The following is a 143,554-nucleotide window of genomic DNA, read 5'->3' on the forward strand; positions in this document are numbered from 1 at the left end:
GTGAAATGTTGTCTCACTCCTCTTAAATGGCTGTGAAAAGTTGCTGGATATTCGTGGGAACTGGAACGTGCTGTCGTACACGTCGATCCAGAGCATCCCTAACATGCTCAATGAGTGCCATGTGAGTATGCAGGCCATTGAAGAACTGGGTCATTTTCAGCTTCCAGGAATTGTGTTCAGATCTTCAACGACATGGTGCCGTGCATTATCATGCTGAAACATGAGGTGATGGTGGCGGATGAATGGCACAACAATGGGCCTCAGTATCTCGTCACTATATCTCTGTGCATTCAAATTCCTACCAATAAAATGCTATTGTGTTCATTGTCCATAGCTTATGCCTGCCCATACCATAACCATACACACTGTCTACCATCTGCCCGGTACAGTTGAAACTTGGATTCAACCATGAAGAGCACACTTCTCCAGTGTGCCAGTGGCCACCGAAAGTGAGAATTTGCCCACTGAAGTTAGTTACAACGCTGAACTGCAGTCAGATCAAGATCTTGGTGAGGATGACGGGCAAGCAGATGAGCTTCCATGAGATGGTTTCTGACAGTTTGTGCAGAAATCCTTTGGTTGTGCAAACCCACAGTTTCAACAGCTGTCCAGGTGGCTGGTCTCAGACGATTCTGCAGATGAAGAAGCCGCATGTGGATGTCGTGGGCTAGCGTGGTTACACGTGGTCTGGGGTTGTGAGGCAGGTAGTACGTACTGCCAAATTCTCTAAAACAACTTATTGTAGAGAAATGAACAGTACATTCTCTGAGAACAGCTCTGGTGGATATTCCTGCAGTCAGCATGCCATTTGCACACTCCCTTAAAACTTGTGTAACAAAACTGCACAACGATAAACAGCTGTCTCTGATTGGGAACCAATTCAGGCCACCATAGACCTACATTTACCGAGACATAACAAAACCCCATAGATATACAAAAAACCCTAGACATAACAAAAACACACATACCACCCTTGTCACACCCTGACCAAACCAAAATAATAAAGAAAACAAAGATAACTTAGGTCAGGGCGTGACAAAATGGAGGAACTTATTCAAGAAAGATCAAGCGTAATATAATATTAAAAATAAAGCGAACTGTATGGGATATGAGTAAAAATACACCAAGTAATTGTTTTATCGTCAACATAGAAATGCTACTAAAAATAATGTACAAATGACAGTCATCCAGGATTCAACAAACAATATTTTGAAAAAGGAGGCAAAGTATTTTAAGCATATGTTTTAATTTCAGTCTTTTGAAGTTAATTGACGGATTTTATTTATTTATTAATAGTGTAACAGCTGTACAGAAAGACCTACAGAGGAGGAACTTCTAGATGCAATTAAAGCCTTCAAGTCCGGAAAAACGCCAGGGCTTGATGGCATACCAGTTGAGGTATTTCAAATATTGTTTGATGTACTCAAAGGACCATTATTAGCATGTTTTAACTACTTCTATAAAAATGGTAGAATATCAGATACTCAGCAAGAAGGTCCGATTTCACTATTGCTGAAACAGGACCCAGGTGGTAACTATAAAGATCCAGTCCACCTAAAAAATTGGACGCCGCTTACACTCCAGTGTTGTGATGCCAAAATTCTAGCAAATGTCATAGTGTATAGAATTAAAAAGGTAATGTCAGATGTTATTCATCCTAATCATGTCACATGGAATGACGCTGGAGAGACGAAGCAGGTACGGGGAGTAAAACATTTAATAAATAAGGGACATGGAACGAGAAAGGAACAGCGTCAGCAAACAGGTAACACAAACAAAAGACAATCAATGCAGAATCAAATTTCAAATTCATTTTATATAGCCCTTCGTACATCAGCTGATATCTCAAAGTGCTGTACAGAAACCCAGCCTAAAACCCCAAACAGCAAGCAATGCAGGTGAAGAAGCACGGTGGCTAGGAAAAACTCCCTAGAAAGGCCAAAACCTAGGAAGAAACCTAGAGAGGAACCAGGCTATGTGGGGTGGCCAGTCCTCTTCTGGCTGTGCCGGGTGGAGATTATAACAAAACATGGTCAAGATGTCCAAATGTTCATAAATGACCAGCATGGTCGAATAATAATAAGGCAGAATAGTTGAAACTGGAGCAGCAACACAGTCAGGTGGACTGGGGACAGCAAGGAGTCATCATGTCAGGTATTCCTGGGGCATGGTCCTAGGGCTCAGGTCCTCCGAGAGAGAGAAAGAAAGAGAGAATTAGAGAGAGCATATGTGGGATGGCCAGTTCTCTTCTGGCTGTGCCGGGTGGAGATTATAACAGAACATGGCCAAGATGTTCAAATGTTCATAAATGATCAGCATGGTTGAATAATAATAAGGCAGAACAGTTGAAACTGGAGCAGCAGCACAGCCAGGTGGACTGGGGACAGCAAGGAGTCATCATGTCAGGTAGTCCTGGGGCATGGTCCTAGGGCTCAGGTCCTCCGAGAGAGAGAAAGAGAGAAGGAGAGAATTAGAGAACGCACACTTAGATTCACACAGGACACCGAATAGGACAGGAGAAGTACTCCAGATATAACAAACTGACCCTAGCCCCCCGACACATAAACTACTGCAGCATAAATACTGGAGGCTGAGACAGGAGGGGGGAACAGAGCTGGGGAACTGACAAATATAGGGGATGTAATAACAAGTGATGAGTGAGTCCAGGTGAGTCCAATATCGCTGATGCGCGTGACGAGGGAAGGCAGGTGTGCGTAATGGATGGAAGGAGTGCGTGATGCAGGGCTGGGCGAATAAGAACTGACAATCCGGCTGAGGCACGACGTGGGATGGGCACCATCCGAACCAAACGAAGCAAGGAAACCTCTCGAGCCAGCTAGGGCATGGAAGCTCGACGAGTTAGCTACGCACCCCCGGGTTCCATTGGTGGCGACCCCGAGCTGGTGTGGGGTGTGGGGGTGCTTTACTGGTGACATTGTCGGTGATTTATTTAGAATTTAGGGCACATTTAACCAGCATGGCTACCAAAGCATTCTGCAGCGATACGCCATCCTATCTAGTTTATACTTAGTGGGACTATCATTCGTTTTTCAACAGGACAATGACCCAGCACACATCTAGGCTGTATAAGGGCTATCTGCTCAAGAAGGAGAGTGATGGTGCTGCATCAGATGACCTGGCATCCACAATAACCTGACCACAACCCAATTGAGATGGTTTGGGATGAGTTGGACCGCAGGGTGAAGGAAAAGCAGCCAACAAGTGCTCAGTTTATGTTGGAACTCCTTGAAGACTGTTGGAAAAGCATTCCAAGTGTAGCTGGTTGAGAGAATGCCAAGAGTGTGCAAAGCTGTCATCAAACAAAGGGTGGCTTTTTGAAGAATGTAAAATATAAAATATGTTTTGATTTGTTTAAAACTGTTTTGCTTACTATATGATTCCATATGTATGATTTCATAATTTTGATGTCTTCTCTATTATTCTACAATGTAGAAACTAGTAAAATTAAAGAAAAACCCTTGAATGAGTAGGTGTGTCCAAACTCTTGACTGGTATTGTATATATGAGGGATACAACCATCCCATCTCTGCAGATTTTGCTGCGAACATACAGAATCAATAGATAACTTGTTTTGGTACTGCCTTGTCACGCCCTGACCTTAGAGATCCTTTTTAATGTCTCTATTTTGGGGGCGTGAGTTGGGGTGGGCATTCTATGTTTTTGTGTGCTATGTTTTCTATTTCTGTGTTTTTGGCCGGGTGTGGTTCTCAATCAGAGGCAGCTGTCTATCGTTGTCTCTGATTGAGAACCATACTTAGGTAACCTAATCCCACCTGTGTCTTGTGGGTAGTTATTTTCTGTTTAGTGTTTTCTGCACCTTACAGGACTGTTTAAAAAATATATATATATATATATATATATATATATTCACATTATTTTGTATTTCAGTGTTGAGTTAATAAAAATCATGAACACATACCACCCTGCACCTTGGTCCTCACCTTCTTCCACCAACAGCCGATACATGCCTACAGTATATGTAGCTTGTTTTTGTTCACAGGTTCAGGAATGGCTGAAGAATTTTCAAGTATTTACTCGAAGCTAACTCTGCAAATTGCACTTCTGGGAGATTTGAAATATCATAGTCAATCGCTCAATAATAAAATAATACTCTTAGCAATTTTAAAAAATTTACAATCTGTAGAAACTAAGACAATAGAAAATATAACTAATGTAAAATATACTGTCAAATGTATATAGTATGTATGTATAAACTGAAAGTAGAAGCCTAAGTATTTTTGTCCATTAGTTTACTCCAATTACTGGAGTGGTGGTAGGGTTAGGGGAAAATAATATAGAAGGAACATATACAGTATATACCGCAACAAACATGAGGGATTGGAAATTGTGCAAACAATTACATTGGTGGCTTCTATCAATCTATCAGCAATATTAAAGCTGATCTACCCGCTTTAAATTACTATGGAATATTCATAATTTGATTTTATATTAAAAGCAATTTAAATAGGGTAAAAGAAAACACTTAAAAAAAAGAGATTTTTCTGCATATAATTACCAACATTTGGTAGGAAATTTGTTAGTAAATTTGTCTATAATTAGATACATGCAGCTTCTCTTCTGTCATTCCTTGATGCTCTAGAATACTAAATATAGCCTTGCTCACCAGAATAATGTAAGAAATTGATAGAATGAATGCATCATCAACAATATAGTTGACATCAATACATTTTGGGATCAGGGAGATTTTCAAATGACATCCGTTTGTTGACCAGTTTTAAGGAAATAAAAAACTGTGAAAGCTATCCCAACATGTTTCTGATAGTATTTATTTTTTTATTTTTTTTGGGGGGGGGGGGGGCAATTTGTAAGAAATGCTACGAATTCAATCTGAATTTGAATTTCTTGTGCTTAAGATCCTGGACTGCATCTTTAATATTATAATAGGCTTCAGTTACTATTCCAACTATCAGGGATAAGCAATCAGGGATATGTGGTCCCCCAGCCGCTAGGGGCCCCCCAACCCAGACATTTGTTTTTACTGTTGAGAGTTAGAATAGATAGAAGAATACAGGTGCAAGTTTGACATCTGGTTGTGCATCAGCAGTTTTTCTCTTTGTTTTGTCAGTCACTGACTACATTTTTAGATTGGTAAGTTAGGCTAGCCAGTTATCTAGAACGGCAGGAAATTAGCTTTAAAACTGCTAAAATGTCTCTCCACCCCATGGCAAAATTGGTAGAATTGCATGAAATTATCTTTAAAATGGCAAAAATGGCTCTCTCCCACATGGTAAAATTAGTAGAATTGTATGAAATTGTGCTATAAAATTGCTAGATTCTCTCTCCACCCATGGCAAAATGTTTAGAATAGCAAGAAATGAACTTTACAACATACATTTATCTCTCCGTCGCCAAGAGGGGGGGCCCTCAACCAAATCTCACTTAGGGCCCCCAAAAGGCTGCCAGCTTTTACTGTTCCCCATCTGAACTTTAAAGGTGATAGGCTTATTATGCAAAACTGAGACTGCAAAGTCTGCGTGAAAAAACAACAGTAAATGGGATAAGATGTTGACATGCCACAGTATCCAGTCTAAGATCAGCATCTTATTTGAGTTTCTCAAAACTGGGATAGGAGCTTATTCGGGTTATTGTAAACGGGATGTGATGATTATGCGTCAACTTAAAAACAGAATACATGAGTATCCCGATTAATAGCGGAATATTGGTGTGCATGTAAATGTGGTGAAGGATTTATTATAGGTGATTTATTCCATCTAGGTCTACTTTGGTTTTCATCATCGGTAGGCATATGCTACAACTGTCTTTGAGTGAGAGAAAAAAAACACTTAGCAAAACATTACTCTCTGTCACTGTGTGCGACATTGTAGGCTATTTCTCGCAGTTTCTGTCTCTCTATTTCTTATAGAGAGCTGAGAGCTCAACATTGAATTTCTTCAGTGGAACGCTTCAGTTAGTACTTCAGATGGAAGGATTGGGCTACACTGCATAGGGTCAAGTTGCACTACAGCTGAGCTACCGACACTCAGTCCTTCTCTTTTTTCTCCCACACATTTCTCACATAGTTCTGTGCTGCTGCGCTCTGCTCCTTCCTGACTGGAATCTCTCCAGAACCAGATGGTTAGATAATTATTGGACTGGAATGCATGTTAAAGTTAAAGTCCTCTCATGCCAAGTGAGTTGGGAGGATATACGAGAGCTCCAATTGAATTTCTATTTGTCAATTTGATTTCATTCAATAAATGGTATCTAATGTTATCTCCAGAGTGTTATCCTGAGGTTGAAGCCCTATGAAAGTGTAATAGTATACTGGATGCCATTTAAATATGCTAGTCACCTCTAACTCCAAAAAGCCTGTCAGACCTTTACAAATTACAGTCACGCTAACATTCAAGGTTCATCACCTTTTAACAGTCAACAGTCAAATGCAATCCATCAAGCAAATGTATTTATAAAGTGCTTTTTACATTAGCAGTTGTCACAAAGTGCTTATACATTAACCCAGCTTAAAACCCCAAAGAGCAAGCAATGCAGATGTAGAAGCATGGTGGCTTGGAAAACCCCCCTAGAAAGTCAGGTACCTAGGAAGAAACCTAGAGAGGAAAGGGTCTGAGGAGTGGCCGGGTCTGTGCCGGGTGCCAATCTGAGATAGCCTACCAATTAATTTAATAAAATGCTCTGAATATCTTTTGCATCTGAGTAATTAATGGTGACCCGTTAGTCAACATATGCAATTTAATCAGAATGGGCAAAAGTCAATCCCATTTTTTTTATAGACATTTACTATTAGAATCTATTGATCATATGTGCGGCAAACCACTACAAATATTTGAATCAGTTTTGTTTCTGAAATTGGGTTTTAATTAATTAATGCCAACCTTCTAAAGTAGACAAACTTGTTTTGAAAGAAATTTATAAAAAGTTGCTACAACTACTGTGATTATTACTACTGTGATTATTATTATTTGACCATTATGAACCAGAAAAAAAGGAGCAAGTGAGATGTCTCACTTCCTCTTCCGTCTCTGGTAGTCCACCGTGGATTTATCACGTGCACATAGTTATCCATCCAGCAGGTGTGTGGGATTAGAATGTAGGTCTACTTGTTTTTTATGTTTACATTATGTGATATCATGTCCATAGTGGTATTCTACAAAGCAAGCTAGATCTACTCAGGCTTTTATAAAGCTAGCTAGCTTCACATTCCAGGCATCTTCCGTACGGCAATGGTGGATATTGCTCGTCTGTCTGCGGCTCTAGCAGGCTTGTAACTGTATGTGCATGTCGCATATGGCTAGTTGAACGCTAAGTTCTTCATTGAGACAATGCTGAAACATCAACCCATGTGCGAGTCAGTGCCACATTTTAATTTGTACCGTAATCAAAATGAAAGAAAGGTTATTTTGCAAATTCAGCAGGCTGGTGTGAAATAGGCTTTTAGAAGTGCCATCTTTATTTGAGTTTGTCTGGGGTGTCATTCACTCCAAAAGTGAGGGGGGGGGGCACAAAGTATGTGAGGATGGCTGGGGGGTTGGATCATTTTTTATCTTTTTTTTAAATATTTTAATTTTTTTTTTTTAAAGAAACTAAATATGCTTCTCTGCATAGCTGCTAAAAACAGTGTAAAAGATTGAAAGGAATGTGAGTCTTATTCAGTACATCTGGTTATTGCTTGCTTTTCTAGTCTACCAACCTTGCCATAGGCATGCCAGCTAAAATAGTTTGACAATGTAGCTACTCTAACTTGATTGATAGGCTGAAATGGCTAACTTCATAAAATGTCTAGGTGGCTAGTAGTATTACAGAGAGACATCAACCAAAAATATGCTGAATATTTATTAAATATTTTTAACAGAATAAATCTGAGGGGGCACGTGCCCCTGTGCCCCCAATGGGGATGACGCCTCTGCAATTGTTAATGCAGTCTTTGATGTGCTTTGACCACTTTTTGCCACTCCTTTCACTCTTGTTGCGTCGTGGCCATAATACATATAATCCATAGAAGGGGTTTGGAACCCCTAACCCTGGCAATTTGACTGAAGAATGGCTGCCAGTCTTGACTTGATTGCAAACTGCAATTGATGGATTAGGCCTATGTGTCTATGGTTGGTTGCGGCTGTCAAGTTTGCCTTTTGCAAATTTCAAAATACAATCGAATTAAAAATGTACAATTTGGAAAGCAAATGCTGACATTACTAAATGTGTAATGTGATAGGTATTTTAAAGGGATACTTCAGGATTTTGGCAATGAAGCCCTTTATGTACTTCCCCAGAGTCAGATGAACTTGTGGATACCATTTTTATGTCTCTGCACAATGTCATTGTGCAATGATTGGAAGTCTATGGTAACTGCTAGCATGCTAGTTGATACCATAGACTTCCAGTCATTGTGTTATAACTTTCTTCATACTGGATGCAGAGACATAAGAATGGTATCCATGAGTTCATCTGACTCTGGGGAAGTAGATAAAGGATTTGATTGCCAATATCCTGAAGTATCCCTTTGACATAAAACACACAAAAAACATTTGATGAATGAAATATTGAATCAGTAGTCTTCCTCAAATAAAGGTGATGGTGACACAATCCTTGTGAGAGGTTGGGTATCTGATTTCATTGGTCCTCAACTTCCCAGCTAGCAATTCTAGGGAGAGAGAACATTTTTGTAATCTTACCCGTAATGTTCCTCTAATGTTTGAGTGTCCAGTTTTCCGTTAGTTAGGGGAACATTCTATCTATGTTAGTGAGAACCTTTTTTAGCATGGTTTGGTGTTAAAGTTAGAACATTCCCTTAATGTCAAACAGAACTTATATAGAACCTGTTTACAATGTTCTCAGAAAAAAATAATGTTAATGTACTAGACGCATTTAATGGGACCTTGCAAGAACATTAATGTGTCCAGTTTTCTGAGGGTTAGGAGAATATTCCATCAATGTCCCACCAAACATACAGTACATAGTTAAATCGAGTACAGGCTTAACTGAATGACAACAAAGACAGAATGCAACATGGAATTTAATTGAATAGTTTGGGGTAGGCCTTGTCTCAGAGGAATGCTCCTCAGAGCCAGATGCTGATGACATGTTGCACTCTGCTGGGCAGCTGGCATCGAAACACTCCCCCGCTGGGAGAACAGGGATCTGAAGATGGTCCTTTAGTTGGTGGTGTTGGGGAGGTGGAAGGTTGGTGGTGGTTGGGAGGTGGAAGGTCATTTGAAGACTGTTGCTGCAAAACAGCAAGTGAGAGACAGAAGGGTTGAGTTGGCATATAAATACTCCCTTAGACAGGGGTGTAAAGTACTTCATTAAAAATACTTGAAAGTACTACTTAAGTAGTTTTTGTCAGTATCTGTACTTTACTATTTTGTGACAACATACTTTAACTTCACTACATTCCTAAAGAAAATGATACTTTTTACTCCATAACTTTTCCCTGACACCCAAAAGTTACATTTTGTATGCTTAGTAGGACAAGAAAACAGCCAAAATCACACACTTATTAAGAGAACATCCCTGGTCATCCCTACTGCCTGATCTGATGGACTCACTAAACACATGCTTTGTTAGTAAATTATGTCTGAGTGTTGGAGCGCGCACATGGCTATCCATAAAAGAGGAGAGACTCTTACCAACACGTACATGTTGGTTGTTTTGCTCTAGGACTCACACAGGCTCACACAGATTAGTCTGAAAGTCCCCTGGTATCAGTATGAAAATAAATGGTAGTACACTATATATTGAGACTGTTTAGTGCCAGAAATAAGCAGTACAAATACATGTAAAAAAAAATATATATATATATTTCCTGATCTTTCTTATCGCTCTCAGATATAGGACAGACACTTTATGTACAATTGTCCACTGTCAATTTGCAATGTCTTACAATGGGCATTTACCATCCTGAATTGGACATGCTCTAATATACTGTAGAAATGCCCAATTGACTGGCTTGTTGAACTCAGGATGGACGAATAGTGATACTGGTTCCTCTCCATCGCTTGGTGGTGCAATGAGAGAAATGGAAAAACATCCAAAATGACCAGGGGTGTCCCCAATTGGCAGGACCCGGGTGGGGGGTGCGCCCTACCCGGCCATGGACCCCTAGCACCCCCCTGAAGTCATTTAGAGCCATATTAAAAATCGCTCCTGGTAACCCGTTCAATTACCAGGTGCACAGCTGTCCATTTGCAATGTATTACAATGGGCATTTACCATCATGAATTGGACATGCTCTAATGCCCAATTGACTGGCTCGTTGGATTCGAGATGGCCGAGCAGTGATTGTGGTTCCGCTCCATCGCTCGTTGGTGTTGATTTCAGCCTGTCCATTTGGTGATGGAAAATCCCTCATTAAATACATTGGAAATGGACAAATGTAAACTGTCCATTTGCAATGTCTTACAATGGGCATTTACCATCACAAATTGGACATGGTCTAATATAGTGCAGAAATGCCCAATTGACTGGCTCGCTGAACTCGGGATGGACGAGCAGTTAAAGTGGTTCCTCTCCATTGCTCGTTGGTGCAATGAGATGCAATGTGACATTGCTGCAATTGGTGCAATGTCCTGCTCGTTGGTGTTGATTTCAGCCTGTCCATTTGGTGATGGTAAATCCCTCATTAAATACATTGGAAATGTACACTGTCCAAATGTACCATGCCAATATATTATACTGCCATCAAGTTAGCCATCAGTCAATGAGATATCATAATGACACCAAATTTATAAACTCAGCAAAGAAAACATCCCTTTTTCAGGACCCTGTCTTTCAAAGTTAATTTGTAAAAATCCAAATACCTTCACAGATCTTCATTGTAAAAGGTTTAAACACTGTTTCCCATGGTTGTTCAATGAACCATAAACAATTAATGAACACACACCTGTGGAACGGTCATTAAGACACTAACAGCTTACAGACGGTAGGCAATTAAGGTCACAGTTATGAAAAGTTAGGACACTAAAGAGGCCTTTCTACTGACTCTGAAAAACACCAAAAGAAAGATGCCCAGGGTCCCTGCTCATCTGTGTAAACGTGCCTAAGGCATGCTGCAAGGAGGCATGAGGACTGCAGGTGTGGCCAGGGCAATAAATTGCAATGTCCGTACTGTGAGACGCCTAAGACAGGGCTACAGGGAGATGGGACGGACAGCTGATCGTCCTCGCATTGACAGACCACGTGTAACAACACCTGCACAGGATCGGTACATCTGAACATCACATCTGCGGGACAGGTACAGGATGGCAACAACAACTGCACGAGTTACACCAGGAACACATAATCTCTTCATCATTGCTCAGACTGTCCGCAATAGGCTGTGAGAGGCTGGACTGAGGGCTTGTAGGCCTGTTGTAAGGCAGGTCCTCACCAGACATCACCGGTAACAACGTCGCCTATGGGCACAAACCCACCCAACCCATCGCTGGACCAAAAAGTGTTCTTCACTGATGAGTCGCGGTTTTGTCTCACCAGGGGTGATGGTCGGATTCGCGTTTATCGTTGAAGGAATGAGCGTTACACCGTTACACCGAGGCCTGTACTCTGGAGTGGGATCGATTTAGAGGTGGAGGGTCCGTTGTGGTCTGGGGCGGTGTGTCACAGCATCATCGGACTGAGCTTGTTGTCATTGCATGCAATCTCAATGCTGTGCATTACATGGAAGACTCCCTCATGTGGTGCCCTTCCTGCAGGCTCACCCTGACATGACCCTCCAGCATGACAAAGCCACCAGCCATACTGCTCGTTCTGTGCGTGATTTCCTGCAAGACAGGAATGTCAGTGTTCTGCCATGGCCAGCGAAGAGCCCGGATCTCAATCCCATTGAACACATCTGGGATTGGAGGGTGCCGGCTAGTGCCATTCCCCCCAGAAATGTTCGGTAACTTGCAGGTGCCTTGGTGGAAGAGTGGGTTAACATCTCACAGCATAAACTGGCAAATCTGGTGCAATCCATGAGGAGGAAATGCACTGCAGTACTTAATGCAGCTGGTGGCCACACCAGATACTGACTGTTACTTTTGTTCAGGGACACATTATTCCATTTCTGTTAGTCACATGTCTGTGGAATTTGTTCAGTTTATGTCTCAGTTGTTGAATCTTGTTATGTTCATACAAATATTTACACATGTTAAGTTTGCTGAAAATAAATGCAGTTGACAGTGAGAGGATGTTTCTTTTTTTGATGAGTTGACGTACAGACACCAAACCCACTTTGTCCAACTCGTTAGAAGCCAATTATCACATATTTCAGAGCCGGCCCAAAATTCACAGCGCCTTCTGTCAATACCATTCAAAAAAACGTAAAACACGTAGTTATGTTCTAGCTGCGGGTCCAGTTCTGACATTATGTCTAGGCCTAGCTGAGTCGACCCCGAATCCCGGCTTGATAGGTAATTCGGTGACCAAGCAGTGACCTTAATTAGTGCTGAAAATTAACTTTTTCCGGGCATTGCTACGGGGTCCCTGGAAGAGCTATCAGACAAGAACTTTAGACAAGAACTTTCGCAACGTATAAAATGAATTGAAGTTATTGCAAATGGACGAGGCTGTTTCTTGGCCTGAGAACCTTCTAGAGCAACATTCTTTTTTGAAATTGATTTATTTTATTTGAATTTTACCCCCTTTTTCTCCCCAATTTCGTAGTATCCAATTATTAGTAGTTACTATCTTGTCTCATCACTACAACTCCCGTACGGGCTCGGGAGAGACGAAGGTCGAAAGTCATGCATCCTCCGAAACACAACCCAACCAAGCCACACTGCTTCTTAACACAGCGCGCATCCAACCCGGAAGCCAGCCGCACCAATGTGTCGGAGGAAACACTGTGCACCTGGCGATCTTGTTTAGCGCGCACTGTGCCCGGCCCGCCACAGGAGTCACTGGTGCGCGATGAGACAAGGATATCCCTACCGGCCAAACCCTCCCTAACCCTGATGACGCTAGGCCAATTGTGCGTTGCCCCACAGACCTCCCAGTTGTGGCTGGCTGCGACAGAGCCTGGGCACGAACCCAGAGTCTCTGGTGGCACAGCTAGCGCTGCGATGCAGTGTCCTAGACCACTGCGCCACCTGGGAGGCCCGGTCTGACGTTTCTTTGATGGTTCGAACGCAGGTAACTATTGCAGGCTCTGTGCGTCTGTAAGCCCTCACAGAAAATCACAGAAATCACATAAAGCTCCGAAACCCGCCTTAACGGATTCGCCTTAACCATCTTCCAAGTCTTTTCCGTTTACGAGAAACGGCCATGTCCATTTGGTGATGTTTTGTCCATTTGCCATAAGCAGCCAGTCACAATTTGGTTGAATTATCTGGTAAAAAATGTCCCAAAATTTAACATTTTATAATGCGGAAACCAAATGTCTAAGAGACTTTATTCAATGACTTCCCGGAAGACCGGGCCCTGGGGGACAAACTGAGGCAGTCGGCCTAATTTAATAACACATGCGTACGTCTAGTAAGGAATCGTACATTTCCAACATGGAGATCCTCATCGATCATACAGGAAATGCCGAAGAGTGCCCTTTAGTATGTAATGCCCAGATTGTACAAAAATGTAAATACATTTTCTGAAGCTCTAAGGGGTCTGAAAATTCATAATCAAATAGCAAAATGATGCTCGATATGACATTCTTAAAATAATTCCATATAGCTTAGTTTTTTCTGGGACACAAATGTTTTTTGAAACATTCCTATAAAATGCGTCTAGAACATTAATATCTTATGTTCTGAGAACAAGGCATCCATGTTTTGTGTATGTTTGGCTGGGACGTTGATGGACTATTCTCCTAACCCACAGAAAACTGGACATGAATGGACATGAATGTTCTTGCAAAGTTCTCATTTAACATGTCTCAAACATTAAAACCTCTTAAGGATTAGCCCCTTTTTTTTAAAAAATCGCCTAAAATGACATACCCAAATCTAACTGCCTGTAGCTCAGGCCCTGAAGCAAGGATAGGCCCTGTGAAAGGAAACACTTTGAAGTTTATGGAAATGTGAAAGGAATGTAGTAGATTATTACACAATAGATCTGGTAAAAGATAATAAAAAAATAAAAAAAAACGTTATTTTGTATTTTTTTGTACCATCATCTTTGAAATGCAAGAGACAGGCCATAAAGTATTATTCCAGCCCAGGTGCCATTTAGATGTCGGCCACTAGATAGCGTCAAGGTGTGTGCAAAGTTTAAGACTGATCCAATGAAGCATTGTATTGCTGTTCAAAATGTTGTATCAAGACTAACCAAATGTGCCTAATTTGTTTATTAATAACTTTTCATGTTCAAAATTGTGCACTCTCCTCAAACAATAGCATGGTATTATTTCAGTGTAATAGCTACTGTAAATTGGACAGTGCAGTTAGATTAACAAGAATGTAAGCTTCGTTCAGGGGCAGAACCTTGTCAGCTTGGAGATTCAATCTCGCAAGCTTTCGGTTACTAGTCCAATGCTCTAACCACTAGGCTACCCACTGCCCCAAAAGTTATGGGAACATTTGTTGTTAGCTGGGTTGTGGAGTTAGTCCTGAGTTAACCTGCCCCAGAGCAGGTTAGTTCTGAACGATTCATTGCCATAGAAATGTATCTAGCTAAAAGGTGAGACACTTTCGTGGAGTTGAACTCATTTGACCTTGCTGACTTAAACCTGATTCGTAGTATAGGGCTCAGATGTTTTGAAATGTGTTATGTATTGGGACTTGTTATTGAAACTACTGTAATAAAATTCTAATGAACACATTTCAAATGTCACTTTTGTCAGACGGACTTTTATACTGAATTCCAAAGAAGCGGAAGTAGACGACTTTTATTCTGACAAAAATGTGCAACGAACACTGCAAATTGGTGTAACGTTAGCTAGGTGGACATTGTATTTAGCTAACTAACCCTACCTGTAGATATTTTTCTAGTGTTATATCAACAAGTTCGTTGGGAAATCAGTTGATTTTTTTCAACGAACATAACTTTGTCTATTTGCAAGTAAGTAGCTTAGCTAGCTATCTTCTCAAGATGATTGACGTTTAGACTACCATTTAACGTTAGCATTTAGCTAACGTTCACTAGATAGGTAATGAAACTGCATTTGTTGTTGATTTAGCTACTGTAGCTAGCAGCAAATGAATTTAGTTGATAAATCACTAACGTTAGTGCTACTCTTTGTTGGAAAACTGAAGCTATGAAGAGATATTTAGTAGAGTAGTCAGGGTAGCTAACAGTACTGACAGACTAACTAGCTAACGTTAGCTGATGTGTTTGCTCGAGCTAACTTTACAATCATATTTTGACTGACTAACGTTAGCTAGCATGTTAGCAAACGTTACCATAATCTTTGGTGTAACGTTAACTGCCTCGTCCTCCGCGAAACACACCCCAACTATCTTGCTAGTCGCGCATACCCCGGTTATGTCCCTCTCACCAGTTAGCTAACTGACGTTCCCTTAACTTGAACCACTGAACCTAGCTGGCTAATTAGCTATCTTCGCTTGCCAACTGTCATAATGTTTGTGCTTGATGACTCTTTCACCTAGCTTGGTCTCGCAACTAGCAATTACATTTCGATTGTTACTTTTAAGGTGACAGCTAACTTTTTAAAAATCAAAATTGTTCATTTAAATTACAAAGATACTTTCACCTGACCTTACAGGGCAGGATGATACTAATAACCTCTGAAATAGAGGATGCTCGAGGATGAGCATTTCCATTGGTGATAATGAGCATAATCAGGAACGCATTCTTTCACACTGACTGAGTGATGTTCTTTTTTTTTAGTAGCTACAGAGATCCTTATCAGTCTACTACAGGGAGACTACCATGTTATTGTTTACTTACTGGGATTGGGCAGAATTACACCGGTTCACTTCAAAGAATTGTGACGTTTGTTGAATGCCGAAGCACTAACAATAATGGTGAGGAGGAGCTTTGCAGACTCTTTGTGTCCGGAAGTAATTTAGCCATTCATTGTACACCTTTTGCGTTCTGTAGAGTTGCTATTTTCTCTAGTTTTCTCCTGTCAATTAGCTTGTGACGTTCTTGGATTACCCATTATATGAATAAAGTCTGATTTAATCAAGAATAATGATAGTCAGTTTATAAAACGTTAAAGGTACCAGACTGTGTTCTGTCTGTTGGAAGAAAATCACTACATATCCCATTGAGCCAAGCAGGGAGTGGCTGCCAGTTGTCACAGTTCCAAGACCAGTCAGAAACGTCCAGTTAACCCTTGGGGGCTCCCGAGTGGTGCAGTGGTCTAAGGCACTGCATCTCAGTGCTTGAGGCATCACCACAGACCGTGGTTTGAGTCCAGGCTGCAACACAACTGGCTGTGATTGGGAGTCCCAAAGGGCGGCGCAGAATTGGCCCAACCATCGTTAGGGTTTGTCCGGGGTAGGTCGTCATTGTAAATAAGATTTTGTTTTTAACTGACTTGCCTAGTTAAATAAAGGTTAAATAAATCCAATCACGCCAGTGGATCTCAAAATTGAACATAGATCTGCGTTAAGTAGAAATGATATCCTTTGCCAGTGTTGTCTGATGGTTTGAACCAGTCATGACTATTCTACAAACAATAAATAATGTATGTTTCTTTCCAACGGATTTCTTAGTGAAATTATTGTATAACTAGCAAAGGAGTTTTGAAGTTGAGGGTCTAGTATTTATGAAGTTGGTCAATGGTGATAACTGGAATAGTTTAGCAAGGGAAAACTGGGAAAAACAAGCTTGGGACAGCATTTAGCTGGACGCACATGCACACTAGGTTAATTCAGGAGACCGATTGTTGTTTTTTTAGCCCCTAATATCAGGAGCTGGCAACGAAAGTTCGATGAAACAATTCAGAGACTGAAACAATAGGCTACATCAGATGATATCTATTTAAAGAGAGCCAATCGATTTACAGTCCCAAAATCATTTTTAACTGCTAATGCTAAAGGAAAGATTTAAACATTGTTTGACTGAACCCTGAATCCAGAAAATGAATGGTGAAGTCTCTTCCGGACACGGTAGACTCCTCCTCCTCACCACTCTATAGCATCCGGTTAGGCCCTCCTCTTTTGAACCCCTCTCCTGTCTCCTCTTGCAAGGACATATATAGATAAGTTAAGAGGAGAGAGAGAGAGAAGCTTTCACTCCTTGTTTTATACAATTGTTTTTGGTGATAAATAAGACAAGTCAATATGGCTGGAATGCGCAGGCGGCATTCTGTGGCCGTCCCGGCGATGGGCCTGGGTATTGGCCGGGGCAGCTTGGTGAGTCTATCTGATATTCTGCCTAAGACTAGGCTTGTCTTTAGGCTATAGCTACATTTATTTGATTGAACAAACAGCAACAGTCAGCTATTTTTGCCTATGACTAGTAATTGGCTATCTACATTTGATTTGATTTACATTTAAAAAAAATGTTGTTATTGTGCCACCTTTTGAGAACAGAACTGTATCAAGAGGAGTTTTCTTGATGATACTGCTGGCAAAGAAATGAAGATAAAATAATGGTTTTACTCACAGTGCAGGCGATACAGCAAGGTCCTGTAGATGATGATGTTGGTGATGATGATCTAACATGTTGTGGCTCCATGATCTGTTCACCTCTTCATTTGAAGAAGTCATTGTTAGGATGGATGGACTATTCCAGTTTTGAAGGGTATTTTCCTGGTGGTTCATTTTTATTCCAATGTTATTACCAATGGCATACATGGGAGCTCAGTTTCTCCTTCTTCTCTTGTTTCTAACACCATTCCTGCCATGATTGGATCCTGGCTAGTCCTCCCAGTTGTCTGCCCTTCGGACGATATCCAGAAGGCTAGCTACCGTGAATCTGGTCTCCTCTCACATGGCATTGCCTCGCCGAAGACCGAAATATGTTTCAAGATCCTCCACTGCCCCCATTTGACCATTTTTATGAATGAGTTCCTCTGTGTCTAGACAGTGAGTGGTGCTCTCTGTGTGTCTGCTGGCTGTAATGGTTACAGGGTGCTGAACCATATGACTGGGTGTGTGACTGTGTCCTCAGGCTTTCTGTGTCCTAGCAGTCAGCTGTCTGTGGCCTAGCTATCGACGAGTCAGCTGGTTGACATTCAGACAAAGGGAACTAGGCCTAATGATATGTCATCAACAATATGTTTTTTGAATTTAGTTATTGTTGTGGAATAGGCCTTTTATCATATATTTTCCCTCTCAGCTTCTTCCTAACTGTCTATATGACCTAGCTAGTAGACAGAAGTCAGCTGTCGGATATTCACAGGGAACTATTGGGGTAGCCTGACGACTCACAACAAAAATATATATATATATTTTTTTTAACTAGGCAAGTTAGTTAAGAACACATTTTTGTTTACAATGACGTCCACCGGCCAAACCCAGACGATGCTGGAGCAATTGTGTGCCGTCCTATGGGACGGCCCAATCACGGCTGGTTGTGGTGAAGTCTGGATTCGAACCAGGGTGTCTGTAGTGATGCCTCTAGCACTGAGATGCAGTGCCTTAGACTGCTGTGCCACTCGGGAGCCCACTTCTTCACTTGAGTCTGAGACTGCCAACATTGAAGTTGTTTCTGGTGATGTGAGGCATTGTGCAAAACAAAGTCATCAGCGATTGGATTGGCTCTAACCATTCAGAGTATCAAAGCCAATGATACATTTACAAATTGCTGCTTTACCCACGTGTTCCGACCCAACTCACCAGTTTCTGGACGAATCAGATGGGCCCAAATGTGTTCACATTCGGTGAAGGGTCGGGGAGGTACTGATCCAGACTCCTTGCAGAGAAGAAACTAATGTCCTTGGGCGTGGTGCAGTGTTGGTGCAGCGAGTCTGGGTAGCCAGGCAATTAATGGGGCATTGAGTTGATGGCATATCCATTCCCCCTCAACAACTATTATTCACTTAAATGACACATTTCATGGTTTAAAGTCTTAATGATAACAAAATCAAAGTGTTCTTACTGACCACTTACAGTGGCTCAGTGTACAACAACAGTCCTTGCTCTCTGTCCCTCCAGCAACCATTAGTGGACTCTGCTCCACCCTCTAATGACCCGCTGTGTTCCCCTCTTTCTCCTCCCTCCCCAGCTCTTCAGCAGCCCCCTCCTGAGCAAGATGAGTGCAGACGGGGGCGGCAAGCCTGCCAAGGTGGGCTCGGTGGTGGAGGTGATCGGTAAGGGTCAGCGTGGCACGGTGGCTTACGTGGGCGCCACGCTCTTCGCCACTGGTAAGTGGGTGGGCGTGATCCTGGACGAGCCCAAGGGCAAGAACGACGGCACGGTCCAGGGGAAGAGATACTTTCAGTGTGATGAGAACTGTGGTATCTTTGTGCGCCAGTCCCAGGTAAGCTAAGTTTACACGTCACACAATATAGACATTTCATACAGTGCATTCAGGAAAGTATTCAGTCCCCTTGACTTTTTCCACATTTTGTTACGTTACAGCCTTATTCTAAAATGGATTTAAATTGTTTGTCCTCATCAATCTACTCACAATACCCAATAATGACAAAGCGAAAAATAGTTTTTTTAGAACTGTCATCAAATTTATTAAAAATTAAAAACAGAAATCCCTTATTTATATAAGTATTCAGACCCTTTGCTATGAGACTTGAAATTGAGCTCAGGTGCATCCTGTTTCCATTGGTCATCCTTGATATGTTTCTACAACTTGGAGTCCAGCTGTAGTACATTCAATTGATTGGACATTGAGGTACACACCTGTCTATATGGTCCCACCCTTGACAGTGCAGGAAACCTGGCACCACCCCTACGTGAAACATGGTGGTGGCAGCATCATGCTGTGGGTATGTTTTTTAGCGGCAGGGTCTAGGAGACTAGTCAGAGATCCAGTACAGATGAAAACCTTCTCCAGAGCGATCAGGACCTCAAACTGGGGCAAAGGTTCACAGCCAAGACAATGTAGGAGTTGCATCGGGACAAGTCTCTATATGTCCTTGAGTGACCCAGCCAGAGCCTGGACTTGAACCCGATCAAACATCTCTGGAGAGACCTGAAAATAGCTGTGCTGCGACGCTCCCCAACCAACCTGACAGAGCTTCTGCAGAGAAGACTGGGAGAAACTGCCCAAATACAGGTGTGCCAAGCTTGTAGCATCATACCCAAGAAGACATGTGGCTGTAATTGCTGCCAAAGGTGTTTCATCAAAGTAGAAAAAATAGAAAAAGTAACAAATAATTAAACAGCAGGGTTCTGAATACTTTCCGAATGCACTGTATGCACTCCAATGCAGATGCACGCACTCACACATAAGGGGAAGAGAAGATATTTGATGACGAGACATTCATTTTAGTGGGCATAAACTACTTGCATTGGAACAATAGTATTCACAAACACACACTCTGTGGTGGACTGACGTATTGAGCATCTCTCTCCCTCTTTATCTTTGTCAGATCCAGCTAGTGGAAGATGGATCCAGTGCCACCTCCCCAGACACCCCAGAGGCGGCCACTGCCAAGTTCCTGCCCAAGCAGAAAGGTGAGCTGGATAACAAAGCTTTTATACTGTCATTTAGGCCTCCTACAGGGTCTGGACCCATGCTCATACAGCGTCTCAGAGCAGGAGTGTGATCTAGGATCAGTTTTGCCTTTTCAAACGATTATTAGTAAGATTACATGGACAGAGGGGACCTGATCCTAGATCAGCACTCGTACATAGACTGTGAATACTGACCCTGGTGCTCCTCGTATGCTCCACTCATAAGACTACACTGTAAAACTTTACATTGATGATACCAAAAAATATTTATAAGTAGTTTATAAACTACAATGAGTTTGAGATAAATCTTTTTTTTCCCCCCAGACATTCCTGAGACTCCGAAATCAGTCAAACAGGTGCAGTAACAATACAGACAATATATGGGTTGTTTTAGAATTATTTGTGCCCTTGTGCTGATTTATACCCCGTCCCTCTCTTCTTCCCCTCCCTCCCATTTCTCCTTTTTCAAGTGATTGTCTTCCCTTTCCCCTACTTCTCTCTCTCCCTCTCCTTTCCCCCCGAATACCGTTACAGATGCCCATTCCCAAGAAGGTATAGATATTTAAACTGTGCTCATCTGCCTTGCCATGGTGCTTGCTTGTCACGTTTTCTTTTCCAACACTTTTTTAATTTAGAATTTGTCTATTCTGGGTTATATTTTTGCTCAACAGTAATATATTTTCTGTAGTTTGTCTTTCGGCAGTTTATACCTCAACTGTTTTACATGGACATTTTGTGTGCTCATTTTTTTCCCCTTTGATTTCTTGAGACATTTGGGAGCATGATTTCACATTTTTGGGCTGTTACGCACATATTTTAGATTGTATTTTTTGGTTAACCTTTCTGAGACAAGTGTATGCTTGCTTGCATTGTGATTGTGTTCGTGTTTGTGCCTGCACATCACTTGGGTTTTGAATTTGAACTAATTTGATATACTTTTAAAAATCAACTTCACCCACTAATCTATTACAGTATGTCTTCAGATTTTGAACACAGTAGTTATGGTCAGTACATACTTGCATAAAGACTTACGTGGTTAATCCAGTAACACACAGTAGTAATCCTGCCTGTAGAGTGATATCTGTGTGTGTAGACTAATCTTAACCCTGTGTATTTCTGCTCCTCTCGTACTGCTAATTGCTGCCCTCGCGTCCTCTGCTGGGCCTATGTATGTCTATCTGTGTATGTGTCCTCTATCCTCTCCTCCGCCTCTACCCACCCTCTTCCAGTTCGTAACCCGCCGTAGTACCAAGGTGAGCCTTTGAACATCAGACAGAGGCATTCAGTGAGGTAACAGGGGTACTAAGAGGGAAGAGTTCACCTGTCTGTCATTTTGTGTATCACATGAAATGAAACATGGGTTATAGCTCTTAGGTATGGATGTTGTAGGAATGTAACAGATTAGGAATGCAGAAGGTCATCTACAGTCTATAAATTATGTTCAGATTGCGATATTCCTACTACAGTGTACATCATATAGGTCTAATCTGATAGTAGCCAATAATTAACATGCAGTATTTCACACACACTACATGGAGTGTGTGTATGTGTAACCGCATCGGACGAACTATAGAATGTGGGTGTAGTAGTGTGTAAAGTTGATATGTAGAGAATGCCCACAGGAAGAGAGATCACAGCAGCAGACAGTTCTTCGAGCCCTAACAGTCTACTTTATCACACACAACAACAGTTGAACACTCCTGATCGCCTCTCCTCCTCCAGCTCCCTCCCCTCCCTCCTCATGGTACGTTCCAGGCCTCAAACCACCCCCTCCCCCATGGAGAGACCAACTCACATCCTGGAGGGGTGAACTCTGGTCCTTCTGGTCATTGGTCAAAGGTCAAAATCCCTACAATAACTGGAATGACTACAGCGTGTATATAGTTTGTTTTTCAACCAAGTCCCCACAAAAGGGAAACAGTAACTTGCTGTTGTAGTTTAGCAACCATCTACGACCAGAGTTCACCTTTTTCCATATAGTTCAGTTAACCTGTGCCAGTTCCTTCAAGGACAGTTGATACTTTTTAGTGTAGGCCAGATCAGTACTGTAAGGGGAGACTTATATGGCACTGGGTGTGGCATTCTATCACCTGTGTGCCAGGTGTGTTGACTCACTATGACCGGTTCACTTTACCATGGGTTGACCTTAGTTCACCTGGGTTTGTTTGTCTGTTCTTAGCCTGCGTGCCAGTCTGTTTCTGCTCTCTTGCCAACTCCTTATGAGCAAATAACAGCAAATGTATCTAGGACCAGGCTATGTACCTGTGTTCTGGGTGGCAGTCTGTTTCCTATATGATCACTGGGATTAACAGGTAATGGTACTGTCTCACGGATGTTGTTTTCTCTTTTACATGCGTTTTACTTTTCTCGATTCCTTCCTGTTCTCTCCCCTTTCTCTTTCTATCTTTTCTCCATCTCTCCCTGCCCCCCTACTCTTCCCCTCTCCAGACCCCCCGAGTCTTAGCCACCCCGGCCTCTGGTCTGTCCAGCTCTCTTTCCAGGGAGGATGTCAGTGAGGGCAGCCTGTCTTCCAAGGGTGCACTGGGGGCTCCCGTTGTCCCCCTGCCCAGCGGCACCCCCACCACGCCCGGTGCTCCTCCCCCTGCCACCCCTAGCAAGGTCAGTCCACAACCCACCCTAGCCAATCAGATCATTAGCTAAGGTAGTGTACACCAATTCTGGTTCTGTGTGTGTACTGTGTGTAGGCTTTTGTTCTAGCACAGCAAGGAAACACCATAGTCAAATAGTCATTATGACTTTGATAAGTTGATGGATGTTTTTAGTGCTGGGCTGGAACAAAAGCCTGCCTTAACTGAAGCTCTCCAGAACCAGAGTTGGGGACCACTAATCTAAGGCCAAGGTATCACCTCAATCCATTGTTTCCTCATTTGTCATATCATCTGTTGACTGTTCTATTCATGTTGCCATTGTAAACAGGCTGAGCCTCCCGTAGCGAAGCAGGTAGGGTAACATTACCTGGACGCATGCGTAGATCTGGCCTGGGCATGTTGTTTGACTGAGTTCACAGGGTGTTTCAGAAGAGTGCTTTTCCTCAACCTCACTACTACTGCACTTCCCCAATGTGCCCACAGAGGGCAGAGTTGCCATCTTTAGTTTCATGTCAGTGGAACGATGGTCCTTGGTGGTGGGAGCATGTATTTGAGCTATGTGGAGGTTTTATATGCGGGTGCTTTAGACTCCAGTCACTCTGTGAGATGTCAACTATCCCCTCTCTCGTTGTTAAAATGCCTTTCCCAATTGACCACACATCAACATGAAGTGATTCTCTGTGTGCACCTCCCTCTTGCCTCTCTCTTTCCACTTCTTTATTCCGTTCTTCCCCCAGGAGGAGGAGTCTCTGCGAGGTCAGGTGAAGGATCTAGAGGAGAAGCTGGAGACCCTGAAGATGAAGCGGGCAGAGGACAAGGTCAAGCTGAAGGAGCTGGAGAAGTACAAGATCCAGCTGGAGCAGCTGCAGGAATGGAAGAGCAAGATGCAGGAGCAGCAGGCCGACCTGCAGAAACAACTCAAGGAGGCCAAGAAGGTAACAAGTAATAGTACCCACCATAGAAATGAATAAATCACGTTGATGTCTCTTTATGGGTACCTATCCACTTTCCCTATTAGATAAACATTTTCAATGAACAGTAAAACTTGATATTCTATTTGGCAGAAATTCTTATTTTTCTTATAGGGTAACTGATGTAATTGTCTTGTATGTGAAGTGAGATTACTGATGTCAACTCTCGTCATTCAGGATGCTCGGGAGGCCCTGGAGTCTAAGGACCGCTACATGGAGGAGATGTCAGACACGGCGGACGCCATCGAGATGGCCACACTGGACAAGGAGATGGCCGAGGAGCGGTCGGAGAGCTTGCAGGTGGAGGTGGAGTCACTGAAGGAGAAGGTGGAGGAGCTCACCATGGACCTGGAGATCATCAAACACGAGGTCGAGGAGAAAGGTCAGAGTTCACTTTACAGGGTGGTAGTGTTAATTGATTGGTAGCATGTTGACCTACTCTTAAGGGGGAAATAAAGTTGTTTGGATTGAATGGACCTTATGGCTAATGTTACCAAATTTGGAAGTAATACAATTCTGATTGTGAGGTTGAGGAGAAAGGTCAGAGGTCACTAGTAGTGTGTTAGTGTGTACAATTGCTAAATTTATGGCGTTTCCCTCTTCCTGGAGCTTAATGTCAATCCCTTTTTACTACAGGGATTATTGAGTAGCTACTCAAATGTATTTTTATTTTTTTCCTAAGAAACAAATCATTTTTGTCATTTTTAAATCATATTTGTCACATGCACTGAATACAACACAGTGAAATGCTTACTTACAAGCCCTTAACCAAGTTTTAAGAAAATACCCTCCAAAAAGTAAGAGATAAGAATAACAAATAATTAAAGAGTAGCGGTAAATAACAATGGCGGGGAAATATACAGGGGGTACCGGTACAGAGTCAATGTGCTGGGGCACTGGTGTCAAGGTAATTGAGGTAATATGTACAGTAGGTAGAGTTATTAAAGTGACTATGCATAGATAATAACAGAGTAGCAGCAGTGTGGGGGGGGGGGGGGGGGGGGCAATGCAAATAGTCTGGGTATCCATTCGATTTAGCTGTTCAGGAGTCTAATGGCTTGGGGGTAGAAGCTGTTTAGAAGCTTCTTGGACCTAGACTTGGCACTCCGGTACCGCTTGCCATGCGGTAGCAGAGAGAACAGTCTATAACTAGGGTGGCTGGAGTCTTTTTGACAATTTTTAGGGCCTTCCTCTGACACCGCCTGGTATAGAGGTCCTGGATGGCAGGAAGCTTGGTCCAGTTATGTACTGGGCCGTTCGCACTACCCTCTGTAGTGCCTTGCAGTTGGAGACCGAGCAGTTGCCATACCAGGGAGTGATGCAACCCGTCCGGATGCCCTCGATGGTGCAGCTGTAGAACCTTTTGAGGACCCATGCCAAATATTTTTAGTCTCCTGAGGGGGAATAGGTTTTGTTGTGCCCTCTTCACAACTTTCTTGGTGTGCTTGGACCATGTTATTTTGTTGATGTGGATGGCAAGGAACTTGAAGCTCTCAACCTGCTCCATTACAGCCTCGTCGTTGAGAATGGGGGAGTGCTCGGTCCTCCTTTTCCTGTAGTCCACAATCATCTCCTTTGTCTTGGTCACGTTGAGGGAGAGGTTGTTGTCCTTGCATCACACAGTCAGGCCTCTGATTTCCTCCCTATAGGCTGTCTCATCGTTGTCGGTGATCAGGCCTACCACTGTTGTAATCAGCAAACTTAATGATGGTGTTGGATTCGTGCCTAGCGGTGCAATCATGAGTGAACAGGGAGTATAGGAGGGGACCTTGCACGCACCCCTGAGGGCCCCCGTGTTGAGGATCAGCGTGGCGGATGTGTTGTTACCTACCCTTACCACTTGAGGGTGGCCCGTCAGGAAGTCCAGGATCCAATTGCAGAGGGTGGTGTTTAACTTCTTGAGCCTACTTGAGACGCAGATGTCTCAACTAGGCACCTGGAAATGCAAATGCGCTACGCTAAATGTACTCGTTAAAACTCAAACGTTCATCAAAATACACATGCAGGGTATAGAATTAAAGCTACACTCGTTGTGAATCTAGCCAACAAGTCAGATTTTTAAAATGCTTTTCGGCGAAAGCATGAGAAGCTATTATCTGATAGCATGCAACACCCCAAAATGCCTGAATGCGACGTAAACAAAATATTTAGCGTAGCCGGCGCTACACAAAACGCAGAAATAAAATATAAAACATTCATTACCTTTGACGAGCTTCTTTCTTGGCACTCCTATATGCCCCATAAACATCACTATTGGGTCTTTTTTTCGATTAAATCGGTCCATATATACCCAAAATAGCCATCTATGGAAGCTGTGTAATTCAGAAAAAAACATTGTTTTAAAACGCAGCGTCATTTTTTAAAATTAAAAAAGTCGACGATAAACTTTCACAAAACACTTCGAAATACTTTTGTAATCCAACTTTAGGTATTAGTAAACGTTTATAATCTATCAAAATGATCACGGGGCGATGTGTATTCAATAGCTCCTCGTCTTCAAATCAATGGCCGAAAATGTGCACTTCAAAACATCCTGGCGGAGACCGGAAGAAATGGAATCCAGTTAGTTGGATTTACCAACAAAAAACTCCCCGGATAATGACGACAATGGCGACATCGTGTGGAATCTGTAGGAATTGCATGCAGGTCCATAATTAATTTTGTGCCCTTTTAACAATCCATGAAAGTGACGCATGGATATTATTTTTAGCTTTCAGTGAGCAGTTTTTCTTGCGCTTTTCGATGAAACACACAATCTGTTATAGTCACAGCCGTGATTTAACCAGTTTTAGAAACTTCAGAGTGTTTTCTATCCACACATACTAATCATATGCATATACTATATTCCTGGCATGAGTAGCAGGACGCTGAAAAGTTGCGCGATTTTTAACAGAATGTTTGAAAAAGGAGGGGGTAGGCTTAACAGGATTTATCCCAGGGTCCTTAGCTTAGTGATGAGTTTTGAGGGCACTATGGTGTTGAACGCTGAGCTGTTGTCAATGAATAGTATTCTCACATAGGTGTTCCTTTTGTCCATGTGTGAAAGGGCAGTGTGGAGTACAATAGAGATGGCATCATCTGTGGATCTGTTGGAATGCAAATTGGAGTGGGTCTAGGGTTTCTGGTGTATTTCATGGCTACAGACGTGAGTGCTAAGGGTTGGTAGTCATTTAGGCAGGTTACCTTAGTGTTCTTGGGCACAGGAACTATGGTGGTCTCCTTGAAACATGTTGGTATTACAGACTCAGACAGGGAGAGGTTGAAAATGTCAGTGAAGACACTTGCCAGTTGGTCAGCGCATGCTCGGAGTACACGTCCTGGTAATCTGTCTGGCCCTGCGGCCTTGTGATTAAGACCTTTAAACAGGTCAACATCCACATCGGCTGCGGAGAGCGTGATCACACAGTCGTCAGGAACAGCTGATGCTCTCATGCATGTTTCAGTGTTACTTGCCTCGAAGCGAGCATAGAAGTAATTGAGCTAATCTGGTAGTCTTGTGTCACTGGGCAGCTCTCGGCTGTGCTTCCCTTTTGTAGTCTGTAATGGTTTGCAAGCCCTGCTACATCCAACGAGCGTCGGCGCCAGTGTAGTACGATTCGATCTTAGTCCTGTATTGACGATTTGCCTGTTTGATGGTTCGTTGGAGGGCATAGCGGGATTTCTTATAAGTACCGCTCCTGAAAGCGGTAGCTCTCCATGACTTCTGGTTGGGGCATGTACGTAAAACCACTGTGGGGATTACGTCCTCGATGCACTTATTGATAAAGCCAGTGACTGATGTGGTGTACTCCTCAATGCTATCGGAAGAATCCCGGAACATATTCCAGTCTGTGCTAGCAAAACAGTCCGGTAGTTTAGTATCTGCTTCATCTGACCACTTTTTTATTGACCAAGTCACTGGTGCTTCCTGTTTTTAATTTTTGCGTGTAAGCAGGAATCAGGAGGATAGAATTATGGTTAGATTTGCCAAATGGAGGGCAGGGAGAGCTTTGTATGCGTCTGTGTGTGGAGTAAAGGTGGTCTTGAATTTTTTTCCCCCTCTTGTTGCACATTTAACATGCTGATAGAAATGAGGTAAAATGTATTTAAGTTTCCCTGCATCAAAGTCCCCAGCCACTAGGAGCGCCGCCTCTAGATGAGCGTTTTCCTCTTTGCTTATGGCGGTATACAGTTCATTGAGTGCGGTTTTAGTGCCAGCATTGGTCTGTGGTGGTATGTAGACAGCTACGAACAATACATAGTGTGGTCTACAGCTTATCATGAGATACTTTACCTGAGGTGAGCAAAACCTTGAGACTTCCTTAGACAAACAAAGTAGCTATTCTTTAAGAGGATTTATCCAGTATTGCTTGGCAAGTTGAGACATAACCTAACTGCATTTCTTCACCAGGTTCTGATGGAGCTGCCTCCAGTTACCATGTCAAGCAGCTGGAGGAGCAGAACAGCAGACTGAAAGAGGCTCTGGTCAGGTGAGTGTGTTTAAAAAACAAACAAACACCCATCTCCCTTGAACATGCGTTTTACTCCAGGATTCATTTTAATGTGTGTCCAGAAAACCAACCCATAATTTTTTCCTTTGGTTTGAGCTTTAACATAACTATCTCTCCTCCCAGGATGCGTGACCTGTCTTCCTCTGAGAAGCAGGAGCATGTGAAGCTCCAGAAGCAGATGGAGAAGAAGAATGGAGAGCTGGAGACTCTGAGGACCCAGAAGGAGAAGCTACAGGAGGAGATGAAGCAGGCTGAGGCCACCATTGATGAGCTGAAGGAGCAGGTTAGTCAGCCAGTTTATTTATATTTTAGTACCAGTCAAACATTTGGACACCTCAGTCCAGGGTTTTTCTTTTCTTTTTACCATTGTCTACATTGTAGAATAATAGTCAAGGCATCAAAACTACAAAATAACACATGGAATCATGTTGTAACCAAAAAAGGGATAAACAAATCAAAATGTATTTTTATATTTGAGATTCTTCAAAGTAGCCACCGTTTGCCTTGATGACGGCTTTGCACACTCTTGGCATTCTCTCAACCAGCTTCATAAGGTAGTCTCCTGGAATGCATTTCAATTAACAGGTGTGCCTTGTAAGCGGTTCATTTGTGGAATTTCTTTCCTTAATGCGTATGAGCCAATCAGTTGTGTTGTGACAAGGTAGAGGTGGTATACAAAAGATAACCCCATTTGGTAAAAGACCAAGTCCATATTATGGCAGAAACAGCTGAAGTAAGCAAAGAGAAAGGACAGTTTATCATTACTTTAAGACAGGAAGCTCAGTCGATCCGGAAAATGTCAAGAACTTTGAAAGATTCTTCAAGTGCAGTCGCAAAAACTATAATGAAACTGGCTTTCATAAGGACCGTCACAGGAATGGAAGACCCAGAGCTGTTTTTTTGGGTGCTATTTAATGAAGCTGCCAGTTGAGGACTTGTGAGGTGTCTGTTTCTCAAACTAGACACTAATGCACTTGTTCTCTTGCTCAGTTGTGCACCGGGGCCTCCCACTCTATTCTGGTTAGAGACAGTTTGCGCTGTTCTGTGAAGGGAGTAGTACACAGCGTTGTACGAGATCTTCAGTTTCTTGGCCATTTCTCGCATGGAATAGCCTTCATTTCTCAGAACAAGAATAGACTAACGAGTTTCATAAGAAAGGTCTTTATTTCTGGCCATTTTGAGCCTGTAATCGAGCCCACAAATGCTGATGCTCCAGATACTTAACTAGTCTAAAGAAGGCCAGTTTTATTGCTTCTTTAATCAGAACAGTTTTCAGCTGTGCTAACATAATTGCAAAAGGGTTTTCTAATGATCAATTAGTCTTTTAAAATGATAAACTTGGATTAGCTAACACAACGTGCCATTCGAACACAGGAGTGATGGTTGCTGGTAAGGGGCCTCTTTACGCCTATGTAGGTATTCCATAAGAAATCTGCCGTTTCCAGCTACAATAGTAATTTACAACATTGTTAATGTCTACACTATATTTCTGTTATATTTTATGTTATTTTAATGGACAACAAATGTGCTTTTCTTTCAAAAACAAGGGAATTTCAAAGTGACCCAAATTTTTGAGTGTGTGTGTGCATTCGGAAAGTATTCAGACCTCTATACCTTCTCCACATTTTGTTATGTTACAGCCTTAAAATGTATTAAATTGTTTTCTCTCTCAATCTACACACAGTACCCCATAATGAAAAACAGGTTTAGATATTTTTGCAAATGTATAAAAAAATGTACTGATATCACATTTAAATAAGTGTCCTTTACTCAGTATTTTGTTGAAGCATTTTTAGCAGCGATTACAGCCTTGAGTCTTCTCGGGTATGACGCTACAAGTTTCTCCCATTCTTCTATGCAGATCCTCTCAAGTGGCAGGGTAGCCTAGTGGTTAGAGCGTTGGACTAGTAACCGGAAGGTTGCAAGTTCAAATCCCCGAGCTGACAAGGTACGAATCTGTTGTTCTGACCCTGAACAGGCAGTAACCCACTCTTCCTAGGCCTTCATTGAAAATAAGAATTTGTTCTTAACCTAGTCTAGTTAAATAAAAGTTAAAAAAAACTCTGTCAGGTTGGATGGGGAGTGTCGCTGCACAGCTATTTTCAGGTCTCTCCAGAGATGTTTGATAGGGTTCAAGTCCAGGCTCTGGCTGGGCCACTCAAGGACATTCAGAGAATTGTCCCGAAGACACGTTGTCTTGGCTGTGTGAAGGTCCTGCTCCATCGTTCATCTGTCCTTGCCGCTGAAAAACATCCCCACAACATGATGCTGCTTCACCGTACAGATTGTCCAGGTTTCCTTGGTATTCAGGCCAAATAAATCTTGTTTGGCAAACTCCAACCGGGCTGTGGATTCTGAGCAGTGGATTCTGTCTGGCCACTCTACTGATTTTCGAAGTGCTGCAGAGATGGTTGTCCCACTGAGGAATTCTAGAACTCTGTCAGAGTGACCATCGGGTTCTTGGTCACCTCCCTGACAAAGGCCCTTCTCCCCCTGCTGAGCTGAGTGGTCAGCTCTAGGAAGAGTTTGGTGTTTTCAAACATCTTCCATTTAAGAATGTTGGCGGCCACTGTGGGACTTTCAATGCTGCAGAATTGTTTTGGTACCCTTCCACAAATCTGTGCCTCGAGACAATCCTGTCTCGGAGCTCTATGGACAATTCCTTTGACCTCATGGCTTAGTTTTTGCTCTGACATGCGCTGTCAACAGTGGGATCTCCAAATCATGTCCAATGAATTTACCCAATCAAGTTGTAGAAACATTTCAAGGATGACCATTGGAAACAGGATACACCTGAGCTACATTTCTAGTCTCATAGCAAACGGTCTGAATACTTAAATACTGAATACTTAAATAAGGTATTTCTCTTTTTAAATGTTTTATATGTTTGCCAACATTTCTAAAAACCTATTTTCACCTTGTGATTATGTGGTATTGTGTGTAGATTGAGGAAAATTTTTTATTTAATCAATTTTAGGATAAAGCTGTAACATAAAATATGGAAAAGGTCAACGGGTCTGAATACTTTCCCGAATGCACTGTATACTACTTGAGGTGATGAAGCAGATTGAGGTTACCTAATGATCTCCATGAACAACATAGGAAGTTTTTCTATGCTAGTGTCACTTCGGATTACTCTCATCTGTATGTGTATTATTATTTTTTTGTATATGCCTAGGTTGCTTTTAAGAGCTTTGCAACATACGTATTTGTGTGTCCTAGGTTGATGCTGCTCTCGGGGCAGAGGAGATGGTGGAGACTCTGACTGAGAGGAATCTGGACCTGGAGGAGAAAGTACGAGAGCTCAGAGAGACTGTCACAGACCTGGTGAGTTCAAATCAATACTCCTGTCAACCCTGTTACCTTAATATCAATGTCAACCCTGTTACCTTAATATCAATGTCAACCCTGTTACCTTAATATCAAGGTCAACCCTGTTACTTTGTATGGTTTGAGTAGTCAGTGATTTGAGTTCACACACCCATACCAACTCTGTTGGTATGTTTTGAATAACCAACTCTGTCAACGCTATGCCCCTGATGTGCACACACTATATTGGTAAGGACACTGTTTTAGAGACCGAGATGATACACCCCTTTGTGTTTGAACCCTGTCCACTCAATACTCCCCACACCACCACATAAGACACCTCTAACACCTCTGACCCATTCCAGGAAGCGATAAACGAGATGAATGACGAGCTGCAGGAGAACAGCAGGGAGACGGAGATGGAGCTGAGGGAGCAGCTGGACCTGAACGGGGCTAGGGTGAGAGAGGCCCAGAAGAGGGTGGAGGCCGCTCAGGAGACGGTGGCTGACTATCAGCAGACCATCAACAAGTATCGCGAGCTCACCACCAGCCTACAGGTATAGAGTTTGAATTCATTGTTTCGGTGTAGTGTCATACAACATGCAATCGGGAGAAGGACACTTAACACTATCGTTGTTAATAGTTTAAAAAACGATTCTGTGAACTTCTTTGTCTCAGTCAGGGTTTTACTGACATCCTGAATACATCAGCCTTTAGGCAAAATGGGAAAGGTCTTGTTAGCTGACTGGTTTATTTTGGTTATTTGTATATGAATTGTGTGTGTAGGATACCAACAGGGAGCTGACCATTGCTCAGAATGCCAATGCAGAGCAGGTCCAACAGCCTCCTGCTGAGCTGTTTGACTTCAAGATCAAGTTTGCTGAGACCAAAGCCTACGCCAAGGTAAGAACGTGTGCCACACACATACAGTTTAGTGCAGTGGTTCCTTTACAGGGACCACCAGATCACTGTTTTTTAATTTATTTTTTACATCAAATATTTATCAGTGAGGCCAATAAAGGCCTATTATTGCAGGATGTGTGAGATTCTACCATTACAACAACATATAACATGTTTATCCTGTTCACGTGTGTCTTCCCCAGGCCATCGAGATGGAGCTGAGAAAGATGGAGGTGGGCCAGGCCAACAGACAGGTGTCTCTCCTCACCTCCTTCATGCCCGACTCCTTCCTGCGTCATGGAGGAGACCACGACTGTATTCTGGTGCTCTTGCTCATACCAAGACTAATTTGCAAGGTATTGTGTGTGTCTGTGTGTTCCAGTTGATTAGTATTACAAGCTCAGAATTTGACGAGGAATGTGTGTGAGTATTTAAGGTTCTTACTGTGTGTGAGTGTGCCTAATGTGTGTGTTCCTCCCTCTCTGTAGGCTGAGTTGATCAGCAAGCAGGCCCAAGAGAAGTTTGATCTGAATGGTAACCCAGTGGAGAGGACTGGGATGAAGATGAGAGGACCACCTGGAGAACAACTCAGCTTTGCCTCTGGACTGGTGTATTCTCTAACCCTGCTACAGGCCACGCTGCACAAATATGAACAGTAAGGAGGATAGAATTAAGCAATATGGTCAATATACCACGGCAAAACGGAGTGCCTGGATACAGCCCTTAGCTGTGGTATATTGGTCATATACCACAAACTCCAGAGGTGCCTTATTGCTATTATCAACAGGTTACCAATGTAATTAGAGCAGTACAAATATTTTTTTGGTCATACCTGTGGAATACCTGTGGTCTGATATACCACGGCTGTCAGCCAATCAGCATTCAGGGCTCGAACCACCCAGTTTATAATCTCACTTATACCTCTAAGATAGTAACAGCATATTGAAGTTGTTGCTTTGTCTCTCTCGCCTGCCTGATCACACTTGTTTTCCAATAGTGTACATCTAATGATAATCGAGCAAGGGGAAATCAAGGAGTGCCATGTTCTTTAAAGAGCGAATGCCCCTAAAAAAAGCAACTTCTTGTTTTGAAAATGGCCTATGTAGCATCTATGAGTCAGAAACATTTATTCTAGTGTAAAAAGGGACTACAACGTGTAAATAAGAACGTTTTGGTCATGAAGTCGGCCTCGTCCAAAACAGATTTTCAAGATGATAGGAAAAAAGGGCATGTCACGGAATGAAGGGTAACGTAACAGTTTGTCTTGGGTTGGGTTTATTTCAATCCTGCACACAGCTGGCAGCACCCAAGTAAGTATTAATTTGGAGTGCAGCTGCACACGGCCCGATCTTAATGTCCATGGTCAATTTGGTTTGACATTCGATATCCCCATGGGGGTAGTTGGGGACCATCAGTAAATTACACAATATTGGACAATATATTAAAAAGTTGATAGCTCCAAATTTCAATGACTTATAAACCTCAAACCAACTATGCATTGTAGAAATGCGTATACAAATATTAATAGCATTTAATGAGAACTAAAAGATGTGTAACATTTACATTGTGTTAATTTATTTACGATCCATAACTAGCCACAGAGATAGGCTATCCAATGCCAAACCAACTTTACCACGGTTGCACACCAGCCAGCTGAAACTAATTGGTGAGAAAAGTTGACTAGCACTAGCTAGCCTAGGCGACTTCAAGACACAAGACCTGGTAAGTTATCTAAATGGGTGAATGACTAACTTTGTACTGTTTTGGCAGAGTGAATGGACAAACGCTTGCCACGTGCGAACACACACGAGAGACCCACATTAAATCCCCCCCCAAGACATCTCTTGTTTGGCTCCAGTCATGGCCACTTAATTTCTTACTGAAAACGAGGCCAAATCAGGAAGTTCATACATTTCCTTTTCTCTCCCCTTTCCCTCAGATCTCTGAACTGCTGCAGTGTGGAGGTGTATAAGCGGATGGGGACTCTCTACTCAGAGATGAGTGTCCATGAGCGTTCCCTAGACTTCTTTATAGACCTGCTGCACAAAGACCAGCTGGATGAGACTGTACACGTGGAGCCTCTCACCAAGGCCATCAAGTACTACCAGGTAGGCAATACACACTTCATACACACCCTGAACACTCGCAACAGAGAACACACACTTCACACACAAACTCTTGTTGACACTCAATATATAACACACAATTGACCGCACATGCTTGTACACTCTTGAGAAAGCGCTAGGACCAAGACGTACTATTGCTTCACCATACCATTATTTGGCAGCTCTTGACAGAGAACACTCCACACGCTCTGTCCTCTCAATTGTGCTCATTCTCTCAACTCACAAACCCTAGCAATGACATACTATCAAGTTAATCAATGCTATGAGTAAGGCCTTGTAAGCCACTCATTGACTAATCTGTTTTTATTTTGCAGCAACTGTACAGCATCCACCTGGCTGATCAGACTGAAGATTGCACTGTGCAACTGGCTGATCACATCAAGGTACAACCATCCTTCATCAACAAAAGCGCTATTACATTTTATTATACAATTGCTAGAAAGACTATATTTAAAAAAATAAAATACCCTTGTAGCCTATTACAAACATATCTTCCATAAAATCAGTTATAACACTGAACCGAATTTGACCTCTGACCTTTGAACTCTGACCTCCAGTTCATCCAGAGTGCATTGGACTGTATGGGTGCAGAGGTGGTGCGTCTCAGGGCCTTCCTGCAGCCGGGGCAAGAGGGGGCTGACCTGAACATCCTGCTGAAGGACCTAGACACATCCTGCAGGTCGAATACAATACTTAATATGTAATTTCTATGTAGATCAATTTATCTCAATTTATATTTTTGTTATTTACCCCCTGCAGCGACATCAAACAGTTCTGCAAGAAGATCAGACGCAGGATGCCAGGGACCGACGTGCCAGGGGTGCCCGCCGCTCTGGCCTTTGGCGCACCGGTATGTACCAAGTGCTATGCTTAGGTCTTATGTTTAGGTTGGAGAGTTTTAGCCCTGGGCCAAGTGTTTACAGTAGCTCATAAAGTACAGTAATGCAACTCAACTTTGCATTTGTGGAACCGGGACTACTGCATGAGAATTTGACTGACAGTTCTGTGGACCAATGGCAGGTGTCGGAGACTCTAACGGACTGCAGGCGTCAGCTGACTCGGGTGGTTGCCGTGCTACAGGAGGTAGCTGCGGCGGGGGCGCAGATGGTCGCCCCTCTAGGAGAACAGGAGGGGCTCAACACCCTCAAACTGGAGGACGTGGCCTTCAAGGCTGTTGAACAGGTACTGTGACCATATACTGAATGTAGATTGAGCATAGACTGATCATTGCATATTTGCGATTGACTACATTGCAGTTGGATTGCACGGAATCATTGATCTAATATTAAAAATCCCCTTGAGGGACTCCTTAGTGGCGCATCGGTCTAAGGCAATGCATTGCAGATCTGAGGTGCCACTACAGTCTAGGGTTTGATCCGTGACCAGGAGCCCCATAGGGCGGCGCACAATTGGCCCAGCGTCGTCCAGATTAGGAGATCGTTTGGCCGGGGGACTTTCCTTGTCTCATTGCGCTCTAGCGACTCCTTGTGGCGGTCCGGGCTCCTGCAGCCTGACTTCAGTCGTCAGTCGAAAGGTGTTTCCTCTGGCACATTGGAGCGGCTGGCTTCCTGGTTAAGGGAACAGTGTGTGAAGAAGCAGCGTGGCTCGGCGGGTCATGTTTTGGTGGACCTTCGCCTTTCCCGAGCTGGTTGGCGAGTTGCAGCCATGAGACAAGATCGTAGCTACCAATTGTGTATCACGAAATTGGAGAGAAATGGCGTGAATTTACAATAAAAATAATAACAATAATAAACAGAAAATATCACCTTACATCCCGAAGAACTACTTTGTGATCAAGAGTAGTGATTCTGTCTTGCTCAAACTGACCCCTTCAAACACTCTGACTGTCTCTCCCTCCTCTCCAGGTGTATGGGTCCCATGGCCTGAATCCCCATGAGTGTCTGCGTCAGTCCTGCAGCTCTGTCATCTCCACCATGAACAAGATGGCTACCGCCATGCAGGAGGGAGAGTATGACGCCGAGCGACCACAGGGAAAGGTATGTACGGGACTAGGGCTGGGGGGACACTAGGCGGGAGGTATGGCAGGAGACTGAATTTCTTCAAATTTTCTAGCCTTTTCAAAACTAAGAACACTACGTCTGTAGCACATTTTCCCCTCGTTTAATTGACACTCACAGTTCATCCCCTTCCTGTCTCCCCCACCCCTGCATAGACACCCCCGGTAGAGGCTCGTGCAGTGGCCCTCAGGGCAGAGATCACTGACGCAGAGGGTCTGGGAGTCAAACTGGAGGACAGAGACACTGTCATCAAGGAGCTCAAGAAGTCCCTGAAGATCAAAGTACGGACATGTCTCTCCTTTCTCTCTCGCACACACACAAAGATACACACGGTTATTCTCATCCTTGCACTTTTTCTTATACACACATTTTTCCCTCGCATGCACTCACCATCTCTCACATTAACACCCGCACACTCTCACTCTCTCCATCTCTCTCTTCCACCTTCCTGTCTCTCTAACCCAGGGAGAGGAGTTGAGTGAGGCCCACGTCCGTCTCAGCCTGCTAGAGAAGAAGCTGGATACGTCCACTAAAGATGCAGACGAACGTGTGGAGAAGATCCAGACCAAACTGGATGAGACCCTCGCCCTGCTCAAGAAGAAAGAGAAGTAGGACTGGGGAACACGGCGGCTGTGGGACTATTAAGGAAGGAAGGAGGATGTTATAGAATCAGGACACTTCTGTCTGTGTATAGTTGTGTGCAAAGCATTTAGCTTTCTCCTATCCCAGTGCCTTTCAGATCAACATATGGGAGACGTAAGAGAGGAGTAGGGGTGAAGATGGTAGATAGTCTGTTTGGTGGAGAGATGGCATGTTTTCACTTAATATAAGTGTTTTTGCATCGTTGCCTGCTGTAGCCAGGAGAGGACATTAATTTTAATTCACATAGTGAATGTATTACATTGATCAAGTATTTGTGTATAACCTACGTTTTTTTTTTCTCACTCTCCCTCCCCAACCCAGGGAGTTTGAGGAAACCATGGACGCCCTGCAGGCAGACATCGACCAGCTGGAGGCAGAGAAAGCAGAGCTGAAGCAGCGTCTCTCCAACCAGTCAAAGGTGACCATTGAGGGCCTCAGGGCCCCGCCTGCCTCTGGCATCGCATCCATCGTCTCAGGAACCGCCGGAGGTGAGTCTCATGAGTCTTTTGATACCTCACACGCCTTTATACCTATATAACACACCTTATACCTCACATTATACCATCACTCATATTCTGATGAAGCTGTTTCAGAAGATTGACATGTAAAAAGCCATGTGGGGTTTGGACGAAATCAACTTTAGTCGTGAGTTTGTACTTAGAAAATCGCCCGATAGACAATATTATCGCCTCCTAGCGGCCACCCCAAAAATGTCAAATACTAATGTACATGTTTTTTTTTTAAAGACAGTGAGCTCGCATGCTACGGGAGGGACAGGGTTACCATGACATTGACAAAGCAAATTATTGAAGCTAAATATTTTCCAGTAGCCTGCCCTGTTCCATTTGGGTGGAGCTGTGGCACGAAAGAGGTGTGTAGGCCTGTCTGGGGGGATATGCATCTTTCCCTTTTCAAGACAATTCGATACGTATCTCAATACATTGGCTCAGAAACGTTACATGAGCGATGCGATTGGTTTGATTAGAGGAAGGGATCGATGCGGTACAATCCGGTGCATTAACATTTGTTGCATACACACAAGCTTTCCGTTCTAAATGAAAATCTTCTGCTGATGGAGATCATGAGCTGGATCTGTCTGATGTGATATGTGTGTGTATGGTGTATGTAGGCACCTGAGCTAAGCCATAAGGGAAACTTACCACCTCACTATCACACGGAACCCAAACCGGCTGCGCGCCATCGTGCATACATTTATTTTGCCCCCCCACACCAAACGCTATCACAACACGCAGGTTAAAATATCAAAACAAACTCTGAACCAATTATATTAATTTGAGGACAGGTCGAAAAAGCATTAAACATTTATGGCAATTTAGCTAGCTAGCTTGCAGTTGCTAAAATGCACAAGGTCCTTTACTCCGACAATTAATCCACACATAAAACGGTCAACCGAATAGTTTCTAGTCATATCTCCTCCTTCTAGGCCTTTTCTTCTCTTGACTTTATATTGCGATTGGCAACTTTCATAAATTAGGTGCATTACCGCCACCGACCTCGTTCAGTCACCCATGTGGGTGACTAATAGAAGAACTATCAAAAGCATATGCATGACCATGGTAGCAATTGACAGGGAACACTTTGGAAATGAGGAAATGATCCGACCAAAGGTGAGGACGCAATAGTTGTTCGACCTGATACAAGACTGTTGATTTTATGTACATTTTACATTTACTGTACTTTTCACAACATTTTGTAAATGTCGAAATCTGAAAATACCCGTGTTACATCCAGTAACAATACGAATATTCATTTAAATTTTTTGAAGTAGTGCAAGATAAGAAAAACACGATTGCAAGGTTTTGAGCGAGCGGTGTAAGGTTTTGAGCGAGCGGTGTAATTGGTGTCTTCAAGTGGCCATACACCTCTCCCAGACTGTGCAGAGTTACTATGTAATTTCCATGGACTTTTATGACTCCAGGAAATAGTCTTCAACTACCAGGTGCTTTTTTTTGAGCTCGTAGCTTTGCCATTTAGGAATTGAAGCAAGCACGCTTGTTTGGAACACAGCCCTGCGTCCCCACCCATCACACACATTACTGTTGCTGTTTACGCTAGCCAAAAAAAAACGGTCCATTTATAAATTACAATCTGGGTCAGGTAGGCATCATTTGATAGCTGGTTGTATTGCCAACATGGCTAGCTAAGTTCTAAAATATGATCTTAGTGTTAGGTTTTCAAAAGGCACTTCAGACAAAAATATTGTAATTTTGGTGTGCATAGAATGGAGTCATGAGTGCATTCAAATGTTGATCGAACAGAGCGATCATAATCGTTGATAGTGTAAAATGACATGAGTTTTCAAATATGGGAATGTAGAGTGCACATTTGGACTCATGGGCGTGTGTGGTTTGCTTGTATGACGTCAAAGCGGTATTTATTGTCGTTGTTAACGTCTCATCTTTCAGAACGCATCAACTCTTCTCGATTTACAGCATTTCCCTCACTCAGACAGCAAATGTGCAAAAGTAGCCCAATTAGCGGGAGGGAGGGGGAGGTGTTTTATCATGCGCGGTGCTCTAGTTTATAACGGCGCTGTGAAGCAGAGAACCTGAGCTCTGACGTCATGTATAGCATGTTACTGTACAGCGAATGTCAATGACAATCTGCCATTTCAACCCGTATAAGGCATTGAGGGTGAATGGAAAGGAATACTGCTTTTATGATATTTCAGATATTTCAGTTAGTAGGATAAGGGTCTCTCATGCATAATGTCTGTCTTATAATGCTTTGCTCAACTGTAGCCAAAGGTTTGTTCAAATTTGTTCTTTCATTTATACCTCAGGCCTACCATGTTTTTTAGGCAAATAAAACGCTACTTTCTGAGAGAGATCACGAAATAGCGCGGTGGGAGAAATCCAGTATGCATTAAACTGAAAGAGTGCCTTAATAGGCCAAGTCATATTCATATCAAATGGGGAGAAAATTAGGCTTTTAAATCAGTGTCCACTATAAAAATGTACTTTGTTTATTGGCCCAGATCAGCTGACATTCGAGAGAGAAAAAAAACAAACATTTTGCGCTGCTTTGGTGAAACTCTTAGCTCTGTCTACGTTGTTCTCTTGCATTCTGTAAATATAACATTCTCTGAATTCTCTGCTGGCTTTGCCTGACTCTGCTTTTTACTGTGTGGCCACAGTCAAGCTGAAATAGGCTTGGTATCGTCTGTCACATCACCATCGATAGAGGATACTATCATAATATTATCCAATCCTAAAGCCATGTGATTAGGGTTTATAATCTGCTAAATATGTTCCGACTGTTTTAATTTACAAATGTCTTACCCCTCCCTATTCCTCCACCCCCTCCCTTCCTCCTCTCCAGCGGGTGTTGCCCCAGCAGCAGGGGGCCTGTCTGGGCCGATGCAGGTGGTGGACTCCCCTCTCCTCCGTCAGCAGGTGGAGACCCAGAGACTGGGCATCAAACACCTGAAGAATGAGAACAACAGACTGAAGGTCAGAACACTGCAGGGAACTGACTTGTGTGTGTCACTTTTAGTGCCATCTCTATTGTCCTAATCAAAATATGGATTCATTCTTTCTCTTGTTACCAGTAACGAGAACTGTATTTTTGCAGATCATTTAAGTCTGTGTTGTATGCTTCTCTTGATGTAGTTCACTGAAGTCTATTTACCATGGAACGTATATTCACTAGTTGTCCATTTTAATGTATGCATGTATGTTTGACTGTAGTTGGCTCTGTGTTGATGACTGTGGCTCTGTCGATAACTCTGTATATCGCTCTCCTCCAGGCAGAGAAGATGAGAGCCCAGTTAGCCTCCCTCCCTCCCCTCCACGTCCCCAAGCTTCCTTTGAGAGAGGCCTCCACCTCTCCCCCTGCTGAGGGGCCTCTCCACGGGGCTCTCTACAGGAAGACAGACCAGCTCCTGGGGACCCTGCTCAAGATGAGTGCCGCCGTTAAGGTGGTCGACATCACCGGGAAGACTCCAGGTGGGAGGGATGTGGGTGTGTGAAGGGTTTTGTGAGTGTGTAGCGTAGTTGTTTTTCAGTACGTGTGTATTTGAGTTAGATAAAATCTCATATGTACCGTCTCTTTCTCCCCTACAGTGAGTGCGAGTGCTCAGCTCCTGGACCAGACAGCTCGACTGCAGTCTCTGAGTGACGCTCTGGACAAACTGAAGGTGACCTGAATTTATATGATCAACCCTAGTATTTCTCTATACCACAGACAGATTTTGTCCACCTATCTCTCTGTCTATCATGGAAATGGACACATCTCTCTCTCAGGGTGAAGTGTCAGAGCATGTGGTTTCTCAGCAGCCTGGGGCGAAGGTCTCCTCTGACTTTGCCACCTTCCCCATTTCCTCCTTCGTCAAGGTAAAACACACATCGTAGGCACTCAAATAAATACCTGGTTTAGGCATAAGACTGTATTTGTTGTCCTTTGACCTGTTCTTCTCTCTTGTCCTCTCAGGCCAAGGAGGAGAAGCAGGGGGGTACGGTGTTCATAGGGCGCGTGGCCATCCCATGTGCCAAGGGCCAGGAGCAGGTGCACCGTCTTGTCCTATCACAGCAGCACCTGCAGCAAGTGCACCGCCTCCTCATGACCTAAGATGCCATCCCATTGGCCTGCGTCCACAAGTGATAGCAAGCTCCTCCAATCAGATGCAAAAAATGTTTTCAGTTCCAGTCCATTTCCTATTGTTCATCAGATTCTCTCAGGACACGGTTACACTACACCACCTGGTCAAAAGGTATTACCGATCTATGCCAAAGAGACACACAAGTGTTCTCGTCTAGTTATAATACAGAGTAATTGTTATTCTTTACCAACACGTTCTACATGATTGTCAGAAGTCTTTTTAAAACGACTTGACTCGTAAATGTTGCATCTCTAGAATTGATTTAAAAGTATGGAGAAACAAACAAAATGTATGCACACCAAGCGAGATGGAGCAGAAATTGGTTAATGGCATATGGCACAATTATTCATGCATTGCACTTTTTTTTTGTACTGTGGTGATTATTTAAATCTACACCTGTGTAAACCAGCAGTCGGGACCAAGCAAATTCACCACTGAAATAAATGCCATTTAGCCACGTTAATGTGTGATTCCCGTTTGAGATAGACTAATGTATTCTAAATCAGGGTGTCCAGGCACTCTGACAATGAAGTTCCAATTCAGACACCTTTAACTTATGTTGAGATGGGACGCTAATTTGACATGCCTACAGCAACCAGGTTTCACAAAGTGTTAGTCATTCAACTATGGTCTATCATATGTACCGGTGTCATTATGGTAGATGAATGCAAGTATGTCTGGGTGGAAAAGACATGAATTGTAAATGCTGAATAGTTAACTTTCAGCACTAGCCACATCCTAATCTCAAAAGCCATTATACTGTATAACGTGTTCATTGTGGACTGAGTGATTATCCATCTGTCCTGTATCCAAAAACAGACCAATAAAGTTCTTACCTAACAAAATTTATTACTTGGTAACATGAAATTCCTTCCATGCCTAGACCTGGACTAAAACACAAGGAGACTCAATATTAAATCAGTGTAATTTTATTGTAAAATGTTTCCAGTATGCCTAAACATACAACCAACCCCCACCAGGGCAAGAAAATACATCACAGCCTCAAAATAGTAAAAAAAAAAAAACTTGAGCAGAAGACAACACAGCCCTCTAGGAATGTAGTTGAGGCACGAGCAAATGACAGAATTCTGAAATAACTTTAAGCACTGCCCATACACGAGCAAGTACCATGAGTTTGAACACTATATACATGGTCCAGGAAAAACTCCTGTGCCAGGAGTTTTCCCCCCTAACCCAACCAGGAAAAGCTCTGTCCTAGTTTGCACAGTCCACAGCAAAGAGCTACATGGCCTGTATAAGAGCTTTCCAGTCAGTATCTCTGGTATGTGTATGGGGCGTAGTGCTTCCTGGGTTGTTTCTTCCTCATCACATACTTGTTCTCAGGACGGCGAGGGACGTAGGGTCTGGGGTGGTAGGCCTCATTATGCTGCACCGGCCTGGAGTGTCCAGCTGGAAGAGAGAAAAGGGAGAGTGCTAAACAGTAATTTATAGCCCAATCACCCCAGGATTGATACAGAGCAGAGGCTCTACTTGTAAATCCATTTTGCACCAAGCAAGGGAGGAGAGACTTCACACAATGGAATCTAGAGGGATAGGTACAAAGAATTACACTTCATGGCTGTGTCCAAAATCTGTCTTGTCTACTACGGCCAGTGTCAGAGGTCCCATGATTAAACTACTGTGTGCACGCGTTTCAACTTACTACTGTTCCGGACCATCCTGTTATTTTCACTGCATCTGTTGTTCAGTGAGTGTCTGACTGGGTGATGTCTGTAGACCGCCGTGTGTCTGTGATGCACTGGGGCAGTCGGCCGTCTGTTGGCTTGGTTCTCCTCGAAGCTGAAGTAGCCAGCGCCGAACTTGGGGTGGTCGGGGAGCTCGTCCTCATAGAATCAAGTCAAATTGTATCTATTAATTTTCAAATGTGTTGGACATTGTTAAATTGTGACTTGACAATTTAAAAGTGCATTTAGAATCGCAACACCTCACAATAAAAATAAATGCAATCAAATCACAGATTAAAGGCCAAGCTAAAACGGTGGAGTTAAGTGCAATTTCAACCTCACCACTTTTAAAGGGGTCATAATTTCAAGCAACATACAACCAGTATCTACATGAGAAAACGGGAAATAGTGGTGAAGTGTCCCTTACCTCGTAGAACTGTTCTCCGCAGTCATTGTATTTCCCTTCCAGAGGCCTGTAGGGTTCACGGCCCGAGTACTCAGCAGGATGCCATCCTAGAGCTAAAAAAGAAAATACAAATGTTGTTCAGTTTAATGCACGTAAGCTATCCTTCCATAGATCTGAAGGACAGAGTCAAATGCAGGCTGCCACCTTTAGAGATACAGGACACGAGGAGAGACGGATGTTGCAGTTGAGTGAGTTGAATTAAAGAATACAGAATTGTTCTTCCCAGAAAGGTTTCACAAGAGCTGTATTATGAAGTTGTCATTATACAAATATCTGATTCATACCTGCTGAATTGGGAGTGAAATAGTTTGCCTGAGGCTCGTATCCGTCATAGTGTCCAAACCTCTCCGTTGCCCAGGCAACTGGTGAATTACATCGCAGGGTCAGTACACATTATACATACATTTGTCTCCACTCACCGAAAGATTCCTTAGGATCCAAACCCTCCCATAACCTGTGGTCATGAATCATTACGCAGTTGTGGGACTTTTGGTTACTCAGGTGCTGTTCAGAGGGATAGGTGTGAAGGAGGCAAGTCAAGTGGGTGTGAATGACAGCAGCCTTTTTAAAGTGGCATTAGGTGAAGATGTAGGTTAAACTCCACAGTAGTCAAGTGAACCAGGCAGTCAAGTCAATCACTTTACCACTGCAGTGACCTGGGTTCATCATCCTGGGGTCTGGTCTCCTGAAATGAGGCTCTGGTGGGTAGTGCCAGGTGTGTAGCAATGAGGGAATAACATCAACTCCAAAGCAAATCAGGGGGAGAAAAATAGGTTTATTTGAGAAGGACAAATCATAGATGTTATGCTGGGAGGTAGATGTTCAGTCTCCCCTGTCCTCAGTTTTTGTCCACAGAACAAAAATCTTCAATCAGAAGTCTTTGCAGTACAACTGGGCCAATGGCCAAATAAGTATCCTGCTCCAGACTCAATGTACAGACCGTAGCTCTGAGTTCAAGAGTGACATTCCACAGATTCTAAACAGATGTTGAACTGAAACCCAACTCCTATTTACAATTCCCCATTAGTACTCTAGTTTTTACTCTTCAAAATATTCTTATAACCTCAACGTCACGATAACCTGGCATGGTAAAACTGTACTGACCAATACAGTGAGGAGGAAGCCACCACTTACCTGTGTTCTTGGTCATGGTTTTTGTGTAGGCTTTGAGCTGCTGCTGCTCTGAATGACCAATGTGCTCTACAGGGAGAAGAATACCAGTCTTTCAACTGACAGTCAAATTCAAAAACAGACAGGTGATGTGTGTATGTATATTTCTTATACTGTATGTGTGTGGTGTTCTACTAACTAACGGTGGTGAGAGGACAGTGTAGAACAAACCCCCAGACCTGTGCAGCAGCAGTAAGGATGTGACGCATCAGTGAGATAGAGAGTTCCAGTGTGTATGTGTGTGTGTGTGTGTGTGTGTACTAACCAATCGTAGTGGCAGGACAGTGCAGCACCACTCCCCAGGCCTCTGCAGCATGTTGCAGCAGTAAGGTGGTGATGCGTCGGTGGGCCAGAGAGTTCCAGTGGACCCCATCCTTCATGCGGTGCTCAAGCGAGAAGCGGAACTGGAAGTGAAGGTCCAGGACGTCAAGGCCGTAGGCGTCGGCCATTTTGCTGCTGTAGAAGTTGGCCTGGATCACGTCGTAGCACAGCGTTGCGCCCCTGTGCTCTATCTGGTTGGGAGAAATTAAAAATGGGAAGCTATAATAGTTCTTTAGCCATTATTGTTGTGCACTGTACATCATTTACTATAATTGAGAAATTACTGGGTCACATTAAATAGGAGCAAACGTTCTTAAAGCGGAAAGCCAAAAATAAGCATTCAAGTTTGGGTAGTAAATCAAGATGGTTCCAAATCCGCGCTTATTGAACACAACCCAGCCTCGTCATCCATCTACCTCAGGAACGAAGAAGCCCCCTACGATCCTCTTCCCCAGGGGCATGGTCATGTTCCACATGACCAGACATTCAGGAGGCAGGATGGAGTTCATCTTGTCAAAGAGCTTATGAAGGTTCTCCTGGTACTCATTGTGCCATTTAGGGTTATACCTGGGTGACAAGACCAGGGATAAACTGGTGAGGGCCCTAAAAAAAGTTCAATGTTGTTTAAATGTGCACACACAAAAATTGCATAATGCAAGAAAATGTGTATTTTCAGGATGAAGTTGTCACAATACCATCATTTTGCTCAAGATCGCAATACAGAGTAGTATCGGGATACCCAAGGGGTTAGCCCTGTCCCCCCCCCCCCCCCCCCCCCCAGAACGCATGTTCCCGTTTTGGATACATTCTGCACAAAAACCTGTCCCTGATAGTTACACCTCTACACAATACAACAAATTGAATTTAACTTCACAGTTCAGTGTTCCCCTAGGATATTTTTCATCAGCAGCAAAGTTGGCATGGGGGAGTGGCGGGGCGTAGTAGTGGCTGTGGACAATAGAGCGGTTTCTGACTGTAGATTATATAGGCCCACTTGGCCGCAGAGAAAATGTTGCTGTTTTAAAGCTAATTTCCTGCAATTCTATACATTTTGCTATGTTGTTCTGCCATCAGAGTGACTCATAAAAATAAATAAAGACACGCACACACAAACTCAGCAAAAAAATAAATGTCCTCACTGTCAACTGCGTTTATTGTCAGCAAACTTAACATGTTTAAATATTTGTATGAACATAAGATTCAACAACTAAGTCATAAACTGAACAAGTTCCACAGACATGTGACTAACAGAAATGGAATAATGTGTCCCTGAACAAAGTGGGGGTCAAAATCAAAAGTAACAGTCATTATCTGGTGTGGCTACGAGCTGCATTAAGTACTGCAGTGCATCTCCTCCTCATGGACTGCACCAGATTGGCCATTTCTTACTGTGAGTTGTTACCCCACTCTTCCATCAAGGCACCTGCATGTACTGACATTTGTGGGGAATGGCCCTAGCCCTCACCCTCCAATCCAAAAGGTCCCAGACGTGCTCAATGTGATTGAGATCCGGGCTCTTAGCTGGCCCTGGCAGAACACTGACATTCCTCTCTGCAGGAAATCATGCACGGAACGAGCAGTATGGCTGGTGGCATTGTCATGCTGGAGGGTCATGGCAGGATGAGCATGCAGGAAGGGAAGAGGATGTCTTCCCTGTAACACACAGCGTTGACATTGCCTGCAATGACAACAAGCTCAGTCCGATGATGCTCTGACACACCACCCCAGACCATGACGGACCCTCCACCTCCAAATCCCTGCGCCCTTAACCACTGCGCCACCCGGGAGGCCCTTGATCTGCCTTTTCATTAAGGAAGGCGGGGGACCCCACATCTTTAGCCTACTCTTCAGACAACTTTACACACAGCTTACACACTCTCCCTCTCTCACACACACACATCCATTTTCTCTCTCACACACACACACTGCTCCCTAAAGTTAGGCACCAAACAGAATAAAGAACACCAGAAAAATATGGATTTTGGATTCAGATTTAGCTTAGAATTACATTGATTAGGCATACGCTTCCTACTTTTAAGGCACTACTATGAGTAGGCCAACTATCCCTTTTTCTTTTTCCATCCAAATGTGTGCATCACCAAGGGGTACCATGTTAGCTAGCAAGCCAGGCAACATGACTAAACATGGTCGTGTGTTATCAAACCAAAAACCTCACAGACCATGAGTAATTTAAAAAACGGCCCGCGACATGGTTTATAAAATTCTATAACATATGCGCCAATTCGCGGTAGAATGGGGTTTGGGCTAGAAACTTGCGGTTTTCATTGATGTTAAGGCGCAAGCATGACTGTCACTGTGCTCCGTTATTCCTCTATGGCAGCGAAGACTAGTCAGACTGGAGAACTTGTTCTTACAGGCGAAATGAAAAGGTATCTATCTACGTATCCACATCACTCGCGTTGCGAGCCACTCCAATAATTAAACAAAATGTAGTAACGGTGAAAATGTGCTTATGTCATCGGTCCAAACAAGAAAAACATTAGGCCATTTTTATGCCCAAAATTGTCAGATGCTAAATGCTTTTCCACATAATTCAAAATGTGATTATATTTCCAAGTACGATACATTTGTTCACATTTTCATGTTTTTAAATCCATAATATCAAAAAACAAGTTGCTTTTAGTTGGAACTAGCCTAAAAACTGCCAAAAATGTAAAATCACTATTTTTCTAAATAATATGAGAAAATAAGGAATTGGTTATTTTTCTCATCACTTGTTATGTGGGTGGGGCTATATCTGTAGTCCCATCTCATTTACCATATGCATATCCTGTCCAACCTAGCTTTCAAAATAAGAGTTGAGCGTTTGTTGTGAAAGCAAAGGACCATGATTTGGCAAGCTTAGGCTACAAGTGTATGACCTTAAAGGTGGTTGTGTGTTTTAAGCCATAGATATAATACCAAGGTTTTAAGCATTCTATTCCATTTCGGTTAGTGGGCCAAATACCTTCCCCTTGCAGCCACTCAATTGCGTCAACTTTCTGGTCAGAAAAAGTTCACGTTAATCCACTGAGGCAAAAAAGGACAACGCCTATAACCTGTCAAAAATTCCCCTAAAGGGGATATACAGAATCTATTGCCAACTGAACAGAGGAGTTGTCCATTTCATCACCACAGAGCTCCGCGTACGAGTGACAAAGAGTGGAGATGTAGGAGAAGCGCTGTCCATTAAGCTGTGCTGAATAAGGCCAGGCGTGGCCTCGGCTCCCTTTAAAAACGTAGAGTTTTCCTTTGTAGTCTAGGCCTACTTCCTGATTTCTCCATTTGTTCAGTCAAGTTTCTTCGCTCCCTTGATTAGTGTAACCAATCCTTTGATTTATGCCTTTTATTTCCACTTATGTCCTGCGTTTGCTTTCGCTGAGTAGTCGTTATAGCGTTTGATGTCGGCCTTATTGTGCTTTGTAGCCACTATTCAGTGGCATTAACATGTGTAATTCAGTTAAGAAAAATCTGCAAATGGGGAGTTGAAAATGGGAAGGGATGGCCAGAAAAGCAATTTTGGGGAAAGATTTGATCTCATGGCCCAAGTGGCTCTACGCCCGTTTTCAAATGTGCCCATTTATTTATTGTTTGCTTATAGGCCCTACAGAAACAATTTAATCTGTCAATGTTTTAATTGTGTCTGTACTCTAGAAAATGAATAGGCCTCCATTAGAATTGGCTACTTCTTGGCCGTTTTAACTGTTATAAATACCACCTCAGTCACCGGCTTCATCAATAAGTGCATTGACGACGTCGTCCCCACAGTGATCGTATGTACATATCCCAACCAGAACCCATGGATTACAGGCAACATCTGCATCGAGCTGATGGGTTTGGATTTCCGAGCTTTAAACATTATTAATCATTAGTTATAATAGAGACATGAGGGGTGCCATAGCCGAGGGTCTTAATGGTTATCTGGAGTTATTGGTTATCTGTAGGAGGAAGGGTTATGGTGGGAGCAATTAAGCTTGGAATGGGCTGAGTGCGTTAAGGGAACTGTTTATTGCCCGTATCACTTAGTTTCCTGCCAAGCAATAAATATGCCATGTTTAGCGATAAGGAGGAGACTCCACCCAAATTGGGGTATGTATACTACCACCGGTGGAACCGTGTCTGCCTGATGCAGCTGTATTGACCCTCTGGGAAGAATAAACTTGGTTTAAGCTAGGGATGCACGATATAGGGGTGAACATATCGGAATTGGACGATATTAGCTAAAAATGCCAACATCGGTATATGTCAAAGCTACCAAGCATACCCATATAACATAGGTACATGGCGCAATGACGCACGTGTAGCGCAAAATTTAATGTGGCAACACAGAATTCCTAACCTAGCACACACAATGACTGCTGTGTGAAAAGAGCAGTCAACAAGTCGAGCAGTCATTTGAAAATCATCAAGTTCGCGACGACACAACAGTGGTAGGCTTGATTACCAACAACGACGAGACGGCCTACAGGGAGGAGGTGAGGGCCCTCGGAGTGTGGTGTCAGGAAAATAACCTCACACTCAACGTCAACAAAACTAAGGAGATGATTGTGGACTTCAGGAAACAGCAGAGGGAACACCCCCCTATCCACATCGATGGAACAGTAGTGGAGAGGGTAGTAAGTTTTAAGTTCATCGGCGTACACATCACAGACAAACTGAACTGGTCCACCCACACAGACAGCATCGTGAAGAAGGCGCAGCAGCGCCTCTTCAACCTCAGGAGGCTGAAGAAATTTGGCTTGTCACCAAAAGCACTCACAAACTTCTACAGATGCACAATCGAGAGCATCCTGTCGGGCTGTATCACCGCCTGGTACGGCAACTGCTCCGCCCACAACCGTAAGGCTCTCCAGAGGGTAGTGAGGTCTGCACAACGCATCACCGGGGGCAAACTACCTGCCCTCCAGGACACCTACACCACCCGATGTCACAGGAAGGCCATAAAGATCATCAAGGACAACAACCACCCGAGCCACTGCCTGTTCACCCCGCTATCATCCAGAAGGCGAGGTCAGTACAGGTGCATCAAAGCTGGGACCGAGAGGCTGAAAAACAGCTTCTATCTCAAGGCCATCAGACTGTTAAACAGCCACCACTATCATTGAGTGGCTGCTGCCAACACACTGACTCAACTCCAGCCACTTTAATAATGGGAATTGATGGGAAATTATGTAAAATATATCACTAGCCACTTTAAACAATGCTACCTAATATAATGTTTACATACCCTACATTATTCATCTCATATGTATATGTATATACTGTACTCTATATCATCTACTGCATCTTTATGTAATACATGTATCACTAGCCACTTTAACTATGCCACTTTGTTTACATACTCATCTCATATGTATATACTGCACTTAATACCATCTACTGTATCTTGCCTATGCCGCTCTGTACCATCACTCACTCATATCTTTATGTACATATTCTTTATCCCCTTACACTTGTGTGTATAAGGTAGTAGTTTTGGAATTGTTAGCTAGATTACTTGTTGGTTATTACTGCATTGTCGGAACTAGAAGCACAAGCATTTCGCTACACTCGCATTAACATCTGCTAACCATGTGTATGTGACAAATACAATTTGATTTGATTTGAAAGAGTAAGAGAATTTCAGCGAGACAACTCAAAGGTGAAATCCATTAAAGCCCTTGACAATCAACCGTTCTCTGTCGTGGATGTTGGCTTTTGCCGACTGGTCGAGCACCGGTACACACTACCAAGTGCGCTATTTTTCAGATGTTGCCCTACCAGAGTTACACAGTAATAGCGTCACTGCTATTAGCTTCACGACATACATACATAATATGGAACGCCGTTTGGGTCTTTGAGTGTCAAAAAAGATACAGTAGCACTGTCAAAGCTGTACAAAAAAAGTCTGCAAACAAGCAAACACAGACCACGAATGATGTGTTTACAATACCGCAACTTCTGGGATAGCTAGCTTTAGCTTGGTACCTAGCAAGCACCAATACAACCAGCCTGAAAACAATGACCAATTGAAACTGCAGTCATTTTCATTATTCTTAGCAATGACTTAGGAATTATTGTGAGTAAGTATTAGCTAGGTTGCCACTTGTTGTTAGTCTATTGAAATTGAACTTCAGTTCATGAAAATAAATAGCTAGCCAGCTACTTAACCCTGTTGCCCAAAGCTAACGTTATAAGCAGCCAGCTAGCTTCATCAGTCTAGAGAGCTTGACCGGACCAAGTAATGTGTTGTGGAGCTAGCCATAATAAGGATTAGGCACAAAAGTGGAATTTGAAGTTTGCCTTCAAAATAAGTGTCTTTGACAGTGATGCAAATTAATACAAATAGAATTATGCCAAACTTTGATTTTGAAGGCTAACCGCAAAGTCCACTATTGTGGCTAATCCTTATTGTGGCTAACTTCACATAGATGGGTCCGACCACCATTAATCAAATAACTGTCTTATAAATTAGGGTTATTTTAGATGACACCTAGCTATATAGTTAGCTAGCTAACTATAGCTACTGAAACAGTTGTCATTTTGCTATGTTTTTGGGGAAGAACATTGTTTGCATCCATAAGCTAGCTAGCATTTTTTTTTTAAATGACCAGCCCTGCAGGTGCCCGAGACAACTTTACCAGCTTCATAGCATAAGTATCGATGAATCATTGTAACATATGAAATACGAGGGAAAGTGTAATCAATGTGTAATAACTACGTAACAAATTAACTAACGTATTAAATTATGTGATGTCATATTATGTTGTATTCAGGTCCTGATTGGTCAAATAGTGTTACTTAACATGTCAAATAGTAGTGGTATTTGACGTGTATCTTTTTTGACACGCAAAAACAAACGCCGTTCAATAGAAATCCTGGTTGAGAATGAAATAACTTAACAAAACAGCACAGCAAGTAAGTGAAAGAAATCGGTTTTACTGGTAATGGGGAGAAAAAGTAAATGCCAACAAAATAACTTTTTGGTCAGTGTGGTGTATGTGTGTGTGGGTATAACCTTCATTTAACTAAGAGTTTTACAATGATGGCCCGGACGACGCTGGGCCAATTGTGCGCCGCCCTATGGGACTCCCAATCACGGCCGGATGTGATACAGCCTGGATTTGAACCAGGGACTGTAGTTACGCCTCTTGCACCGAGATGCAGTGCCTTAGACCGCTGCGTCCGTGTGCCTGTTAAATAATTAACTGTACTAGAATGCTTAAAAGGCCACTAACATTTTTAATATCGGTTATCAGTATTGTTTTTTTGGGCAAGGAAAATATTGGATTTCGGTATCGGACAAAAAAATGCCATATCAGTGCATCACTAGTTTAAGCTTTCATGGTGTCCGTCAAGTTCTTACTCTGATAAATAGAACCTAACAGAGCTAAAGACTAGAGCTGCCGCTTTCAAGGAGCGGGACACTAATCCGGACGCTTGTAAGCAATCCCACTATGCCCTCAGACGAACAAGCAAAGCGTCAATAAAGGATTAAGATTGAATCCTACTACACCGACTGATGCTCCTCGGATGTTGCAGAGCTTGAAAACTATTATGGGCTACAAAGGGAGACCCAGACGCGAGCTCCTCAGTGACGCGAGCCTACCAGACGAGCTGAATGCCTTTTACGCTGGCTTCGAGGTAAGCAACACTGAAGCATGCATGTGAGCACCAGCATTTCTGGACAACTGTGTGATAACGCTTTCGGTAGCCAATGTGAGCAAGACCTTTAACAGGTCAACATTCACAAAGCCGCGGGGCCAGATGGATTACCAGGACATGTACTCAAAGCATGCGCGGACCAACTGGCAAGTGTCTTTCCTGACATTTACAACCTCTCCCTGACCGAGTCTATAATTCCTACGTTTCAAGCAGACCACCATTGTCGCTGTATCCAAGGAAGCAAAGGTAACCTGCCTAAACGATTACCGCCCCATAGCACTCACGTCAGTAGCCATAAAGTGCTTTGAAAGGCTGGGCATGGCTCACAACAGCATCCTCCCGGATACCCAGACCCAATCCAATTTGCATACCGCCCCAACAGATCCACAATCTCTATTGCACTCCACACTGCCTTTTCCCACCTGGACGAAAGGAACACCTATGAGAATGCTGTTCACGCTCAGCGTGCCCAAAAAGCTCATCACTAAGCTAAGGACCCTGGGACTAAACACCTCCCTCTGCAACTGGATCCTGGCCTTCCTGACGGGCCACCCTCAGGTGGTAAGGGTAGGCAACAACACGTCTGCCACGCTGATCCTCAACACTGGAGCCCCTCAGGGGTGTGTACTTAGTCCCCTCCTGTACTCCCTGTTAACCCATGACTTTTTCTACATTTTGTTACATTACAGCCTTATTCTGAAATTGATTAAACACCCCCCCCCCCCTCCCCCTCCCAATCCACACATAATACCCCATAATGTCAAAGCGAGCAGTTTATTTTGCAAATGTATAAAATAAAATAAATCTTATTAACATACGTATTCAGACCCTTTGCTATGAGACTCAAAAATCGAGCTCAGGTGCATCCTGTTTCCATTGATCATCCTTGAAATGTTTCTACAACTTGAATGGAGTCCACCTGTGGTTAATTCAATTGATTGGACATGATTTGTAAAGGCACACACCTGTCTATATAAAAAGGTCCCACAGTTGACAGTGCATGTCAGCGCAAAAACCAAGTCATGAGGGCGAAGGAATTGTCCTCTTGCAGTCCGAGACAGGATTGTGACTAGGCACAGATCTGGGGAAGGGTACCAGCATTGAAGGTCCCCAAGAACACAGTGGCCTCCATCATTCTTAAATGGAAGAAGTTTGGAACCATCAAGACTCTTCCTAGAGCTGGCCACCTGGCCAACCTGAGCAGTCGGGGGAGAAAGGCCTTGGTCAGGGAGATGACCAAGAACCCGATGGTCACTGGAGAAGGTTGTCCCTCTGGAAAGATTCTCCCATCTCTGCAGCACTCCATCAATAAGGCCTTTGTGGTAGAGTGGCCAGAGAAAAGCCACTCCTCAGTAAAAGACATGACAGCCCACTTGGAGTTTGCACCTAAAGGACTCTCAGAAAAAGATAAACAAGATTCTCTGGTCTGATGAAACCAAGATTGAACTCTTTGGCCTGAATGCCAAGCGTCATGTCTGGATGAAACCTGGCACCATCCCTAAAGTGAAGCATGGTGGTGACAGCATCATGATGTGGGGATTTTTTCAGCAGCAGGGACTGGGAAACTAGTCAGGATCAAGGGAAAGATTAACAGGGTAAAGGACAGAGAGATCTGTCCTTTGGACAACGACCCTAAGCACACAGCCCAGACAACACAGGAGTGGCTTCGGGACAAGTCTCTGAATGTCCTTGAGCAGCCCAGCCAGAACCCGGAATTGAACCCGATCGAACATCTCTGGAGAGACTTCAAAATAGCTGTGCAGCGATACTCCCCATCCAACCCGACAGAGCTTGAAGATCTGAAGAGAAAAATGGGAGAAACTCACCAAATACAGGTGTGCCAAGCTTGTAGCGTCATACCCAAGAAGACTTGAGGCTGTAATCGCTGCCAAAGGTGCTTCAACAATGTACTGAGTAAAGGGTCTGAATACTTATGTAAATGTGATAAACATTTTTTTTTATATATATTTTTTAATGGTTTTGTCATTATGGGGTAGATTCAGGTGGGGAAAAAACTATTAAATCAATTTTAAAAGAAGACTGTAACGTCACAAAATGTGGAAAAATGCAAGGGTCTGAATATCTTCCGAATGCAATAGCCTAAAGCTATGACTGTAGCAGCCAGCCCTCAAGGAGGCAATGCAAAGTCAACCGCCACAGCAAAAACATTTTTAGAAAACACTTTACCATAATAAGAAAACTAGAGTCCATTACACATCCCTACTGAACCAATAAAACCATTCAGTCTCTAATGGCTTATTGGTTTATTCAGCATTGGCATCTGCAACTAAAACAAAGATTTGTCGCACAACACACCAAACTCTTATTTTGAAGGCTTGGTTTGGAAAGGATATGCATTTGACCAATGATACAGGACTAGAGATTTAGCCCCACCCGCATCACCAGTAATGAGAAATGGAACCGATTCTTTATCTTCGCTCATCATTATCTACTTGTATAATGAGTGCTTTTTTGTTTTCAGCAATATGACAACTTAAACTTATTTCGGATTTGAAGACATGAAAGGAAAACAGGAATTATCCATAAGCAGACTGTCCTCGTCTTGCCTTTTAGTTGATTACCCCCTTTTCTTCTTGGACTTTTCAGATTGAGAAGATTAACAATGTCAACACTATAAAACAGACCTAGTAGGTATCATGAATGCTTGACGGGATTTTTTTTTTTTTTTAAGTGTGTGTAAAACCTGCAGACATCCTTAACAGACTGGTCACCTGGAGACGTCCCAGAGACAGGAGTTAACGATGACGACGTCTGGTTTGAGACCGTCTTCAAAGTCCCTCAGGATGCTCTGCATGTAGCGCGAGTAGATCCTCGTCAGGAAGTAGAACCGCACCAGGTGGTGGTCTGAGCGGAACTGACGCACCTTAGGACGAGATAAAAGAGAAGACTGATGTCATAAGAGATCAGGGAGTGCAGAGTTATAATTGTGTCAAATAGGACCATTCATTCCCAGTGCAGGTATACTTCCTAAAGAATCACCGTCTTCTCATCCTAGTGACGCACCTCACGGTATTCCGTCCCGTTGGTCATTTGACCCAGCCGTCCGCCCTCCACCAGGATGTCCTGCTCGAAGCTCATCTCTCCCTGGTGATGAGGGGGTAGATTGTGAGGGGGAAGAAGCTAGAAGCCACTTTAGTCCTGGTATTATTAAATCAATCATGGATCTTTAAAAAAAAAATGTTTGGGACACATTGAAAGCAAAGCTGCAAAAATATTACAATAGAGAAATAGAATGCATCTACAGTAAGGTTGGACAATATGTTAAAAATAGCATATCAATGTTTTTCTTATTTTTTTTTACAGTTATGGCGTTATGATAGTATTTTATGTTTCTGAATAATACAAGTTCTATTTTATGAGTCGTGCATGACCCTAGGATGGCAACTAATGCATTCTAAATGGTTTTAATGTGCTTTCTCCAATCAAATGTTGTTTTTATACTCAACAAAACTGACAGTGAAGTTCTCATTTATTTAGCACTGTATGGTAATACCTTTATAGACAGTATTGTAAAAATCCATACGGGTATGTGGATACCGTTATACTTTAAAAGACAATATATCACCCAGACTTAATCTATAGATCAAATTTCTTTCTAGAAATGTTGCATGGGATATCTCACTTTCACCTACCAAATCTGTGAGTCAAGGTTTACCTTACTCTTGAGCTGAGCCAAGCTGAGATATTTGTCCTTTTGCAGCAGAAGCACAATGTCCTTATACACTGAGCGCTGAACTGTGGAGAACACAAATGATGGACATTGACTGACAACTTAAGTTCAGTTGGCAATTTGTCATCCAAAGGGTGCACTGCACATTCAATTTGATAACCACAGGCAAGCACTCAAATTCAAATCTTGACCCCGGAAGCCAGTTCTACTGCTTTGTTTGTTAGTGTTTATTTGTTTCCCTCTAATCAGGCAATGATTTAGGCCTGGGACACTAGGTGGGCGCAATTCATTAACAGGTTGAACAAAAAAAACTGCAGTATCCAGACGTCGTTGGGTAAGATATGATACCCCTGGGCTAGGGCTTCTTGGGCCTGGAGATATGCAAGACTGTACAAAACAATGTATGTCAGTGGTTCACTTACTCGAGTCCCCCAGGACAACAACAAACTTGTTGTGTAAGAGCTGGCTGGCTTGCTGCTGGCTCACAGCCTTCATGTTCTCCCTCTGTTCATTAAAGTACAGATTAGGTTCCCAATATTTATAGGAGTGCCTATCAGACGTTGATTTAAAATTGTGTGAGCACTGATTGTATAACAGAGGTTCAGAGGACGGAGTAGCAATTATATAGTTAGTGGTGTGTTCATAGACATTGCTGGGAAGTAGCCTACTCACTTCAATAGTCACCAATGCATGGGGTCCAATTGTTGCAGATTCCACATAAAGCTAACACACATTGCTAAGCAGGCCAAAAGGCTATCTGGTAACTCATTGCAACTATTTCAGACTGTTATTAACAAGGATGTTAACTACTTGATAATGTCTCAGGTTAGCTCTGGTTCAAGGCGTTCGTGCTCGTTCCTCACGGACACTAACGCACTGGACCAGAGCTATCAACCAGGTCACCATACTTACCATGATTGGTTGAACTTTAATTATCTTGATTTAGCTATTAACATTAATAAATGTAGGCAGGTGGTTGAAGTCAAACCTGTCTTAACCAGGACGCCCCTGATCTGAATAATCGAGTTATTGTCCAAATGATCAAATTATTAGTTGGCTGCTGCTACTACAATTAGCTAGTAACGTTAGCAAACCCGTTGAGTTTTTGGAGCGAAAAAAATAATGCCGTTTGCTGGTAACTTGATTTTCCAGAGCGGTTTGGTTAAATATGCAGTTTTTGTACGTGATTCTTTCGCCACAACAATCCTCGTCTTTGATTTTATTGAACATATGACTAGTCATTCGCACGCTAATTAATTGCAACACCAATTTGCACCTATATTGCTAGCCAGTAGTAGCCAGCTAGCAAGACAGGGAATGAGTAGTCCAATTCCACCTGCATTGCGAGAAAGCCAAATGCATTTTCAATTAGCGTTAGACAATAAGTTCTCTATGGTTTGATAAAATACTGTAATAATTTTGCATTGAAATGTGGCTAATCTTTGGGTCCGACGACGTCCATCTATCTGCAAACCATTCACGCCGTGAAATTTGATTTGTGAAATTTGAACTTGGCGGAGCGGGCGTCGAGTTTATTATGACAAGTCGTAAAGAGCGCTCATCGGTCGTAATGACCAACTTTGTCCAGCAGATGGTAGTAAATTAAAGTCACTGTGATCATAACGAGATGCTAAACAGTATCATTGCCATTGGACTCATTGATCAAACAAACATGCAGATATTTTTTTAGATGCAGTTTGATCTCCATTTCTACAAGGTTCTACAAATATTATTTATTGAGTATTTTGTTAGTTTACACGCCGAAAAATAATAACTTTATCAGACAGTAATACGTTTTATCAAGGTCAGACGTTTACGGTTATTCAATATTCTTTATTTAAGAGTGGTCAGTTTGTCAGTCACACAATCTATTCACAGGGACCACAATTCCTATCTGTTTCATGATATCCTTTTCATATTTCCACTTTTAGTAAAAGTCACTGTCATCATCATCAATGTCATAATCTATCACTTGTATTTCGTCTTCTTTCTTTAATGTTTCATTCTCTTCCTCCTCTTGCTCCTTATCTTCCTCCTTCTCGTCATTCTCTTCATCCTTCTTGGTCTCTTGATCTCTCTTCTGGCGATAGTCCCAGTATATCCCTGTCAAAGTCTTTGCTGCTTCCAGAGAGACTTTGAGTTTTCCCATCACCTCTTTCTCTACATCCACACTGACAACTATTTAGGGAGAGAGAGCGAGAGAGAGGGGGAGATGGAGAGAGGAAGAGAAAGTGGAGTGGTAGAGAAATAGAGGTGAGTAGAATAAGAAATGCAGTGCATAAGAGAGGAGATATTACAGAATATGTCACAGAAATATTTACAACAATAGAAATATAGAATCTCACTGTCGATCTGCCGCTCGGTGATGTCATTTCCTGTTAGCAGCAGTTCCTGTAAGTCCAGGAAAGCGTGGCCAACGTCGGTACACTCCTCGTCATCGTCATCATCCATTGGCTCGTTGACCACTGTGAACTTCAACCTGGGTAGACACACACATTATAGCATGTATTGACTCTATTGAAAAGGGCACATACACATTCAGGGGTATCATACAGTGATGGCTGGTGACACTATAAATGGGGGGGGGGGGGGTCATCTCTCTCTCTCTCTCTCTCTCACCTGCCCTGGTTTGGGTCAGTTCCCTCCAGCATGGTGTACAGGTACTGTCTTAGTGGGGCTGCCTCAGAGCCATCCACATAGATGACTGGGAGAAGGGGAGAATGAAGGAAATAAAGAATATATGGTGAGACAGGGATTTTGAGTATCAACACCTGCACCCATCCAAACACACACACAGAGACACACACACACACACACCTCGTGTGAAGTTGTAATGTATCTCCTCCCCTTCTGATGGTTTACGGAGAGACATGGGTGTCTCTGTGGTTTCCATGGGAACTCCCAGGAGGCGGTACTCCACATAGACGCGCTGCACTGACTCATCGAGAGCCACTCGGGAGGTGGGCTCAAAAGAGAGAGAGAGAATCTCCACTCTCAACTTGTCTCCCTGAAACACAAAAATAAAGACTTTAATGAAAATGAGAAAAATGTAAGATGTCTATTTTCTATTTTTCTCATTCTTACCTCAATCAGTTAGTCACCAGACCCAATTGATTGATTGATTCTTACCTTTCTGATTCTCCTTGAAGATGGAGGAATAATGAGGACGTCACTACGGTTGGAGGTCCTTGATTCTCTGGATTCCATGACCTCACTATCCACTTGGGCTACAGAGGGAAGTAGAACCAATGACTGTTCATGACATCAGGAGATTCCTATTCAACTCCAGGACAAGAGTACTTTATTGTTCTTAAATAGGATATAGATAGCGCTGTAATGAATGATCACCTTTGTCACTTTTCTCCTCCTGCTCCTCCTCCTCTTCCTCCTCTTCCATAGACACCTGTTCCAGTGAGGGGGCGTCCTGAGAGGGAGGAAGAGACAAAGGTGTCAAACGTTCACTCTTAAACGTATGATGATCAAATCATTAGTCCTTTTAGTACACACCTTTTAAATGTGATCCTGCTTTTGCAATTATTCCCTATAATTCGTTATATATTTTACCTTTATTTAACTGGACATAGACATAAAAAAAATCTTATTTACAACGACGGCCAAAACCGGTCTATGGGACTCCCAATCACGGCTGGTTGTGATACAGCCTGGATTCGAACAAGCGTGTCTTGTAGTGACACCTCTAACACTGAAATCCTGTGCCTTAGGCCGCTGTGCCACTCGGGAGCCCAATTGTCTTTCCAGCACTGCTTATGGCCCTTGTCTGCATTTACATTTTTGCTATACTATCTATATCCACTCACCTTAAAATAACTCTTATCATCGCTGGCGGAACTCCTGGTGGAACGAGCCGAGTCAGGTCGAGATGGGGTCAACTCTGACACAGGCGAACTCTGACCTCTGACCTCAGGTAGCCTCAGAGGGGTTGCCTGCTTCCTGGTGGGCGACTGGGAGGGCGTGGCTTGACTCGTCCCAGGTGTCAAGAGTGTGGCAGGTGATCTAAGAGGCGTGGCCCGTTTTCTCGCTGGAGATTGGAGGGGTGTGGCGACACTGGGTTCCGGGGACGTCACATGTGTGGCTCGCTCTGATTGGGCGTTGGGTTGGGGTAATCGCAGCTTGATTGGTGGAGGACGGGGCTTGGGCTAACAAGTACAGAGAGTGATAACTCAGTATCTCTTGAGTTTTTCAAATCTCATAATAGAGCAAATACTTTGTTGCATATTCAGATGACAATGGTTGGTTGTTTGTGTGCAAGTGTGTGCCATACCTGAATGCTGGTCTCTTTATGTGCAGCAGGTCTGTCCACTCTGGGCTCAACAGCTTTTGACTGAAATAAGGAGAATATAACGAGAGGTAGAAAAAGGTTTTAAGAAAAAGGAGATGCTAACAATTAATGTGACCAGTCTATGTAAAAATGAAATGTGAACCATACCTTCACCCTAGGCTTGGCAATAGGCCTCGGCAGTTCCTCTGCTCTCTCGCTCCTCCTCTCCATCGCTCTCTCCATCCTGTCCATCTCCTTGTGTCTTTGGGTGCTGCCCTCTGGTGGTTGGAAGGGGTAAATCCATCGTATGAACACGCGGACCATCCCCCGCCGGCCGCCACCCGTGTCTCTCAGAACATAGTCACCTGAGAGTAAGGAAGGAATTAAAGAAGGGAGGAAGGAAGGAAGCAAGATGCAGATGGAAGCGAGGTATAGCAGGTAGCATGGCTTTGTGGTGCGACCAAAGTTTCCCCTAGGTACAGATCTAGGATCAGCTTCGTGACACACTGTTCACACCCCTCTTGTTGACGGAGAGAACATTTTGCAGGTTTGGGGCACAGTTTGGGAACTAGGGGGGGCACAGTTTGGGAACCACAGACCTTTAGGATGAGTCACCTGAGAGGTCAGAGCATGAAGGTGAGACATACTTTTTATTTCTATGAATCAATATGATCTATTATGTCTTTAACAATGTGAAGAGTTTAAGGTTTTGCAGGGTTTTACTCCAACTCAGCACTAAGACACCTCACGGATCTAATCAAGGGCACCCTGTAGCTCTACAGAATTGGTGATAGATAGGGTAGGATTAGGGTTGATGACAACTGTCATTTTCTCACCTCTGATAGGTCGTCCTGCTGCCAGCGGGCGGAGTGGTATGGGTGTCTTGGCCAGGTAAGCAGGTGGAGTCTGATCATCATTGTCATCGAACACATAGACCCAGAGACTGCACCCTCTTAGGTACTCCAGAACGTCAGTGGTCACGGCCAGAGGGTAGCTGACCGTGTCGTTGAACAGTGGGTCGGCGCTGCACGGTATTGTGGGGGAGGCGTGAGGCGGCAGGTCGTAGAGACGGTACATGAGGTAGGAGTCCGGAAGTAGTTCCGGCCAGCGGGCGCTTAGACCCACGCAATGCTCTAGCACCACCTCCAGCTCGTTGGGTATACCTCTGCCATAGTCAAATAGTTCATGCTGTAGTGGAAAATAACATTGTGCTCTGCATGAATTCAACCACCCAGTGAATCGTTGGTCTTTTAAGAGCAGAGCTAGGCTTACAATATTCCAGTAACTTTCCCTAAATTCCCAGGTTTTACAGAAATCCCAGTTAGAAGATTCCTGGAATCAGGAGGGAATAAGCTGGATATCAGGAAATCTTCCAATTAGGATTTCTATAAAACCTGGGGATTTTAAATGACAGACCTGTTGTAAAATTGTCTCAGTAGCCTACCTCACGCACACTGTCCTCCAAGCCTAGACCTCTCTGGGCCCAGATGGGGCTCCACTGTCTCTGTGGACTGATGGTCCTTCTGTCCATCAGTCTGTCTGTCATCCTGTCTGCTCCTCTCTCTATCCATCTGTCTGCTCCTCTCTCTGTCATTCGGCCTGCTCCTCTCTCTATCCGTCTGTCTGCTCCTCTCTCTGTCATTCTGTCCACTCCTCTCTCTATCAGTGTGTCCACGGGCTCCGAAGGAGGGAAGAGACGCACCCTGAAGTCCAGGATCCCTATGACATCTCCCTCCGAGCCTTCAAGGGATAATAGGTGAGTCTCAGCGGTGGGCGCAATCACACAGTATGTCATATTACTGGTATACTGTATATCTAATGTTTCAGATCTACTGGGCCAAATTTGCATGGCCTCGCATAGTGTCTGCTAATAATGATGCACATTATAACACATAATAAAGCCACAATTGTGTCTATAACAGTGGTTGATCCATGATAGCTGAAACCGTTGTTGCTGCAATATAATGACACCAGGTAATGCTAAGACTTACCTGCGATGTTGACTCGTCCGCTCACCTGCTCCCCTCTCCTCTCTACCGCTCCAACCAGTGGCACCTGCGCCCCCCCTCGGGTCACAAAACGCACCCCTCCCAATGCCTGGTGCAGCTCCACCAGCACCCCTCCCCCCTGACCCCCCAGCCTCCCCAAATCACGGGCAGAGAGGGGGTACTTCGATGTGAACCCGTAGTTGGGCTGCCCTCCCGAAACCAGGGGTGTGGAGTGCATTTCAAAGTCCAGGAGGGCGTAAGTGCAAAAGGTCACGACCGCTTCATCTTTTGACCCCGCCCCTTTCCCGGCGCCCCCCATGGTCCGTAGCCCCCCAGGGGTGAAAGCTGCCCCCCTGAGGTGGATCTCCAAAAGGGACTCCCCCGCTCGTAGTTGAGAGAAAGTGGTGTCGTCTTCAATGGGCTGTACCACTTCCTGGTCCCACCCCGGCCAGGTGTACTGTAGTGGTATGCTCCGTTTGTAGTTCCTAGGGCTGTAGGCTAACTCCTTCAGCTGCGCTTTAAAGAAGAAGAAGAAAATAGTGATTTTAAACTCATTGAGCTGAGCTTTAGTAGATAACGCTCAATTTAATGTTTGATATTAAAGGAATAATTCACTCGAAAACCATATGTATTTTTTTTTCATTTCTGGCCAAAATGTTTTGCATGTCAGCAGTCAAGTTTTCAAGATATTGGACTTTTAAAAAGAAAAGCGTAACTTGCCACATCGTGAAAATGATGTGGCAAGTAATGCCTCGTTCACGTGCCCGTTGGAATTAGGAAACTCTGACATTTCCAACTTGCTAACTGTTTGTAGTTATACACTTGACGCGTTCAATGAATCAGCAAGTCGGATATTTCAGAGTTTCCTAGTTCCGACTAGCATGTGAATGCGGCATTACACTTTGCTTCTTTAAAGTCATATATCGTGAAAACTTGACTGCTGACATACAAAACATTTTGGGACTGTATCAACAGTAGACTAATGAAAAAAATAGGAAAGATCATTTTTGAGTGGACTATTCCTTTAAAGAATAATTATTAGATACCATTTGAATGAATTAGCGATATCTTATTCAAACATTGTAAGTCGTCACACTTTATGATAGGGATCACATATTGAGGTACTATGCCGTTATGAGTCCCACAATGAGACCGCTTACTAAAAGTGTGTTTCTTGTGTAACTTGCTCTTATGGCTTACAATGAGGTTATTAAGGATTGGCCGGTAAAACGTGACTTATAATGTTTGAATTAGAAAACACTTCCTTAAGACCTAATATATGGCTAATAAGACATTATAAAGGCCTTATAAGCTACTAATTTACACACTTATAAACTACAAATTAGTGGCTAATATGTGTACCTTCAAATAAAGTGTTACCACATTCTTCGTACCTTGTAAAGTGTTGATTTGCAAGACTCTTCTTCCAAGTAGTTTCTCCTTCTCCGCTACCCTCCTCTTGGTCTCCTCCCTCTCTCTTTCTGCTCTCTCTATCATTGTGTTCAACTCAGCCTGTGACAGGACAGGAATAGGAAGGAGAACAGAGGAGAGGGGGTTAAGATGGAAGGCTGGAAGGAAGGAAAGAGGAGAGTATTGAAGATAACCTTTATAATTACCTTTGTGTGTATGCAAGCGTCCATGCGTGTCTGTGTGTGTGTGTGTGTGTGTGTGTGTGTGTGTGTGTGTGTGTGTTAATAATAATAATAATACATGGGATTTATATATCTCTTTTCAAGGACCCAAAATTGCTTTACAAAGAAAAACAGATAGGCCTATCTGCCTACCTGCAAATCATTATTAATGCGGTGTTGCAGTAACAGTAAGTCTCTGGTCTTCTGTAATTCTAACACAGTCTCTGCTTGGGATGCCTGGAGGTCCCTCAGCTCTCTCGATGAGTCCTCCACCTTCCCATCAATCCCAAGGAACCGCAGACCCTCACGGCCCTCCTGCTGTAACCTAAATGTCTACGAAAGGGATTTCAAAATGCACAGTAAGAGAGAAAGTTAATAAGGTTTAAAGGACCTCTTATATTGTTAGCTCGTTATATTGTCGTTATTTAACTAATCTGAGAAGGGACTAACCTTAATCTGTATCAAGGTTTCACTGAGGTCCTCAACACTCATGTCAAACTCCTGAGAGAAACGGAGGGAGAAAGAAGAAAAAGAGAGAATGGAGAGACATGAAAAACGGAGCAAAACAGTTTTATATTATTAAGTTGTTATTAACATATTCTTAACATGTTATTCGTGTCAATAATAATCTCTCACCTTTGTGACTGAGTCCAGTCTCTCCTGCAGTGATGTCACTTCCTGTCTGTACTGTAGAACTTCCTGTTCCATTCGATCATGTTTTCCTCTAATCGACTCAACGGATTCTATGAAAATGCATATAAAAATAATTGTCAAACAATAGAATAGACTGCCTATGATATTTATAACACAATTGATACCCAATAAGTAAGGAGTTTTTCTAGACCACATGACCTGACCAGGAAAAACCCTAGGTCCTAGTTATATGCCAGAGCTTTGTGCAAATGGCACCCTATTCCCCATGTAGTGCACTAAAATTGGGAATAGCCAGTGTACCATTTGGAACACATCCTAGGTCAGGTCACATGGTCAAGAAGAAACTCTTGGCTTTGCCAATAAGTAGTATTGAACTTAATCTCTCTCTCCTTCACCTCTCTCCCTCTCCTGTTGTTCCTCTATCCTCTCTTTGTCCAGTTGCAACCTTTCTTTCTCCTCTTCCAGCCTCCCTCGTTCCTCCCTCTCCACTCGCAGGATCTCCTCAAGCCGTTTTATGTCCGTCCTCCAGATCTCCTCTTTCTCTCTCTCCCGATCTTTTTCCAGCTCTCTCTCTCTATCCACCTTCTCCTCCACATGACTGTGGGCAGATAAAGTGCTGAGAAGGAGAGAGAGAGAGAGCACGAGAGAGAGAGAGAGAGAGAGAGAGAGAGAGAGAGAGAGAGAGAGAGAGAGAGAGAGAGAGAGAGAGAGAAAAGAGAAAGAGAGAGAGAGAGAGAGAGAGAGAGAGGTGGGCAGGTGAAGAAAGAGAAAGACAGAAACAGTGTCAGTTCATTTACTATAGTTAATTAATTCCTCACCTCTCCAGGAGTGTATCATAGCTGTCCTTCAGTAGATTCTTCTCTCCTTCCAGGTCTGACACTCTCTCTTGGAACTGAATGGAATAGTATACAGTTAGAAGTATTTGGCCTTGTATCAATGGGTAGGGAGGGACAACTTCTCCCTACTTCCTCCACCCCTACTTGCAGACTCGTTGCAATACCTCCTTGAGGGCTTGCATGGAAAGAGTGGCAGCGGTGAGCTGTCCCTCCAGTGTCAGCGCTCTCTGTCTCTCTTGTTTCAGCTGTTCACTCAGCTCCTCTACCTTCTCCAGCAATGCCCCCTGGCTCTCCTTCAGTGACCTCTGACCCTTTAGCGGACATAGGGAATATTAGACGGTCAGTACAAGTTCTTTCATGTTATTGACTGATTGTTCATAGTTACACTGAAGGTTTCTCTTACTACCTCTTCCAATTGAGCTTCATAAGCCTAGAAATGTGGGGGGGGGGGGGGCGGAAGAAAGAACAAGGTAGAAGTTGTCAGTTTCTCATCATGATGAAGTGAAAGAAGGATGAACGAGGTAGAGAGAGCCCCCCCCCACCCCCACCTCTTGCAACACGTTGAACTTCTCCTGGCTGACACGCAGGGCAGCGCTCTTGTCTGACAGATGCTTCTGCAGGCGGATCACGTCCACATTGTCCTTTATAGTGATCCTGGAGAAGGAAAAGGTCATCGTTCAGATTCACAACATACTACAGCTCAGAGGTGTGCTAAGAAGTAGGAATGGGTAAGTGTGTGTGTGTGTGTGTGTGTGTGTGTGTGTGTGTGTGTGTGTGTGCGTGTGAACTGCCCCCACCTGTGTCCGTTGGCCTGTTGTCTCCTCATCTCTTTCATACTGTCCTCTATCTCTCTCTCCTTCTCCCCAAGTGTGTCTCTCAGGGACTGGGCAGCCTGCTCCAGCTCTGTCACCCTCACCTTCTGGGTCTCGATCACACTGGACCTGCTGGATCAAAGAGGAAAGAAGAAATATAGGAGGGAGAGGAAAGAGGAGTAGTTATGCTTCTGGTAAGGCAAGATCACACAGGCCTCACAGCAAAGCATTGTCATCTAGGGGTCTGTTAGTGTACTGTTAGGAAATTGATGTGGTTTCATAGTAATACCACTTAGAATGAAGCAATGTATTAAATGAAGCATGTATTCTAAGTGGTTTGCTTGTGTGGATATTGGAACATGGCCTATGATCTGCCTCATGGGTTGCTTGCCCAGCTCTACATCAGTGATTTGCAATTGTAATGGTCTGTCCTTATGCAGACAGGCATTCACTCACAGACCCAAGGAGCGTAGGTATGTTTAGTAGTGATACAGTGGTGGAGGGGTGGAAGGAAGAACGTTGGACGAATGTTGGACACTTGCTTCTCTACTCAACTGTTTTTTTGCTCATGGTCTCTTGCGTGCACACACACACCCACTCTCTCCCTCTCCCTCGCTCTCTCCTTACAATTTCTCTATCTCTCCTCTGGTGTCCTCCAGGCTGAGGCCGTAGCGGGGCGGAGCTGTCTGTGCTGCTCGTGTGACTCCTCCCTGCCCATCCAGTCCCCGCCCTGAAAGGAGAAAGGGGAAAGGTGTATGATTGGATATGTGATTGGATCAGTGAAAGCCTACAGAGGATCCACTGGATAGCTTTCACTCATTTACTCAATCAAATGTATTTAATAAAGCCCTTTTTACACCAGCAGTTGTCACAAAGTGATATACCAAAACCCAGCCTAAAACCTCAAAGAGCAAGCAATGCAGATGCAGAAGCACAGTGGCTCGGGAAAAAATCCCTAGAAGGCAGGAATCTAGGAAGAAACCTAGAGAGGAACAAAGCTCTGAGGGTTGGCCACTCCTCTTCTGGCTGTACCAGGTGGAGATTTAGTCATGTCACATCAGTGATGACGTACAGGGAGGGAGGACAATAAATATAATTTCATAAACAATATTGTGTAGAATTATTTTCACAAAGATGACTCAAAATATCGCTCTATAGTTACACAGACAGCTAAGTACCTCTGAGTCTGTGGTAACTCCGTCCAGGCCCCAGGTCCATGATGTGCTGCCTGGCCATGCTGAGTTTGCTCTGCAGTGCCCCCTTCTGGCTCTCCAAGGTGGCCACACGCGCCTCCAGCTCCTGGATCATGTCCTCCATGTCCCCCTCCCTGACCCTGGTACCGGCCTCACCCGGATGCCCCTCCCTTAGACGCATCAACTTGGTGGACATCCTGAGGAGAGAGGACATGGAGGATATACACTGGGTGGTCTGGTTCAGCTGGGTTGTGTTGATCAGGGCACACCGTAGCAAAATGTTATGTAATGCAGAACAAAAAGAAGCGTGTCTCATTGGAAAAGTACCGGCGTAGCCTCTGTTCCTGTGTGCGTGTGTGCTGTCTCAGTAGGTTGTTCTCCTCTTGCAGACGGAAACACTGGTCCTCCAGCTGCTCCCTGGGCACCTGGAACACCCTCTGACGGTCTGATGGAGAGGAGGAAGAAAAAGAGGGAAGAAGGAGAGGGAAAATAAGGGAATGGAACAGAGGTGAGGAAAAGTGTGGGGGGAGCGAAAGAGAAAGGGGAGAAAGAGGGGAAAGAGAGAGGGAGAGGTGGAAGAAAATGACAGTGAATAAGAGGAGAAATGTAATTAGGAGGGATGAAAGAGAGAGGGAAGAAAAAAGAGAGGAAGAGACTAAGAGAAGAAAGACAAGAGAAGGAAGAAAGATAGAGAAGGGATTAGAGGTGAAAAACTCGCAGAAAGAGATACATTGTCCTTTTGATCTGTGAGTTCCTGCTTTTGATCTGTGAGTTCCTGGTTTTGTTTGACCTTTTAACTTGAGCACCTGTAGTTTCTTCCATGACCTTCCGTCTCTCACAGAGTCTGGCAAAGGAGAGACAGACAGAAAGCGAAGGAGACAGGGTGTTAAACCACATTGTTTCAATCAAATCTATTTATTTCCTGATACTAACCTTTTATACGACATGAATCTAAAATGTAAATGCACTGTTTTGTTCAGTTACTAATTTCTTCTACATTCTTTTCTTCTCTTGTCCCCTCACTCTTCTCCCCCCACCCCCTCCCATCTCACTCTCCCCCACTCCATCCTACTTACCTGGTACGGTGGGCATCAGCCCTCCTCTCATCAGCCCTACGTCCCTCACTGGTAGATCTCCGGCTGTCTCGTCCACTGTCAGAGACATGATTGGTCCTAATGAAGGTTCAGCCAATCACAATGCTTATTTCTATGGAGATGGGGCTCTGGTGGGGATGTCATCACAGAGGGTGGGACTGACATCACACGTAGTGGGTCGGTATGATCACAGAATCCATTTTCTTTTGGTGCTTCCTGATAAACAACAGAATACGATGCAGTAGACTTCCAGATATTATGTTTGTTGTCCCTTACAATAATTTCTGAGCTAGGAGAAAACACACAGATGACTCATACATGGCAGAGAATAGATCTTAAGAAACATACCTATTTACTCTGTACTTTTAACATAAACGATAGTAAGGGCCTTACCTTTGAGCATATTACCTCTACTTCACTGACATTTCAAGCCCAGACATTAAGCTGAATTCCTTTTACAGCTCATTGAGCACAGCACAGTGTCAGTATGGTAGCTAGCAGTGTTGTCACCTACCTGTTTCGTCACAGTAGCATGCAGGTAATCAGTTACAGAAGAAGTGTTGATGATGATAAAGTCGATGCTGTTAAATGTTATGATGACGATACCAATTATGAAAATGAAGTAGTTGAGGGTTACATTTTGTCCCGTCACAATCTTCCAGGCACTATAAGTGTCTCTAACTCAGCTACTATGATAGAGCCCAATAGAACTAATCCTTAGGATCCCTCCCCCACTTCTCTCTCTCTCTCTCTCTCTCTCTCTCTCTCTCTCTCTCTCTCTCTCTCTCTCTCTCTCTCTCTGTCTCTCTCTCTCTCTCTCTCTCTCTTTCTCTCTCTCTCTCTCTCTCTCTCTCTCTCTCTCTCTCTTCCTTGGTGTACAGCCTCCAGCCTGTCTCAGTTTTTATCCCAAATGGCACCCTATTTAGTGCACTACTTTTGACCAGAGCCCGATGGACCCTATGTAGAGAATAGGGTGCCATTTTGGACACAGTCTTAGTGTCCCACCTGCTCCTTTACTAATCCTATCTCAGTCTTAATCTGATTAGCTAGGCTGAAGGAATGGTCTAGGATGAAGTTAGACACTGGGGGTCAGTTTTTAGGTTTTGGCTTAACTGGCTGAGGTTAGGATTAGGAGACGATAAACTGATCCTAGATATGTACAGACAACTGGGCAAGGAGGAGAGGGTGAGAGGAAGAGAGGTGGGCAGGGGTCACCACTTGTGAAGTGGGAGGAGGAGAGAAGGAAAGGAAGAAGGAGGGATACATGACATTAGCAACATGCATGCCCCGCCCACCTGAGGATCTTTCCTTTTCAGCAATCTATTTCCTGTGTTTGAGGGGTGCAACATCCACGTAATCACCTAATCACCTAATCAGTGGCAACCCATCATTGAAAGGCAGATGGGGCAGAACCTGTTTTGAGCCCCACATTTTTAGCAAAAAAAGTATAAATATTAATACATGTCACATATCAGTTCGCAAACAATGTAAAAAAATATATATATGTCATTGAGTTAATACAGTCTGAGCTAGGCTATATGCACAAACAAGGTCTCTTTTTTGTTTTCTTGAGTTAGGCAGCTCCAAAATGCAGGTGTTTCATCCTAGCTCAGTGCTTTCTGTGGTGGTGGGGCAAGCCAGCAGAAAATACGGAGCGTTGCACCGTGATTGGCTCTGTGTTCTGTCACTGGGGACACTACGTCACTGCAAAGTCTAAGGGTAGACATTGAAAATTCTAGCTCTTTGGGAGCTGCCATAGAGTTACATTGGAATGTCATTGGCCACAGATAAAATTATGTCAAATCACGTCATATGTACAGTAGCTTTGATTGGACTGATCATGCCAACATCATACTTTCAAAATCTTAGCTAGCAGTCGTCATCATGAATCAAGTCAACAATCTACTGGCAAATCCATTTCAATCCTTATCATATGAGGATAAATAATGAAGAGAAATTATAGATAAAAAGTATCATGGATATAAACATTACACAACAAGTTGGAAATCGCAAATTAAACAATGAGTTGTTTGGAAGGAAGTGAACACAGCTCCAAAAATGTATTGTATGTTGCTGCAAAAATTATGTAACATGTCAGGGAGATATGTATACCGTAGCAAAGAAAGTAATACTAAGTGTATATTGTGTAGTAACCTGTTAGTAGCCCACGTGCCTCTTGATAATAAGTTGGTTCCTTTTCTGGTCTTGATTTCACCTACTGTTCTGACTTGGTGGTGCACATGTAGCCTACAGCCTGTTTTAGAGCAATGTTACCATTGAATAGTGTAAGAGCTTTCATTGTCTGCTTCTGTTATTTATCCTACGGTTCTGACTTGGTGTACAGGGAGAATAAGGTAAGAACGGGCCATGTCCTGAATTCTGTCGCTGTACATTTCAAAAGTGCTGAACAAATAGTTATATTCACTACGTCCGTCCTAGCTCGCTCATTAATGTCTTAATCTACATTACGGATTGCCTCTTGTCCGCTCATCGTTCCCTTATGCCATAGTTTGTACATCTCAATTGTCAGTAGAAACCACATTTGTTTAAACAAGCCAGCCATATCAGGTATGTTTTTTTAAAAGGCAGTAAATGAGGCTGAATGAACTGTTTCGCTGCCAGACAAGGCTCCGCTGATAGCCAGGTGTAGCAGTAGTAAGGTGTTGGGACTGGTGGTGGGACAGCTTTATGTAGGCCCTAACAGTTTGTGGGCACCGTTTGTCACCATTATAGTGCAATTAATGTACTGTTTAGTGTTGTGTTTTGTAGTGGCTTTGCTGGCATGCACATTTTTTTGTTTGTTTTGCCACACCAAGATATACATGCTAAAATTGCTACTGCACCTACATCTCGCTGGATTGATTGCTTTTAAAATCCATGTGTCACGTAAATCTTTCCCACACTTGCTTGTAACATTAGTGTTTTCCTGTTAACATAACGATTGCGGAAACATTTGTAATGACCTGTCAAACACACTCCGGCAATGGCTAAAATGGGCTCAATGGAATACATTGGCTTTCTGTTGCATCGATAAGAGCGCTAACGCTTTGCTCGACAGTTACATCACAAGAAAGAGAAGAAAGAGAACTTTCTTTTGGTGGGTGTTAATTCTTTGTGCAATTGAAAAAGTAAGATTTAATACAGTTGAAATGTTTGCAGATGAAAGCATCTTCCAAAAATGAGCACTCAAATTATAGTAATATTATGTCTGATCTCGCAAACGTACACTACCAGTCAAAAGTTTGGACACACCTACTCATTCAAGGGTATTTCTTAATTTTTTATAATTTTATACATTGTAGAATAATAGTGAATACATTAAAACTATGAAATAACACATATGGAATCATGAAGTAACCAAAAAAGTGTTACGCAAATCAAAATCTATTTTATATTTGAGATTCTTCAAAGTAGCCACCCTTTGCATTAATGACAGCTTTGCACACTCTTGGCATTCTCTCAACCAGCTTCACCTGGAATGCTTTTCCAACAGTCTTGAAGGAGTTCCCACATAAGCTGAACACTTGTTGGCTGCTTTTCCTTCACTCTGCGGTCCAACTCATTCCAAACCATCTCAATTGGTTTGAGGTCGGGTGATTGTGGAAGCCAAGTCATCTGATGCACTACTCTATCACTCTCCTTATTGGTCAAATAGCCCTTACACAGCCTGGAGGTGTGTTGGGTCATTGTCCTGTTGAAAAACAAATGACAGTTCCACTAAGCGCAAACCAGATGGGATGGTGTTTCCCTACAGAATGCTGTGGTAGCCATGCTGGTTAAGTGTGCCTTGAATTCTAAATAAATCGCTGACAGTGTCACCAGCAAAGTACTCCCACACCATCACACCTCCTCCTCCATGCTTCACGGTAGGGTACCACACATGAGGAGAACATCCGTTCACCTACTCTGCGTCTCACAAAGACACAGCGGTTGGAACCAAAAACCTCAAATTTAGACTCATCAGACCAAAGGACAGATTTCCACCGGCCTAATGTCCATTGCTCGTGTTTCTTGGCCCAAGCAAGTCTCTTCTTATTATTGGTGTCCTTTAGTAGTGTTTTTTGCAGCAATTTGACCATGAAGGCCTGATTCACACAGTCTCCTCTGAACAGTTGATGTTGAAATGTGTCTGTTACTTGAACTGTGAAGCATTTATTTGGACTGCAATTTCTGAGGCTGGTAACTCTAATGAACGTATCCTCTGCAGCAGAGGTAACTCTGGGTCTTCCTTCCTGTGGCGGTCCTCATGAGAGCCAGATTCATCATAGCGCTTGATGGTTTTTGCAACTGCAGTTGAAGAAACTTTAAAAGTTCTTGAAATTTTCCAGATTGACATTGAAATGATGGACTGTCATTTCTCTTAGCTTATTTGAGCTGCTCTTGCCGTAATATGAACTTTGTCTTTTACCAATTTTGATTTGTTTAACCCTTTTTTGGTTACTACATCATCCTTCTCTTGACACACTTGTTAAATTATGTAATAAAATGTGACAAAAGTATTAATGAGGCAGTCTAGACAGCTCAGGTAGTCCGAGACAGATACATTTTTTGGTGGTTGTTGCCCTGTTCCACCCCTTTATATTAATTTATTAATGTATGCAAATACATCTAGTGTATGTAGTGCAAATGAGGCACATATAGATTTATTTTTCACAACGTATATATTTTTAAAAACATTTTACAGTACATTGAATACCTGAATTCCAACCTAAATACCCCAAATATACAAACAATTTGTCCATGCTAGAACAATGTTTTATTCAGTCAGTATATGATGGATTTTAAAAGTTTGTAATATCTTCATCTATTGTACAACTGTTGCATTCATTCAAATAGTAAAAAAAAAAAAAAACTTTTAACAATTTTGATGACCGTTGCTAATGACATGAGCTAATAAAGATTGGTTTGGATAGTTGCATTAACTTCTGTCTTCTTCTCAGACAATGACATAAAATATAAATAAATAAAACACAACCTATCTGCATTTAAAAGAGCATTCATAATTTAATTGAATTCAACAAAAATTAAATGGAGTGAATCTTACTGAATCTTTCTAAAACCCGTTTATCAATTTTAGTCCATGGCAATTCAAGTCCATTTTGTTTTCTGTTTTCCTCTTTAGGACACTTTCAAAATGAAATGTATTGTCCATGACAAAGTACATTTCATATTGTTATGTCATCATCCAAACTACCGCCTCCATTGAAAACACCAACAGGACATATAATGAGCGGTGATATGTTGTTCCCGCTGTCACGCATATCTGGGTTGAGCAAAGGGATCACCCTCTCAGTGAACTGGTAGCCCGTGAACGAATAAATATGAGACCTGTCGGTTACATTATAAAACGACACCTTCCCCTCCTCGTAGTCCACAAACACCCCAACCTTCCGTGGTTTCTCTCTGAAGTGGAGCAACACCGACTGTCCCTCACATGCTCTGTACTCACTTCCTCTCCTCAAACATATCGTCCAATAGCCGTCCTCAGGGCTCAGTGTGACCATGCCCTTCCTGTTGATGGACTCCTTGGCCACACCCAGGTCCCAAGCCGTCTTGTCTCCGACCTTGACCAATTGAAAAAAGTATAACTCACACCCCTATAGTCCAGTAGCTTTACCAATACTTAAAGGTATTACCTATACCTACAGTATTACCAGGGGTATGGAGAAAAACTGTACACTGAAAAATAAAATAATCTCCAGAACTTTGGTGATCATGATGCCTCGCAGATTTAATGCATTTTAACCAATGTTTCAGTCTGATAGACCTACATCAATTAAACAGCGTATATAACATGCTTTTTCCTTTTAATTTCAGTACAAACCCACCTCGACCTCCCAGTAGTGCCTCCCGGTGGCAAAGCCGTCCTTGGCAAGGACACAGGGTGCCGTGTCGAATCGTTGAGGACCGTTCAGGAGGCTCGGCTCCATGTCCCCGTCCCAGACTTTCTTACCATCTTCAGACACGACCAGCCAGGGGTTGGCGGTGCTCGGGTCCAGGGATACGTCAACTTTGAGGAGACAGAAAATAGATAAGAAAACAAAATGTCATTGTCCATTTTTTTCTTTGGTGCTCTAATTTACAGGGTCAAAAGGTAACAACAGGCATATAACATTAAACACATTGAACATTTACATGTGTCAACGTTCAAATGATTCTGTTATATTTGTACTGCACGGCCATTCTTCTAGGGAATCACCATCACGGAAGCAACAGCTGAACAATGAAGAGAAAAAGTATTCATTCAAATGATACATTTCCATTTCCAACACCAAAGAAAACTTTACCTGCACACAGCTGTATCTTTTCATGCTCTGCAAGGTAAGGAACCACAGAAAACACAACATAAAAATGTACGTCTTACAATGGATTTTAGAACTGTAGTGAGAAGACAGAAGATGACAACGACCTTTAATTGACAGTTTGTTTTTTGCTGTCACCACTGTCTCCTCCAGAAGAGATACAGCTCTCCTCGCATTCCCCAAGCACAGATCAGAGTGAACACTGATCTCAGACCAGTCCTTGGTGGGTGGAGGGGTGCACAGGCATGGAAAAATCTACCATGGGAAACAGGTGAGGTGAATCCTAACTTCCCTTTAAGTCGGATTTTCATTTAGTCATTCATTGATGGAAATGAGGGAGTAGGTGAAAATTCAACTTAAGAGAGGGACACTGACCTTTAGGAGGTGGAGGTGGTCCTCAGTGTGTGAGAGCTGCTCCAGCTCAGTGCTTCTCCTCTGTAGCTCAGTGATTTCCTGCTCCAGCTCTTTGACGAGCCCTTCAGCTCGCCTCTCTGCTGCTGACTGCTTCTCCTCGATCAACTCGATGAGCTCAGCCTGGCTTCTCTCGATGGAGCGCACCAGAGCGGTGAAGACCTGCACTCCATCCTCTATCTCTTTCTTTGAATTTATCTGATCAAATGACATACATTTGAAAACAGTTAGGCCGAGAGTTGAACCCTATGGTACCCCACCCAGAAATTAACATTGACGTTGTGCACATTGCCCTCTATTTCTTTCCTGGAACTTGCTTGATGACATAAAAGGAAATACTGTAGAAAACAGTCACATTCGGTTGTGCCTATGGAACTGAATCAGCGACAGTAGATAACAAGATGCTCAACATAAGGACAACATACTCTGCTAAGTTTGACTGAGTGTTTGATCTCATCCAACTTCTTCAATCTGGCCTGGATCATCTGCTGCACCTCTGCCTCAGTTTTCTTCATCTGAGCCTGTCAATCAGAATCAGATGAAGAACCAGAATTGAAACCAGAAATGGAACCAAAATTGGAATCAGATTCCGAATGAAAATCAGGAACGTAGAAATTTGTCTTGGCTAAAAATACATATGAGATTTAGTCAAAATGAAAGAATAATCAGAGCATTACCTTCTTGGCCATACTCTCTCTCTCTGCTGGAACGATGTCGTGAGCCCTGTGCTCCGTCTCCGTGCAGCGCTCACACACACATCTCTGGTCACTCCTACAGAACAGCTCCAGGAGTCTCTGATGCTTCTTACACATCCTGTCCTCCAGCTTCTCCACAGGGTCCACCAGCTTGTGTCTCTTCAGAGTCACCACTCTCTGATGAGGCTCCAGGTGAGTCTCGCAGTAAGAAGTCAGGCACACCAGGCAGGACTTCAGGGCCTTGAGCTTTCTCCCCATGCAGACATCACAGTGCACGCCTCCAGATTTGGCATCCGGTTGCTTGATTCCGTTCCGTCTGTTCGCCCTGATCTTTTCTGAAATGTCTTTAGCGAATGAGTTCGCGAGGAGATCAGGGCGTCCCGCAAACACCCTCTTACATTTGGGACAATAGCAGGCATCACTGCTATCCCAGTGTCTCTTTATACAGGCCATGCAGAAACTGTGGCCACATGGGATGGAGACTGGCTCAGTGAAGACATCCAGACAGATAGAGCACTGGAACTGCTCTTCAGATAATATATCGCCTGAAGAAGCCATATCTTCAGATAGAACAGATAGGATCAAACACCGTTTCAGAAAGGCAGGTCAAAATAAAGCAGTCTTTCAAATGTATTTCGGCTGTAAATGGAATCAAATACTCCCTAATTTGATCATAAAAAAAAAAATCTCAAATGTATTATAATCCCATGTAAAACACTATGCTTCAGAGAAAGTAAATCAAACAGTTAACTCAAACGTATAGTGTAGCTCCCTGCATGCAGTTGCTTTAGCGACAAACCATGACCTTAAAACTCAGCCCCGGGGTGTATTCATTAGTGCACACCATAGCAGAACATTTTTCTAAGAAATCTAGTGTTTATTATTGGAAAAGTTCAGGTTAGTCCCTCCCCGTTTCGACCTGTTTGATTCTTAGTGAATACAGCCCTTGTGCCTTATCAGCTGTCTGTGAAAAACATCAGCGGTCAAAGTACAAAGAGTCATCATGGCCCAGACTCAGAGCAGGAAACCAGTGTACTGTGACAGCGTTTTAGGTTAGAGTCAATAGGAAATAACTGCATTGAAGAGTTTCTCTCTCCTTAATTCTTGCCTCGGTGTGAAGTCATAACCTCTTTCTTGAAACTAAACTTATCCCCATCAAAGTTGTCACTTACCTTGGCAGGCAAGGGTTTGACCTCAGGTGGCAGAGTAGAGTTATCTAGGTTCTGCTGTGTTCCAATCAATTGCTCAAGCCCCTCCCCTTCATACAGTGGGATAGTGTATGTATGGGAACTTCCTGATGTATTAACTCTTTCCACTCCATTTCACCACTGAGCTACATTGACACACATTATAACATCGCATCACAATACTTGAAGAAACACAAACAATAGTAAAGATTTCTTCCTGGTGCTACTCCAATGTAAAAAGTGACTGTCAAACAGGAAGGTATTGGTATTCCCTTTCCTTTTATTCTGAAGGACAAAAAACAGACACCTTAAAACAGACAGGTATTCAGAAGGACAAAAAACAGACAGGTATTCAGAAGGACAAAAAACAGACAGATATTCAGAAGGACAAAAAACAGACAGGTATTGGGGTGGCAGGGTAGCCTAGTGGTTAGAGCGTTGGACTAGTAACTGAAAGGTTGCAAGTTCATATCCCTGAGCTGACAAGGTACAAATCTGTTGTTCTGCCCCTGAACAGGCAGTTAACCCACTGTTCCTAGGCCATCATTGAAAATAAGAATTTGTTCTAAACTGACTTGCCTAGTTAAAAAAAGGTAAAATATATTTTATTTCAGAAGGATAAAAACAGACAGGTATTCAGAAGGACAAAAAATAGGCAAAAAATACATTTCCATGATTTCTCAAAATCAAATACCCGAACAGGCCCTCATCCCCGTCATTTGCAGGAGAAAAAGACCGAAGAGGTATTGCGGAAGGAGATCGGGTGCCTTGTGAGGATCTGCCGACGAGTAGCTAATCTGCCTTTGCCATCGGTCCTATTGGCCAACGTACAATCGCTGGATAATAAATTGGACAAACTAAAAGCAAGTATATCCTACCAACAGGACATTAAAAACTGTAATATATTATGTTTTACCAAGTTGTGGCTGAACGACGACATGAATAACATACAGCTGGCGGGATACACACTGTATCGGCAGCATAGAACAGCAGCCTCTGGTAAGACAAGGGGTGACGGTCTATGTATATTTGTAAACAACTGCTGGTGCACGATATCTAAGGAAGTCTCAAGGTTTTGCTCGCCTGAGGTAGAGTATCTCATGATATGCTATAGACCACACTATCTACCTAGAGAGTTTTCATCTGTATTTTTCGTAGCTGCCTACATACCACCACAGACCGATGCTGGCACTAAGACCGCACTAAATGAGCTGTGTCCCGCCATAAACAAACAGGAAAATGCTCATCCAGAGGCGGTGCTCCTAGTGGCCCGGGACTTTATTGCAGAGAAACTTAAATCCGTTTTACCTCATTTCTACCAGCATGTTGAAAGTGCAACCAGAGGGAAAAAATCTCTAGACCACCTTTACTCCACACACGGAGACGCGTACAAAGCTCTCCCTCACCCTCCGTTGGGTAAATCTGACCATAATTATGTTCTCCTGATTCCTGCTTACAAGCAAAAATGAAAGCAGGAAGCACCAGTGACTCGGTCAATTAAAAAGGTGTCAGATGAAGCAGATGCGAAGCTACAGGACTATTTTGCTAGCACAGACTGGAATATATTCCAGGATTCTTCCGATGGCATTTAGGAGTACATCACATCAGTCACTGGCTTCATTAATAAGTGCATCGTTGACGTCGTCCCCACAGTGACTGTACGTACATACCCCAAACAGAAGCCAACAGAAGCCAAACCTGTCGCTTTCAAGGAACAGGACTCAATTTTTTTATTTAACCAGGCAAGTCAGTTAATTAAAAGTCTTATTTACAACCTAGTTTCAAGAGGTTAAGAAAAATTATTATTTACAATGACAGCCTACCAAAAGGCAAAAGGCCTCCTGCGGGGATGGGGGCCTGGGATGTAAAAAAAAATACAATATATATATATATATATAGGACAAAACACACATCACATCAAGAGAGACAACACTACATAAAGAGAGACCTAAGACAACATAGCAAGGCAGCAACACATGACAACACAGCATGGTAGCAACACAACATGACAACAACAAATCAAATTAAATTTTATTGGTCATATACACATGGTTAACAGATGTTAATGCGAGTGCAGTGAAATGCTTGTGCTTCTAGTTCCGACAGTGCAGTAATATTTAACAAGTAATCTAACAATTTCACAACAACTACCTTATACACACAAGTGTAAAGGGATGAATAAGAATATGTACATATAAATATATGGATGAGCGATGGCTTTGTGGCATAGGCAAGATCAGGTAGATGGTATAGAGTACAGTATATACATATGAGATTAGTAATATAGGGTATATAAACATTATATAAAGTGGCATTGTTTAAAGTGTCTAGTGATACATTTCTTACATCCAATTATTAATTATTAAGGTGGCTAGAGATTTGAGTCTGTATGTTGGCAGTAGCCACTCAATGTTAGTGATGGCTGTTTACCAGTCTAATGGCCTTGAGATAGAAGCTGTTTTTCAGTCTCTCAGTCCCAGCTTTGATGCACCTGTACTGACCTCGCCTTCTGGATGATAGCGGGGTGAACCGGCAGTGGCTCAGGTGGTTGTTGTCCTTGATTATCTTTTTGGCCTTCCTGTGACATCGGGTGATGTAGGCGTCCTGGAGGGCAGGTAGTTTGTCCCCGGTGATGCGTTGTGCAGACCGCACTACCCTCTGGAGAGCCTTATGGTTGTGGGTGGAGCAGTTGCCATACCAGGCCTTGATACAGCCCGACAGGATGCTCTTGACTGTGCATCTGTAAAAGTTTGTGAGTGTTTTCGGTGACAATACAAAATTCTTCAGCCTCCTGAGGTTGAAGGGGCGCTGTTGCACCTTCTTCACCATGCTGTCTGTGTGGGCGGACCATTTCAGTTTGCCTCACAAGTACCCAACTGGCAGCTTCATTAAAGAGTACCCGCAAAACACCAGTCTCAACATCAACAGTGAAGAGGCAACACCGGGATGCTGGCCTTCAAGGCAGAGTTCCTCTGTCCAGTGTCTGTGTTCTTTTGCCACCTTAATCTTTTCTTTTTATTGGCCAATCTGAGATATGGCTTTTTCTTTGCAACTCTGTCTAGAAGTACGTCTATGTAGATATTCCATAAAAAAATCTGCCGTTTTATTACAGGAATTACATTCCTTTATGTTTTATTTAACCAATTCAATTAAACACTCTGTCCACTCCTAAGAATTTGTAAGACCCTCATTTGCATAAAATGGACAGAGACCAGTCTCAAAATCAATCAGTAGCGTTTATTCTAGTGAGTACTGAACACGATACAGTTTACCACAGGTTATAAACTGAAAATGACGTCATGAGTTTTCGAACTGTCCCGTCTCTTCTCCACCCTGGTACAAAGGCAGTATCTCAAGCCTTCCCACATCGTCTCCCACCAATTAAATATAATTTATGACCGAGCCAAGGTCTCCCTGTGTAGATAAGCATTCTAGCCAGTCTGACGATAAGTTCATTCATTTCTACCAAGCAACAGACAGTCATTGTTCTAATTATTGATTATATTTCCACACATTATATTCAGTACTAGGATTAAAATAAAATGCATACATCTATACAGTAACATAATAGTATTATGATTATTCAGTCCTGATTGAAATGTATACATAATTAGTCATTATTGACAAAAAATCCCTTAACACGTTTCCAGCGACAATAGTCATTTACAACATTAACAATATCTACACTGCATTTCTGATCAATTTGACGTTAGTTTAATGGACAAAAAATGTAGCTTTTCTTTCAAAAACAAGGACATTTGTAAGTGATCCCATGGAAAAGGTAGGGGAAAACACCTGGAATTATTTTAGCCTGAATTATCTTAGCCTGAATTATCTTAGCCTGAATTATTTTAGCCTGAATTATCTTCAGGTGAGTTGTTTGGTGCAAAATTATTTATGATTCATTATCTACAGTATCTTCAAAATAATGTCTTAAACCCCACCTTACTGAAGACAATGATTTGTTAGTCATGTGAAATATTTAGTAGGGAAAGGTAAAAAAATAAACCATGGCTTAACTGGGTTGATTTCACTTTAGCTAGACAAGAGTTGAATTGAATTGTTTCAAGGATGTGATATTCCACTGAGTGTGAATCATTGCTTGGCAGTCCCACACCATGGGATAACAATATGTACCCGTCTACTTCTTAAGCACTCGACTTCCTTGTGACGTGATGTCCAGAAACCTCTGTCTACACACACACACACACACACACACACATTTCTCTGTCGCCAAGTGATTTCCCGCTCCAGCTCTTTGACGAGCCCTTCAGCCTGTCTCTCTGCTGCTTTAATAACTTCTTTGGCATACTGGTTATTGTTCGGAATTTCAGATGACTGAAGTGCCCAAAGTAAACTGCCTGTTACTCAGGCGTAAACGCAAGTAAACACAGTTTACCCACTTTTTTCCCCCAAAAATGCATTGTTGAAAGAGTAGGGAGAGTACTTTTTTCACCGTGACCGGCGATCAGAGTCTACCCACCTATTTCTTTACCACCATGTCACTGTTACCGGTAGGCCTATTTGATGTTCATGGTAATACACATTGTGGCCTAGTCTAGTAAACTGGCCTGTCACGTTCTGATCTTAGTTAATTTGTTTTGTCTTTGTTTTAGTATGGTCAGGGCATGAGTTGTGGTGGGCAGTCTATGTTTGTTTTTCTATGTTGTTTTTTTGTGTTCGGCTGAGTATGGTTCTCAATCAGAGGCAGGTGTCGTTAGTTGTCTCTGATTGAGAATCATACTTTGGTAGCCTTTTTCCACCTGTGTTTTGTGGGTGTTTATTTTCTGTCTTTGTGTATGTCGCCAGACAGGACTGTTTCGGGTTTTCGTTCGTTCACGTTATTGTATTTGTATTTCAGTGTTCAGTTTTGATTCATTAAATATTACATCATGAACACTTACCACGCTGCGTTTTGGTCCTCCGATCCTTCACGCTACTCCTCCTCAGAAGAGGAGGACGAGATCCGTTACATGGCCATGTGTGTTAGGATGACCATCCCATTTTTCCCTGGACAGTTTCAGCCCCATTTCAGGTGTCCCAACTTTTCAGGCTACAACAAAAGTCAATTTGTCAGCAAGACGCATCTATTAATGTAGGCCTAATCAATGGCAATCACTGAATGTCATAAGGCACACTGCTTGGTGTTTTGTTAACAGATGTCTATTTCCATTCATCAAATGGAGCGAGTGTACATGCTGTTTGGATGCTGGAATTATTTTGGAGTGGACAAACATGCACAGGTAGCCTACTTTTTTAAGTGATTTGTCCGGCCTTCTAGGCGTCACTGAACTGGATTCATTGCCAGCAACCCCGGACTGTCTTGTCTCATTACACACACCTGGTTCCCATTCCCCCTGATTAGTATGTGTATATGTGTGTTCCCCATTGTCCTTGTCGGTTATTGCTACCATGTCCGTTGGTCTTGTGAGCACCTGTGCTGTTGTATCGGCGTCTATGCTATGTGTTATTGTGCACTTGTTTTACGGGTCTCGTCCTGTGTATTATTTAGAGGGTTACACCACGCTCTTTGTGTGGGTGGAGAAAATAAAATAAACTATTATGTATTCCTGTGCTTGTCTCCTATCATTATACAACGTGGCAGTAATACATTGTTACTGTTAAATTACGTCTATTACTAGGCCTAATGGAGAATCTCAATTGAAAATAATTTTTATTCCATGATTAGGTTTACTCTGTGGCCAGGATAGCACCCATACCAATGTTCCCTCAAATAATTTTCAGCACTGATTTCAGGTCTGCTGAGCCCTAACTAAAAATGATGTGCAACTTCCGGTGCGCGTTTACTGTGAACACTGAGGCTGTACCTGCTCAAAGTTACAGTTTTAACAGTGGCCAAGTAAGTTACTGTGGCTATTTGATCATAATGTAAGCCTACCAGAGTGGCCTACCATCAAAAACGTGGAGAAAATGCATCCCATAACATTTTAACATGGAAATAGCTGTTCTATAATTCAGCCTACAGTAGCAGCCAATGTGTGGTGTTCAATGTAGGCCTACATTCCATGAGACTTTTGGGAAAAAAACATGCAGAGCTTGACATTAACCTGTTTATCCACCTGTCTTTCTGACAAGGAGGTGACTGAAAATGTTGTGTTTGATGAAAGAAATCAATTTACAAAATAAAATGCATTATTATTCACATACCATTTTTTACAGACAATCAGACAAATTACGCTAAACTCTGCCTAGTGGCTACTTAGCTTTTTCAAGATGCAACACTGCCCCTTTAAGACAAAAAAACGCTCTCTACCTGAATGCTTTTCAAAGATGGCTAGAAATGCACACATTTTGTGCTCTTGTTGAAAGCAACCACTGTTGACTAGAAATTATCTATAACTGGGCTAATAACTCACTTACTAGCAAAGAATATGAACAAATGTGCACATGTGGCTACTTGGAGCTTTCGCTTTGATTTCAAAACAACCGCATTCCGACCTATACATGCCCAGTTCAAAGTGAATGGCACAGATCCATATATGGCAATGGTTATTTGCATTTCCTCAGTGTTCAGAGTTCTGCGAGCTCCTCATCAAAATCTCTTTTCTAAAAAAAATTTTTCTCTGTCAGGTTGTGCCTCAAATGGAAGCCTATTTTATTATTGCACTAATTTTGACCAGGACCCATAGGGAATAGAGTGACATTTGGGACACAACCTTAGTTTCTGGCACCGACAGTAACTACGTATTTCCACAAGGATGAATGAACTACATTACAACATTATCATCAGACAGACCACAGACATTCTGTCACATGTTTATGAGTGCCATGTTTCACCTGCCAGTAAGCCAATTATGGTAACACTTGGATCAAATCTACATAGTAAAAAGGGCACTGTAATGAGAAGTGTTACTGTTGTTTCCATTTACAGTCACAGGTCGTAATGTGACACATGCTGTACATAAAGGGAGCATGAATTCTGGAGACTCCTTTCCATGTAAATGCAGTACACTCCTTGTTGGTTGTCTTTAGTACTGTAGGTGTAGTGTGTGTCTTAGTTTCATGATCATGACTACAAATGTCAGTGTTTTGATAATGGCTCAGTTAGTATGGCCTTTTCAACAGCAATGAAGTGGGTTTCATTCCTACCTGCTTATAAGTAGGAACCATTCCAATACAGTAGGTGAAAATTGTAAGTCACTTTGAATAAAAGTGTATGCTAAACAACCATATAGAGAAAACCCTGTACCGTGAGTTCAAGACTAAGGTTTTTGCATGTCCCCCATACAGTAGAAAAACAGTGTTCCTATAGTAAAACATATCTAAGAATAAACACACATTACAGTATGGTAGATATACTAAAACCTTTATTTAAAATACTACAGTGGGTCCTCATTTAAAAGTTGCGTCATACCACAGCACAGCTTGCTGTAAGTATGGTATGGCATGGCATGTTTGAGTGCATGACATCATAGTATTTTACTGTCGGCCATTGTTGCCATTAATGCTAGTTCAACCACCAGAGGGCATCTTTGATCAATATTATGGTGTTTCTATTCCAAGAAAAACAAAAATGCATTTTACAGTAGCATATGTAGGCCTCAGGGTTTCCGTTAGGAAAATGTGGCGCTGTACACCTTGACCAGTCATTTAGTACGCCTAAATAATCCTAACATTTCCACAGTGGTGTCAAGTACTACTTAAGTCATTTTTTGGGGTATCTGTTCTTTACTTTTAATATTTTTTACAACTTTTACAACTACTCTACTACATTTCTAAAGAAAATAATTTACTTTTTTCTCCATATACTTTCCCTGACACCCAAAAGTACTCGTTACATATTGAATGCTTAGCAGGACTGGAAAAGGGTCAAATTCACACGCTTATCAAGGAAACATTCCTGGTCTATTGCCTCTGATCTGGCGGACTCACTAAACACAAATGCTTTGTTCATAAATTGTCTGAGTGTACCCCTGGCTATCTGTAAAAAATGTTTTTAAATGTGTCATCTGGTTTGCCTAATATAAGGAATTTGAAATGATTCATACTTTTACATTTACCTTTGATACTTAAGTATATTTAAAACCCAAGACTTTTAGACTTTTACTCAAGTATTATTTTACTGGGTGACTTTCACTTTTATATTAGTCCTTTTCTATTACGGTATCTTAAGGTACTTTTACTCAAGTATGACAATTGGGTACTTTTTCCACCACTGCATTTCCACAGCCTAATTGTAGCCTAACCAATATCCAAATAAATATTCATTGAAAATAAAAATTGGATTTATCGAAACCAATCCCCATGCTAGTCTCAAAGCAGTGCAAAACGGTGCTGAAATAGTTGACCACACGCGTGTAGGCTATTGCTTCAAATCCTATAAAAAAAATTGGACGACTTTGGGAGTTTTAGTAAGCAACTATTTATTGCCTTCAATTGCATTAGCCTACTTTAGGCTAAGTAGTTGTTCACCTTGCTCAGCAAGTGCAATGGGTAACGATGCTTTGAGGTTGACGGTTGTCGATGTGTGTGGAGGTTCCCTGGTTCGAGCCCAGGTAGGGGCGAGGAGAGGGAGGGAAGCTATATTGATGCTGCTGAATAGACATGCAGACAAATTAATTCATGCAGGAAAATAGGTTTAATAGCCTACTGTATATAGTCATAAAAACAATAAGGCTAAATACATTCCTGTTATTTTTTTTTGTGTAATGATGGGCTCTCGGGAACTCATATAATAATTCATTCATAAGGTTAAACCCATAGGTCTTAGGCCCACAGTAAATTAAATTAGATTACCAGGCAAATGTTTCATTACATAATAAAAATCCATGCCTTCTGGGAATGTTATAAAGTACAAAGGTTATGGGCGGAGTTAGAGAGTTGGCTGTCAGAAGTATTACAATGGAAATGTACTTTTAATTTGTCTGTCTTCATATTTCAAGACATGGTAAATGAGGATCCAGTGAGATGAGTATGACGATACTTTTCCCGTCAATCATTGTTAAAAAATATATATATATATATTTAAAATCTGGAAATCAACTAATTGTCAGTCTTTAAATGCATTATTATCCAAATGTGACTCGTTTCAGAAAACTAAGCATATATCATGTGTCAATACCTCACAGGAGCGCCATTTGACATTTATTTTTTATCCAAATGCATTTTTTGGCAGAAATGCCTTCTGGAACATGTGAACTTTCATGTGCCTTAATGGCAAACTTGTATGCCATCTGTAAATATGAAATAAATTGTTAAATTACGAGCCTAGTTTGTTTAGCCATGGAAAAATATGTCAAACCTTCCTGCTAGCCATGATTGGTTGAGATAATGAGTGGGCTGAACATGCCGAGAGATGAGTTCGGATTGGTCTACCATGTAGCACGCTTCTAGCTATAATATGAGCTGGTCAGTATGTGTAGGTAATCTTTTCTGACACAGCTTTTTTGAAAGATGTCACGTAGTAGAACTGCATAAGTGATGCTCTCCACTTTCTGGAGGACCAAGTGTTGACATCAGTGGAATTAGAGTGTGATAGCTAAGGAGATGGTGACAATTCTGGCGTTTGATTGCAAATATGCAGACGGGGTCGAAAAGAGAACACAGAAGGCTACAGATTACATCTTCAAACTAAGGGCAACAACCTCTTGTTGCTGATCGTGGACTACAGTAAAAGGCGGGCCGAACAGGCTCGCATTAACATTGACGGGGCTGTAGTGGTGCGGGTCGAGAGTTTCAAGTTCCTTAGTGTCCACATCCCCAATGAAGTATCATGGTCCAAACACACCAAGACAGTCGTGAAGAGGGCACGACAACACCTTTTCCCCCTCAGGAGACTGAAAAGATGTGGCATGGATCCCCAGATCCTCAAAAAGTTATACAGCTGCACCATCGAGATCATCCTGACCGGTTGCCTCATCGCCTGGTATAGTAACTGCTCTGCATCTGAACGTAAGGCACTACAGAGGGTAGTGCGTACAGCCCAGTACATCACTGGGGCAAAGCTTCCTGCTATCCAGGACCTACACTACCATTCAAAATGTTGGGTTCACTTAGAAATGTTCTTGTTATTGAAAGAAAATAACATTTGTTGTCCATTAAAATAACATAAAATTGATCAGAAATACAGTGTAGACATTGTTAATGTTGTAAATGACTGTTTTAGCTGGAAACGGTACGTGGTGAACAGCAATTTTCAAGTCTTTCCACATATTTTTTAAACGGGACTCATGTCTGGGCTTTTGCAGGGCCACTCAAGGACTTGTGAATTCTTGTTCTGAAGTCATTCCAGCATTGCTTTGGCTGTATGCTTGGGGTCATTGCCCTGTTGGAATGTAAATTTTCGCCCCGTCTAAGGTCGTTTGCACTCTGAAGCAGGTTCTCATTAAGAATTTGCCTGTATTTGGCTCCATTCATTGTTCCTTTTATTATTACCAGTCTTCCAGTCCCTGCCACTGAAAAGCATCCCCATAGCATGATGCTGCCACCACCATGCTTCACGGTAGAAATGGTGTTAGACGGGTGATGAGCTGTCCCTGGATATCTCCAGGCCAAAGAGTTACAGTTCTCTCTAAGCAGATCACATAACCTTTTGCCTTATAATCTCAGAGTCTTTCACGTGCCTCTAGGCAAAGTCTGGGAAGTTCCAGATTTTAGAATTTTGCCAATGATGGAGACCACTGTGCTCTTGGAACCTTTCAACACTCTAGAAACAGCTGTATACCCTTCCCCAGACATTTGCCTCATCACAATTGTATCTCAGAGATCTCCGGACAGGTCCCTGAACTTCATGGTAAAGTTTCTGCTCTGACAGGTAATGTCAACTTTGGGACCTTATATAGACGTGTGTTTCTTTCTAAATCATGTCCGAACAACTGAATTGGCCACAGGTGAACTCCAGTCGAGTTGTAGCAACATCTCAAGGATGATCAAAGGAAATTGGATGCACCTTAGCCCAAATTGGAGTGCCATAGCAAAGGGGTGTGAATACTTATGTAAATGAGATATTTCTGTATTTTATTTTCAATAGATTTGCAAAATGTCTTAAAACAGGTTTTCACTTTGTCATTATGCTGTATTGTGTGTAGATGGGTGAGAGAGAAAAAATCGATTTAATCAATTTTTAATTCAGGCTGTAACACAACAAAATGTGGAATAAGTCAAGGTTCATTCAGGTCCATGTTCTGGTCATTTGGGGTCAGCCTCATTCTCACCACCGACTTTGTCTTCTTCACTGGAGGAGATTAGAAATACACCGACGTGGATAAAACATCATGTTGATCGCAGTGAATGTTACAAAGTAAAAGGAAAGTTATACCGTCATTTTGTTCTGCACACATTTTTTACTTACAAATGGCACCAAACATGTTTTAGACCTTGTTTATGGAAAACTGTTTATAACTATATTTCATGGTTGCAACACTATAATTTTGTATAACACTCAAAGACCACAAATGGAAGAATACAGATTACTGTATTTCTTTCACAAGAAATACAGTTGTTTTTCACTTTAGTAGAAGAGTCTTTACAGTAGCTCACAACTGTAGCAAACGAAAGGATAGCTGTCATTCCAGTTCCAATTGAACCATCTGTCTGACCACGTGTCTCGTGCCTTGTGCACTGCAGCATCACAGGACTGAATCCCTCTGTCATTATTGGGTTGTCAAGGCCACCAGTATCTGAAGGAGGAGTCACTTCTGTCTGACCACTTCCAGGAGTCTGAACAGGCCGAGCCACACAGCCTCATTGTCTACTCGTGTCTGTGTTGCGATCTCTGCAGTAGCTCTGAGCATCACACCAGCTCTTTTGGGGTTCATTTACTATGATAAATCTCAGACGTTTGTTGTGGATGGGTTTTAAAATCATCCTGGGTGGGTATTTTTTAAACAAATGTTTGCACTTCAAATAAACTTGACTGGCCAAATGCAACGAACATGCTGGACTTTCACGGTGCAGTGTATTAGCATTGGTTTCCTTAAAACGATACTAGCAATCATTTTACTTGTATTTTTTTAAACAACCACCTTGTAAACCAAAACCCCTGTTTTGTCAAGTGGCAATAAATCACTCATCGATTAGGAGGGATATGTGCTGTTGGATATATTTTTACAGCACTGGTTAGAGGACAACCTGCCGAACACAGTCAGCGACATTTTGGTAGCAGAAAGAGAAACAAACTGTTTTGTCAAATAACTCAGATGGATTATCACATTGAAATGAATTGGGAGAGGGGGTAGATGAGGTTGCACGTCCTGTTAAAACTAACACAGCTCAAGAAGCACACAGACCAGGAATAGTGTGTACATCACTGTTAAGAGGACAATTTGTAGAAGACAGCTACATTTTGAAGTGTTGCATTTTGATTCAAGTAGGTCACCAGTGCGGTTAGTGTAACGCAACACCTTTTGAGGTGGGGTTATGGTATAGGCAGGCATAATTTATTTTACCAGGCAAGTCAGTTAAAAACCTGTTGTGACTAGGGGGCAGTATTTTCATTTTGGAAAAAAAAACTTCCCGTAATAAAGGGGATATTTTGTCAGGACAAGATGCTAGAATATGCATATAATTGACAGCTTAGGATAGAAAACACTCTAAAGTTTCCAAAACTGTAAAAATATTGTCTGTGAGTATAACAGAACTCATGTTGCAGGCGAAAGCCTGAGAAAAATCCAATCCGGAAGTGCCTCCTGTTTTGAAAGCGCTGCGTTCCAATGAGTCCCTATTGAGCAGTGAATGGGCTATCAACCAGATTACTCTTTCTCCGTATTGTTTTTTCTTTTTTTCTCTTTCTCCGTATTCCCGAAGGTGTCTACAGCATTGTGACGTAGTTTTACGCATTTATGTTGAAGAATACCCGTAAGCGGCTACATTGCGCAAGTGGTCACCTGATGCTCCCAGAGAGATTCTCTCGTAAAATACAGAGGTAGCCATTACTCCAATCGGTCCTACTGAAAAACGAATTGTTCCGATGGATATATTATCGAATAGATATTTGAAAAACACCTTGAGGATTGATTATAAACAACGTTTGCCATGTTTCTGTCGATATTATGGAGCTAATTTGGAATATTTCTTTCTGTTTTCGTGACTGCAATTTCCGGGCAATTTCTCAGCCAAACGTGAAGAACAAACGGAGCTATTTCGCCTACAAAATAATATTTTTAACTGGGAGTCTCGTGAGTGAAAACATCCGAAGCTCATCAAAGGTAAACGATTTAATTGGATTGCTTTTCTGATTTCCGTGACCAAGTTACCTGCTGCTAGCTGGACAAAATGCTATGCTAGGCTATCGATAAACTTACACAAACGCTTGTCTAGCTTTGGCTGTAAAGCATATTTTGAAAATGAGATGACAGGGTGATTAACAAAAGGCTAAGCTGTGTCTCCATATATTTAATTTGTGATTTTCATGAATAGGAATATTTTCTAGGAATATTTATGTCCGTTGCGTTATGCTAATTAATGTCAGGCGATGATTACGCTCCCTCATGCGGGATGGGGAGTCACTAGACGTTAAAAACAAATTCTTCTTTTCAATGATGGCCTAGTGGGTTAGCTGCCTTGTTCAAGGGCAGAACAACAGATGTGTATCTTGTCAGCTCAGGGATTTGATCTTGCAAACCTTTGGTTACAAGTCCAATGCTCTAACCACTAGGCTACGCTGCCGCCCCAACTCAAAACAACAAACACAATGCATTTTATCAATGGCAATTTGAATGCACAGAGATAGCGTGACGAGATCCTGAGGCCCATTGTTGTGACATTCATTCCCCGCCATCACCTCATGTTTCAGCATGATAATGCATGGCCCTCATGGGGCAAGAGGATAATGAAAGCTCACAGAAGTAATGAGTAAAAGTAGACCTACCAATTAGTTATAGTGTTTTTAATGATCTCAAGTTTGTTTATTGTTGGATTCTAGCTTGAAATGTACTTATTCATGTTACCATATCAGAACTAGGGGTTAGGGATCAAGGAACTTTGTGTGTGGAAAGTTACTGAGTGATATGGAAAGTTACTGAGTGAGAAAAGGGGAAGTTCATATTCTGTTCAAATATGTTGTTGTTGAATATGAATGTTCCTAAGGAGGGAGGCAAAGTGCAACAGTCTAGTTTCAGTTCCTCATAAGGCAGTTCCTGTGCGGGACCAGGACCTTGAGGGATGTGGAACTCAACTCCAGATAACGTCAACAGTTGAAGAGAGAAGACTGCTGGGAGGTTGGCCACAAGACCCACCTCAAAGACCATCTGATTACAGTCCTATCTAGCAGACACATTTCCACGCCCATGAGGATCCTAGACTTCGGAAGGGCAATGAAAATACCAGTAAGAGGAACCTATTGTGTTCCTTCCTAACAACAGAGGAGTGTCTATCTTAGACATACAAGTACATGACTCCACCTAGTTGGACGGTATAAAGATGTGCTTGTGTGACTTGTATGTTGTCTTTGCAGCTGTATGACCCAGTGGGGTGAATAAACTTGAGCTTTTTCCTACTCGTTCGTTTGAATTTTTACTCTATTTGTTCAGAACCTTACATTATGAATTATTGAGTAATTTTATCTTTCTGTTGTCTGGTGGTCACAGCAAGACTTTGAAAACAGTCTGGAGAACCCCCTCACTTTCAACCTCCCTCTCTCTCTGCCGCTCTCTATCTTCTCTCTCTCCAGTTAATGTATACTCTCCCGGCTCTAACTGACACCTACTGTACCATGATACCTACCTCCTACCACCGTTCCATTTACTGTAACAAGCATCCTCATGCCTGAACACCGACCGACACCGGAAGTCTATGGACGTTGAAAAGTAGTTGAAATTTGGTCAGTCCAGACCAAATCTGAACCAATCATAGACGTCTATGTTTTACAGGTTTGGACAGCACAACAGAGTACAGTAGAGTCAAATAGAGTGCAGTATTGTACAGTAGATTGCTGTACAGTGGAGTTCAGTACATGCAGTAGAGCACACTAGAGTAAAGTACAGTATATTGTACTGTATTGTACTGTACTCTACTGTACTGTACTGAACTCTACTGTGCTTTACTGTGATGTCCAAACTTGTGAAACACAGACTACTATCTATAATTGTTTCATATTTGGTCTGGTCGGACCAACATAATGTGGTCTTGTTTGGGGGTGGAGCTAAGGCTCTGGCGGTGGTGTAATTTTGTCAGCTGGTGATTGTCAAGCAAATAACTGCCAGCCTCATGGTAATTGACCGTTAATGAATATAAACACATTTAGCATCTCCTGGCTTCCACGCATAGCCTACAAGACACTGATGCAGACCTTTGGAACATCTACATTTTAAAAAGTATAATAAATCCATCTAATATAGCCCACACCACAATAAATCCATTATTTATTTTAGACAGGTCTAAAGAAACATGATATGAAGAAAATGTAGTCTATATCAGAAAAACAGAATGAATAGCATACTCTGAGTTGTCCTTATGTTAGGGCCTGATCTGGCTATGCCATATGGATGTGGGCTACACTTGTTCATTTAGCAGACAAGATTTGCTTAGAATTCTGTGGCATTATTTTATAGTATTAGGAATACAATTTAACATAGCTGAATAAAATAGAAAGGATATTTTCTCCAAACAATTTGAGGGAGTGCGCACATGTGGCTATTCTGTGTTGAGCAGTTAACAAAGACATTATATGCTTAATTTAGAGTTATTTATGTAACTTTAGTTGTGATACAAATGTTGGGCTATATGTTTAGATTTTTTTATACATTCTAAGGCTGCATGATGTGACTCCAATGATGATTTGAAAAAAGTTGAATGAAAGGCATCAGCTCTGCTTTGTTTTTTGCTCAGGCTGCACACACTTCATCAGTCTCTCATTCCCAATTTGACGAGCACTTGATAATGCCTCGAATTTCCCAACTGCATCCCCTTTGTGTGGCTGTAAAACCCCCTAAAAAAATCCAGGCCTTTTGCAGCCACTGGCCATTGTGCCCTTGGGCTGAATATAGTAATTATAATTCCCTTCTCCCAGCTGCATGCCGAAGCACCTCTCACTCACAGGTCACTCTGCCACATGATCGGGTCATTCTCATAGGCTCCAAGTGAAGACAGACACATCGGGGATGCAACTGCGCTTATATTGAAGATACAGTGCCTTGCGAAAGTATTCGGCCCCCTTGAACTTTGCGACCTTTTGACACATTTCAGGCTTCAAACATAAAGATATAAAACTGTATTTTTTTGTGAAGAATCAACAACAAGTGGGACACAATCATGAAGTGGAACGACATTTATTGGATATTTCAAACTTTTTTAACAAATCAAAAACTGAAAAATTGGGCGTGCAAAATTATTCATCCCCTTTACTTTCAGTGCAGCAAACTCTCTCCAGAAGTTCAGTGAGGAAACTCTGTCCATAGGACAACAATCAGTCGTATATTGCACAAATCTGGCCTTTATGGAAGAGTGGCAAGAAGAAAGCCATTTCTTAAAGATATCCATAAAAAGTGTCGGTTAAAGTTTGCCACAAGCCACCTGGGAGACACACCAAACATGTGGAAGAAGGTGCTCTGGTCAGATGAAACCAAAATTGAACTTTTTGGTAACAATGCAAAACGTTATGTTTGGCGTAAAAGCAACACAGCTCATCACCCTGAACACACCATCCCCACTGTCAAACATGGTGGTGGCAGCATCATGGTTTGGGCCTGCTTTTCTTCAGCAGGGACAGGGAAGATGGTTAAAATTGATGGGAAGATGGATGGAGCCAAATACAGGACCATTCTGGAAGAAAACCTGATGGAGTCTGCAAAAGACCTGAGACTGGGACGGAGATTTGTCTTCCAACAAGACAATGATCCAAAACATAAAGCAAAATCTACAATGGAATGGTTCAAAAATAAACATATCCAGGTGTTAGAATGGCCAAGTCAAAGTCCAGACCTGAATCCAATCGAGAATCTGTGGAAAGAACTGAAAACTGCTGTTCACAAATGCTCTCCATCCAACCTCACTGAGCTCGAGCTGTTTTGCAAGGAGGAATGGGAATTAAAAAAAAAAATAATATCTCGATGTGCAAAACTGATAGAGACATACCCCAAGCGACTTACAGCTGTAATCGCAGCAAAAGGTGGCGCTACAAAGTATTAACTTAAGGGGGCTGAATAATTTTGCACGCCCAATTTTTCAGTTTTTGATTTGTTAAAAAAGTTTGAAATATCCAATAAATGTCGTTCCACTTCATGATTGTGTCCCACTTGTTGTTGATTCTTCACAAAAAATTACAGTTTTATATCTTTCTGTTTGAAGCCTGAAATGTGTCAAAAGGTCGCAAAGTTCAAGGGGGCCGAATACTTTCGCAAGGCACTGTATTGGAGGAATTGTAGACATTTACTTTTCGTCTGCCAACAAAATGAGTAGGCCTAACAAACAGCAAAAGCTCTAGCCTATGACAATCTACTATCCCCCATAGTACCAAAGTTGACCTATTCTATTCTGTGCGAAAAATAAATATTCCAAACATAGTCTAGAACAATGGTGGGATACGATAGATCCCAAATTAATACAATCACTAGCATAAAAAAACTGTTTTAAGCAATGAGCCTGACGTAACAGATGAGAACGTTTAGCTTGTTGATAAACTATTAGGCTATTTCTTCACATTATAAGCGCAGTTCCATTAGTGAAAAACAACATTTTTAAAAGTGACTGAAAATGTGATTATGCATGGAATGCTTTTATTATAAAGGTGCATTTTTATGGTGAAAATGATCTTCCCCAAACTTGAAACTCACACGCTGCGTATGTTAGGCTCTGCGCCAGTTGTAAAGCGGGTTGTGTGGTGTGCGGGTGTGCGGGTTGTGTGGTGTGCTTAATTTTAAGAAGTTATTTAGCCACTTTAGTTGTGATTACAAACCTTTTCAAAACATATACACCTTTGGGCTATATGTGTGAGTTTCAAGTTTGGGGAAGATAATTTTCACCATAAATATGCACCTTTATAATAAAAGCATTCCATGCATAATCACATTTATGGTCACTTTTGAGAATGGTGTTTTCCTGCTAATGGAAGTTTTGCGCTTATAGCCTACTGGGACTAGGATTTGAAAAAGTCGTAAAAAAAGCATGCACTCACTGTTTCTTGCATTAAACTGGGCATAATCCACAAGTGATAATATATAATTCATGAGTGACAGGCTAGTTTTGTCACTCATCACACTATTCTTGATTTAATCTTGTTTTTACACATACTAAATAATATATGTTTGAAATTTGTTTTGATTTAGAATGGACCATTATCATGCACCTGTCTCGTAACAGGGGCAGCTGAAAAAAATGTAATGCAAATGGAGGATGCTTTTCATATGGTTCATTTTCATGCCAGCCAGGTATTACATTTTTATTTTATTTAACTAGGCAAGTCAGTTAAGAACCCCGGCCAAACCCTAACCCGGACGACGCTGGGCCAATTGAGCACCGCACTATGGAACTCCCAATCACGGCCGGTTGTGATACAGCCTGGAATCAAACCAGGGTCTGTAGTGACGCCTTTAGCACTGAGATGGAGTGCCTAAGACCGCTGCGCCACTCGGGAGCCCAGGTAGGCTATACTCCTGTTGTTAAGAAAAGCAATATGTGACTAATTTCAGAAGACTAGGCGTATGTCACACTACTTCACAGGAGCGCCATTTGAACATAAACTTTTTTTAATCAATATGGTAGAAATGCCTTCTGAAACATTTGAACTTTCATGTGCTTTAATAACAAACTTGTATGCAATCTGTAAAAACGAATACAAATGTTAAATTAGGGGCCTACTTGCTTTAGCCACAGAAAAAGGCAGCAACCTTCCTGCTAGCCATGATTGGCTGAGATAATGAGTGGGCTGGACATGCCGAGGGATGAGTTTGGATTGGTCTACCATGTAGCACGCTTCTGTCTGTAACATGAGCTGGTTCAGTATGTGTAGGTAATCCTTTCTAACGCATATATCACATAGTAGAACTGCATAAGTGTTGCTCTCTGCTGTCTGGAGGACAGGGTTTTGAAATCAGTGGAATTAGTGTATGATAGCTAAGGAGATGGAGAAAATTCTGGCATTTGATTGAAATTAAGCAGACGGAGTCGAAAAGAGAACACACAGAAGGCTGTTGTATAAAAGACCTGTCTCCGGATTACATCTTCAAACTAAGTGAAACCATGGCGTCCGTGACAGAGAGGGAGAAGAGTCTATCCATGTATACAGGTAAGATAGTCTAGCTAGCTACATTTTCAGATATTACACATTTCTAATTTTGTCAGAAATTCATTTTCAATTCAAGTTAAATAGTACTGTTAGCTAGCTAGCTATTGTTAGCTGGCTGGCGAGCTAGCTAACATTACGTGTATGATCTGTTTGCATTGCCAGTTATACCCTAATGTTAGCTAGCTAACATTGAACCTGGTTGGTTAGCTACCTGCAGATTCATTCAGGGTAGTAGCATTATGAGTTGGGATTATGGTTAATTGTTTAGCTAGCTGGCTAGCTACATGTCTAAACAAACGACTCCGCTATGCAAGTACCTATTTCAATAGAATGTTCGGTCTGGCTATCTACTCCGATTTCAGAGCACTCTTGTCTGAGTGTGCCAGAGCGCAGAATAACTGATGAATTTATGAACACTCAACACCAGTTGAATATGGCCGTTGTCAGCAAACGTTGGCAAAAAAGTGCAATGAAATTGTTGCCAGCAGCACAGTTGCAGTCACCAATGCTCTGGATAACATAAAAACAGCCTAACCAGCTCTGCAAGGGCGAATTCAATGGTCAGTGAGCTGTTCTCTCATTTGTGTCTGGAAGTAGCTAGCAAGCTAGCCAACGTTAGCCAGCTAGCTTGGGTGCATCGACTGTTGTTTTTAGGTCAGAAGTCTCGGATCAACCACTACTCCTCGTCCAGAGCATCCATGGATCATCACTGGAGGCTCCAGGACCTGGATCATCACTGGAGGCTCCGGGGCCTGATCATCACTGGAGGCTCCGGGCCATGTATCCTCACTGGAGGTTCCGAGCCGTGGATCATCACTGGAGGCTCCGGACTGGGAACCGTCGCTGGAGGCTCCGGACTGGAAACCATCGCTGGAGGCTCCAGACGGCAGACCGTCACTGGAGGCTCTGGACTGCAGACCGTTGAAGGAGGCCTGGTGCGTGGAGCTGGCACAGGGCGTACCAGGCTGGGGAGACGCACTGGAAGCCTGGTGCATGGAGCTGGCACAGGGCGTACCGGGTTGGGGACACGCACTGGAGGCCGGGTGCGTAGAGCTGGCACAACGTGTCCTGGACAGATTACAATCTTCGCACGGCAACTGCAGGGAGCTGGCACAGGTTGTACCGGACTGGGGACACGCACTTCCGGGAGAGTGCGAGGAGCAGGCACAGGACGTACCGGACTGGGGACACGCACTTCAGGGAGAGTGTGAGGAGGAGACACAGGACGTACCGGACTGGGGAGGTGCACTGGAGGCCAGATGCGTGAAACTGGTGCATATGACACCGGACTGGTGTCACGCTCCTCCTGGTGTCACATCTTTTGGGCTTACTCTGTGGCCGCGAACCCCGGCGTCGTCACTGTCCTCCCTTCTCTCCTGTCGTCTCTTTCCCCGGCAGGCTTTCATATCTTGCCAAGACTTTCTCCCAAGTCCAGGATATTCTCTCCTCGACCTCCTCCAAAGACCAGGATGCCATCTCCTCCCGGGCACGCTGCTTGGTTCAGTTGTGGTGGGATCTTCTGTCACGATCATGATCGAGAATAAAGGTTCTCTAATGTCAGGGCGTGACAAATACACTCATCTTTACTAGAGGCTGTTCGCCTACTAATCTCACTGCAACCCCCCTCCAGGTCTCTGATCACTACTTTGTTTATTTTTCTTTCTCCCTTTCCTCCAACCCAACCCTAACAATCTTCGCTCTCTCTCCCACTACTCTCTCCTCTTCTGTCCTATAATTTCTCACTTCTGCTAAATCCTTCTCCCCTCCTGTGTCCTGATTCTGCCTCTTTGACCCTACTCTCCTCCCTTTCCGCATCCTATGATTCGTACTGTCCCCTTTCCTCACAACCGGCTTGGCCTTCCGCTCCTGAGTAACTCATTGCGAGCTTACAAAACAGGTATGCGAGCAGCTGAGCGAAAAATTTAGGAAAACTAAACTTCCGGAAGACCTATTGTCCTTTCACGGCCCGCTCCCTACCCCCTCTTCCTCTGTATCCACAGCTAAAGCCACTTTCTAAACATCAAGCTTCTGCCTCTATCCCTCCCTCCTTAATCCTCCACCCCCCTCTCTGCAGACGACTTTGTCAACCACTTTGAAAAGAAGGTTGATGACATCCGCTCCTCATTCACTCAGCCGTTTGAGTCCACTGGTTCCACTCCCACAGTACTACACTACGCCTTGATCTCTTTCTCTCCTCTCTCCAGATGAAATCCTGTGATTAGTGAGGTCGGACCGCTCGACAACCTACCTGCTCAACCCCATCCCCTCCTCCCTTGTCCAGACCATCTCTGGAGACCTTTTCCCATTCCTTAATTTCCTCATCAACTCATTCCTGACCACTGGCTGCTTCCCCTCTGACTTCAAAATGGCCCGAGTTGCTCCCCTCTTCAAGAAACCAACACTCAACTCATCTGACGTCAAACTATAGACCTGTATCCCTTTCTTTTCTTTCCAAAACACTTGTGCGTGCTGTCTCTCATCAACTCTCTCATTATCTCTCTCAGAACGATCTTCTTGACCCGAACTAGGCTTCAAGATGGGTCACTCAACAGACACTGCTCTTTTCTGTGTCACCTAGGCTCTCCTCACTGCCAAATCTGACTCGTCTCTCCTCTGTTCCCATCCTCCTAGATCTATCTTCGACACCGTGAACCATGAGATCCTCCTCTTCACCCTCTCAGGGCTGGGCGTCTCAGGCTCTGCACACTCTTGAATTGCATCCTACCTGGCAGGCCACTCCTACCAGGTGACGTGGAGAGGATCTGTCTGCACCATGTACTCGCTGGTGTCCTCCAAGGCTTGGTTCTGGGCTCTCTTATCTCTATACACCAAGTCACTCAGCTCCATCATATCCTCATATGTTCTCTCCTGTCATTGCTATGTGGATGACACTCAACTACGTTTCTCCTTCCCCCTTCTGACACACAGGTGGCAACACGCATCTCTGCGTGCCTGGCAGATATTTCAGCTTGGGTGTCGGCCCACAACCTCAAGCTCAACCTCGACAAGACCGCACTGCTCTTCCTCCCGAGGAAGGCCTGTCTGCTCAAAGACCTCTCCATCACGGTTGACAACTCCAGTGTCACCCTCCCAGAGTGCAAAGATCCTTGGTGTGACCCTGGACAACACCCTGTTCTCTGCTAATATCAAAGCAGTGACTCGCTCCTGCAGGCTCATGCTCTACAACGTCTGTAGAGTACAACCCTACCTCACACAGGAAGTGGTGCAGCTCCTAATCCAGGAGTAGTCCCGTCTGGACTACTGCAACTCACTGTTGGCTGGGCTCCCCGCTTGTGCCATCAAACCCCTACAATTTATCTCAAACGCTGCAGCCTACCTGGGTTTCAACCTTCCCAAGTTCTCCCATGTCACCCCACTCCTCTGCACACTCCACTGGCTTCCAGTCAAAGCTCGCATCCACTACAAGACCATGGTGCTTGCCTATAGAGAAGCAAGAGGAACTGGCTATGCTGACTACGCTACCTTCAGACTATGCTCAAACTCTACAACCCAAACACTCCACTCTGCCATCTCTGGACTCTTGGCCCTCTGCTAATGACTCAAATGTAAATGTACATCACCATGAAGAGAATGATATTTATAAACATAATTATGCATTTCTGAATAGTACAGATCATGGACCCATGATGTAATTTGGTTACCGGATGTAAATCCACTTCACCTACTGTTGTTCAATAACCAAAACAAATACTTTCAAACTCAAGATGTCATGTCATAACTGACACCCCATTCTTTCTGCAGACATCTTTGAATCTCAAGTTGGAGTTTTTGAAAAATGTGGTCGAATAAAGAAACTGGGGGAGATTTTACCCTATTTCTGTTAACAAACTTTGCATCTGCACAGTTCTTCCAATAAATGTGTAAATTGTTCAAAGCAGTTAGAAATCAGTGGTTTTTGTTTGGCATACATTCTAAAGTGAAAAATCCGATTTAAAGCATAATTCCATTACCGTGAAAATGCCCATAAGCAGACTTCCACAGGTGAAACTCCAAGTCATCCATTAGCGACTCCTAATGACCGGTCATTTCCCTAGCCTCGCTCACCATGGTAATAGGCACTCCCTTCATTAGCCTAGCAAATACCAATGGCCAGTGATGAATGTGACCAAGGTGACCAAATGGGATTGAACCTGGGCCACTTGTGTTCACCAGACAACTGTTAGCCCTATGAGCTAAATCAGTAATGCTCAGACCTCTCCTCGGGGACCCCCAGCCATTCCATGATTTTTATATTTTTCCAGAGCTAGCACACCTGAATCACCTTTTCAACTCATCCTCAAGCCCTTTATAAGGTAGTTCAGAAATGTTTAAATGCTTGAGGGTCCCCAAGGAGAGGATTGAGAACCACTGAGCTAAAACCTAGGCATTAGGCTGCCAACATGTGGCTTTGAATGACAGACCGGAAAAGCTCAGTGTTTCCACTGTCCCTCCCAGCTGAGACTGAGGATGCAGCAGGTGAGAGGTCAAGGTGCATCAGGCCCAAACCTTCACAGTCACACTACCAGGGGCCCTGACATCATCACACAGAAGTGGAAATTATTTCACTGCCCAGAGTTACAAGGTTTAACTCAAATGTATTGAATTACTACTTTACAAACACGTTTATAATTAATTTCAAACATGATTTATATGGATCATACATATGAAGAGTTTAATTCCAAAATGCTATATGTCCATTTTAGAAATGTTGGTAAATTAGCTGTCACACCCTGACCATAGTTTACTTTGTATATTTCTATGTTGTGGTTGGTCAGGGTGTGATCTGAGTGGGCATTCTATGTTTCATGTCTAGTTTGTCTAGTTCTATGTTCGGCCTGATATGGTTCTCAATCAGAGGCAGGTGTTCGTCATTGTCTCTGATTGGGAACCATATTTAGGTAGCCTGGGTTTCACTGTGTGTTTGTGGGTGATTGTTCCTGTTTTTGTGTTTGCACCAGACAGGGCTGTTTTGAGTTCTCACGTTTCTTGTTTTTTCGTTAGTTTGTTCATGTATAGTGTCGTCAATAAATTACAATGAACAACCACCACGCTGCGCTTTGGTCCGCCTCTACTTCACAAGGAGAGAACCGTTACAGAATCACCCACCACAACAGGACCAAGCGGTGTGGTAATGGGCAATGGAGAAAGCAGCAGCAGGAGCAGCGCGAGGAGGTATGGACATGGGAGGACGTTATGGACAGCAATGGCATGGGTTATACTACTTGGGAGGAGATCGACAGGTGGGCGGCCGACCCAGGGAGAGTGCCGGAGCCCGCCTGGGATTCGATGGAGCAGTGCGCGGAAGGCTATCAGAGAATGGAGTTGGCGAAGCAGGCACGGCGGCGCGGAAGGAAGCCCGAGAGGCAGCCCCAAAAATTTCTTGGGGGGGGGCTAACAGGGAGTATGGCTACGCCAGGTAGGAGACCTGGGCAGACTCCCTGTGCTTACCGGGGGGCTAGAGAGACCGGGCAGGCACCGTGTTATGCAGTGGTGCGCACGGTGTCTCCAGTGCGGGTGCATAGCCCGGTGCGGTATATTCCAGCTCCGCGTGTCGGCCGGGCTAGATTGAGCGTCGAGCCTAATGCCATGAAGCCGGCTCTACGCAGCTGGTCCCCAGTGCGTCTCCTTGGGCCGGCTTACATGGCACCAGCCTTGCGCACGGTGTCCCCGGTTCGCCTGCATAGCCCAGTGCGGGCTATTCCACCTCACCGCACTGGCAGGGCGACCGGGACCATTCAACCGGGTAAGGTTGGGCAGGCTCGGTGCTCAAGAGCTCCAGTGCGCCTGCACGGCCCGGTCTATCCGTCACCACCTCCACACCCCAGCCCTCCGGTGGCAGCTCCCCGTACCAGGCTGTCTCTCCGGCCCATCCGTCCAGAGCCTTCCTCCTCTCCAGCGCTGCCGGAGTCTCCCGCCTCTCCGGCGCTACCAGAGCCTTCCTCCTCTCCAGCGCTGCCGGAGCCTCCCGTCTGTCCGGCGCCTCTGCCGGAGCCTCCCGTCTGTCCGGCGCCTCTGCCGGAGCCTCCCGCCTGTCCGGCGCCTCTGCCGGAGCCTCCCGCCTGTCCGGCGCCTCTGCCGGAGCTTCCCGTCTGCCCGGCGCCTCTGCCGGAGCTTCCCGTCTGCCCGGCGCCTCTGCCGGAGCTTCCCGTCTGCCCAACGCCGCCAGCGCCGCCCGTCTGCCCAGCGCCGCCAGTGCCGCCCGTCTGCCAGGGGCCGCCAGTGCCGCCCGTCAGCCAGGGGCCGCCAGTGCCGCCAGTCAGCCAGGGGCCGCCAGTGCCGCCAGTCAGCCCAGCGCCAGCGCCGCCAGTCAACCAGGGGCCGCCAGTGCCGCCAGTCAGCCAGGGGCCGCCAGTCAGCCAGGGGCCGCCAGTGCCGCCAGTCAGCCAGGGGCCGCTAGAGCCCCTCCGCCCGGAGCAGCTGTCCCTCTGTCCCGAGCAGCTGTCCCTCTGTCCCGAGCTGTCTCTTAGGAGGGTCACTTATCTAGGGACGCTAAGGAGGTGGACAAAGACTATTATGGAGTGGGGTCCACGTCCAGCGCCAGAGCCGCCTCCGCGGACAGATGCCCACCCAGACCCTCCCCTATAGGTTCAGGTTTTGCGGCCGGAGTCCGCACCTTGGGGGGGGGGTACTGTCACACCCTGACCATAGTTTACTTTGTATATTTCTATGTTGTGGTTGGTCAGGGTGTGATCTGAGTGGGCATTCTATGTTTCATGTCTAGTTTGTCTAGTTCTATGTTCGGCCTGATATGGTTCTCAATCAGAGGCAGGTGTTCGTCATTGTCTCTGATTGGGAACCATATTTAGGTAGCCTGGGTTTCACTGTGTGTTTGTGGGTGATTGTTCCTGTTTTTGTGTTTGCACCAGACAGGGCTGTTTTGAGTTCTCACGTTTCTTGTTTTTTCGTTAGTTTGTTCATGTATAGTGTCGTCAATAAATTACAATGAACAACCACCACGCTGCGCTTTGGTCCGCCTCTACTTCACAAGGAGAGAACCGTTACATTAGCTTTTATTGTTTAGAAGAGATTTTGGTTTGTTTTGCTATCTAATCATGGCATGATTAGATAGTAACAGTCATGTATTTGGTGAAAATCTATTACACACAAATTATGTTTTTTGCTAAATGCTATATATCCACTCACTCCCAGAGAAATATAGTGCCTTCAGAAAGTATTCATACTCCTTGACTTTTTCCACATTTTGTTGTGTTACAGCCTGAATTTAAAATTGATTCAATTGAGATATTTTGTTTCTGGCCTAAACCCCATAATGCCATAGTGGAATTATGTTTTTAGAAAATTTTACAGATAACAAAAAATGAAAAGCTAAAATGTCTTGAGTCAATACAGTGCCTTGCGAAAGTATTCGGCCCCCTTGAACTTTGCGACCTTTTGCCACATTTCAGGCTTCAAACATAAAGATATAAAACTGAAGAATCAACAAGTGGGACACAATCATGAAGTGGAACGACATTTATTGGATATTTCAAACTTTTTTAACAAATCAAAAACTGCAAAATTGGGCGTGAAATGATTCAGCCCCTTTACTTTCAGTGCAGCAAACTCTCTCCAGAAGTTCAGTGAGGATCTCTGAATGATCCAATGTTGACCTAAATGACTAATGATAAATACAATCCACCTGTGTGTAATCAAGTCTCCGTATAAATGCACCTGCACTGTGATAGTCTCAGAGGTCCGTTAAAAGCGCAGAGAGCATCATGAAGAACAAGGAACACACCAGGCAGGTCCGAGATACTGTTGTGAAGAAGTATAAAGCCGGATTTGGATACAAAAAGATTTCCCAAGCTTGTGTCCCACTTGTTGTTGATTCTTTACAAAAAAATACAGTTTTATATCTTTCTGTTTGAAGCCTGAAATGTGGCAAAAGGTCGCAAAGTCCAAGGGGGCCGAATACTTTCGCAAAGCACTGTAAGTTCAGGAGTAAAAATGTTCTTAGCAAGTCCTGTAATAAGTTGCATGGACTCACTCTGTGTGCAATATTAACATGATTTTTGGATAACTACCTCAGCTCTGAACACCACACATACAATTATCTGTAAGGTCCCTCAGTCGAGCACTGAATTTCAAGCACAGATTTAACCACAAAGACCATGGAGATTTTTAAATGCCTCGCAAAGAAGGGCACTGATTGGTAGACGGGTAAAATAAAAGCAGTTCTTAAATCACACCAGGAGACCACTTTTACAGTCGGGTAAAAATCAGATACATTTAGGTTTTTGGGTATAGTTACATTTAGTTAATTCTCTACTAAGGTCAATACATTTTTGAATATTGTTGAATTCTGTTTCAAAGCCTGGATTTTGTGACGGCCCTGATTACATAATTTGGACCAGAATGAGGCTCTCTCTCTATTGTTCCTACAGTGATGATTCACCATCCTCATCGAATGTTTTCATAATTTTTTGGGGGGAGATAATCTCCAAAATGTCTAGATCTAGTACCAGTGGCCTATGCAAATTAGGGAGCTAAATGATCGGCTCTCATTCGGTAGGCTACACTGATTGACAAGGGGAGAGTCACTCACTTTGGCGCCACTGTCTAGCAAGCCCCGACATCCTAAGAAAGGAAACCTAGGAAATAATTTGATTTACTTTTCATCTAACCACGTTGCATGATTTATGAATGGCAAAGGGATATAGGAGATAGAGTTTATTCAGTCAGTTCGACATCTTTTATCGATTGGTAAACACTTGCTGTTCAGTTGTCAATCAAAGCACAGTCAATAGTTTAAATACGTCTAGACTCCGCTTGGCTGGCTATGTGAAACACGCAAAAGAAAATAAATGAATGTGCCAGAAAACAATAATTAGGCTAAGTGATTTTAGACTCTTTACCACGTATGCTGTGTTTAGATGGAACCGGGTAGACGGTAGACAGCAAACCGGATGTCATTGTTTTCAATGAGAGAACGAACGTAAATGCTGTTGAGTTCAAATATTTAAACTTTTGCCGTCTGCTGTAGCGTTGATATCTACCGGATGTTGATTTGCACTGTTTGTTTACTGTAATTACCATAGCAACGCATACCATGCTTGTGCCACCACCATCTTTCTTGCTTTCTTGGCCCTCAATAACGACTGGTGTGACAGTTTTTGCGTACCTCGTCTAAATGCAGAATTAAATTACATGGTGCTAATTAGAATTACATTGCCTACAACCGGCGCTAATGGAAAATACTGGTTAATCCATCCCTGTAGTAATGTTTGTCTGCCAGAGACCACTGCGACACCATGGTGTCTCCCTTCTCCAGCGTATCTAGACTGATCCATTATCAGTGTTGAACAGCCGGTTCATGTCTTCAATGTGGTGACCGGGTCAGTGTACTTCTCTTTGCAGTAGCTCTGTGCCTCAGTCCAGTTCTTAGGGTTGTTAATATAGTTGTACTCATGGGTGAGGCAGGAGGAGAGGGTGCACAGCCCCGTGGAGAAATGCAATTCTGTGTATGATGCAAAGACAACCTCAGGCACCTGTATGTGAGCATGTGTGTTAGGCTCCTTGAAGTTACCCCTAGACACAGATCTAGGATCAGCTTCCCCTTCCTCAATCCTAACCATTAGTGGGGGAAATGCAGGTCACACTTTATTTGGATAGTCCTGTTTTTTAATCTGTAGTACTATCAACAAACTAAATGTTGATAAGCAACTGCTTGCTAAGGGTACGTTAGGGTAAGGGTTAAGGTTAGGGTTAGGGCTAGATCCATGTCACTAAGTCAACCAAATCACGTTTTCCTTTATTGAGTAAACATGCTGTTTCTAAGACATATTTTCCAGTCCACAAGTGGAACCTGACCTTCAAAATGCAATAGGTATCTCTTTCTGTGGGCCGTTAGAGTTGTAGGATCTACTAGCCCCGGTTTGCTCAAAGTGGGGGGTCCGCCCAGTTATTGCTGGGAGTCCGTAGTTAGATCAAAAAATACATAAATGAAATGCACTTTTTTAAAAGAATTTATCAATATTACTAACAACAGGTTAAACGACTTTAAGCCAAGGGATCCATTAAATAAGTGTAAAGTGTGGAATACAAAACAATATAATGAAATAAGCTGCAGTAACAAAAAATATCTCTTCCCCTTGAATTGCAGGTAATTAGCTTGACAACTGCTAAACGTTCTCTCCGATGCCAAGAGGTGGGCCTTATAAATGTTCTTTCTCCGGGCCAGAGACTTGGTTCGGACAGACATGTACTGAAGACGTCATAGTACAACTCCTTGTAGGCTATTTTTATCGCACTCGAGTGGTGTTCTGATTATGAAGGGGATCCCTGATGAATTTGCCAACCCGAAAGGTGTCCCCGGACGCAAAAACTTTGAGAACCCTATAGTAAACTATTAGAAATAGAAGCATATATAAATATTGGAATTGGAACCTGAGAATGTAACATTTTTTGAGCATTCCTGGTATGGTTCACTGACTGATGTGGAAGAACACTATCATCGGTAATTTGAGGCGTTACAATAAACAAGTGTTTGTTGTTGTTTGAATCCAAGATTGCCCCTTTAAAAAAGTATGTGGTTATATCCATGGTTCATTTAGCAAATGATCAAGTCCCAAATAGCACCCTCTTTCCTATAGTAAATAGTGCACTACTTTTGACCAGAGCCCCAGTGAAAAGTGGTGCACCATAAAGGGAATATGGTGTAATTTGGGATGCAGACAATGTCCTCTGAGGTCTCTGCATGCATCTGAGCTCTCAGCACCAGTAGGCCTATGCAAAACACATGGAAACTCTGGTTCTGGGTGGATGCAAACTAGTAAGTTACACTCAGATGGAAGGAAAAGCATGACATTACAGTAAATTAGCACATTCAAAATGTTTATTCCCATTGAGTATTATAATACATAGGGCGTAATAAGTAATGTGACAAGTATTGATGCAAACTTTTATCAGAGACAGTTTAATTGAAAAATCTAAAACAATACATTTATTAGAATTTGTAGACAACTGGTCAAGATTAAGTGCAATGTCAATCAAAGCATTTAAGCGACTTGTTTGTCTTTAATCACAAGGTTATTTTACATGGTCGCACACCATGATTGACAAGGGAGATGACCAATGGGGCTAGCAGCATACCACTCTGCATCCCACTGCTGGCTGAAGCTAAGCAGGGTTGGTCCTGGTCAATCCCTGAATGGGAGAGCAGATGCTGCTGTAAGTGGTGGTAGAGGTCCAGTAGGAGGCACTCTTTCATCCGGTCCAAAAAATGATCCCAATTCCCCAGGGAAGTGATTGGGACATTGCCATGTGTAGGGTGCTGTCTTTTGGATGGACGTTAAATGTGTGTCCTGACTCTCTGTGTTCACTAAAGATCCCATGGCACTTGTAAGAGTAGGGGTGTTAACCCCGATGGCCAATCTGGCCCTCATACCATCATGACCACCTAATTATATCCAGTTTCCAATTGTCTCATTTCATTCCGACCTTCTCTCCCCTGTAACTATTCCCCAGGTCACTGTTGTAAATGAGAATGTGTTTTCAGTCAACCAGGTAAAATACAAGTAAAATATGTTTTGACAATGGCTGCATTCGTATTGTGTCGTGTGCCACATTAAATAACCAAACATTGTTGAATGTTGCAGATTGAAATGCCATAAATAGAGCTGACGTGAACCTTTATTCTACATGTCAGAGAGGCACGTGTGTTCTACATTGCATATTTCTATCTGAAAGTTCCAAAACATTGTGTCCTGCTGAACACACCTACTGGAACTGAGGAATGGTTAGAGGCAAATCAGAAACCTAACCTTCATGATTGACAGGGGAGATGACCAATGGGGCTGAGTTTTTACCATCATCACTAACACTGGGGCTGAGGAATGGATAGAGCCTTTCAGTGAAGGAGTATCCAGTGAAAGAATAGATATGAGCCTTGGCCTCCACATCGTAAAAGGACACTAACCCTTCCTCATAATCCACAAACACCCCAACCTTCTGGGGTTTCTCCCCCAGGGAGAGGAGAATGGAGGGGGATGCAAGGGCCCGGTACTCTTCCCCTCCTCTGAGCCTAATGGTCCAGTAGCCGTTCTCTGGGGTCGAAGTTATCATCCCCTTCCGGTTGACGGACCCTCTGACCACGCCCAGATCCCAGTAGGTCTTGTCCCCCACCTGTGAAGACCAAAAATAGGATTAGTGCTAGGGCTAGAGTTAGAGTTAGGGTTAAGTTTAGGCTTAGGCTTAGGCTTAGTGTTGGGTAGTGAACCACGTGTAGTTCAACAAGTAATCAAACCAAATTTGCAGTAGCTTGGTGGTAGTTGAACTAAATTTAAATCTAGGTAGTGTTTTCAGTAATTAATAACTTTTTGCCATGTAGCCGTGTAGCTAACTACTGGAACTACACCAGTGGCGGTTGGTGCCGTTTAAGATAAGGGAGGACGGTATTTTAGTTATGAGCGTGGTCTTATTTCTATTACAGCATATTGGATGACTGTCATTCATATTCCACTTACCCAGCTCAATGTATAGTTTTAGGCTACTACATGATAACCGAATTGTCTCTACACCCATCATGAAGTTGCTACAACCTAGCCTATGAATGAAACTTTACCAAGGGGACAGACTGACACATTCAATACCGCCTTGCACACTCTTGCCTTCATCTAGCTGATCTAGGGTGTAATCAGTATCATTAATGACAGGGGTGGCAGGGTGGTTAGAATGTTGGACTAGTAACCGGAAGGTTGCAAGTTCAAACCCCTGAGCTGACAATGTACAAATCTGTTGTTCTGCCCCTGAACAGGCAGTTAACCCACTGTTCCTAGGCTGTCATTGAAAATAAGAATTTGTTCTTAACTGACTTGCCTAGTTAAATAAAGGTAAAACAAATAAATAATTACTCCAACAGTTGCAAACAAGAGTTTCTATTGGACAAATTCAGGCATGTTTATCCCTGTTCTGTTTGCTTCCGCTTAAGAAATGTTTTTCAACAGAATCGGTGGAATAAATACCCCCCTGATCACACGCAAACAGTTCGCTTTCATAGCAGCCACATACAGACAGCATGATCCCTTTAATCATTGTATAATTCCTTTTTGCATCTACGCGCTTTCCTCCTCCCACCTTTTCCCCTCGCCTATGGACTTCAGTGTTCAATACATCAGCTGTGACCAGGCAAAAAAAACTTTCCAAGGCAAACTTTCATAACAGCTAACGCTACAAACATATTAGCTAACGTCAAGTAAACATAGCTACTAGAACTAACGCGTTAGTAAACCTGCTACAATCATGCAGTGCGGTGTACAGTTAGCAATCAGTTTAGCAGTCATACCGGTGAGCCCCGCTGGCAATAAATTAATAAAAACAAAAGTTTACCTTGACTTGGAAGAGTTCCACGAGCCTCCCAGGTTTTATATTGAAGTCAATGTATCCTAGAAGAGGCCGGAAACTAGCTGTCCTCCAACTACACCATTGTGCTACCCTACAGAGTGCTGTTGAGGCTACTATAGACCTTCATTGCTAAACAGTGTATTTTTCTAAATTCTTTGTTGGTATGTGAAAATATTTAGTGTAGTTTTATCTAAAAAGGATTACTTTTATCTTTCACAGTTTTTATTTTTATGAAATTCACTGAGGAGGATGGTCCTCTCCTTCCTTCGCTGAGGAGCCCCCACTGAACTACACCCTACTTTTTTGTAAAAATAAATGAAAATAAGGGTGAAGTAGGTGTAACAGTATAGACTTTACGTCCGTCCCCTCGCCCCGATCTGGGCGCGAACCAGGGACGCTCTGCACACGTCCGCTAACTAGCTAGCCATTTCACATCGGCTACATAGGCAAGAATGTCAGACATGCCAAATTATCACTTCAAACAGTTTTTTTGTTTAGTAGGCTGACTCCAGTGTGATCTATTCTTGCAATTTGTAGTCGATGACATTTCAGATTTAGATATGATAGTTTAGATGTAGTGAACTACTTATTCAAAGTAACTTTATTTAACTAAACTATATTTTTCATAATGGTAGCTTTAGGGTAGCTTAACTTATTCTATTGTGAAGTAGTTGGTAGCTTGGTAAAATACATCTTCAGAGTAGCTTCCCCAACACAGGGTTAGCTTGGTGAACTACATCTTCAGAGTAGCTTCCCCAACACAGGGTTTAGGCAAAGAAAAACTGCAGAAACTGATCTAATATCAGTGGGAGTTAAGATTCGCCCAATGTTTGTCTACCTGAACCTCAAAGTAGAACCTCCCAATGGAGAAACCTCTCTTCCCCAAGATACAAAGCACCGGGTCGAAGCGCTGGGGGTTGTCAGGGAGAATCTGCAACATGTCACCGCGCCGTGCCTGCTTGCAGTCAGAGGACAGGACGATGTTGGGGTGTGCGGTGTCTGGGTCCAAAGTCACGTCCACTGTTGAGATACAGAGAGCATGGAAATTCTCGTAAATGCTTTATGAAGTGTTATATGAAGTGTTATATTGCCTTTTAGAAGCAGTCATAGCACCTCAGAGTTGCAGGCATAGAGCAGTATGAAGATAGTGAGAATGATGAAGATAGTGAGAGTCATTATGAAAATAGTAATAGAGAAATTATACCTGCATACTTCTGGATCCTCTTAAATTCTGGGGCACAATAGAAAATGAAATATTCTCAGTTGTTACAGGAATACATTACCAGAACTACATATTACTCTCATCATGAAAGTAACATTCAGTATAATATTATAGCCATGTGCTTGATTAGTATAATTTCCCACTTCATTGATACGGTATCTGTGCATATGCAAAGGTTTTCCGCAAGTCCTAAAAAAAGTATAATGCGTTTAATTTACCTCTCTCTTTCAGGGTCTCTAACTCTTTCTGAAGTGTGTCCTCTAGTTGAGATAGAGCTCTCCTCACATTCCCCACACACATGTCAGAGTCAACACTGATCTCAGACCAGTCCTTGGTGGGTGGAGTGGTGCACAGCGATGGCAAACTCTAAGACAGGACAAAAAAGAAACACGTCCATCTTTCTGGAGAATGATGTCTTGTCTTGTGATTGTTTAGTTGGCCTATTGCAGGGTTCCCAATCTTGCATCCCGGGGGCCAAATTCTGCCTGTGTAGGATTTTATTTGGTCACCCAAGTTTTCGGAGGATTTTATTTGATAAAAATGTTCATTGTTGTACCTAAAAGACTGTAATTCACCAGGAAATCAGCTCCAAGTGATTGCAATGAAGTGAATCTCTCCCCAAATATTCCCACACATAAATAGAGAGACATTATGTGATTGTATACCAATGTAATCAATGTCATCAAGGTTTGAAATTATTATGTTTCTGTCAAGTGCTATGTCTGTTTGGGCTTCTTGCAGTCAATTTACAATATACAAATGATTTATAGTTATGTTCCGGTCCCCCGACCACTGTGACTGAATGTAGTTGGGGACCCCTGGTCTATTGGTTAGTCAAGTCTTAAAATCAATGTATAAGTTAAATTGTCCATATTGACCAGATAGAGGGACACTAACCTGTAAGAGGTGGAGGTGGTCCTCAGTGATTGATAGCTGCTCCAGCTCAGTGCTTCTCCTCTGTAGCTCAGTGATTTCCTGCTCCAGCTCTTTGACGAGCCCTTCAGCTCGCCTCTCTGCTGCTGACTGCTTCTCCTCGATCCCCTCATTGAGCTCGGCCTGGCTTCTCTCGATGGAGCGCACCAGAGCAGTGAAGATCTGTGCACCATCTTCCATCTCTTTCTTAGAAGTTATCTAAATGAAATACATTTCGAAGAAAGTTGGACTGAGACTTGAACCCTGTGCAGAGGTGGGAAAAGTTCCCAATTGTCATACTTGAGTAAAAGTAAAGATATGTTAATAGAAAATGATTCAAGTAAAATGGAAAGTCACCCAGTACAATTCTACAAGGCTTTGGTTTGAAATATAATTAAGTATCAAAAGTATCAAAAGTAAGTGTAATTGCTAAAATATACTTAATTTACTGCAGTGGGCTAAATCAGGGTCACACAGAGTGTTTCTTAGTAGTTTTTAACAAATCTATTTTGGAACAAAAGTATACACCTCACACACATGGTTATGGGCTTACAAAAATAAGAAACCTGTGCCATGTCAGATACAGAGTTGAAATGTATTCAAGTTTGAATCCCAATATTACACTTTATATACATCACAGAACACTGAAATATACCAAAACTGTGTGAAATAGAAACATCGTATTTTCGGGAGGATCTTTAAAATAATGTTTATTAATTATGAAATTATGAAAACTATTAATAACATTCCACCCATGAGTCCACCAGGTCATCTGACTGCAGGAAAGACTATGTATCAAAAGTTATACATCATTTCAAATTTCTTATATGTAGCAAACCAAACGGCACCATTTTTTATTTTTTTTTATTTTTTATTTTTATGGATAACCAGGGGCTATCTCCAACACTCAGACATCATTTACAAATGAAGCGTTGGTGTTTGGTGAGTCCGCCAGATCAGACAGTAGGGATGACCAGGGATGTTCTCTTGATAAGTATGTGAATTTGACCATTTTCCTGTCCTGCTAAGCATTCAAAATGTAACGAGTGCTTTTGGGTGCCGGGAAAAGTGTATCGAGTAAAAAGTACTTTCCTTTGGGAATGTAAAAGTAAAAGTTGTAATGTGTTTTTACATAAGTATTTTATACCACTGACCCTATGTTACCCCACAAAGACAGAAATGCTCGACAAAATATTGCATTTGGGGACAGCTTACAGCTACATATATAGGGTTGCACCTTTAAGTTTAAATACATTTGGACAATAATTCAACCCTGCCGTATTGATTGCGCATCCATCTGTGATTGTTTGCAGAACTTACCCTACTGAGTTCCATTGAATGTTTGATCTCCTCCACCTTCTTCTGTCTGGCCTGGATCATCTGCTGAACTCCTGACTCCATCTTCTTTATCTGAGCCTACAGAAAGAAGGACAGGCAAACCATCTAAGAAGAAGGTGTAGTAGTACTAGTCTGGAAGTAATTGTTGCAATTCTGGGTGAAGATCTGGGTCAAGATGAGCTGGCAGGAGTAGATTTGTCCAAACTGGGGTTAAACCCAATATCAGAGTTTGGACACTATTGATTCTTGTCCTTAAAAAAAAAAAAAAAAAGCAATTGATCACGAAAAAGTTAATCACTATTGTGTATCAACATTCATCCCCCGATGCCTACAGTACCTTCTTTTCCCCACACTCCTCCTCTATAGCAACTGTGTGGTGAGTCTTGTGGCACGTCTCGGTGCAGAACTGACAGACACACATCTGGTCGGTCTTACAGAACGACTCCAGGAGCTTCTCGTGCTTCTTACACATCCTGTCTTCCAACTTCTCCACAGGGTCAATCAGTTTGTGGACCTTCAGCGTAGCAACTCTCTTGTGAGGCTCCAGGTGAGGCTCGCAGTAAGAGGTCAGACACACCAAGCAGGACTTGAGGGCCTTGATCGTCCCTCCGGTACAGACATCGCAGGCCACCTCACCAGGCTTAGCCACAGTTAGGTTTGAGACGCCAACTTGAATCCTCTTGAATTGATCGGTGATTTCTTTAAATGCAACGTTGATGCTAATTTGTGGCCTAACTGTGAAGGTATTCCCACAGGTTGGGCACTTACAGCCATAACTGATCTTCCAGAGCCCTCTGATACAGGCCATGCAGAAGGTGTGGCCACATGGGGTCGTGACTGGGTCAGTGAACACATCCAGACAGACAGAACACTGGAACTGATTCTCTGATAACAGACTAGTAGGGGAAGCCATCCCTGGAGAGAAAAGAGGAACATATAGTGTAAGTCGCAAACTACTTCCTATGTAGTGCACTACTTTTGACCAGAGCCCTAGGAAATAGGGAGACATTTAGGACACAGACAGTTTGACATTATACAGTCCATAATGATCACTGAGAGAGGAAGTCAGTGTTGAGTGGACGACCAATGACAAGCAATACAAGATCGGTATGATAACAATTGTGCTATGATAACAAATCAAAAAAGTGTTATTTCTCATTTCTGAAATGTTGGTATTAAAATATCTTATCTGAGCTCCTACAGGGTGCGGCTCTCCTTTATTTTTGATAGTGTTCTACTCTGCTAGCCAGCACCTCGCTTAACCAGGTGTGCGTTTCCTCCGCCTTCAGTATTCTAATTTCTTTACCTGATAATCATTTTAGTAGATTATCTTTCCTATATTGATTGTTATATAAATAAGGTTACACTGGAAAATGAGTCAAGCTTCATTCTTACAGATAACACCCTGTATTCACCCTTGTTTTCCAAACTAAAAAGACAAACCCTTGTAACACTACTTGAACATAAACGTTATTAGCACAACACCCTTGGCATTGCGATGCAATTTACGGATTATAATACTCTAAATAACTATACTGAACAAAAATATAAACGCAACATGTAAAGTGTTTGTTCCATGTTTCATGAGCTGAAATGAAAGATACCAGAAATGTTACATACGCACAAAAAGCGTATTTCTCTCCAATTGTATGCACAAATGTGTTTATATCCCTGTTAGTGAGCATTTCTCCTTTGCCAAGATAATCCATCCACCTGACAGGTGTGTCATAACAAGAAGCTGATTCAACAGCATGATCATTACACAGATGCACCTTGTGCTGGGATCAATAAAATGCCACTCTAAAATGTGCAGTTTTGTCACACAACACAATGCCAAAGACTGCAGGAATTTCCACCGGAGCTGTTGCCAAATAATGGAATGTTATTCTTTCAACCTTAAGCAGTCTCCAATGTTGTTTTAGAGAATTTAGCAGTACGTCCAACTGGCCTCACAACTGCTGACCACGTGTAACTACGTCACCCCAGGACCATTCTTATTGGCTGTGCCCCTGCCCAGCCTTGTGAAATCCATAGATTAGAGCTTAATTCATTTATTTCAATTGATTTCGTTATGTGAACTGTAAGTCAGTAAAATAATTGAAATTGTTGCATTTATATTTTGTTCAGTATATTTCTCACCATTGAAATAGTAAAACGTGACAGCGCCTTTTTAATGTCATACTGTACAGCACCAGTCAAAAGTTTGGACACAGCTACTCATTCAAGGGGTTTTCTTTATTTTGTACTATTTTCTACATTGTAAAATAACAGTGAAGACATCACAACTGTTAAATAACACATATGTAATCATGTAGTAACCAAAAAAGTGATAAATAAATCAAAATCTAATTTATATTTGAGATTCTTCAAAGTAGCCACCCTTTGCCTCGATAACAGCTTTGCACACTCTTGGCATTCTCTCAACCAGCTTCATGAGGTAGTCAGTTGTGTTGTGACAAGGTAGGGGTGGTATACAGAAAATAGCCCTATTTGGTAAAAGACCAAGACCACATTATGGCAAGAACATCTCAAATAAACAAAGATAAATGACAGTTCATCATTACTTTAAGACATGAAGGTCGGTCAATCTGGGACATTTCAAGAACTTTGAAAGTTTCTTCAAGTGCAGTCGCAAAAACCATCAAGCGCTATGATGTAACTGGCTCTCATGAGGACCGCCCCAGGAAAGGAAGACCCGGAGTTGCCTCTGCTGCAAAGTTACCAGCCTCAGAAATTGCATCCCAAATAAATGCTTCACAGAGTTCAAGTAATAGACACATCTCAACATCAACTGTTCAGAGGAGACTGTGTGAATCAGGCCTTCATGGTCGAATTTGTACAAAGGAACCACTACTAAGGGACACCAATAAGAAGAGACTTGCTTGGGCCAATCAACATGAGAAACAAGAAACATGAGCATTGGACATTAGACTGGTGGAAATCTGTCCTTTGGTCTGATCCAAATTTGAGATTTTTGGTTCCAACCGCCGTGTCTTTGTGAGATGCAGAGTAGGTGAATGGATGAGCCTAGCATGTATGGTTCTCACTGTGAAGCATGGAGGAGGAGGTGTGACGGTGTGGGGGTGCTTTGCTGGTGAAACTGTCAGGGATTTATTTAGAATTTAAGGCACACTTGACCAGCATGGCTACCACAGCATTCTGCATCAATACGCCATCACATCTGGTTTGCGCTTAGTGGGACTATCATTTGTTTTTCAACAGGACAATGACCCAACACACCTCCAGGCTGTGTAAGGGCTATTTGACCAAGAAGGAGAGTGATGGAGTGGTGCATCAGATTACCTGGCTTCCATCACCCGACCTCAACCCAATTGAGATGGTTTGGGATGAGTTGGACCACAGAGTGAAGGAAAAGCAGCCAACAAGGGCTCAGCATATGTGGGAACTCCTTCAATACTGTTGGGATAGCATTCCTCATGAATCTGGTTGAGAGAATGCCGAGAGTGTGCAAAGCTGCCATCAAGGCAAAGGGTGACTACTTTGAAGAATCTAAAGTCTAAAATATATTTTGATTTGTTTAACACATTTTTGGTTACTACAAATTCCATATGTGTTATTTCATAGATTTGATGTCTTCAGTATTACTCTACAATGTAGAAAATAGTAAAAATAAAGAAAAACCCTTGAATGAGTAGGTGTGTCCAAACTTTTGACTGGTACGGTATGTCTTCTCTGACACATTATGACAGTTCAAGCATGTAACTACTGTCCCTCCAATAGATCATACAGTCCCTTGCACTGTAGTTGTCAACATAACAGTATCTGTTACACTGTCAATTTTTCTTGAATGTTAAATATCGATACTTACTCTTCATTGTGTTGGGTACCTACTTCAGCTCTCTGCAGTTAGCAGCAGCCAGCCCTGAAGATCTCTTCACCGGGACAGGTGACTTGTGAGTGTGGCAGGTAGACTTTGTAAGGCTAGCTGTAAATCAGGTAAATGTCATAAGGTATCAGTGCAGTTATTCACAGGTCAGTTAACCCCTCCCGTTCATGTGCCTCAGTGGTGCATGTCTGTCTGTCTGTCTGCCTGCCTGCCTGCCTGCCTGCCTGCCTGTCTGTCTGTCTGTCTGTCTGTCTGTCTGTCTGTCTGTCTCTCTCTCTCTCTCTCTCTCTCTCTCTCTCTCTCTCTCTCTCTCTCTGTTTAAAACCTGCCTTAATGCGACAGCATTCACCACAAAACACAATCGTGGTTAATTGTTTTGCGTAGACGCATTCACTTTACAATGCAATGACTTATTTGTGTGTGTGTGTGTGTGTGTGTGTGTGTGTGTTAGGGGCGTGCCTATTCAGTCCATGTGGCAACGTTTTCCAGCCATGATGACTCACCTAAATGGGCAGCTGACCACCTGACATGTGGAATGCTGCATTACCAAATTAAAGCTGAAAAAACATAGGCACATACACACACACACAAACAACCAAGCAGGGAGGTCAGAGTAACATAACACTGACAAACTGAAGTTCATTACAGTAACACAATTGCAAAACTCTAGGCACTAATGAATCATAAACCAAATGATAAGTACAATAGTCCAAGGTGTGTTCACTAACTAGGCTATGGGTGTGACTATGAGGTCATGTGGAATCAGTGTGACTGTGTCATGACTCGACAGCAGCACCTGAGCTGCCTGCATCTATTAAGTCCCTCCCACTCCAGCTCTTACTGACAAATGGGAACTCAGACAACCCTGGCAATTGCATCTCTTTCAATATCAATACTAGCATATTATTTAGAATGACTGAAGAGAGCTGCTCATCTCAACAGCAACCTCGAGGGGGTAGTATCAATATATCTGTGTCTGTCAGGGCTGGTTCCTCCATACCCTCTTGTTCATTTCCTGATATGAGTATCCCATCCTCAATCCAACCAGGGCCTTCTCTCAATTAGATTTGATCAACTCCTGCGTCCTCCCTAATGTGTCCTCCCTCGCCTTCTTTTATTAAAAAAGGTCAAAGGTAATCGAGGAGAAGCGGCGAGGAGAGGGAACGTGGTCGAAAATACGCTTGTATGAAACAAGAAGCTCCTTGTCCATTCGTGCATCATGAAGCAAATTATGTTTACAGGGGTGAATCCCAAAATAAATGTGTAAAGTGATAAAAAAACAAATGAAGTTAGTTGTGCAAGACATTTTATGAATAAAAGAATAGAGTGCCTTCAGAAGGTATTCATACCTCTTGACTTTTTCCACATTTTGTTGTGTTACAACCTGAATTTAAAATGGATGTAATTGAGATGTTGTGTCACTGGCCTACACACGATACCCCATAATGTCAAACTGGAATTATGTGTTTATACATTTTTACAAATGAATTACAAATGGAAAGCTGAAATGTCTTGAGTCAGTAAGTATTCAACCCCTTTGTTATGGCACGCCTAAACATGTTCAGGAGTAACAATTTGCTTAACAAGTCACATAAGAAGTTGCATGGAATCACTCTGTGTGAAATAATAGTGTTTAAAATGATTTTTGAATGACTACCTCATCTCTGTACCCCACACATGCAATTATCTGTAAGCTTCCTCACTCGAGCAATGAATTTCAAACACAGATTCAACCTCAAAGACCAGGGAGGTTTTTCATTGCTCTCAAAGAAAGGCACCGATTGGTAGACAGGTAGAAAATGTAAAAGCAGACATTGAATATTCCTTTGAGCATGGTGAAGTTATTAATTACACTTTGGATGGTGTATCAATACACCCAGTCACTACAAAGATACTGAAGTCCTTTCTAACTCAGTTGGCAGAGAGAAAGGAAACCACTCAGGGATTTCACCATGAGGCCAATGGTGACTCTAAAACAGTTACAGAGTTTAATGGCTGTGATAGGAGAAAACTAAGGATGGATTAACAACATTTTAGTTACTCCACAATACTAACCTAAATGACAGAATGAAAAGAAGGAAGCTTGTACAGAATTCAATTTTTCAAAAGCATTACATCCTGTTTGTAATAAGGCACTAAAGTAAAACTGCAAATAATGTGACAAAGAAATGAACTTCATTTCCTGAATACGAAGCATTATGTTTGGGGCAAATCCAATACAACACATTACTGAATACCACTCTTTATATTTTCAAGCATGGTGGTGGATGCATCATGTTATGGGTATGATAAAAATAAATGGAACAGAGCTAAGCACAGGCAAAATCCTGGAGGAAAACTTGGTTCAGTCTGCTTTCCATAGACACTGGGAGACAAATTCACCTTTCAGGAGGACAATAACCTAAAACACAAGGCCAATAACCTAAAACACAAAGCCAAATATACACTAGAGTTGCTTACCAAGAAGACAGTGAATGTTCCTGAGTGGCCTAGTTGCAGTTTTGAATTAAATTGGGCTTGAACATCTGCAAATGGATCAACAACCAACTTGAAAAAGCTTGAAGAATTTTAAGAGAATAAAGGCAAATATGGTTAGAGACTTGCCCAGAAAGACTCACAGTTGTAACCTGAATTGACTTGTATTGATATTTCTGTACTTAATTTTCAATAGATTAGCGAAAAAATGTATAAAAACATATTTTCACTTTGTCGTTATGGAGTATTGTGTGTAGATGGGTGATGAAAACAAAACAATTTGATCCACTTTGAATTCAGGTTATAACACAACAAAATGTGGAATAAGACAAGGGGTATGAATACTTTCTGAAGGCACTGTAAGTAGCATATTGAAAAAAATAGCGTGCATGCTTTTTGTCATCTAACAATGCAACATCAAAGGGGGTGTGGCAGATGTCAAAACTCTTCCGTGGTATGATACACTTGTGCTTCCTCGCTAAAAGGAGGCTATCGAGGAGGGGAGGACCTTCTTCCGTTTGCCTACTAACGAATTGACATGCTTCTGAACCACTTGACCACTTATCGGTTTCCGGGTCTTGAAGGAGAAAGGACGGAGGAGAGAGGACAGAGGATGGACTTTTGCCCAAACGAGAAAAGGCCCAGATCTCTGCCTTTACTCATCTTCCTCTTCCCCCCTCACTTTCTCCTCTTTCTCTTCAGTCTCTTTCGCTCTGGGGTGAAGTTTCTGCTAGTTGCAAGTCTAGGATCAGCTTCCCCTCCCCCATCCCAAACGTAACCATTAGTAGGGAAAATGAGAAACTGACCCGAGATCAGTGTCTAGGGGAAACTTCACCCTACACCAGTCTCTCTCATTCATCCCCTTTTCTTCGCAGCCCCTCAGGACCATAATGGTTCTGCGCCTGTGTGACAATTCCATGAAGGTTTGGACCTGGTGCACTTGGACCTCTAACGGGCTCCATCCTCAGTCTCAGCTGGGGGGGGGGGGGACAGTGGAAGGTTTAGGGGGAAGTTGCCCATAGATGCTGAACCAGGGACAGTTCTGAATTTCCCCCACTAATGTTAAAGGTAAGGAATGAGGGAGGTGGAGCTAATCATAGATCTGTACCTCGGTGTAACATCATCCTGGAGCACAGTAGAAACACATCTTTTTCAATCAAATGTATTATATAAAGCTCTTTTTACATCACTTGTCACAAAGTGCTAAAAATTACACTCAACGCCCCATGTTGGCAACCTAATGCCTATGCTATAGGCTTTAGCTCAGAGGGCTAACACAGTCATCTGGTGAACACAGGTCACCCAGGTTCCAACCCAAGTGCCTTTGTAGCCATATTCATCATTGACCACTGGTATTTGACAGGCTAATATAGGGAGTGCCTATTACCATGGTAAGCAATGCAATTAGATTAACATGGTGAGCGAGGCTAGGGAAATGACCAGTCATTAGGAGTCTCTAATGGATGACTTAGAGTCACGGCAGCGGCGGCCATTTTGTTTCACCTGTCGAAGTGGAAAGACACTTTAACGCGTTGTTGGGAGGGTTACTTTGCATCTCAGCCCTCTAAAGGACCTCTGCATAGAGGAGAGACAACCACTGACAGAGACGGCACCAGACACACAACAAGAGGGAGACATCAGTCCACAGACCAGAGAGAGACCAGGCCAGACCCACTCAACAGGTTAATATCCTTTAATTCAAATTTCTGAATATAAACTGAATTATCCAAACTGAGTAATTAATCAGTTTTTTAAAAAAATAGATTTATAATAGATTTGACCATTATTTGCAGTGAATGTATTGAGGAGATAGTTTTCTGAAATTTTACCCCAATGTCATTCATTTTTATGAGTCTTACTCAGTGCTTGAATTGGACTAAAATAGGTGCCAGTATTTAATTCCTTTAGAGTCTAACACTTTGGGGGAGGGGGAGGGGGGAGGGAAACAAGATTATCTGGTCTGATGAAACCAAGATTGAACTCTTTAGCCTGAATGTCAAGTGTCACGTCTGGAGGAAACTTGGCAACATCCCTACGGTGAAGCATGGTGGTTGCAGCATCATGCTGTGGGGATGTTTTTCAGCAGCGGGGACTGGGAAACTAGTCAGGATCGAGGAAAAGATGAATGGAGCAAAGCACAGAGATCCTTGATGAAAATCTGATCCTCAACACACAGCCAAGCCAGAACCCAGACTTGAACCCGATTGAACATCTCTAGAGAGACCTGAAAATAGCTGTGCAGCAACTCTCCCCATCCAACCTGACAGAGAGCTTGAGAGGATCTGCAGAGAAACATGGGAGAAACTCTCCAAATACAGGTGTACCAAGCTTGTAGCATCATCATACCGAAGAAGAATCAATGCTGTAATCGCTTCCAAAGGTGCTTCAACAAAGTACTGAGAAAAGGGTCTGATTAGTTATGTAAATGTAATATTTCAGTTTTTTTACATCTGAAAAAAAATCTAAAAAACTGTTTTTGCTTTGTCATTATGGGGTATTGTTTGTAGATTGATGAGGGGGAAAAAAACAATTGAATACATTTTAGAATAAAGTTGTAAAGTAAAAAATGGTGGAAAAAGTCAAGGGGTCTGAATACTTTCCATTTGTATATACTTTTTTTCAATTGTATTTTTTACGTATACATTTCACCCCGTTTTTTGGCTAGGCACAACTACCTTCATACTTTCATTTGATTTTAGAAAAAAACCTGTACCAGTTACATTCAGACAGTTCCGTGACACTTGTGGGGACCCTAGCGTAAAAATAGAACACCATAATGTTCAATGAGAAGCTCCACTTTCCATAGAGTTTGTAGGTCAAACTATTCGGATGCTACAGACGTTTTCGTGAGAAGATTGATTTTTCAGGATGTCTCATGGTCTGACAAACACCGCTCTTGCAATGCCACCTTTCCCTACAGATGTGGAAGTGTGACACTGGCAGATGTGGAAGTGTGACACTGGCAGATGTGGAAGTGTGACACTGGCAGATGTGGAAGTGTGACACTGGCAGATGCAGTGGATTGAGATGCATCCAATACAACAAATACTGTTCTCTAGCTTAAATTGACGGATTTGTGTAACTTAGATTGATGCACAGGTTGGTCAATCGACTCTAGGGGGTGAAAAGGGATAGTTCTCTGAAATTTTAACCCAATCTTAATTGTTTTGTTATCTCTGGATGCGTTATGAGTCTTACTTTTTAGTCTTATTTTAAGCCCTGTGAAGTTAACAATGCACCCAATTTGAGTACAAACAGTTGACATAAAAATAAAAAAAATTCTGATCCAAAATCTTTAATTTTAAGTTAAACACCGATCTTCTTAAGTGATATTGTCGCAATATACGTTGAATTGAAGTGTGAGAGCTAAGTTTTCGTAATTGGATTCTCTGTATAAAATGTTAGCGTATCGTGACTCTTTCCACCTTGTCCTATATATTGATGCAAAGTGACTGACGAAGGTACTCATTCCTCACATCTTTTGGTAAAGATGTTTTACCTTCCAAAGTAAATTGATTTTAATTGATATATTTATTATCTAAAATACTGTATATATTTTACTGAATTTAGCAATTCTCAAACTAGTTGTAGTATTTATCCGTTTTGAGCAGTTGGATTAAGAAGTGACAACAATGACTATAATGTAGTGTGAGAATTGCATTGTGAAAACAGTGAAAGAGCGATTTGGTTCAGTTAACATAGGAATGTGAATTTGTTGTACTCAATGGAAATTGTCTTTAGAGTTTTAAAACATGAACCACTTTGATGATTGGTTTTCAGAGTTGTTAAAATTGAATCCTACTTGAGAAAATTTCACCAAAGAGATTAAAGAAAAACGGTAGATGTTAGCCCTTGTTAGCAATCACTGATGATGAAGAAATAGATGCAAAATATATATGTACTATATCATTATTATTATTATTATATTTCATTGATTAATCCCTTTTATATTCCATTAGTCAGCCAAACGATGGGGTGGAGAACCCATCTCTTACTATTTCTTACAGGTAAGTACAGTAAACGTGTGTCTGTACAGTATGTTATATTTCTGTGTTGTTGGATGGAAGGTATGTGACCATGTAAGGACTAGATATGTATGTACTAAATGACTTTTATTCCCAGGGCTGTATTTGCCTTCTCCATGCCTTCCTTATCAGTACCACTTTGTGGAAAGATGGACAACCTGGAAGGAAGCACAGATCTACTGCAGAGATAAGTACACTGACCTGGCCACCATAGGCAATATTGAGGATATGAACAGATTGATGAAAATGGACAGGTTTAGTGTTAATAATTGGATAGGCACTGTCTGGATAGGGCTGTATGATGATATGGTTAACAGCTGGTGGTGGTCTCTTGAAGACAGTGACTACTACGGTAAGGGAGAGACTAAGTTTAGAAACTGGCAGAGCGGTGCACCCGATAACATTGTGGCACAACCCTGTGTGGTCATTAAAAATGGGATGTGGAAAAATCAGGATTGCAAGCTGGAGCGTTCCTTCATCTGCTGCACCGGTGAGAAATGTGTTTTTTCTCTGCTGTACTCCTCCGTCTAGAGTTTTAAGTAGACTATTACTATGCTAATCACTTTTCTTGTCATTTTCATGTTTACAAACACACACTCAAACAGGCATACTGTAAACACTGATGAGCAGCCTCAGTGTAATCCAGTCAAGTACATTTAAAAAAAATAACATTTTAGCAGACACTCTTATCCAAAATGCATGAATGTTCATACTATTTCATACTGTTTCTCCTGTGGGAATTGAACTCACAACCCTGGCCTGGCAAGCACCATGCTCGACCAACTGAGTCACACATGACCACCTTACTTGAAGTGCAAAATGTAGATTTGTAAGAAAGTACCCACTCATCCTGATTTCTAAATCCATCCATTATTTGCAGGTGAGAAAAATAACAGTCCGAGATTTATCTTAGTAAATGAAACAAAAAAAAGCTGGGGTGAAGCTCAGAACTACTGCAGAAATCGCTACCGAGACCTGGCCAGTGTGAGGAACCAGGTTGAGAACCAGGAGCTTGAGACCTTGGTTGGTGATAGTGACGTGTGGATTGGCCTGTTTAGCGACTCCTGGAAGTGGTCAGATGGCAGTGGTTCCTCATTTAGGCACTGGAAGTTGGGAGAACCCAATAACAATGACAGTAAACCTCGATGTGGTGGAGCAGTGTTCAAGGAAGGAAACACGGTGTCAGACGAATGGACGGATTGGCCCTGTGATAATACTTGGCAACCCTTTGTTTGCTACAGCAGTGAGTTAATGTATAAACTATTCTGACAAAGTGATAAACAACTGGATTGCTTGTAAAAAAAAAGAAAAATACATGATGTATTTCTAATTGTAGTCTTGAGCATTAGGGTCTACACAAAAATGTAAATGTAACTCTCCCTTCACTTTCCTATATAACATGCACTGCGATCAACATGACAAAAGCTTACTTCTCGTGTCTGTTTATTTCTAAGCTCCTCCAGTGAAGACGACTCAGAAGGCGGTGCGAGTGAGACTGACCCCGAATGACCAAAACATGGACATGAATGATCCTGTCGTACAGGAGGCCATCTTACAGCAAGTGAGTCTCGTGGTATCTTTTTGGGGTCTATTATTGACACGTTTCAAGTATAAAAAAGATAACATGATGCACTATATTATAATCCATTATTATATTATAGCATTGCACATTATACTGTGTTCCGTGTATTTTTGTTCCTCAGATAAGGAAAGAGCTGAGGGAGAAGGGGATGTCTGATGACGTCAAACTGAGATGGAAGGAGCAACCCGATGGGAAGATCTTCCACAAATAAGAAAAGGGTGTTCCCAAAAGATGGAGAGAGAACCAGTTATGACAAAAAGAGGATTGTACATTTTATTATATTTCTTGATTCGTAGGAAAACTCTCCTCCTATATATTATTTTAGCTGATTTTGAGTTATATATCATATTTTACATTCACACATTAAGATTGTTACTATCCTTAATTAATGAAATGATTTGAAATGATTCATTATTTTGTGAACATCTATGTATTCCTAGAGCAGGGATCATCAACTAGATTCAGCCGCGTGCCGATTTTGTTCTTGAGCGGATGGTCAGGGGGCCGGAACATCATTTCAAATCATTTGTAGACAGCAAATAGACCATTAAATCCAAACAGACTTTGAAATGCATCTCAATATTAGGAAGGTGTTTTTAATGTTTTGTGCACTCGATGTATATCATTCTATTTGCGTTAGAATACTTTAGAACAGATTCCCCAAGTTAAAATCACTTGGAGCTGATTTGCTGGTGTTTTTACAGTCTTTTATGTCCAACAACAACAACAACAAATTCGTCCTTTGGGCCACCAGTTGGGGAACCCTGTCCTAGAGTATGTAGTACATTACATATATTATATTACTGTATATGCTGTTGCAATCATTAACAATTAACAGGCAGATCGGAAAAAAAGGGGGTGGAGAAAAGGGGGAAGAAGAGAATGAAGGGAAAGACAGAGATCTAACTCCAAATGATGTCGGATCATATAAGTGACTTATAACCTTTTGGCTTTAGATATCATCTGACATTTTGTATGAAATATCATTTGAGTGTGTATTATAAACGTGTGTTAAGATATCTCAACTTTCTTTTGTGGGGAGATTATTCATTTGATTTGATTGACAATTTAAAAACACGAATAGAATTAATTTAAAATCATTGAGGATAAAAATGTACATAGTGTAAAAACCTATTTCCATTTTGGTCCTCTCGTTTTATTTAATTATGATCATGACATTATATTAATTTTAAAAAAACGTCATAAATAAGGTACACATTTTCTGGAATTAGTGTTGTTCTTTGTAATTTGGAAGCAAATTATAATAAAGGATGACTACTTCACTTGTGACTGTTTTTGTTTCTTTGTCAACACATACTTTAAAGGGCAACTCTTACCCAGAGCAGTGAGGGCAGAGGTGGGCGGGTTTAAGGGGACTGTATGTTCCCTGATTGGATAGGTGTGGTTAAATAATACCATTTCCCCACCTCCTATCAGGAACACCTGTATTGGAATCGACTGAACACTTTTTTTTTCTGCTTACCTGGGTGTAATTACACACAGGTGAGTCACATTCATGTAGAATATTGTATAATATACAGTACCAGTCAAAAGTGTGGACACACCTATTCATTCAGTGAAGACACCACAACTATTAAATAACACACCCTCATGTAGTAACCAAAAAAGTGTTAAACAAATACAAATATCATTTATATTTGAGATTCTTCATGAGGTAGTCACCTGGAATGCATTTCAATTAACAAGTGTGCCTTGTTAAAAGTTCAATATTGGAATTAATTTCCTTCTTAATGCGTATGAGCCAATCAGTTGTGTTGTGACAAGGTAGGGGTGGTATACAGAAGTTAGCGCTATTTCGGAAAAACCAAGAGTAATAATGAAGACTAATAATAATCTAGTAATAATCAAAACTATGAAATAACACATATGGAATCATTAAGTAACAAAAAAAGTGTTAACAAATCCAAATATATTTTATATTCAAAATTCCTCAAAGTAGCCACCCTTTTCCTTGATGACAGCTTTGCACACTCTTGGCATTCTCTCAACCAGCTTCATGAGGTAGTCACCTGGAATACTTTTCCAACAGTCTTGAAGGAGTTCCCACATATGCTGAGCACTTCTTGGCTGCTTTTCCTTCACTCTGCAGTCTAACTAATCCCAAACCATCTCAATTTGGACCCCAGGAAGAGTAGCTGCTGCTTTTGCAACAGCTAATGGGGATAGTAATAAAATACCAAAATACCAAATTGGGTTGAGGTCGGGTGTTTGTGGTCAGATCATCTGATGCACCACTCCATCACTCTCCCTCTTGGTCAAATAGCCCTTACACAGCCTGGAGGTGTATTTTGGGTCATTGTCCTGCTGAAAAACCAACCAATCCCACTAATTGCAAACCAGATGGGATGGCGTATCGCTGCAGAATGCTGTGGTAGCCATGCTGGTTACGTGTGCCTTGAATTCTAAATAAATACAGACAGTGTCACCAGCAAAGCATGCCAACACTATCCCACCTCCTCCATGTTTCACGGTGGGAAACACACATGCTGAGATCATTCGTACACCTACTCTGTGTCTCACAAAGACACAGCGGTTGGAACCAAAAGTCTCTAATTTGGACTCATCAGACCAAAGGACAGACTTCCACTGGTCTGATGTCCATTGCTCGTGTTTCTTGGCCCCAGCAAGTCTCTTTTTCACTATTGGTTTAAAACCTGTTATGGCTAGGGGTTCTGCTAGCGACAACATCCGCTGAAATGGCAGATCGCGAAATTCACTTTTTTAAAATGTATTATCATTATTTTTTTACTTTCATACATTCACAAGTGCAATACACCAAATTAAAGCTTAACTACTTGTTAATCTAGCCCTAATATTTCAAAAAGGCTTTACAGTGAAAGCACAACATATGATTATGTTAGGTCAGCGCCTAGTCACAAAAAAACATGCAGCCATTTTCCAGCCAAAGAGAGGAGTCACAAAAAGTAGAAATAGAGATAAAGTTAATCACTAACCTTTGATGATCTTCATCAGGTGGCACTCAAAGGACTTCATGTTACACAATACATGTATGTTTTGTTCGATAAAGTTCATATTAATATCAGAAAAAAAAATAAAAAAATCTCAGTTTACATTGGCGCGTTATGTTCAGGAATGTAACGAAAACATCCGGTGAATTTGCAGAGAGCCACATCGATTTACAGAAATACTCATTTTAAACTTTGATGAAAGATACAAGTGTCATGCAGAGAATTAAATATTTACTTCTCCTTAATGCAACCACTGTGTCAGATTTAAAAAAAGCTTTACGGCAAAAGCACACCATGCAATAATCTGAGTACAGCGCTCAGCCACAAAAACAAGCCATACAGATACCCGCCATGTTGTGGAGTCAGTAAAAGTCAGAAATAGCATTATAAATATATTGTCACGCACTGACCGTAGATATCTCTGTTTTTCTATATATTTTGGTTAGGTCAGGGTGTGACTAGGGTGGGTACTCTAGCTTTTGTATGTCTAGGGGTTTCTGTATGTCTATGTGTAGTTGCCTGTCAGCACTATATTGTATAGCTTCACATTTCGTTTATTATTTTGTTAGTTTGTTCAGTGTTCATTCTTTTAATAAAGAGAATGTACGCATACCATGCTGGGTACGCTTGGTCTCCTTCATACGACGAACATGCCATATATTCACTTACCTTTGATGATCTTCATCAGAATGCACTCCAAGGAATCCCAGTTCCACAATAAATGTTTGTTTTGTTCGATAAAGTTCATCTTTATGTCCAAATACCTCATTTTTGTTAGCGAGCTTAGTTCACCAATCAAAATTCACAAGGCGCGAGCAATAAGTCCAGACGAAAAGTCAATTAAGTTCCATTACAGTTCGTAGAAACATGTCAAACGATGTATAGAATCAATCTTTATGATGTTTTTATAATAAATCTTCAATAATGTTTCAACCGAACAATTCCTTTGTCTTTAGAAATGAAAAGGAACGGCGCTCTCGCTCACGGCTGCGCGCAAGACTTAGCTAAGGGCATTCTGCAGGACCCCTGATTCAAACAGCTCTTATTCGCTCCCCCTTCATAGTAGAAGGCTGAAACTACATTCTAAAGACTGTTGACATCTAGTGGACATCTTAGGAAGGCAATCACTTGAAAAACTACAAACCTCAGATTTCCCACTTCCTGGTTGGATTTTTGGAGGTTTTCGCCTGCCATATGAGTTCTGTTATACTCACAGACAGCATTCAAACAGTTTTAGAAACTTCAGAGTGTTTTCCATCCAAATCTACTAATAATATGCATATGTTAGCTTCTGGGCCTGAGTAGCAAGCAGTTTACTCTGGGCACGCTTTTCATCCGAACGTGAAAATACTGCCCCCTATCCCAAACAGGTTAATTTAGTAGTGGTTTCTTTACAGCAATTCAACCATGCAGGCCTGTTCCCCTCTGAACAGTTGATATTGAGATGTGTCTGTTACTTGAACTCCATTAAGTATTTTTTGGGGCAGCAATCTGAGGTGCAATTAACTGCTGATTTCTGAGGCTGGTAACTAATGAAGTCATCCTCTGCAGCAGGGGTAACTCTGGGTCGTCCTTTCCTGTAGAGGTCCTCATGAGTGCCAGTTTCATCATAGCGATTGATGGTTTTTGTGACTGCACTTGAAGAAACTTGAAAAGTTCTTGACATTTTACGCATTGACTGACCTTCATGTCTTAAAGTAATGATGGACTGCTGTTTCTCTTTTCTTATTTGAGCTGTTCTTGCCATAATATGGACTTGGTCTTTTCCAAAATAGGGCTATCTTCTGTATACCACCCCTACCTTGTCACAACACAACTGATTGGCTCAAACGCAAGAAGGAAAGAAATTCCACAAATTAGCTTTTAACAAGGCACACCTGTTAATTGAAATGCATTCCAGTTGACCACCTCATGAAGCCGGTTGAGAGAATCCAAAGAGTGTGCAAAGCTGTCATCAAGACAAAGGGTGGCTACTTCAAAGAATCTTAAATATAAAATATATTTTGATATGTTTAACACTTTTTTGGTTACTGCATGATTCCATATGTGTTACTTCATACTTTTGATGTCTTCACTATTATGATACAATGTATAAAACAGTAAAAACAAAGAAAAACCCTTCAATGAGTAGGTGTGTCAAAACTTTTGACTAGTACTGTATATATTGAACATAAATATGAAGGCCTGTAGGGTAGCCAGGGCGGCAGGGTAGCCTAGTGGTTAGAGCGTTGGACTAGTAATGGAAAGGTTCCAAGTTCAAATCCCTGATCTGACAAGGTACAAATCTGTCATTCTGCCCCTGAACAGGCATTTTAACACACTGTTCCTAGGATGTCATATAAAATAAGAATTTGTTCTTAATTGACTTGCCTAGATAAATAAAGGTGAAAACAGGGAACAATTTCTAATACTTTGCTGAGTTACAGTTCAAATGAGGAAATGAGTAAATTGAAAAAAATTAATTAGAATCTATGATTCCACATGACTGGGCAGGGGCACAACCATGGGTGTGCCTGGGAAGGCATAGGCCCAGCCACTTGGGAGCCAGGCCCAGCCAATCAGAGTTTTTCCCCACAAAAGGGCTTTATTACAGACAGAAATACCCCGCAGACGATCCCGCAGGTGAAGAAGCCAGATGTTGAGGTACTTGGCTGGCATGGTTACATGTGAGGCCGGTTAGACGCACTGCCAATTCTCTAAAACAACATTGGAGGTGGCTTATGGCAGAGAAATTAACATTAAATCTCTGGCAATAGCTCTTGTGGACATTCCTACAGTCAGCATGCCAATTGCATGCTCCCTCAAGACTTGGGACATTTGTGGCTTTGTGTTGTGTGACAAAACTGCACATTTTAGAGTGGCCTTTTATTATCCCCTGCACAAGGAGCATTTGTGTAATGATCATGCTGTTTAATCAGCTTCTTGATATGCCACACCTGTCAGGTGGATGGATTATCTTGCCAACGGATACCATTATCACTAACAGGTATGTTAACAAACAGAAACAAGCTTTGGAACATTCCTTTTATTTCAGCTCATGAAACATGGGACGAACACTTTAAAACAACTTTTACGTAATTATATCCATTGCACAATTGTATCACCCCCTTGAACGTGATAGAGTCAATCTTACATTGTTTGTGTAATCCAATATCTATGAAAAACACATCTCATATAGAGACATATACACATATTCTTCGTAGATATTGGCTTGTTATGATGCAGTTGACATTTTAGTCATTTACCAGACACTCTCATCAAAAGAGACTTACAGGAGCAATTAGGGTTAAGTGCCTTGCTTAAGGGCACATCAACAGATTTTGTACCTAGTCAGCTCGGGGAATCAAACACCCTTAACATCTCATGTTCTACAAAAACACTGCTGATCAAACAATAGTGCTCAGTGCCTGCACACTTCAATTAAAGGGTAACTACTGTCAAAAATCAACATGTCTTAGAGGCCTCAAAAGTGTGACTTTAAGTGTGACTTTGAAAAAGAAAACCTACACAAATTGACAAAATTAGAGTATACGCACTTCTCCAGGCACCACTACACCACTGTTGCACCATCTCTCTCACACCATCATTCCTGCACAAGCTCAGCAGCATTCCATTGTTGGTAGCGTAAAAAAAATAAGAACAAGAACAGAAGAAGAATTGTTGTGCAATTTCACAGGATGTGATCCAAGCACTGTTGAGTCACTGTAGGAGAAAGCTAGGGACGAGGAATTTCCAGTCATGTGACAATGAAAAACTGTTTTGTTTTCCTAAGGTTTCGGTTTGTGTGCTACCTAACCAGTTAATGGTTTGACATTCTGGTAATGACTCAAATCATCAGCTGCAGCTTTTCAGTAAATGTTCTCCTCAGGTCAATTTGGTTGTTACTTGATAGTGTTGCCCTTGCTTCGGGTGTTGTAGTAGATCCAGGGTAACAGCATGTATTCAAATAAACAAAACAAACACAGTTAAGAGTTCTGTCCTCCCTTAGGCATCAACAGGCTATTTTATAGCACTCTACCCTGAATCCTGATTCATGTAACTCAACTTCCCACTCCCTGTCTTTTGGATGACAAAACACATGAAATGGAACTCCAAGGCCTTAGGATTCCTGTACTTAACTTTAGGCCCATTCTGTCTAATTTACCTCCTGTCTGAGGTCAATTTGGTTGTTATTTAAAGGGTAGGAAGCATGAGATTTTACTTAGTAACTTAGTTGTAGTCACGATCTAGTTACGTGTAAGTACAAACATAGTTATGTTTTGGGGCTAGCTCGGTAGCTAGCTCAAACTGGCTAACATTAGCCACACCTCAAACTATTCACAGACTTTGTGGCTGGGTTATCTAATGGGAAAACGTTAGCTTGGCAGGCTCTGGTGCTTTCTTGCTGTGGGCTCAAAACTAAAGAGAAAATCATGTCTGCTTGCTCTATTTGTGTAGTACCTTGTCTGTTCTGCTTTTTTTTCTTCTTTTTTTTCTTTTTCAACTTTTTATTTTATTTTTTACTTTTCGACATGTTCTCTGTATTGTAGGTTATGGGTTTTGTAACTTTTACCACCTTGGCTTAGTGCTAGCATGCTAGCTGACTGATATCTGGAATCTATTTTTAGGGATTTCGGCCCGGTGAAGCGCACACCTCCCCCTCACTTTGGCAGCTAACTCAGTCTGCACTCACTTTGGCAGCTAACTCAGTCTGCACCCTTTTAAAAGTTTTACCATCAGATGGGGCCCCAAGCATCAGTCTGTAAGTCTCTCCTCTATTTATATTTTAGTTGTGTTGTGGTGTGTTAGTTGTGTTCTAGCTGTTGGGCTCTAGCTTGCCAAGCATAACCATGGTGGTTGGCTAGTCTGGCTAGGCTAATAGCTAGTTGGCCAAATAGCTCATGTTAGCTGGCGAATACTTTAATGTAGCTGTAAGCTAGGTGTTTATAGCAAAATTAGCTATAATGTTCACTGGAAAAAGCTCTTATTGGTTTTACACTTTGTTTTAATAATGTCTGTCAGATAAGCCTTGTTACCACTGCCTGAATTGCTTTATCATGGATGTTTTTTTTTTTCATTTTTCATTCAGTGCTAACGTAACATTAGCAGGCTGGTAAGGCTGAACGTTAGCAGAATAGTAGGGCTACTGTTAGCAGGCTAGTTGGCTAGCAACCTTGCAAGTTGACCCTTTTAAAAGTTTTACCATCAGATGGGGCCCCAAGCATCAGTCTGTAAGTCTCTCCTCTATTTATATTTTAGTTGTGTTGTGGTGTGTTAGTTGTGTTCTAGCTGTTGGGCTCTAGCTTGCCAAGCATAACCATGGTGGTTGGCTAGTCTGGCTAGGCTAATAGCTAGTTGGCCAAATAGCTCATGTTAGCTGGCGAACACTTTAATGTAGCTGTAAGCTAGGTGTTTATAGCAAAATTAGCTATAATGTTCACTGGAAAAAGCTCTTATTGGTTTTACACTTTGTTTTAATAATGTCTGTCAGATAAGCCTTGTTACCACTGCCTGAATTGCTTTATCATGGATGTTTTTTTTTTTTTCATTTTTCATTCAGTGCTAACGTAACATTAGCAGGCTGGTAAGGCTGAACGTTAGCAGAATAGTAGGGCTACTGTTAGCAGGCTAGTTGGCTAGCAACCTTGCAAGTTGATTTGTAACAATACATTCATAAAGTGTTTGCTTGTAAATTGGCAGAAAATATCATTAAAACCAGTAGTGATGAGTGCCAACAATTTGGTTTAATTTAAAGTTGTACATTTTAAGTTATTTCTGTTGGAGTTTACATGATAGGGAATAGGCTCTTGCCTGGTCCTCCATATGACATCTGTCGTGGAATAATCAGAATTTGTTGGTAACATATGTAAGATGTTTTATATTCATCATATGTTTGTAAGTTACATCTCATCAAGAATGTTATTTTTGTATAATACTGTGGCAGGGTTGCAGTTATCTGTTCTATGTCAAGACTAAGTTGCATGGGCCGCAGAGAGGGGAGAGGTCAAAGTATCATCATGTGTAAACATATCTCTTGGCTCCACAATGTCTGTGTGCCAGTCAGTGTGTCTCTGTGATCTTGTCAAGATAGGATTGGTTGTATTTAGAGTTGGTTGTATCTAAATGACAATTTGATATATGCCTGTTGATATGGAGGGTTGGTTTATGGTTCTGGGGTTTGAGTAAGGAGACAAAGCTGAACGATGAATTATGCCGATGCTGTCTTATCCTGTGTGTGTATTTGCTATAAAGGACCTCATTTGAAATGTGGAAGGGGCTCTCAGAGAATTCATGGTTAGACACTGAATTGCCTGAGAGTCACAGGATTGTGATAGAGCTGATATAATTAAAGATGGACTTTGATAACTAACTCTGACTTGTGTGTGGTTTGCGCTCATGATTTGGTAAATAGAGGAAATTTCCACGACACATCACACCCCAGAAAAATATTTTTCGACATCGGAATTCTGATCGATTTCATGTAATAACTCCAAAAAATTAAAAATAAGGTAGAACTTTGCATAGGGACTTTGATGTGTATGCTAATGCAAATGCATATGTTACATGTGGTTACGTTTATGCTACCTACCCTTTAATGCTTCAGCTAGTTGTAAAGTAGTCTAGTTGTAAATCTCATGCAAACAAAGAAACAGGTTCAGGTTTATTTAACATAATTGCACATGTGCAAAACACACGTAAAAGGTGATGTAACAGAGTGAAGGTTCTTCTTTCGATCCCTGATTCCTGTAACAAGTTCCAGTGCTGTATCTGCCTAGACATCTTCACTAACCCTTTCTCTATACCCTGTTGCCACAACTTCTGCCTGGCCTGTGTCAAAGGCTACTGGGACACCAGCGACCGCTTTGAGTGCCCCCTCTGTAAGGGTTGCTTCCGCCGCCGACTCGAGTTATGCATCAACTGTGCTTTAAAGGACTTCACAGAGCACTGTAAGGGATCGCTGAAGGTGATAAATGGCATGTATTGTGTTTATACAGTCGAAGTTGGAAGTTTACATATACCTTGGCCAAGTAAATTTAAACTAAATTTTCACAATTCCTGACATTTAAACCTCGTAAAAAATGTCCTGTCTTAGGTCAGTTAGGATCACCACTTTATTTTAAGAATGTGAAATGCCAGAATAATAGTAGAGAGAATTATTTATTTCAGCTTTTATTTCTTTCATCACATTCCCAGTGGGTCAGAAGTTTACATAGACTCAATTACAATTTGGAAGCATTGCCTTTAAATTGTTTAACTTGGATCAAACGTTTCGGGTAGCCTTCCACAAGCTTTCCACAATAAGTTGGGTGAATTTTGGCCCATTCCTCCTGACAAAGCTGGTGTAACTGAGTCAGGTTTTTAGGCCTCCTTGCTCGCACACGCATTTTCAGTTCTGCCCACTAATGTTCTATAGGATTGAGGTCAGGGCTTTGTGATGGCCACTCCAACACCTTGACATTGTTGTCCTTAAGTAATTTCGCCACAACTTTGGAAGTATGTTTGGGGTCATTGTACATTTGGAAGACCCATTTGCAACCAAGCTTTAACTTCCTGACTGATGACTTGAGATGTTTCTTCAATATATTCACATAATTTTCCAACCTCATGATCTATTTTGTGAAGTGCACCAGTCCCTTCTGCAGTAAAGCACCCCACCAACATTATGCTGCCACCCCCGTGCTTCATGGTTGGGATGGTGTTATTCGGCTTACAAGCCTCCCCCTTTCTTCTTCAAACATAACGATGTTCATTATGGCCAAACAGTTCTATTTTTGTTTCATCAGAACAGAGGATATTTCTCCAAAAAGCCTTTGTCCCCATGTGCAGTTGTAAACCCTTGTCTGGCTTTTTTTTGTGGTTTTGGACTAGTGGCTTCTTCCTTGCTTAGCGGCCTTTCAGGTTATGTCAATATCGAACTCGTTTTACTGTGAATATAGATACTTTTGTACCTGTTTCCTCCAGCATCTTCACAAGGTCCTTTGCTGTTGTTCTGGGATTGATTTGCACTTTTCGCACCAAAGTACGTTCATCTCTAGGAGACAGAATGCGTCTCCTTCCTGAGCAGTATGACGGCTGCGTGGTCCCATGGTGTTTATACTTGAGTAGTATTGTTTGTACAGATGAACATGGTACCTTCAGGTGTTTGGAAATTGCTCCCAAGGATGTACTTGTGGAGGCCTACAATTCTTTTGGCTGATTTATTTAGATTTTCCCATGATGTCAAGCAAAGAGGCAGTGAGTTTGAAGGTAGGCCTTGAAATTCATCCACAGGTACACCTCCAATTGACTCAAATGATGTCAATTAACCTATCAGAAGCTTCTAATGACATCATTTTCTGGAATATTCCAAGCTGTTTAAAGGCACAGTCAACTTAGTGTATGTAAACTTCCGACTTCAACTGTATATTATATTTATATAATTATTAATATTATTATAAATTTTTATATTATCTTATAAAGGTCAAAGCCCGGCAGGCGGAGGAAGACGATTATCTAGATATAGGACTATCAGTGGCACAGTGATCCCCAGGGCTCAATCCTGAGCCCGATGCAGTTTCCTGCAATTTCTGCACTGGGACGAAGCAGAAGGCTGTTAAGTCCTGTCTTGTGTGCCAGGGGTCATACTGCAAGACACACCTGTGGCCTCACCAGAGAGAGCCGTCCCTCCAGATGCACAGGCTGACAAACACAGCAACTTTCACCACACCCGCCTTGTGCAGGAAGCACGAGCGGCCCCTGGGCCTCATCTGCAGGAACAACCAGGAACAACCAGTGTGTGCGAGGTGCACCGAGACAAGGGCCCCAACACTATTCCTATGGAGAGAGAGAGAGAGAGAGTGCAAAAAGATGGGAGCAAGTTGAACATAGCTCTAAATATTAAAAGCTGTATGATTAACTTCATAATAAAACATTATACCTGCAAGCTTTAAATAAAGTGTTACTAAATTGTATCTTGCCAATTCAGGCACATACTCTCCAACAAATGTAATTTTCAGTATTATCCAAAGACATTTCCAGTTTTACAGGCTAGTAATCCTACAGTTTCCGGGTTTTGTCTTCAGAGACTTATGAAAAAGACTGAAGGAGATTTGCTGAGGATGGTTCAGGACAGACTGAGTAAGATGGATGAGATCAAACACTCAGTGGAGATCAGCAGAGTGAGTTCTCATGATAAGCATCCTGAATGTTATGGGGTACCCAAGGGCTCAACTCTGGGTCCATTAAAATTGTATTAATTCAATCTGGTTTGATAAATAATATTCATTAAATATACAATACCGTAAGCTCAGTAGAGTGAGTTCTTATGATAAGCATCCTGACTGTTATTGTTTTCATCTATGTGGGGTACCCCAGGGCTCAACTCTGAGTCCTCTGCAGTTGTATTCATTTAACGTGGTTTGATGAATATGCAGGACTTCAGCAAGAACACTTGTTCAAAACCATTGTCTTTAATATTGCATTATTTTCTATTTTCTTTGGTCTTGTGCTGAAAAAGAAATAAGCCAGGCTTGAGAGAAGCCAGGCTGAGCTCATCAAGGTGATTGAGGAGAAGCAGCAGAGAGGTGGGCTGAGGGGCTAATCAAAGAGCTGGATCAGGAAATCACTGAGGTAAAAAACAAAAGCACTGAGCTGGAGCAGCTCTCACACTGAGGACCAACAACACTTCATACAGGTCAGTGTCTCTTTTATCTCAATACTGATACATTGATATAACATGTCATTTTGTAAACTGACTTTGCCTTTCTAAATTTCCCTAGATGGGATAAATAAAGTTATGTTAATAAATTGAATAGAATTGAAATGAACTGAACTTAAATGGATCGTTCCCCAAAATTACAAAATGACATAATGGTTTTCTTAGACAAGGTATGACAGTAATCCATGCTTTGGTTAAGTTTACTTGGCACTGTTTCCATGGTTTACGCCTGTGCCGGGCCACCTGAGAGACAAGCCCAAGAAGGTGGGGGTGTTTCTGGATTATGAGGAGGGATTGGTCTCCTTTTATAATGTGGAAAATAAGGCCCATATTTATAGTTATAGTTGGTGTGTCTTCACCGAGACCCTGTATCAGTACTTTAGCCCGTCTCCATGGCGGAGGAAAGAACACAGCCCTGTTTGGTGGAAAGGGCTTATACAGTTGTTAGGTCTATAGTCCCCCCCGTGGTCCTGTCTATAGCTTGTGACGTTGTTCTGAGACTGTTGTCTGACTGGAGATCGTCTCTCAATTCTGGCCAGAAATATAAATAACTAACTCTACTGATGGACGGATAAAAAAAATGTAATCAACATTTTGTAAGCACGTAAGGTCAAATTACTGATATATATATTCTTATTCTACTGTGAGAAGTCTATATTCAATTCTTACATTTTTCTAAATCTAAATCTAGATGCGCAACAAGTGTAAGCAAAAATCACCTTTTATCAGTAGCTCAATGGCATTAAAGGGAATGGGAAAGGATAGAGAATGGAAAGAGGATCTGAGATGATGGAGAGAAGAGGGAGGAGTGTGGAACAGGTAGGCGTTTGTGGGGGAGAGAAAACAGACGATTTATGATGGTTGTGATATGATTAAACGTCTGTTTGAACACAGGGGTTCCCTGACAGAGAGAGAGAGGGGAGGAGATAGGGAGAAAAAGAGAGAGTTGGAAGGAGAGAGGGTGGGATGAGATCGAGGAAGGAGAGAAAGGGAAGAGAGGGGGGAGAGGTGTGAGAGTGGGTGAGTGAGTGTGTGAGAGAGAGGTGGGGAGGGGGAGAGAAAGTGTGAGTGAGAGAAAAAGAAAGGGAGAGAGAGAGGGAGAGGGAGTCGGTGAAAATAGAGAGAAAAGAGACAGAGAAAGGGGAATCTGCCTCTTGGGACAGAGTAACTTCCACGTCGATACAGGAAATATACTAATCGTAAAAGGTAAGATTTAACATTTCGTTTTTCTCACTGTTGTAATTATTATATATTTTTTCCTGCTATACACAAAAAAACTAACATTTTCCATGGTAATGTGAGATGTTTTTTTGAAAATGGTTCAATATTGTTGTCATGACATATTTCAGTCACTTTACTACTCTTTCATTTATGTTTTCTGTAGTAATCTTTGTCAATAAAGATAACATTTTCCACATGGGGCAAATATAGACGTCTTATGTAAAACTGCTCATTTTGAACTGTGTGACCTTCACCATCCAATGAGCTTAAAGGAATTTAGACAATGGGGAACAATGGGGAAATGTACAGTTTCTATGTGTATTTTGTATATAGATAAATATATGGAATTGCAAATACATGGGTGATTACGCATGCGTGCATCTATGTGCATGTGTGTGTGTGTGCATGCATGTGTGTGTGTAAAGGAATGTGAGGAGAGTGTGTCCTACAGATGGTAGCTCAGAAGTGATGATGCAGGCCTCTCCTCCTCTCTCCCCTCCCCCTCTCCTGCCCTCCTCCTGTGTCCAGCTGGCTTCTATAGCCTCAGCCCCCTCTCTCCCCCCTCCCTCTTTAAGCCAATCCATTAAACTATCCCATATTCTACCTCCTCCTCCTTTCCTTCTCATCCCTCAATTCTTTCTCCATCTACACCACCCAAAAATTGAACTATCGTTTACATTTGAGCACTACATTCACTTTAGGCCTGCTTCAAGAGTTTGTCTAGGATACCTTGATATTTTAATGCTGTATACTATGATTCTAAGACTTTAGACTGTCTTCCTCAGTGAATACATTTCTGTTCTGAATCTTTATCTTTGGCAGAGTCAAGGTTGGCCTGTGAAAAACCACCTGACCAACTCCACTGAGACTTGTATTACAAATCTTCTAAAACAGGTCGGGAACCTGGACAAACTTGGCCGTACCTGCAGGAGGTTTGGGTCGTGGCCCAAAGGTGGGTTTCAAGTGATCGGGCATACAACATCCACCATTCAGATTCAGTGGGTTTGGATCAATTGACCATCTGGGATTCAACCTTTCAGAGCCAACTGAAGATTCCGGAAGGATTTAAACTGTGGTCTAGCTGATTACCGTGTGGTTTAGACAAGACTGAAAAGACAGACATTGGTTTACTGAAATTTGTCTAGTATTCACAAATGATTGTTTCTTTCTACTGAAACTGTGTGGGAAACTGACATTTCCAACTGTGTCAAAATTGAAAAACCAACATCCAAAGAACACCCAAGACCTTACAACCATTTGAGACAATATGCAACGCCTTCCTCTTCCTTGTTCATCTTTGCCCCACCCCATAATAACACTTAACCACGCCCTGTTCCTTGGACTAATTTTAATCCTCCAATGGGGTCCCCTGGGGGCCAGAGCTCAGAATGACACTGAGCCAATCGTGTTGGAGGGGAAGTGTCTGGTGGTTTGTGACTCCACCCCGTCGTCGGAACCGTCGGGTAACGCGTTGGGGATGTCGGTGCGGTCAGGGGCCGGTCGAGTGGCGTTCTCCGCTGTCCGGAACACTAACCACGAACCCTCTGAGATGAGCAACCGTACCATGACCATCTACTTTGACCAGGTTAGTGAGACCATACCATGACCATCCAATAGACTGAATAACTGTGGTCAACTTTTATATGATAAAAAAGTCAACTTTTGTCAACTTTTATCAACTTGTTTCTCTCCCTCTCCATCTCTCACCCCTCTCTTTCTCCCTCTCGGTCCTCCACCTCTATCCCTCTCTCTCTCCCCCACCTCTCTCGCTCCGTCTCTTTCTCAGATCCTGGTGAATGTGGGCAGCCATTTTGACCCAGCACGCAGCATCTTTGTGGCTCCCAGAAAAGGAGTCTTCAGTTTCTGCTTCCATGTGGTCAAAGTATACAACCGACAGACAATACAGGTAGGAGTTACACATAAAAACACAAATAATATTACCACAAATTGATGTATATTTTCTCTCTCTCCCATCCAGTGGAGGCTCATCAGAGGAGGAAGGGGAGTACCATCCTACTTAGTGGATTTCATAAAAATAAAATAGTATAACATTCAAAAGTTAGATAATAATACTAAATATATTCACGTCACCAAGTTATTGATTAAAACACACTGTTTTATAATGGTCTACTGTAGCCTCAACAGCACTCTCTGGGGAAGCACCATGGTGTAGCCAGAGGACAGCTATTTTCTGTCCTCCTCTGGGTACATTAACTTCAATTCAAAACCTAGGAGGCTCATGGTTTTCAGTTTTTACCCCCTTTCTTAGACATACATCCTCCAGACGTCCTCCAACCTATCAGAGCTCTTGTAGCATAAACTGACATTGTCCACTCAATCAAAGGGTCAGATAATTAATCTAGTACTGAAAGCATAAGCTACAGCTAGCTAGTGATGCAGTGCATAAAATGTGGTAAGTAGTTGACTCAAAGAGAGAGAAAGACAATAGTTGAACAGTTTTGAACAAATTAATGAAAAATTAAGGAGAAGCAGCACATTCACATTTGGAGCTAATACAGCTAGCTAATTTAGCCTACTCAAACACCTGGCTCAAAGATAGAGGAATGCTATTTATGTTAGGGAGCTGGCTAAGGCTATCCAACACTGGAACTTTTCCAAGTCAAGGTAAGCTTTCGGTTTTGTTCATCTATTGCCACAGATTTGTTGGGTTTACCTGCACATTAGTTCTAGTAGCTATGTTGACTATGATGTTAGCTAATATGGTGACATTGACAACGATGTAGGCTGTGTGCAGCAGTTAGTGGTTATGCTATGAAAGTTATGTTTGCCTGGCCACAGACAGCTGTTGTGTGGTGCACAGAAGTCCACTAGCGAAGGGAAAAGATGAGAGGAGGAGAGTGCATAGATGCAATAAATAATTATACAATGAGCAAAGTGATGATGCTGTTCGTATGTGGGTGCTATAAAAGTGAACTGTGTGTGCGGGTGATCAGGGGTGTATTCATTCTGCCGATTATGTTTTTTTTTTTTTTATCTAAAATGGAAGCAAATGGAGCAAAACAGGGATAAACCTACCTGAAACTATTGTTTGCAATTGTTTGGAATAATGATTACACCCTATATCCACTAGATGCAATGTGCAATGCCGTATTGAATGTGTCATTATTCCAAAACATGCATTGTGTTTGCAACTAGGCACTAAAGCAATACTACAAAAAGATTACTATGTTTGGGGCAAATCCAATACAACACATTACTGAATACCACTCAACATATTTTCAAGCATGGTGGTGGCTGCATCTTGCTATTGGTATGCTTGTCATCGTTACGGACTGGGGAGTTTTTCAGGATAAGAAACGGAATGGAGTTAAGCACAGGCAAAATCCTAGATGAAAACATGGTTCAGTCTGTTTTTCACCAGACACTGGGAGATGAAATCACCTTTCAGTGGTGCAATAATCCAAGATGACAGTAAATGTTCCTTAGTGGCCGAGTTAAAGTTTTGACTGAAATCTATTTGAAAAACTATGAAAAGACCTGGAAATGGTTGTACGGCATTGATCAACATCCAAATGTTGCA

At 42.4% G+C, this 143,554-nt stretch overlaps 6 protein-coding genes and 1 pseudogene across 21 annotated transcripts in view; 3 read left to right on the forward strand and 4 right to left on the reverse strand.

Moving 5' to 3' along the window:
• The first annotated feature begins 14,810 nt into the window (after positions 1-14,810).
• LOC110500384 (dynactin subunit 1) lies at positions 14,811-42,994 on the forward strand. 8 transcript variants are annotated; one of them, XM_036957801.1, is made up of 32 exons: positions 14,811-14,970; positions 19,051-19,305; positions 20,375-20,459; positions 20,784-20,815; positions 20,994-21,011; positions 21,689-21,712; positions 22,150-22,203; positions 22,908-23,078; positions 23,397-23,420; positions 23,806-24,003; positions 24,217-24,421; positions 28,430-28,508; positions 28,653-28,812; positions 31,752-31,856; positions 32,204-32,395; positions 32,625-32,741; positions 32,942-33,094; positions 33,227-33,393; positions 34,678-34,846; positions 35,179-35,247; positions 35,422-35,543; positions 35,624-35,714; positions 35,885-36,046; positions 36,730-36,861; positions 37,038-37,163; positions 37,348-37,490; positions 37,846-38,012; positions 40,867-40,997; positions 41,294-41,492; positions 41,610-41,683; positions 41,790-41,879; positions 41,977-42,994. In XM_036957801.1, the coding sequence occupies exons 2-32, from the start codon at positions 19,078-19,080 to the stop codon at positions 42,112-42,114; spliced, it is 3,825 nt and encodes a 1,274-aa protein (XP_036813696.1). In that variant the 5' UTR covers positions 14,811-14,970; positions 19,051-19,077; the 3' UTR covers positions 42,115-42,994. The 8 variants fall into 8 exon arrangements, with proteins under 8 accessions (XP_036813696.1, XP_036813697.1, XP_021433400.2 ...); XM_036957802.1 differs by lacking the exon at positions 23,397-23,420; XM_021577725.2 differs by lacking the exon at positions 22,150-22,203.
• A 64-nt stretch (positions 42,995-43,058) lies between these two features.
• On the reverse strand, positions 43,059-58,694 carry fam113 (family with sequence similarity 113). Of its 6 annotated transcripts, none has more exons than XM_021577731.2 (13): positions 58,035-58,694; positions 57,545-57,626; positions 57,108-57,187; positions 56,456-56,536; positions 56,164-56,315; positions 46,204-46,354; positions 45,732-45,978; positions 45,431-45,496; positions 44,953-44,994; positions 44,581-44,658; positions 44,258-44,349; positions 43,809-43,989; positions 43,059-43,555 (listed from the first exon to the last, which is right to left on the reverse strand). In XM_021577731.2, the coding sequence occupies exons 1-13, from the start codon at positions 58,035-58,037 to the stop codon at positions 43,416-43,418; spliced, it is 1,395 nt and encodes a 464-aa protein (XP_021433406.2). In that variant the 5' UTR covers positions 58,038-58,694; the 3' UTR covers positions 43,059-43,415. The 6 variants fall into 6 exon arrangements, with proteins under 6 accessions (XP_021433406.2, XP_021433405.2, XP_021433404.2 ...); XM_021577730.2 differs by having other exon boundaries at positions 44,941-44,994; XM_021577729.2 differs by having other exon boundaries at positions 44,953-45,039.
• Positions 58,695-58,856: 162 nt separating this feature from the next.
• On the reverse strand, positions 58,857-70,344 carry rpgrip1 (RPGR interacting protein 1). 2 transcript variants are annotated; one of them, XM_036957809.1, is made up of 28 exons: positions 70,124-70,344; positions 69,592-69,825; positions 69,306-69,359; positions 68,843-68,960; positions 68,501-68,712; positions 67,950-68,052; positions 67,308-67,454; positions 67,059-67,164; positions 66,917-66,940; positions 66,675-66,821; positions 66,493-66,566; positions 66,070-66,290; positions 65,657-65,763; positions 65,471-65,521; positions 65,174-65,353; positions 64,784-64,901; positions 63,393-63,905; positions 62,846-63,141; positions 62,238-62,589; positions 61,570-61,766; positions 61,405-61,464; positions 60,941-61,279; positions 60,471-60,546; positions 60,252-60,349; positions 59,940-60,129; positions 59,742-59,826; positions 59,468-59,601; positions 58,857-59,300 (listed from the first exon to the last, which is right to left on the reverse strand). In XM_036957809.1, the coding sequence occupies exons 2-28, from the start codon at positions 69,677-69,679 to the stop codon at positions 59,050-59,052; spliced, it is 4,341 nt and encodes a 1,446-aa protein (XP_036813704.1). In that variant the 5' UTR covers positions 69,680-69,825; positions 70,124-70,344; the 3' UTR covers positions 58,857-59,049. The 2 variants fall into 2 exon arrangements, with proteins under 2 accessions (XP_036813704.1, XP_036813703.1); XM_036957808.1 differs by having other exon boundaries at positions 58,858-59,300; positions 68,843-69,359; positions 70,124-70,343.
• A 3,714-nt stretch (positions 70,345-74,058) lies between these two features.
• Positions 74,059-78,314, reverse strand: LOC110500390 (E3 ubiquitin-protein ligase TRIM39). 2 transcript variants are annotated; one of them, XM_021577734.2, is made up of 8 exons: positions 78,190-78,314; positions 77,000-77,577; positions 76,748-76,843; positions 76,287-76,520; positions 76,019-76,166; positions 75,897-75,923; positions 75,438-75,619; positions 74,061-75,173 (listed from the first exon to the last, which is right to left on the reverse strand). In XM_021577734.2, the coding sequence occupies exons 2-8, from the start codon at positions 77,573-77,575 to the stop codon at positions 74,775-74,777; spliced, it is 1,662 nt and encodes a 553-aa protein (XP_021433409.2). In that variant the 5' UTR covers positions 77,576-77,577; positions 78,190-78,314; the 3' UTR covers positions 74,061-74,774. The 2 variants fall into 2 exon arrangements, with proteins under 2 accessions (XP_021433410.2, XP_021433409.2); XM_021577735.2 differs by lacking the exon at positions 78,190-78,314 and having other exon boundaries at positions 74,059-75,173; positions 77,000-78,178.
• A 29,903-nt stretch (positions 78,315-108,217) lies between these two features.
• Positions 108,218-118,257, reverse strand: LOC110500391 (E3 ubiquitin-protein ligase TRIM39-like). The gene is made up of 8 exons (XM_021577737.2): positions 118,027-118,257; positions 114,535-115,112; positions 114,180-114,275; positions 112,845-113,078; positions 112,166-112,313; positions 111,930-111,956; positions 111,564-111,745; positions 108,218-109,507 (listed from the first exon to the last, which is right to left on the reverse strand). The coding sequence occupies exons 1-8, from the start codon at positions 118,031-118,033 to the stop codon at positions 109,142-109,144; spliced, it is 1,638 nt and encodes a 545-aa protein (XP_021433412.2). The 5' UTR covers positions 118,034-118,257; the 3' UTR covers positions 108,218-109,141.
• A 13,494-nt stretch (positions 118,258-131,751) lies between these two features.
• LOC110500831 lies at positions 131,752-139,290 on the forward strand (annotated as a pseudogene).
• Positions 139,291-139,767: 477 nt separating this feature from the next.
• Positions 139,768-143,554, forward strand: part of LOC110500392 (cerebellin-1) — a 5,952-nt gene continuing 2,165 nt past the window's right edge. Inside the window, exons 1-3 of one of the 2 annotated variants that reach the window (XM_021577738.2) lie at positions 139,768-139,998; positions 140,836-141,598; positions 141,800-141,919. In XM_021577738.2, coding sequence (XP_021433413.1) covers positions 141,281-141,598; positions 141,800-141,919 — 438 coding nt within the window. In that variant the 5' untranslated portion in view covers positions 139,768-139,998; positions 140,836-141,280. The remainder of the gene's footprint in view (positions 139,999-140,835; positions 141,599-141,799; positions 141,920-143,554) is intronic. The other variant, XM_021577739.2, reaches the window with a different exon arrangement.

The sequence above is a fragment of the Oncorhynchus mykiss genome, chromosome 21 (genome assembly GCF_013265735.2).
Source record: "Oncorhynchus mykiss isolate Arlee chromosome 21, USDA_OmykA_1.1, whole genome shotgun sequence".
Classification (NCBI taxonomy): domain Eukaryota; kingdom Metazoa; phylum Chordata; class Actinopteri; order Salmoniformes; family Salmonidae; genus Oncorhynchus; species Oncorhynchus mykiss.

Coding starts and splice junctions, on each gene's coding strand:
- LOC110500384 (XM_036957801.1), top strand. CDS start 19,078: ATGAGTGCAGACGGGGGCGGCAAGCCTGCCAAGGTGGGCTCGGTGGTG. Junction 33,394..34,677: donor ACGCTGCACAAATATGAACA/GTAAGGAGGATA, acceptor CCTTTCCCTCAG/ATCTCTGAACTGCTGCAGTG. Junction 36,862..37,037: donor CCGAGCGACCACAGGGAAAG/GTATGTACGGGA, acceptor ACCCCTGCATAG/ACACCCCCGGTAGAGGCTCG.
- fam113 (XM_021577726.2), bottom strand. Junction 44,659..44,940: donor GAACCCAGGTCACTGCAGTG/GTAAAGTGATTG, acceptor GTAATTCACCAG/TTGCCTGGGCAACGGAGAGG. Junction 43,990..44,257: donor GCGGAGAACAGTTCTACGAG/GTAAGGGACACT, acceptor TGATTCTATGAG/GACGAGCTCCCCGACCACCC.
- rpgrip1 (XM_036957808.1), bottom strand. CDS start 69,679: ATGTCTCTGACAGTGGACGAGACAGCCGGAGATCTACCAGTGAGGGAC. Junction 69,360..69,591: donor GCTGATGCCCACCGTACCAG/GTAAGTAGGATG, acceptor CTCCTTTGCCAG/ACTCTGTGAGAGACGGAAGG. Junction 63,142..63,392: donor CGGACGAGTCAACATCGCAG/GTAAGTCTTAGC, acceptor TATCCCTTGAAG/GCTCGGAGGGAGATGTCATA.
- LOC110500390 (XM_021577735.2), bottom strand. CDS start 77,575: ATGGCTTCTTCAGGCGATATATTATCTGAAGAGCAGTTCCAGTGCTCT. Junction 76,844..76,999: donor GAGAGAGTATGGCCAAGAAG/GTAATGCTCTGA, acceptor TCTGATTGACAG/GCTCAGATGAAGAAAACTGA. Junction 75,620..75,896: donor AAAGATACAGCTGTGTGCAG/GTAAAGTTTTCT, acceptor GTCTCCTCAAAG/TTGACGTATCCCTGGACCCG.
- LOC110500391 (XM_021577737.2), bottom strand. Junction 114,276..114,534: donor AGGAGTGTGGGGAAAAGAAG/GTACTGTAGGCA, acceptor TTCTTTCTGTAG/GCTCAGATAAAGAAGATGGA. Junction 111,746..111,929: donor GAGGATCCAGAAGTATGCAG/GTATAATTTCTC, acceptor GTATCTCAACAG/TGGACGTGACTTTGGACCCA.